The sequence below is a fragment of the Mauremys mutica genome, chromosome 3, assembly GCF_020497125.1.
Source record: "Mauremys mutica isolate MM-2020 ecotype Southern chromosome 3, ASM2049712v1, whole genome shotgun sequence".
In the NCBI taxonomy this organism is placed as follows: domain Eukaryota; kingdom Metazoa; phylum Chordata; order Testudines; family Geoemydidae; genus Mauremys; species Mauremys mutica.
The window spans coordinates 100,466,817-100,610,995 of NC_059074.1; the positions used below are offsets into that span (position 1 = coordinate 100,466,817).

At 41.7% G+C, this 144,179-nt stretch overlaps 2 protein-coding genes and 1 long non-coding RNA gene across 6 annotated transcripts; 2 read left to right on the forward strand and 1 right to left on the reverse strand.

Annotated features, from left to right (window-relative positions):
• The first annotated feature begins 30,582 nt into the window (after positions 1–30,582).
• ENPP1 (ectonucleotide pyrophosphatase/phosphodiesterase 1) lies at positions 30,583–104,439 on the forward strand. Of its 2 annotated transcripts, none has more exons than XM_045011052.1 (25): positions 30,583–30,768; positions 57,012–57,084; positions 58,267–58,383; positions 60,711–60,836; positions 61,281–61,341; positions 65,076–65,173; positions 74,252–74,331; positions 76,083–76,202; positions 77,708–77,817; positions 79,317–79,382; positions 80,737–80,809; positions 82,903–83,011; positions 84,203–84,334; positions 85,270–85,301; positions 87,606–87,733; positions 89,513–89,582; positions 92,208–92,295; positions 93,564–93,736; positions 94,259–94,310; positions 97,084–97,238; positions 99,257–99,392; positions 100,896–100,976; positions 101,838–101,970; positions 102,800–102,956; positions 103,976–104,439. In XM_045011052.1, exons 1-25 carry the CDS (start codon positions 30,589–30,591, stop codon positions 104,144–104,146), a joined length of 2,721 nt encoding a protein of 906 aa, XP_044866987.1. In that variant the 5' UTR covers positions 30,583–30,588; the 3' UTR covers positions 104,147–104,439. The 2 variants fall into 2 exon arrangements, with proteins under 2 accessions (XP_044866987.1, XP_044866988.1); XM_045011053.1 differs by having other exon boundaries at positions 103,979–104,439.
• A 17,354-nt stretch (positions 104,440–121,793) lies between these two features.
• Positions 121,794–125,050, reverse strand: CCN2 (cellular communication network factor 2). The gene is made up of 5 exons (XM_045011092.1): positions 124,844–125,050; positions 124,499–124,721; positions 123,936–124,187; positions 123,481–123,695; positions 121,794–123,116 (listed from the first exon to the last, which is right to left on the reverse strand). Exons 1-5 carry the CDS (start codon positions 124,904–124,906, stop codon positions 122,820–122,822), a joined length of 1,050 nt encoding a protein of 349 aa, XP_044867027.1. The 5' UTR covers positions 124,907–125,050; the 3' UTR covers positions 121,794–122,819.
• Positions 125,051–125,228: 178 nt separating this feature from the next.
• Positions 125,229–129,181, forward strand: LOC123367085. 3 transcript variants are annotated; one of them, XR_006578300.1, is made up of 4 exons: positions 125,229–125,714; positions 126,298–126,416; positions 126,573–126,659; positions 128,648–129,181. It is a non-coding gene; the product is annotated as an uncharacterized LOC123367085 (long non-coding RNA). The 3 variants fall into 3 exon arrangements; XR_006578298.1 differs by lacking the exon at positions 126,573–126,659; XR_006578299.1 differs by lacking the exon at positions 126,573–126,659 and having other exon boundaries at positions 125,229–125,550.
• The last annotated feature ends 14,998 nt before the right edge of the window (positions 129,182–144,179 follow it).

Below are 144,179 nucleotides of genomic sequence, written 5' to 3' on the forward strand. Positions count from 1 at the left end.
CACCATTCCAGGGGACATGTGTCCATGCTAATAAGGACTTCTGCTCAATAACAATCCAAAGCAGAGTGGACTAACACATATTTATTTTCATCATCTGAGTCAGATACCACCAGCAGAAGGTTGATTTTCTTTTTTGGTGGTTCAGGTTCTGTAGTTTCCACATCTGAATGTTGCTTTTTTAAGACTTGAAACCATGCTCTACACTTCATCCCTCTTAGATTTTGGACAGCACTTCAGATTCTTAAACCTTGGGTTGAGTGCTGTAGCTATTTTTAGAAATCTCACATTGGTACCTTCTTTGCGTTTTGTCAAATCCGCTGTGAAAGTGTTCTTAAAATGAACTTGTGCTGAGTCATCATCTGAGACTGCTATAACATGAAATATATGGCAGAATGCAGGTAAAACAGAACAGGAGACATACAATTCTCCCCTACGGAGTTCAGTCACAAATTTAATTAACACATTATTTTTTTTAATGAGCATCATCAACATGGAAGCATGTCCTCTGGAATGGTAGCCAAAGCATGAAGGGCATACAAATATTTAGCATGTCTAGCATGTAATGCCTTGCAATGCTGGCTAAAAAAGTGTCACCCGAACGCCTGTTCTCACTTTCAGGTGACATAAATAAGAAGCAGGCAGCAGTATCTCCCATCAATGTAAACAAACTTTTTTGTCTTAGCAATTGACTGAACAAAAAGTAGGACTGAGTGGACTTGTAGGCACTAAAGTTTTACATTGTTTTGTTTTTGAGTGCAGTTATGAAACAAAAAAAATCTACATTTGTAAGTTACACTTTCATGATAAAGAGTGAACTACAGTACTTGTATGAGGTAAATTAAAAATACTATTTCTTTTATAATTTTTACAGTGCAAATATTTGTAATCAAAAGTAATAATATAAAGTGAGCACTGTATACTTTGTATTCTGTGTTGTAATAGAAATAAATATATTTGAAAATGTATAAAAACATCCACAAATATTTAATAAATTTCAATTGGTATTCTATTTTTTAATAGTGCAATTAATCATGAATAATTTTTAAAATCACGATTAATATTTTTCAGTTAATCATGTGAGTTAACTGTGATTAATCAATAGCCCTAAATTTTACCATACAGGAGTAAAGGTAAAATCTTATCTGGTGCTGATAATGTTTTAAGAATATCCTGTGCTACATTATAAGTAAACATCCAGTGCTGATAGCAATATCCTGGAGTTACTGCAATTCCTAAAGGTGTTTTCACAGCTAGCTGTATTTGAAAATGGGACACTGTTTTTGAGTTTATACAGTGTAGAAAACAATTAGCTGTTTCAGACAAAGATTCTACTCTTTTACACCCATAAAACACAGTACTCACATTTTTAGCTGCATGACCTGTAAAAAAAACCTTATTTGTTAAAATGCTATTTAAATGCATACCTTTGATTCTCTGTTAGCTACTTAAACCAAAAGAGCTTAGTTGTGTACTTACTGCACAACTCCAGAATGTATTAATAGGGCAAAGGGTGTTTATTCTAAGGTTACATGTACCTTATATAGTGAAAATCAGAAAGCACAGGAAAATTAAAAAGTTTTGGAATACTGGAAAGTGGAAGAGAAAGGATACATGATCCCTTAAAGTCTTAAAAAGGTAAAACTATATGTGACACTATGCCCACTCTGCTCAGGGTATTAAACCTACCACAGGAAAGTGGCAAGACAAAATAATGTCCTAGAGGAGGAGCAGATAAAAGTGAGGAAGTTTATTATCCAGAAAAAAATAAAGAGTGAAGCATGCAAAGATTTATAGCAATAAAATGAAGACCGATTCCCAGTACCATTTAATAACTAGTTACACAAGCAAGTAGAATTGCAATTTTAAGGAAAAGATTCTCATTCTCTGCTCTATCCTCGAAATTGGGAAGAGGTTTTCCTTCTTAATGCTGTCAAATTCTTCCTGTTTAACAGTATACATGAGCCATCAACTAAAGATTCATTCTTTGAAAATGGCAATTGCTTTGGTGCTATATTTCTCAGCCTGCCTCAAGAGATCTCTGTATCAAAAAGAGGCAAAATGGAAGTCAGCTTATTTTTCATTTGTAAAAATGGACACTATTAGGTGCCAGCAATTAGCCTCCCACCCAGGGCTGGCTCCAGGGGTTTTGCCGCCCCAAGCAGCCAACCCCCCCCCCCCCCAAACAAACAAACAAAAAAACCCGTGATCGTGATCTGCGGCAATTCAGCGAGAGGTCCTTCGCTCCGCCGAATTGCTGTCGAATAGCTGGACGTGCCGCACCTCTCCGGAGTGGCTGCCCCAAGCACCTGCTTGCTAAGCAGGTGCCTGGAGCCAGCCCTGCTCCCACCACTGCTCTGTTCTGAGTGTTGGGATTTCCTCTGAGACCTCTTTCCACTGAGCTTCCCAAGAACTCAGTTCAATTCCAAACTATGTCCCTGAGGTATCTGTATTTGGCATATAGCAATGCTACGCTGAGTTGATCAGACTCAAATGCAGGGGGTGGCTGCAGGGTACATCACAGATCCAAAGTAACACAGAAATCCTCTCCTTTTATACATATTCACATATCTCATTGCATCATACATTTTTGGAATGGCTTGGTTGCGGTGTAGGACCCAGTCCTTGTACAGCATGCTCTGCTCATGCACTGTTCACTCTCAGCCTACTCTGAACCTCATCTCTACATTCCTGTCTTTACTTGTCCATTGTTATCTTGGTTGTAGTAAAACAGTTCCTTGGGTGTTCTCCTCTTTATTTTTAGCTGCTCAGACATTCTGTCTTTTTAGCCCACTGACCTATTTACTTAACTTCATCAGACCAAAGTCCTGTTTGCAGCGTGGTGATTCATTTACCTTCCTAATCCTATCTTCCAAAGAATGCGGCCTCCCGCCACACCCACGTGTTTAATTGCTCATGTCAGGCCAGGCCTACCTACACTTAAATGTGATATTTTCAACAGGGGATAAGGGATTTAGCCACAAACCTACTATTGAAAATAATGGAAGTTGGGAGGCCTGGATCTTCTAGAGTTGTTGAATATTAGGACCACACCTGAAAATGATTACAGGGAGGATTGCTAAGGCACTGCGTACAACTAGATAAATAAAGGAGCTTGCCTTGTCTCTGTCACAGGGAGGGGAGTGACCCTCCAGACCACCTTGCTCCCAGAGATTCAATTTTGTGATCCTAAAAGCAGAACCAGGAAAATCAAGGTGGGTTTGTTAATAAGGGCGACTGTGTTTCCCTGGGACCACTTCCTTGTCGTCAGTGACAACCACCGCTTTTTTGTTAAAGCAAAAAACACTTTCTACTTTATATTTAATAGATGATTGCTGCTGTTGCCAGCAGCTCATTGAAGGTCAGTTCCAATGTAATTAAACTGTAGATATTTTTAAAAGGCTCATTATATTTTACCAGCTCCCTGTTCAGGTTTTTTTTTTTCCTCTAAAAAGAGCAATACAAAGGGGTGCTTGATCAAATTGCCTCCTACTCCACATCTGCCATATTTGAGTACATGCCAGTTTGTACACAATAATTTGGGCTTTTTGCATGTGCAAAGTGGGTAACTACACATGCAAATACTGATTTTCCTCCCTGTCAATTTTTATTCAGTGGAGGGTGGTTAAGTGGAAACTGTTCCAATCTCAAATTGTGGGACTGTTTTAATGAAAAATGGCTGAAAATTTGGCCCTGAAACTTCAACACAATGGCATATTTGACTTCTCTAATGAAATAGTGAATGTGAGACTTGTGATGATTAATGTATGTCAGCTTGCATCTGTATCAATCTACAACCACCATTTTGTTTTTGTAAGCACTATTTTGATTGTAAAACTGTTCTGTGCCTTCACTGTCATCTTTTTGCCTCCATCATGCACTGTGATTCCAAGAGATGATCTCAGAGGATGTACAATGCAGAGCAATCAGGAACTGTTAACTTGGATGGTCTTCCATTCAAATGGAAGCACCTAGGACAATGAGTTGACTTCTGCATGAGGAAACAGCTCAGCTCAGATAGGCTTGTAACCAAGCAATGGATCACCTAATGAAGACAGTGAGGACATGTCTACACTAGAAACACCTCAGTGGCACAGTTGCAGCTGCAGCAGCTGTGCCACTGTAGTGTAGACACTACAGTGATGGATGGGGTGCTTCCATCAGTGTAGTAAATCCACCCATCTGAGAGGTGGTAGCTAGGTCAATGGAATAATTCTTCCATTGTCCTGGGGCCCTCTAAACTGGGGCTTAGGTTGGTTTAACTATATCTCTCATGGATGTGACTTTTTCACACCCCTGAGGTATAGCTAGGTTGACCTAAGTTTTAGGTGTAGACCAGCCCTGAGCACGGTCACCTGATGGTGGGGAGAAAGGCTGGAATCTTATTAAAAAAAGACCTTCTCATCAGCCATTATAGAGACAGACCAGATCCAGAAGACAAGGCTGTACAGGAGAAGAGGGTCCTAGGACCCTGAAAAGGCTGACCAAACCCCAGTGGACTCTGAGTTAGGGTGTGCACACCACATAGGGCCTGAATGAATTAATAAGGTCCTCCGTGGCCAGTTATGTTATCTGGCTGCACCTGGAAAACAGGGCAGGCGTAATTAGAGATGAAGCCCAACTGGGGAGGAACCGTGTAGTGATTACAAAGGCAGGAAGCTGAGAGCAGAAGGGGGCTGCAGGGAGAGAGGTTGCAATCACGCTCTGTAGGAATGCAGCAATTCTCCCCAAAAAGGCCATATTTTTGGAGTTTAATATTCCCACGCCATGCACACCCACATCATATATCATTTAAAAACTTGTTATGTACTTTAAGATACAGTACTTGTTATGTACTTTTAAGATAGGTATGATGTAGAGCTCTCAGGCACGGGTGAAAGTAAGCCAGTAAAAAGTGGCTGCCAGTACCGCCCCGTAGGCAGCTGAACTTAAAGCGCTGCCGTGGCAGCGCTTTAACATCGTTGCCCCTTTTGTACCCCCAGGCCACCAACAGCGGGAGCGGGAGGGAGGAATAGCTGCCTGGGCCCTTTAAATCACTGCTGGAGCCCAGGAGGTGCAGGCCAGGCCGTGCGGATGGGCTGGCTCAGGGATGCTGACCCCCAGCCCTGTCCCTTCTGCCCGAGGCCCCGTCCCTTCCGGGGGCCAGAGTTGGTCCCCGTACTGGTAAGTGTTGAATGTTACGTTCACCCCTGTGCTCAGGTGGTGCAGTAAGCCTGTAGTTAGGGCCATCCCTAGGGGGGTGGTGGCCTAGGGCAGAGGTGACGTCACTTCCAGGACCGACCATGCTGGGGGTGGATAGGGGCGGCTGGGGGAGGCGGTGTCTCCCCAAAAAGCCAGATGTGGCCCCGCCCACACTCAGGGCCGGCTCTAGTTTTTTTGCCACCCCAAACAAACAAACAAACAAAACCTCCGGGAGCAACTGCCGAAGCAAAAAATGCCGCCCCTGGAATGCTGCCATGCCGCCTCTGGAGTTGTGCTACTCTGAGTGCGTGCTTGGTTTGCTGGTGCCTAGAGCTGACCCTGCCCACACTCCACCCTGCCCCCCCCAGAGCCCCACTTCGGTGGCCCTGCTGGGCTCCAGGGGGCTGAGGCCATGTCACCTGCCTTCCTGGGGCTGAGGAGGCTGTGGCGGCACCATACGCTCTCCCTCCCGGTGCTCCCCCAGCCAGAGTTCACCTGCAGCCTATGTGGCGCTCGCCAGTCACGCCGGTTCACAGGGCCCCTAGAGCGCAGGGCCCAGAGTGGTCGCCCCGATTCATCGTCCCCCAAGGATGGCTCTGCCTGTAGGTGAGGTGAAACAATGGTACCCAAAATGCAAAAGTGTCATTTTTTTGCACAGTTCCATAAACACTGCAACGTGACTATGACTACAGTTTTTACTGTTCATGTTAAAATTAACACCTTAATGTGTTTATTATTGGCCAAAGCTACTAAACAACAATTTATTGAAAGATTTGTATTGGTTGTGACTGGGTAAGGATTTATTTTCAAAATTGATGAAGCTGTTTAACATGTGGCAAAAATGGCAAATATCAACATCGTGTAATATACTAACATGAAATGTTTTCATACTGCATATTTTTCATTATCAAAGTATCTCACAAGTGTTTATAATAATTTGCTGTATTTTTGGCTGAAGTTTGCTGACTAGATCAATCACATACTGAAGGTTGTGCACTAGTAGCAGTAGATGGAGTCACCAAAGTTTGTACTGCACAATGGGTAGATATGAATGCACTTGAATTCTTAATGTAATGCTTTTCAATTTGTAAGCATCTATACATACCGTGTAGCATCTAGTCTGAGAGGTAGAAGACTTTAATTTGTAATTGCCTATGAATGCAGTAATAGCCTTTGAAATAGAAACTAGCTTTTTAATTCAGAGTGGTAGCTGTGTTAGTCTGTATCAGCAAAAAGAAAGGAGTACTTGTGGCACCTTTAGAGACTAACAAATTTATTTGGGTATAAGCTTTCATGGGCTAAAACCCACTTCATCGGACGCATGCAGTGGAAAATACAGTAGGAAGATTGTGTGCGCGCGCACACACACACACACACACACACAGATAACATGAAAAAATGGGTGTTGCCATACCAACTGTAACTAGAGTGATTAATTAAGGTGAGCTATTAGGTGAGCTATTATCAGCAGGAGAAAAAAAAACTTTTGTAGTGATAATCAGGATGACCCATTTCCAACAGTTGACAAGAAGATGTGAGTAACAGTAGGGGAGAAAAAATTAGCATGGGGAAACAGTTTTTACTTCGTATAATGACCCATCCACTCCCAGTCTTTATTCAAGACTAATTTAACGGTGTCTAGTTTGCAAATTAATTCCAATATGATATACCCATTTGACCCTGAATCACATCCAGAGGTGCTTATCAGCATATCTATTGGACTGCATGTAACGATGTACAAGAATCTTTATGAAAATAGCAGATGTTTGTGAAGAACAAATGGAGAGGTTAATGAGAAGTCCACTTAAGTCCACATAGCTTCTTTAGCCCAGTTAAGAAATCTGGCATCAGAACTTTTGCTGACATGGTGAAGAAGACCAAATTTAAGCCTGGCATTGAGAGACAAACATAGCAGCTATTAGTCCAGAATCTGTTTTCACAGAGCTCTGCCCTTAACATGATGCAGAGATGATGGTTTAGAGTGCTTCTTGCCAGAGGCTTTTCCAATGGTGACATAGCAAAGTCCATCACCTATAGAGATGTTGAAGAAGCCCAAATACTTGGACACTACTCAAGAGGAATTGGGCAGAAGGATAATTCTGCATGCTGTATGAGCCAATATGACTTTTGGGTCTCTTGCTGTCAAAGGAAACATAGTAATTATGTTACCCGATACAGACATTTTGGTCTTACACAGAGAACTTGGTTGTTGAAGTCATGCAGTTCGGATGAACCAGGCTCTTTCTACATGGACTGCAGTTTTCATAAACAAAGGCCTGTGTCCATGGATAAGAGCTCCTCCAGCTCTTATCCATGGACATGCATCCGACGAAGTGAGTATTCATCCACGAAAGCCCATGCTCCAAAACGTCTGTTAGTCTATAAGGTGCCACAGGACTCTTTGCTGCTTTTACAGATCCAGACTAACACAGCTACCCCTCTGATACCCTCCAGCTTCGTTAGCTGTAAAGTAAAACAGCATTGAACTCGTTCATCTCTCTCTATATAAATCCCATTGTTTTCAGTCATAACTGGAACTAAATTTGACTTCTATATCCTTTAATTTTATGTTACCAGAGGGAAAAACATGTCGTTTGTATCTCTTGGACTTGAGGGTAACTACAAATCTTTGGGAGTGGGAAGAAGCTGGCAGGAGAACAGCGGAGAGGAAATATTTCATAAGAGACGTTCCTGTGGTCTTACAGAATCCTATCACACAAGCCAACACAATGAAATGTCCATCACCCCAGCTGCTAGGGCTTGTTACAATTACAAAAGAAATGGGAAAGCTGTTTTCAGAAAAAGAGTTGGCAGATTTGTGCCTTATTATGAAAACTGCATCTGCAAAAAGAGTTTCCATAACTTAGGAAACATCAGCCTTTCCATTTAACTAAATGCTTCACAAGAATACACAGTATACTTGAAAAATAACAGTTGTTTTAAACTTCTCCTTGCTCAGCATCAGAAAGGTAGGATGGCTCTTTTGTGTCTGGAGTCAGTGCTATTACACAATAGCAACAGAAGCTAGGAGGGATAGCTCAGTGGTTTGAGTGTTGGACTGCTAAATCTAGGGTTGTGAGTTCAATCCTTGAGGGGACCCTCTGGGGCAAAAATCAGTATTTGGTCCTGCTAGTGAAGACAGGGGGCTGGACTTGATGACCTTTCAAGGTCCCTTCCAGTTCTAGGAGATAGGTATATCTCCAATTTTTTTTTAATAAGCCAAAGAGCATACAACACTCTTTCCCTAATTAAAAAGTTTCACCCACATCCTCCCAATCCCAGGGTATCTGTTCCTGGTCGGGTTTAGGAGTCATTTAGGTGTCTTTGGTAGATGCTTGGGTGCCTTACAAAGTTCTCCCCAGCAAAATTATCCAGAACCCCATTCTGGAGTTTGGTGGTGGCCTCCCTTGTCAAAATTCAGTCCAGCTCCTCAAGGCAGAGGCAGTTGGTGGAAGCATTACTGGAGGTCCAGTTGTTGTCCCTTGTGTTATTCTAGCCCTGCCAGAGCTCCTTTGCAATGAGGTGGTGCTGGTCCTTCTCCTGTATTTACTCTACTAACTGCTTGCAGATTTTGGCATTCTGGTGACTTCTGTTCAGATGGGCCTGGACATGCTCCTCTCCCCAGATGTCCAGGAAGTCCAGGACCTCCCCGAAATGCAGGGCATACCTGCTATAACGGGTATGTGATTTGGGTGTGTGAACTCGCTACAAAAGGGCACACCAGGCTGTGTGCCAGCATTTGAATGGGGAGGTGACATCCACACAAGATTACCCTGTAGCAGTAGATGGCATACACGTAAACTGATCCAGATGAGAAGAAATGCAGGGTGGGATAGCTATGGAAGGATAGCCAAAAGTGGCATAGTTAATTCAAAATACAACAGCTGCTGCATATGTCCACACAAACCTTGTCCCCAAAATAACTAATTTCAGTCAGAGTTATTTCACTTCCAAAGCAAATAAATGAATATGGGATAACATGCCAGATAATTGGAAAAAGGGACTTTTTTGGGTGGATGCCAGGCAGTTTATCTCCAAAAAGGAAAAATTATTCTGAAAAAACTACCCCTTGTAGACAAGTCCTAATAGGGTGTCCTGTTAGGAGAAGAAAGATTATCTCAATATTTCCTTTTAGGAAATAGTGAGAAAGCTAAGCAGTAAGAATGTTGGTAATCAAAGGTGCTTGTGTTTATGGTATGTTAAATGAAATACATCTACCCTGGAAAAGGCAAGGTCACAGGGTGGGCTGGTCCTTTAAGGGTTTGGGGCTCAGCCCCTCCCCAGTCCCCCATGCCTTATCAGCTCATCCCAGGAGATGGGTTTGTGCTTGGGACTGATGGTTGGGTCAAGTGACCAGGAATCATGTGAAGGTAGCCCAAGCATGGTCCTTCACAGAAGAGAGAACTTGCTCCCTCAAAGAGGAAGAGGCAGGTAAGGGCTAGGAAAGGCGTCTCTAGAGGGTCCCAGAATCAGCCTCACAGAGCTCTATGGTTTAGAAAGATTGGAGGCATTGAGAGCTGGGGCCCTCACACATGAGTAACTGAGGAGAGATCCCTACAGGGGATCCAGAAGGAAACCAGAGTCAGAGAGGAGTGGGGAAGAAGACTTCCATGCCAGCCACAAGGAAAGGCCCAGTTGAAGCTACCTGCAGTGAGGAGCAGGTGCAAAAATACTTACAAGGGCACTAGGAGCCTGTGAGGGGCATGATGGATTGCTGAGCCTGGAGAAGAAGGCTGTTGAGTTCTGGCTTTGAGTTAAACTGATTTTTATGTTTAGAAACCTTCTCCCAGAAAGGAAAGAACTAGTTGCAATAGTTTGTTTCCCTGAGGAGGGAGGGAAACCTCAGGTGGCAGGGAAGACTTTGTTATTGGCAGTAATAAAGGGGTTCTGAGTCCAGAAAAAGGGACATGGATATAGATTTAAATAGTGAAAAAGGCTTGGCTGACTACTGGTTACAGAAAGATTGCTCGGCAGTGCATACCAGGATCCTATCATCATTGGACTAAGAAGTTTATACATTGTTATATTATAAACCCCTAAATGTGTTGAAAGCAGTGTGACAAAGTTCCTCCTCTACCTTGGTGGGTCCTGCACTTATTGGCAGATTTGCTCACCTCAGTGATCTTCCCTACAGTCTGGATCAACTTCTCTTGTGTCTGATCAGGAGTTCGGAGGTTTGGGGGGAACCCGGGCCCGCCCTCTACTCCAGGTTCCAGCCCAGGGCCCTGTGGATTGCAGCTGTCTATAGTGCCTCCTGTAACAGCTGCATGACAGCTACAACTCCCTGGGCTACTTCCCCATGGCCTCCTCCAAACACCTTCTTTATCCTCACCACAGGACCTTCCTCCTGGTGTCTGATAACACATGTACTCCTTAGTTCTCCAGCAGCACACCCGCTCACTCTCAGCTCCTTTTGCTCCCAGCTCCTCCTCCTCCTCCTCCTCCTCCCTCCCTCTCTCTCTCTCTCTCTCTCTCTCTCTCTCTCTCACTCTTCCTCTCCTCTGGTTCCTCCTCACCTGACTGGAGTGAGCTCCTTTTTAAACCCAGGTGCCTTGATTGGCTGCAGGTGATCTAATCAGCCTGTCTGCCTTAATTGGTTCTAGCAGGTTCCTGATTACTCTAGTGCAGCCCCTGCTCTGGTCACTCAGGGAACAGAAAACTACTCATCCAGTGACCAGTATATTTGCCCTCTACCAGACTCCTGTACCCCACTGGCCTGGGTCTGTCACAGCAGATACTTACAAAGAAATGGCAAGAGAATTAGCTGTTTGTGAAAGAGGTACCTGAAAAGTACTGATTATGAAACTGCAACTTAGAAGTTAAACTAGTATAGGCAAGGACAACACCCCAGTGTTGAATTACACCCTGGACAGAACAATGAAAGATATCTTGTGAAGACAAGATGTTCGACAGCTGAAGTGCGTGATCTAAGACAAGCTGGCTCGTCCAGAAAATTTTTGCAAACTACATGGCCCAAGATATCTTGCACAGCCAGCTCACAGAATTTTCCAGGAACAAAAGCAGCAGTAAACAGCTTGTTTTCTTTTTGGATAAGATCCATGGACTAAAACTAGGATTCTGGTTGAGTCTCTTCAAATTTTTGTAAGAAATATGATGTTTTGCTTTGATTGACGTCATTAGTTTTTTTTAAATAGGAACAGTCCAATGGACTGCCCCTTGAGAATTGGATATGAAAGCCAGTTTTGTTCCTTTGAAAGCCAAAGAAACCTGGATGGGAGACGTATGAAGTTTTTAAGCTGGCCACCTGAGGAGAGCTCTTGCAGATACCGATCTGTTTTCTTTTCAACTTGTTAGGGTGCCTCCCAGCACAACTGAAAAAAGACTGTAGTTGTATCAATCACATGCTTCATACATCTTTGTACTACTAGCTCCTGCAGTGAGCTGAACTGGGAGTTAAATACAAGTCTGACGAATAATTGACTTTCTCCTCAAGTTAATTACTTTCTGGAAGTGGGTACTGAACTGATAATGAAGTCCATGTGCATATGTCAGTGTCATAGACGTTGGGTGAAATCCTGGCCCCACTGATGCCAATGATGTCTTTGATTTAGCTAGGGCCAGGATTTCACCCTTTGTATCTAGATTTCTCTAACAAGTTCCAGTTTAGATATTGAAAGGTAACTTTAAACTAACAAAGTAACCCCCTTGTTGAGCACTGTACACTTATTTACCACAATTAACTTGTAAAGGAATATGAAAACCCTTTATGGGTGCATACTTAGATAAAGTGAAAATAAGGGCCTAATTCTCTTATACTAAGGCCCTTTACACTGCTCTGACATTTATGTTAAGGCCCTTCTCTGCTGCTGAAGTGGTGTAAAGCAACTTTAGTGTAAGTGAGAATGGGGATCTAGCAGCTTAAGAGAATTCCTGAGAGTTGCACTTAGTCTTTAGGCTTCATCGTAAGGGTTTGGAGTTGGCGCTAAATAGTTGAGTATTTTTTAAGTCCTTGGGAGAGTATAACGTTTATGTGAAACTCTCAAATGTTAAAAAGGGTCATTACTATAAGTCTATAATAGGAAAGGCGACCTCAGTGAATTGGCTTGTGAGTAATTAATCAAAATTGTTTGAACATTTAGCCTGTGAATTAACGTTCACTCTTTGCTATGTTAAAGTCACCATTCCAGAATGGTAGTGAAATAGGAAAGTGGGTGTTTACAGTCTTCATATTATGTTGATCCTTGATAACAGTCCAGATATCATTTGGACCCATGTGTCAAGTTTGTACTCACACTAGCGACAATCCAGTGCTGTGTTATTTTCACATACGTCATTAGTTGCTGCTGTTAGGGGTAACCAATGAAGCTTTGTAAAACCACTGTTGCTCTTGAGTATTTTTCTTTTGCTAAGCAACTGAGATCCAAAGAATCCAAAAAAGATGGTATGGGAAACTAATCAATATTAGAGTATAAAATAAACATTGGCTATCTTTTACAGTGTTTGTGTTCATGCAATGGTGTTGTAATAGTGATGGTTTTAGGATATTAGAGAGATGAGGTGGATGAGGTAATATCTTGTATTGGACCAACTTCAGTTGGTGGGAGAAACAAGCTTTCGAGCTTGCATAGAGCTCTTCTTCAGGTCACCTTGTCTCTCTCACCAACAAAAGTTGGTGAAATAAAAGATATTGCCTCATCCACCTTGTCTCTCTAAGTGTTTGTCGTTATCAGTTTAGAACAGGCTGACAGTATAGTTGAAATAGGGGAAATAGAAAACCAAATTAAATGGAAGATACAGTCTAACATGGTAAGAACTCTCCTATTTAATATTCTTCCTCTGCCAAAAGGGATTCTAATTATAGTATTTGTGATTTGGGTTTTTATGTAACCCTGAAATCCTTGTGTGATCAAAATATGTATTGTACTGTACATAGGCCTGTTTTCAACCAGTTTTGGCATTTAAAGTATTTTAATAGAACACAATCAGATTGCAAAAGCATATGTCCAGATAAAGACTAATGTTTGGGGTTCCAAAGGCACAGGACCAATTGGTTTGTTACTCAGGTGTGCTGTAAACCCAGAACCAATGGAATTATTCAGCATTTACATTGTTATAGCAGGAGGGAGAATTTGATCTATGACCTCTAAAAGTGTATGTGTTTTGTGCCAGTATAACCTATGAGATATTTTCAAATGCTCTCTGTTCTATCTGATGGAATTGTTTCTTTAACAATGTACGTTTATGTAATGTACATCTAGCAAAGTGTAGCTTCTTATTTAAGAAGAATTGACATAAATGGTGAGAAGTTATATTGTGCTCTTCTGGAATAGTCATTTCTTCCTCTGCATACTTTCTGTAGCTCAGAGTTTCCCCATCCTTATTCCTTACACTCTACCTCCCAATCCAAGATACCCTTCTCTGTTGCAGCGACCTTTTCTTCTGGCCAAATAGGAACAAATGGGGCTCCATTCAGCACCCATACAAAGGTCAAAACTTTTGATGGGTTGTAGTGATTTCTAGTGAGAAATAAGATCCTGCCTATTACTACCTGTGAGAAATTAGTATATATATTTTTATCAAACTACAAACTCTATTTTGTTCTGCAAGTGCCTGTGAGAGAATACACCCCTGTATTCACACCATACACACTATTTTAATAATCTTTGTAAAAAGTATGCCTTGTAAACTATCCTTTGAAAACTCATAATTTGCTGGTCATTATTGTCCTGGTACAATATGTATGGGAGCATTGTATGTGAAGTTATAAGATTCCCCTGTATGATGTAATTAACACATGTTCCAAACCCCACAGCCCTGCTCTAATAGAAGTTGGCAAAGAAGATCTGTTCTAAACAAAGGAATGTGTTCTCTGCTTACTTTGCATTTAAGTAGTACAGTCATCAAGCAGAAAGGGAAGACAAAGTTCAAACAAATGAGAAAAACAGCAGGGAAGATCCTTCCACATAGACACTCTGACTCCTGGTTCTCAGCTGGAAATGTTTTTCAAGAGGGGGACAGAAACTATAAAAGGAAGGACAAATACCCTAAGGCACCCCTCTCTCCCTCCTTGTCCCATGCATTCACTGCATTAGAAGAGACAAAGGAAGCAGCCATTGAACTCTGGGGAAGGATCCTGACCTGAGCATTTGGTCAGCAATCTGCTGGAGCATGTGGTGAGAAACTTTGCTTGAATCTAATATACTTTAAGTTAGGCATTAGCAAACATCTTATCTTTATTTTTCTTGTAACCATTTCTGATTTTTATGCCTCATTACTTGTACTCACTTAAAAATCTCTCTTTTTGTAGTTAATAAACTTGTTTTACTGTTTAAATCTAATCCAGTGTGTTGAAGCTGAAGTTTCTTGGTAACCCCATTTGGGGTAACAAATGATGTGCATATTATTCACTTAAAGGAATAATAGGCTCAATATATTTGCTCTGCCCAGGAAGGGGCTGGGTAGTACAGGACATACATCTCTAGGGGAAAATATGAGACTGGGAGTATGTTGGGATCACTCTGTGGTAAACTTTAAGGCTGATAAGAGTCAAGGTGTGGCTGTCTGGCTGCAGCACACACAGATGGAGCTGTAAGTGATTTATATGCTGGATGTTTGTGAGCAGTAAGGCATTGTAAAGGGCACCCCAGGTTACAGGACAGGAGTGACATAGCTACTCATTAGTCTGAGTTGTACCCTGATAAGTCACAGCACCATTTGGATTGTAAGTCTATGCATATCTCCAGTTTTGCTTTTTACCCTCCATATTGTGCTGAAAGCTCCATAGAGGTGTCAGAAGATTTTTTTGCATCAAGCAGAAGGCTGAAAATGCAGAGCAATGAAAGGCATTAACCTGGAAGGTCTCCCATTTAAATGCAAGTACCATAAGACAATGAGCTAGCTTTCACCCAAGGAATCAGTGTATCTAGGTGACAGTGTAACCAAACAACAGCTCACCTGATGAGGAACTTGAAGTCACTGAGGAGAATCACCAGATGAGAATGGAGGGTTTGGAACTTTATAAATGTGAGGTTGTTTTAGCAGCCCTTGGAGAGAGGGGAGCAGATCAGGACCAGCAGTAGACAAGGCTGAACTTGAGGAGAAGAGGAATCTTCGATCCTTGAAAAGACACTGACCAAATGCCAAAGGGCTCTTCATGTGGTGAGGAAATTATGGCAGTGATCTGCATGCAAGTTTTGTTGTTGTTCCATTGATCTGTTATCTCTTGTACTGTCTAAGAGTGAAGTGGGGTGTGTTCAGAAATTCCTTTTGCAAAGTCTGTGTAACCTCTGTTCCCTGTGATCTAGTCCCGGAACAGGGAAACAGAAAACCAGAGGATGCAACAGCTACAGGGGAGGCTTAGGAAAGCTGGCACCAGTTTTGGGGCCTAGGCAATTGGACTATGGCATCCCCATTGCCAAAAGGGAGTGTCAGTCATGGGGTCTGAACCTGGCCAGTGGGTTGAGAGACCCAGAGCTAGAGAGATGGTGCTTCAACTCTGCCCAGAAAGTCGAGAGCAGAAGGAACCCAAAGTTCAGGTCTAGTACAGCAGCCTAATGAGTGTCCACCAGAAGGAGCTCCCCAGGGTTAGAAGAGCAGCCCCTTTTCAGGGGTTTAGTGTGTTGCCCCCATAGCAGTTTTTGGTCCGTGTGATCTCTGGGAGACATATATTATGTCCTGAAAATCCAACCCTTGTTTCTTGGATGATAGTTCAGAGAGCTATTAGGTCTGCTAGCCCTGAAATCCTTACTCTGTAGTTTTAGAAAGCACGTATTTGTTCATGAAATTTATTTGCTGATATATTATCTTGTCCATGTGAAATAGGGTTTGTTATAGCACTGAAATGCAAACTTGGCACTCCAGGCTCTAGCTTTCAATAAGAAGGCTAAGAAAGCCATCATCTGTCATTTCTGGAGAACTCTACATGTAATATTTGAAATATGATACTACTATGCAGAACACAGTGATTTTTTTTTAAACTTACATTGAACTTCATTATTGGTCATACCCTGTCCCAGACCCTTTCAATCCAAGATTGTTCTTTATTACAGCATACAGTTTTGTTCAGTCTTGTACTACCTTATATAATTCTGATCTGCTGATAAAATACCTGCAAAACTTCAGTAACAAAGTACAAGACGTATGAAGAAACTGAGTATATCATCTGCCCCAGAATTTCTCCAAAGGGTGTGTCTAGTTACTGAATTTTGAAATACTTTAGACCCTCAGTCATTCAATTCTTATGGCAAAGAATTTTGTAAGTGCACAATGGTGTAGTTAAGCAATAATCCAAGTGTACTCCATGGGGAAAATACCAGACATGTGCTTCATGCTGAATTAAGAGTTCATCTTGTAACAGTCAAACAAGACCAGAAAAGAGAACTCCTAACACTGATGAAATCCTTGTCAATTGGAGACTCTACCTTTCCTTCATATAATTTGTAACTAAAGGGCATTTTGATGTGTGTTAGACACATATATTTTTGTCCTTTGGCTGCAATGTTTGTCATAGAAGAGTCTTTGGCTGTCTGAATACAAGTTTGTAATAAAGAAATGTGGCATTTCAAAAGCACCCAAGTGACTTAAACTGACTTTCAAAGCGATTTGTGTTTCTATTTTGTGTTCCTAAGTAACATAGGCCCAAATTTGAAAGATATCTAGGCATTGCTGCACTTAACATCACAACAGCCAACTGATTTAGGATCTTAAAAGATTTAAATCCTAAATCAGCTAGCCTTTGCGATACTGAGCCCAGCAATTCCTAGAAAGCTTTTAAAATCTGGTCCTTAGGCACTCTTGAAAATCCACTCAAAATATTTCTTCTCAGATTGATTGATTTGCAGTACACTTTGTCTCTTCTTCCAGCATATACCTTTTTAACTTTTCCTATGTGTTTTACTTTATCCTGAAGAGTTTATACTCTAAGGGCCTATTTTTTGCCACCCTTACCCATGTTGTCATACCTAACTTGAATTGTCAAACCAATGGGAGTAAGGGAGGATTCAACAGGAGTAAGGATGATAAAATCTGGCCCCAAGAAGACAAGCAACATATCATGGTTGGAAGAGAGTTATAGTCAATGTCAGGGCCGGTGCAACCCATTAGGCGACCTAGGCAGTCGCCTAGGGTGCTAGCATTTAGGGGGTGGCATTTTGGGTCCTTTGGCGGCGACTGCGGTGGCCGGATCTTCAGCCGCCCCGGTCGTCATTGGCATTTAGGCAGAGGGACCTGGGGCAGGTCTAATTCATTTTCCTTTTTCTACACAGACCGACTTTCTTATGTGCACAGTATCTGGGGAACAATGGATTTCTTCAGACTTTATTTAATGATGCATTAGAACATGGATTTTTTTTCTCATTATCTCATAATTGGATTTAGAGAGTAGACCTTTGCTTGCTAAAGGAGATTAAAATACAAATGATAAATTTGACTTTTGACACTAGCATATTTTGTTTCAGTAAAAGTTGCCCTGGGTAATATTAAAGACTCTCGGATGTTTCCCATGTTTGTCTTCTCATGTCATGACTGGTATCTGCTATAACAGCGGCCAACACAATGCTGTTACTGCAGTGTTTCAGCCGTAACTGTTCAAAGGCACCTAAGTGTGTTTCAGGATTAATTGAGAGGCCAACAATATTTCTGTATACTTTAGGAAAATGAAAACTTGCAAACCCAATGTTCCGTGTTGATAAAATATAGGTCAGTGCTATTGCCTGACTGTGCCCTTTGCAGCAGTTTGCCATTATCAATACAAATAAACAGTAGCAATAGCCAAAGAGCTTTTATTGACTTGCACCTGCCCAGTCCAGTGGAAAGGCTGAAATCAGTCCAGACTTTGCTAGTTTCCAATTATAGCCAAAGGCTATGACAGAGATTATATGATCAGGCAAGTTACTGTTAGACCCAGGTTCTCCTTGAGGATCAGTAAAACACTTGAAAACAAGAGATGGGCTTTGCAAATTTTATTTTTTTTGTGTGGTGTTCTAAAAATAATCTGTTGTAGAGCATAAGACTAAGGACCTGTTAAACAACCAGAGAGACACTATGGAAAATCAATGGGTTGTTACCAGATCTTGATGTCTCAAATTTCTTAGCTTGGTGGGAGTTCGTGACAGTTCTAGAATCTAAGTTCTTTAATGTGCGGCTTGGAATTCATCCCACTATCTGAGGCTTGGATCTTTGCCCTACTACATTCTTTCTGGTATACTGAAAATGGTAATGCTTGGCTTATTGAACATACCTGAGAATAGCTTTAACTGGCATACTTCAAGCCATGGTATGCAAAGGGACAATGAATGTCAGAGATAAAACATTCCTTTCTGATATAGATCCACGAAAAAAGTGACAAATCCAAACTGAGCCTTTTCTATTACCTTCTAATTTCATTCTGAATCCTCTTCTCCCAGTTTTTTTTAATCTAGCTGTGGGAAAACTAAGAAGAATCCACAATCCCAGTGCACTCTGACAGTGTTCATTCAACAGCAGGTGGTATATTTCAGGGCTACATTGTTGTGGTGGCACTAATAGTCATCCAAATTTGTGTGTGCTTGATTTTTGTTTTTTTGTGGGCAAGGAAATGCTCAATCTTGGGAAGACATACTGTGGTGTTGTTAGTTTGGGGCTATACAAGGTTCTGTGTACAGGCAGGGATCTTCCGGAAGGGAGCTGTGTGAGCAGCAGAAGAGTTTGCTCTCTGCCTTTTTCTCTGATTAGAGTCAATTCATGAGGCAGAGTTGCTCTCTGGGAGCTGGGCTTTAGTGTTCAGCTGGGATTCCTGAAAGAAGGGACTGCCTTGTATACTGGAACAGACCACCTCTGTTCAATGACTGGTATATGTGTAAAATAAAACAACTTACACTTAAAATATATTTGGAGTCATCACTGATTTCTCCTCCACTGAAAACTGACCTGCAAGGCCCTAGACATCTGCTACCTCTCAGCAGAGGAGCAATGCTGGCATTGGAATAAGGGCAAACAATTTGGTCTTAGCGCAAAGTACCTGGACCCATCTGACAAACACACTAATCTCAATGTTCAGTTCCTGCCCTCCTGAATGAATGCAGATTATTGTGACAGTCTGTACCCCCCATGTTCATCCTTTTTATAAGACCATGATAAATTTTGTACAAAGTATGCATCGTGGTATTGTTTGAAAACTCATAATCTCCTGAACATTATTGTCTTGGCAAACTGTCTGTCAACAGTGTGAGTAAAATTATAAGATTCTACTGTATGACATTGCTAAAACATGTTCCAAGTTTAGAAAAGCAGGCACAAACCGGTTCCTGAGAGACAAAAGATAAACTGATGCCTCAGCCAGATGTCAACATAATCAAATAGACTATTTGATTAAGTGCCCATTCTTGGGCAGGAAGAAGGGTGTGATCAAGAAATGTATATATTGGCAAAGAAACAGCTGGGGGTTCCCATCCCCCAGACCTCCTGTCTCCTAAATCACAACTGGAGATGATTTTAAAAGGGAAAAGAGAACGCTCAGAAATGAGAAGAGAAGCCCCAAAACACTCCTCCCTTTCTCTGCTTGTGGTATCAATGATACCTGAAGGAACACTGAACTGGGGGAGAGAGTTCAGCCAATAAAGATTAACAAAAGCAGGTGATGAGAGAAACTTTTGCCTTAAATTAAATTAGTTTGCTAAATTAGATGTTAATTGTGCTTTACCTTTTTAAAATTTGTAACCAATTCTGACTCTTATGCCTCATTACTTGTAATCACATAATCTTTCTGTCTATAGTTGATAAACTTGTTTTATTGTTTTATCTAAATTAGTGCGTTTGGATTAAGTGTTTAGAAACCTCCATTTGATGTAACAGGGTTTGTGCATACTATTTTCTATTATTGAAATGACAGACTTTCTATGAGCTTGTATTGTCCAGAAGAAAAGAGCTGCATAGTACAAGATGCACATTTCAGGGGGAAAGTCTCGGACTGCAAGTTTGCTGGTGTTGCCCTATAATTCTTGAGTGACTGGCTATAGCACTCATACAACACAGAGAGAATTGTAGCGAGTCAGTTTGGCTCCCCTCCTGCCCAGCAGAGGGAGCGCCTAGCCAGAAGCCTGAGGGGGCGGGGCCAAGGAGCATTGAGCCCGCCCCTCCAAGGGTCAGCCGGCGACCCGGAAGTATAAAGGCCGTCCGGCAGAGCTCAGTAAGGCGCCAGCCGCTGCAGGGAGCTCGAGACTTGGAAACCTCCAGGATCCAGGGCAGCCGCCCAGACTGGCCGGAGCTTCCCCGCGCCCGTTACCTGGAGGAACCCCCGGAGCTTCCCCGTGCCTGCTACCCGGAAGAACCCCCGGAGGTTCCCCGCACCCACTACCCGGGGGAGCCCCCGGAGATTCCCTGTGCCTTCTATCCGGAGGAGCTGCTGGAGCCTTCCCGGACCTGCTGCTACCCGGAGGAGCCGCCCGAGCATGTCTGGCCAGACTTCCCTGAGGAACTGCCGGACCTGCCACCAAGTCCTGGCTGAGAGGAGCCCATGCTGGTGGACTGGCCGGGGACCGATGCCACGGACCAGGTAGGCCCTGAGGGGGAGACCGGAAGTAGCCCGGGGGTAGCCGACCCCAGTCAGGCTGCAGACACACCCGAACCTATGTCAGTGTGTTGCGGTTAGGATCCCCACTGATCGTCAGCGGTGATAGCCGCTGCTAGGGCCCTGGGCTGGGACGCAGTGGAGTGGGTGGGCCTGCGTCCCCCCCTGCCACCCCACTCGCGGGTGGCAGACTCCCCCTCACCCAACGTTCAGGCGTAAGAGCCTGAGCTTAGGTACAGGATTCTTTGCTCAGCCCTGAGCCAAAAGGGTCTGAGCCTTGTGACTCTGGGTGTGGTGCCCCGCCCAAACCTAGGGCTGGGCCCCTTCAGACTGTGTTGTGGCTCAGCCCTGAAGCAGAGGGCTTGAGCCCCCCTTTGACTCTGTATTGTGGCTCAGCCCTGAAGCAGAGGGCCTGGGCCCCTTTGACTCCGTGGTTGCTTGGCCCTGCCGAAGGGGCCTGAGCTCCTTAGACTCTACCTTGTTGCCCAGGTCCGGGCCAGAGTGCCCGCGCCTTGGGACTTCTGTGTTTGTCGCCCAGGATCGCCGGGGGACCAGACGGCGTGTAGCGAGCCGGTGTGGCTCCCCTCCGCCCCTTGGAGAGGGTTGAGCCCCGGTCGCACACCATTACAGGGCTGTTTGTGAACAGACCAGGAGTGGTTGTTCTCACAGCAAAGCAATGAAAGAGGCATCCCATGTTGGAGAGTTGAGGGGACATGGCTATTAAACAGTCCAGATTGTACCCTGGGTAATGTCCTAACAACTGAATTAACTTTATCTGAAGTGTATTTATATTTGTGCAGGAAGACCAGTATGAAAACCCTTATGTTCCTGGGGGCCATATAAGTGCCTATAGATAGAGTCTCAAAGATTGTTCCATGATGGATTATGGTCAACATTTTGTTTCCTATTCCCTACTGCTTTCCTTTGGACTCCTCTCTCTCTCTCTCTCTCTCTCACTCAAGATATGCTTGCTCTCAGAGGATACAGTGGAAATGCTACGTGACCTCTGGCCTATGGGTAACAATATTTTAGAAAACATTTTCTTCCCTGCATGGCAGTGAAGTGAAAATGTAAAGACTCTGTGGGATGCAGCTCAGGCTGTACCATGCCAAAAGTTGGTTGTGGCATGGTGGAGGTTCAAGTTGGATAGGCACAAATTTCCCATCACTATGTTTCCTTCTTTCTTCTTGGAGCAGGTCATAATTAATCCTTAGTATTAATGATTATTATTTACTTGTACAGAACTACAGCTGTGCACGATTATTTCCATGTATACAACATCATAAAGTTCTCAATGTATTTTCTCCTACAAGCTATTATAGGAAAAAGTGAGTAATGTTTGGGGTTCTATTTTGTTTTCAAACATGGGGAGTAGATTAATAGTTCCCAGTGCAATTTATTAACTTGAGGAGCTAGCGAACAGGAACAGCAAACAGTGGAGTTTTGCAAGGGAGATCTCCAGGTGAAGGAGGAGCAACTATGTGACCCTGGAGGTGAGTTTGTTGTGTGCTTTCCACTTGCCATGTGCCTGCTTGATTGACATTTATAATGTAGTCTGTTTGGGGTGGCTGTGTGCTGAGCTTAGTGTTATATCCTTGGGGCAGCCGGTGTAGGAAGCAATCACTTGAGGCCAGAGAGCAGACAGCTAACCAAAACCTCCATTTTATTTACAGATACAGAGAGCTCACTCAGCCGGTTGAAACCGGCTGAGCTATCCCTTAATAGTCTAACTGAGTTGCCATAGTAACAAAACCCATGACAACCAAATACACAACTTATTCCTCCCCCCCTAATAAGAACATCCCCTAAATAAAACACACACTAAACTAGAGAAGGAGGGTAGACTGCCTCCATTCCCGGCTAAACCCTGGGGATTATTTTGCCCCATAACCGTGGGTTCGCCCTAACTAAAGATCCAGCCGATGAGGAGGCCTTCTGTCTCTAGGTGGATTACGGTGAACTTCTGGTGTTGTTGCACCCGAAAGTACTAGGGGCTCAGGGTCCGCAGCACGAATAGGTGAGGAGGTGGTATCAGCTCGTGCTGGGCAAAGGGGTATCTCAGCTGCCGGCAGTAATGAAGGAGAACAGTCAGGAACAGGTGACTCATGATTCGGTGTCTCACCAGGAGGGGTGAAGTCAGACCCCTCAACTGCAGATGGGTCCTGAAGACTGGCATGACCTGGCAACAGCTGATCTACATGTCGCCGCCAGGTAAGATTCTCTGCAGTCCGGACTGTATAGGAAACGGGTCCTGTTTGAGTGATGACTGTGGCCGAGACCCATTTAGCTCTGGAAGTATAATTCCGAGCCAAAACTGGCTGTCCTGGGCTAAAGGTTCGGTCTTTTGCTCTGGGTGCCCGTCTGATGACTTGATATTGCTGCTGATGTTGCACAGTTTGTCTGGGTTCAGAAGGTTTCAGCAGATCAAAGCAAGTGCGCAGCTGTCGTCCCATCATTAGAAAGGCTGGGGATGCCTGGGTCGTAGCATGAGGTGTGTTTCTATAGGAAAGTAAGAAGGTATCCAGACGCTTTTGAATGGAGTGTTGTCCCTTTGCTGATTTCAAAGCGTTTTTCATTGTCTGCACAAATCTTTCCGCTAATCCGTTGGTGGACGGATGATATGGTGCTGACGTGATGTGGTGTATCCCATTTGCCTTCATAAAATTTTGAAACTCCTGAGAGACGAACTGCGGTCCGTTGTCGCAGACCAAAACGACTAAAGAGTCCTCGTAGTTTTTGGATAGTACTCTCTGCAGTAGTGGACTGCATTATAGAGACTTCTGGCCATTTAGAATGGGCATCTACTGCCACCAAGAACATGCTTCCTTCAAGGGGGCCAGCAAAGTCAACGTGAATACATTGCCACGGGTTTTCAGGCCAGTCCCATGGGTGTAGGGGTGCCCACTGGGGTGCATTTCTTACACCCTGACATGACATACAAGCTTTTGCTTTCTCTTCAATAGCACCGTCCAATCTAGGCCACCAAAAATAGCTTCGTGCAATTTCCTTCATGCGCACTATTCCACAGTGACCGGAATGTAGCTGTTCTAACATCTGTGATCTCAGGGGTGGTGGAATAATGACACGCCTCCCCCACAACAAACAACCAGATTGGACCGATAACTCCGTCCGCCTGGATATGTAGGGAACAAGGTCGGGTGAGACCGGAGAGGTTTGTCGAGATTTTCCATGCATCACCAGGTCCATAACTTGGGATAATACTGGGTCAACGCGGGTTGCCTTCTTTATCTGAGTAGCAGTGATGGGTGTATTCTCTACCTGTTCAAAGTAGAAGATTTCCTTTTGGGCACTATCTTGATGTTTGACCGGTAAAGGCAACCTTGAGAGGCCATCTGCATTGCCGTGCAGAGTGGATTTCCGATATTTGATTTCATATGTGTGTGCAGAAAGTATCAATGCCCAACGTGCATACGACTAGCAGCTAATGGGGGAATGCCTGTGTAGGGTCCAAAAATTGATGTCAGAGGTCGATGGTCTGTAAGAAGAGTAAACTTTCGCCCAAACAGGTACTGATGAAACTTCCTAATTCCAAAAACAATTCCTAATGCCTCACGTTCGATTTGGGCGTAGTTAGTTTCTGCTTTGCTTAGAGTGCGTGAAGCAAAAGCAATAGGTCTTTCTTCTCCCGAAGGCATAATGTGTGACACGACTGCTCCCACTCCATAAGGGGAAGCATCGCAGGCCAATTGCAGGGGTAAGGATGGATCAAAGTGCGTTAGAACTTCAGAATTTAACAATGCATCCTTAGCTTTGTTAAATGCAACATCACAGGCTTCAGTCCACTTCCAGGCCTTGTTCTGCCCAAGGAGCTCATGAAGTGGTTTTAGCAGTGTGGCTAACTGTGAGATGAACTTTCCATAATAGTTCAGTAGTCCTAGAAATGAGCGCAGCTGGCTTACATTTCGAGGTGGGGGAGCCTCCACAATAGCTTTAACTTTTGCAGGGGCCTTATGAAGACCTGCAGAATCAATGATGTGTCCCAAATATTCAACAGAGGGCTTGAAGAATTCACACTTGTCTTTGCGAACTCGTAGGCCATACTCTTCCAGTCTTTGTAGGGTAGCCTCTAAATTCTTTAAGTGATCCTCTTCATTTCTTCCAGTGACCAGGATATCATCCAGATAGCACTGAACTCCTGACAAGCCACACAAGATCTGGTCCATAGCCCTCTGGAACAGGGCGGGAGCCGATGTGATTCCGAAGGGTAGGCGACAGTATCGATAAAGCCCCTTATGAGTCACAATAGTCAACAGCTCTTGGGACTTTTCATCGACGTGCATCTGTAAATATGCTTGACTCAGATCAATCTTACTGAACTTTTGTCCCCCAGCCAGGCCTGCGAAGAGGTCATCGATGCGGGGAAGCGGGTATTGCTCTGCACACAACACTGGGTTGACAGTGACTTTAAAATCACCGCAAATCCGGAGAGAGCCATCTTTCTTCACTATTGGAACGATAGGAGTGGCCCATGAGCTATGGGTAACTGGTATTAGGACTCCATTGGTGACCAGGCGCTCCAGGTCTGCTTCAACCTTTGGCCTGATGGCATATGGCACAGTTCGGGCTTTCAGATATTTTGGTGGACTGCCAGGTTTAATGTTCAATGTCACAGTGATTCCCTTCATACTTCCCAAATCATCTCCAAAAACAGCAGCATGTTTCCTTAGTATAGGGGTTAGACTGGTTTCTTCTTTAGTCATCCGGTGCACTTCTGCCCAGTTCAGCTGAATCTTCCCAAGCCAAGACCTACCCATTAAGGCTGGGTAGTTACCTCTCACCACAAACAGTGGCAATTTAGCCGCCTGTCCATTGAGCTCCACCTTAACATCAATAGTGCCCAACATGGGCACAGCTTCACCTGTATACGTCTTCAGAACAGTTTTTGTTGCCTTAAGCGGAAGTTGCTGTAGCTTTTCCTTATACACAGTCTCAGGAACCAGCGAGACAGCTGCACCGGTGTCGAGTTCCATGCGTATAGGTTTGCCCTCCAATAAGGGGGTTACCCAGTATTCATGTGAGCCCGCTGCCAAAGACAAAACATGCAGTGGCACTTCCTCTTGTGAGGAGGTGTCACCTTGATCATCCTGGGTCTGCTCTAGGGTATGCAAGGTTCCTCTTTTTGTCGGCCAGACCACAAGCCTCTTTTTCTTTTGTTTACAGGCATACTCAATGTGTCCCTTTTTGCCACAGTGTCGACACACCAGGTCCTTACACCAGCATTCTGATGCCTGGTGTCCCGGCTTACCACAGCGGTAACATTCTTGACTCTGCACAGTTTTGTGGGTCGGTTCTTGTGACACTTTTTGCACCCTAGGGGGTGCACCGATGTATTGTGCCTCCCTTGTAGCCAGTTCCATGGAGACAGCAATATCAACAGCCTTCTGTAAGGTAAGCTGAGCCTCTGTCAGTAGGCGCTTCCGTATAGCTTCACTGTACAGGCCACACACTAACCTGTCACGCAGGGCATCATTTAACATTTCTTTAAATTCACAGTGTTCTGCTAGCTTTTTTAGAATGGCTACAAATTGTACAACTGTTTCATCTTCCTTTTGGTCTCTTTTGTGGAACCTATATCTTTCAGCAATTACCAGTGGTTTTGGGGAAAAATGGGACCCCAGGATTTCCACAATGTCACTGTAAGATTTAGTTGCTGGCTTAATAGGGTGTAGTAAGCTGTGTAGCAGGGAGTAGGTTTTAGCCCCTACAACACTTAAGAATATTGGCACCTTCTTCGCTTCTGTAATGTCATTTGCAATAAAAAAAAGCTCAAAACGCTCAGTATACACATGCCACTGCTCTATATTCTCATCAAAAGGTTCCAGTGGCCTGGTCAGAGTAGCCATGATTTTAGTTTCACTTTCACAGACAGTGCAAACAAGCAGCTTTTTTTTGTTTGTTTGTTCTTTACCTTAACTTCTACTTCCTTCTGTTACTGGAGCAGCACTGGAGTCTCACCCTCGTCGCTCCTTGTTATATCCTTGGGGCAGCCGGTGTAGGAAGCAATCACTTGAGGCCAGAGAGCAGACAGCTAACCAAAACCTCCATTTTATTTACAGATACAGAGAGCTCACTCAGCCGGTTGAAACTGGCTGAGCTATCCCTTAATAGTCTAACTCAGTTGCCATAGTAACAAAACCCATGACAACCAAATACACAACACTTAGCAGCCTGCTAAGTGAGGTTGAGAACTTCTTCATGAGGCTCTAGCTTACCATCCTTTGATCCCCAATCCCTTTAGGATCCCTGAACAAGGGAACAGAGCTACTCAGGGGAACAGGGGTTTAAAATGCCAGCTCCTAAACATCCAGAGAAGCTAACAAACAGGGGAGTTATGTGAGGGAGCTTAGGTATATCTAGCTTTCATGCTCCCTCTCTAACAGTCTCTAAACTTAAGCCAATAAATACCTGCTCCAAAACGAAAAACAGCAGCAAGAGCAAAAATAATGCCAGCAGAAGTCCAGCAGCAGTGTGTGGGCTATCCAGTTTATTGCACTGAATGCAGCATGTACGATTACCTGCCTGATGGGCAGGTGGCTTATCTGTGCATTTGGTGCAAGCAGCTCATGGCCCTCGGAGACTGAATACAGGCTCCAGAGTGACTGAATTGGTGGAGCTAAGGGAGACAGAGAGAGATACTGAGGAGACCTTCCGGGACAGTGTCTGACAGCCTCTGTGCTGTTGAGGAGAATGAAAATCTCAAGGAAAGAGAACATTAAATGGGAGTAGAGGGAAATGATCCCATAGTTGGGACTTTCCTTCCATATGATGTCATAGTATCCTCTCATACTGAGGATACCCCTCTGGAGGAGGGGACCCATTTTTAGGAAGAGACAGGTAATGGTAATGGAGGATTTGATTTTAAGAAATATAGATAGTTGGGTTTGTGATGACCAGGAAAATCGCATGGTGAATTGCCTCCTTGGTGCAAATGTTGTGGATCTTTTGAGACATCTAGTCAGACTTATGAACAGTGTTGAGGAGGAGCCATGTAGGTATCAATGACATAAGGAAATGTAGGAGAGAGGTCCTGGAGGCCAAATTGAGGCTGCTATGTAAGAGATTAAAGTTCAGGACCTCCATGGTAGCATTGTCTGAAATGCTTCCAGTTTCACGTGCAGGATAAGTTAGACAGGCAGAACAGCAGGGTCTCAATGCATGAATGAAATGATAGTGTGGGGAGGAGGGTTTTATTAGGAACATGATTCCTTTTGGGAAAGGAAGGAAGGATGGGGGGCCACCTAAACCAAAAAAGAACCAGACTGCTCTCATTCACTTCCCTTGGACATGCAGGCAAGTGACTGGCTCTGCACACAAATAGTGATTCTACTTTCAGTGGAGTCAATGGCAAACCTCCTATTCACTGAAATAGGCACAGGATTGAGCCTATGGTGAGTAAGGTGGGCCTGGAAAGGGGTAAGACCTTGCTAAACTAATTCAGCATATCTTCCAAAAAAACTTTGCTGTACAATAAAGCTGCATAGTGGACAGTGGAATACAGCAAGGACATGGAACAGGCAAAACAACTTCTCGCTATAGAACCTTCCATAGATATTCAACAGTAGCATAGGGCAGCTTTACCATAAATCAGGAGGAGGGATAGCTCAGTGGTTTGAGCATTGCCCCCGCCCCCCCCCCTTAAACCCAGGGTTGTGAGTTCAATCCTTGAGGGGGCCACTTAGGGATCTGGGGCAAAAATTGGTTCTGCTAGTGAAGGCAGGGGGCTGGACTCAATGACCTTTCAAGGTCCCTTCCAGTTCTAGGAGATTGGTATATCTCCAATTATTACCTTTATTACAAGTGAGAGACCTCCTTTCTATTGATTCATAGTAGAATCATTAGCCTAGGGCCTTGAATCTTTCTATAAGTGGGAACTGTGTATAATGTGGAAAAATGGAGGGGAAAGGGATACAGGCAGAGATGGTGCTGGGAACGGAGTGAGTGAGAATAGGAATTTTAGATAGTACAGTGAAAGTGTCATTTAAGTTATCTTAGTCTTGCTGAGGTCAGAATTAAGATCGTTCAGTACAGTGTGACTATGGAGAGTTGGATGTGTGTAACATTACTGGGCTTTAAAGGGAGTTTGAGCAAATGTAGAGCATATGTGAGCACATCTGGATGTCATGGTGTTTACTTGATAGTAAGTGGATTGTGATGGGTTGGATCCTAAACCCTAACTGGTGATTGCTATGCTTTTATAAATCACATTTATGAAATGCCCTTGAGTAACCTTAGTATGCATTAACCATTTTAGGTAGAGTGAATGTGTCTGTCTAGCCAAACAACAAAATTGCAATTAAATACTAAATTCAAGGGCTCCCTGATTTATGGTAAAGCTGCCCTATGCTATTGTTGAATATCTTCCAGGTTTTAAACACTTAATTAGAAAACCCACCCAGCATTGCCAAGAAATGGAAAAGAAATTAATCAGACAGTGGAAAACACATGCACTAAAGTAGCAGTTTGCAAACTTCTTCAGCTGAGCCCTCCTCCCCTCTTTGAGTTACAATTTTTGGTTATGTACGTGCCCCCCAATAAATATAGACACATACTAAGTATGCTTGATAGACCACTCATAAACCTAACAGAGACTTTAACACAATTTAATTACCTACAGCTGTAAGTATCATATACACAGATACTCACAAATGGCACGCCTGAAGTTTGCAGTGCTGTGCTTCTATGTTGAATACCTGTCCCTCCTCCCTTGAGCTCTCAGGGTGGAGGAAGAGGCATGTGAAGATCGCTGGGGGCAGAGCCAGTACTGGGCATGGAGACGGTGGGGAGGGGAAATTAGCATGGCCATGGCAGATGTTGACACTGACCCAGTGGCATTGGAACAGTTTGTATGGTGGGGATGCTGAAAGCCACTGAACAAAACGGTAAACCCTGTACATGATAGGAACCACTTCAAGCTGGGGGTGCTATGCTGCTGCACCCCTAGTTCTAGCTCTAGGTTGCCTACTGAGGTGAGTCAGGGGTGGAAGTGTCACTCCCTCCCTGCCCCCCCCGCCCCCAGGGGCTAGCACAGGCCCTGCCATGCGGGGCTGGCTTGAGCTGCTGGGCTTTGCTGCTCCCCTCACCCCCCAATGTTACTCCCCTAGGGCTGTACACTCTGCAGCTTGAAAACCTCTGCACTACAGCAGTAGCTCGAGCTATTACGCTCCCTTTCCTGGCACTGTAGCGAACTGTTAGCAGAAAATATTCCAATAGAGGAGCTCCCCGGGGAGCGTGGTGCTGCACCTGAGAGCAAAGCAAGGCCAGCTGCAAACACAGCCAACGAGACAAGACTGGCCCTGAAAACCTTCCTCTCCTCCTGCTGGGACTGAAACCAAGGAGTAAAGAGTTAACACCGTAACAGGGGGCCCTTTACCGGGAAAGGCAGGAGGAGCAGTTCCCATCGTCTTCAGCTTGACTGAAGCGCTCCCCCGGCTCTGCTTCATTGTGTCCAGAGCTGGGGGGGCAGGGGCTGCGGGGGAAGCCTGGGCACAAAGAGGGAAAAGCTTTTCCAGCCGCAAAGGAAAGCAGCGTGGCTCGCCCTGGTAACCCCCCCCCCCCCCCGCGTCTCATTCCCGCAGGCGCGACGCGCCCGGCCATGCGGGGCAGGGGGGCCCGGAGTGGGGCGCCGCCTCCCCCTGGGAGAGAGGCGAGCAGAGAAGGGGGCAGCGTGAAGAAGCGCGGAGGGAAACGCCGCCTAATCCCAACACCCCCAGTGCGAGACCGCGGCGGGCCAGGAAGCCGCCCGGGCGGGAGAGGGAGAGCGGGGGCAGCCGCCGGGCGCGCTCCTGGCCTGGCCAGCGGGGAGGCGGGGCCGGCCCGGGGCTGCTCTGTCACCCTATTAATAGCGGCGGCCGGAGACAGCGCCGCTGGCCAGAGCTGCGGGGACCATGGAGGGAGACGGGAACGCCGCGGGGAGCCTGCCCGGGAAGCGCAGCCTCAGCCACGGGGCGGAGCAGCAGGCGGCGACTGTGCCCATGCTGCCAGCCATGGAGCTCGCCCAGGAGCCGGAGAAAGCAGCGCCTAGAGGCAAAAGCAAGAACCCCAACACCTATACAGTGCTCTCCCTGGTAAGAGGCGAGCGAGGGGCTCAGGGACGGGTGCCCCCAGAGGGCCGGGTCCTGCTGCTCTGCAGAGGGAGCCGTGAATAGCCACAGGTAGGACCTTAGTCCCCTGCTCTCCTGCTGCAGCTTCCTGGTGCTCCCCTGCTACCTGGCCATCAGGAGCAGGGCAGCCCCGTTTCTTGGTTACAAAGGCCCCCCCCCCCCCCCCCCCCCCCCGCGAGTGCTGAAATTCTGCAGAGGAGTAAAGAAGCCTGGTGCTGAGCAGCCTCCGCTCCTCTGTCTTTGATTCGGCAGGTTTCAGAGTAGCAGCCGTGTTGGTCTGTATCCCCAAAAAGAACAGGAGTACTTGTGGCACCTTGGAGACTAACACATTTATTTGAGCATAAGCGTCCAATGAAGTGGGCTGTAGCCCACAAAAGCTTATGCTCGGATAAATGTGTTGGTCTCTAAGGTCCCACAAGTACTCCTGGTCTTTGATTCAGCACTATTTTTTCCCTCAAGAGGGCGTATGGGGAACTAGCAATTAAACCATAACATTAAATAAAACATGTGGAGGTGGTGCTTTAATGTGCCTGGCTGATGTAGCCAGTGTGGGTAAGTTAGATGCACTCAGGCAGAGATGCGAAGTGCCTCACTTTATCTTGCATTCATTTAACTCTGGATTTAAAAGTATCTTGTGCGAAGGACTTTGCCATGTGCTTCAACAGGGTATTTAAAAAAACCTTCTGTCACAAGCTGAGAGCCTTGTAGTCAGAGAACAGGAGGCTGAGCCATGAACTGGGGGTCTAATCGTTACTCTGCGCATTGCCTGGCTTTAGGCCAGCTAGTCAGAGCTCTCCAGGTCCAACTGGGAAATTGACCCATTGTTGACAATGGTTGTCTGCGGTGGGTCAGCCTGTTCTGTAAACGGTTTAACTAGTAGGGAGGCACAGAACAGGTTTCAGCACTACCAACTCTTCAAGAACACTCCGAGTGGTAGTGCTGAAAACAGTTTCATCCTGCCTGGATTAGCAGTTCAGAGAGAGTGTTACACAGTTCTGTCAGAAATTATTTTATCTTCTATTTTCATAAGTAATATCCTATCTGAAAGAGATAGGGGGAGGGAATCCCCCCACTCATCTATTTTCCTCATTGCATTTAATAGCACTCATTTTCACTGCTTCCTCTCTTTGAAATTAGTTGGTTGGTTTTTCCCTGTTGTGGGTGTTTGGCAATGCAACCTGGGAGAGGAAAATAGACAAAACGGTGACTGAAAAATTTGTAGTGGACCAGAAGGACAGGAGCAGTACCAGAAACTACTTTACATTAATTTTTGAAGTTATGTCAATTAGAAGTTTATGGTGTCCCTTGAAACCATTTTCAGTCTTGTTTTAGGGAGACCCATTGCTGACAGTGGTTGTTAGTAATGGGCCAGTTTCCTATTACAGCTACATCTCCACTGTTCTCATTTTTGCCATCTGTATAATAAAGATAATAATAACGTTCATACCTCACAGGGATGTTATGAGGCTAAAATGATTAATGTATATAAAGAGTTTTGGCATCCTTGGGAGGAAGGCACTATAGAAATACAAAATATTGCTTTTGCTTGTGTGTGCATAAGCAGTAATTTTTAAGTACAGTATGCTAAGGCCTACAGCTTTGAGGTTCCTTTTAAAAATATATATATAAAACTTGCAACCTGTTCGATAATTAGTGCTAAAATACAAACACTGCTGGCACTTTAAAATGAACTGTGCACCACCTCGCAATTGCCTTTAAAAATCTGTATCTGTTAGCTGTATATTGATCATATGCATGCCTGTCTGATGTGTGAACTGTGCATAATCACTTGTGAGTTTTTTTAAGTCTTGTCGTAGGTAGTGTAATTATATTATATGCTAAATTCACCCCAGAGTTTTGGGCAGATTTTTCTGCTGTAGAACTTACTGGCAACCCCACTGGTGAAAAACCGTGTCTGTGTGTGTGATGGAGGTGGGAAGGAGATGTGGCATTGGAAGGTGGTTACAGCCATGCTCTGGGGTTAACTATAGAAGGTCAGCACAGCCCCAAAATTGCTTGGTGCTTTCTGGAAAGGGCTGATGGTGAAAACTTGGCTCACTTTTTCAAGGCACCTGATTCAAAGCAGGGACTTGAACCTAGCTCTCCCACATCCCATGTGCATATCCTAACCATCAGCCTGTCGCGTATGTTGGGGTGAGTGGGTGTCCTCTCACTCTGTCCTGACTCCTGTTCAATCTATTCCACTTTGCATTAATAATTAAATATTAATTGGTCCAGAGAACAAGTCGCTGACTGTGTTCTCCAGTGGTTATGGCATTCACCTAGAACAGAGGTTCTCAAACTGTGGTCCGTGGACCACCAGTGGTCTGTGAGCTCCATTCACATGGTCCATGGATAGTTCCATTCAGGGGCGGCTCTACAAATTTGGCCGCCCCAAGCAGTCATGCCCGGGAGGCGCCCCCGAGCCGCGGGAGCAGCGGACCTCCCACGGGCATGACTGCGGAGGGTCCGCTGGTCGCGCGGCTCGGCTGGACCTCCCGCAGCTGCGGGCGGTTCGCTGGTCCGGCGGCTCCGGTTGAGCTGCCGCAGGCGTGCCTGCGGGAGGTCCAGCCGAGCCGCTGGACCAGCGAACCGTCCGCAGTCATGCCAGCGGGAGGTCCACAGGAGCCCCCGGCCAAGCGTCCCCTCCGCAGTCATGCCTGCGGCAGGTCCGCTGCTCCCGGGGCTCTGGTGGACCTCCCGCAGGCATGACCTCGGCAGGTCCGCCGGCCCAGCCTGCCGCCCCCCGGGAAAGGGCCGCCCCAGGCGGGTGCTTGCCCCGCTGGGCTCTGGAGCCGGCCCTGGTTCCATTTAAGTTGCATGCCTGGGTGGCTGCACACAAGAGAATGAAGGGCCACCCACATAGATTAGTAGAGCTGCGCAGTCGTGGCTCCACTAATTAGGAGCCTGGACCTTGGAGAAGATACACATGTAAGGTGAGGTGGTGGCCTGGGGGAAATAGGGGATAAGTGGGAGGGGGGAGTGGGGTGAGAAGAAGGGGTGGGGGGAATTTGGGACATGCAGGGCTGCGGCGGCCAGAGAAAGAGGCGACCTTTCCTAGCTCCAGGACTGCAGCTGCCAGGGACAGACAGCCTTCCTTCCCAGCCTCAGCTCAGGGGCTGCTGTGGCAGGGGAGAGAGGGTACATCCATCGAATTAGAAAGGTAAGACTACTGATAATAAAATATGAGTTGTGTGCTTTTATTTGTAGTACAAAATAATGTAGATTATTATTAAGCGTTTTTTTATATAGTGCTTTTATCCAAAACGCTTTACAATAGTTAGCTAATGGTACAAACAACATTTGGAAAGATCATTAAGTGGTCCCAGATGAAGACCCTGCTCTCAATCAGGTGTCTAACTTGTGTGATACTGGCTATTGCATTATCTATTTTTGTTTTTGTCATAGAAACATTTCATGACATTTCTGTTCTGTCCTAATGCCGAATGGGAACATTATTTTATATCTCAAAATTTTTCATGGAACGGGAAAACTTTCCCACCCATTTCTGTGCTTACGAGCTTTGCTGAACAAAGATGGACCTAAACATGCTTGAAGGTAATGTGTGCTTCAGTGCTCTGCTAAATCAGAGCCCTATTTGCTCAACCAGTGTTTTCCCTCAGACTTGTCACAGTATTCATCCCTCACTGAGGATTACATACATAGAGAGTCTGAAATTTTAAATTAAGCATTTTTGAGTAATCCAAGCACAACAATTTTTTTTAATCTCTTTAAAAATATGACTTGCCCTTCACATTTTCTGCTGTTGCTGACACTCCAATAACTCAGAATGGTCACACAGAATTTACAAAATTTTCTAAAAAACTGGGGGTGATGTTAGACTGAGAAAAAGCATGAGTATTTGCAGGCAAAAGGTCCTGAAAATGGTGTTAGAAATGAAAGTCCCTTAAACATGGCTATAATGAAGAGATTGTGTCTCTTCAGTGCTTTTAGGGAGAATATTTCTAGTTGTAGATGTAACAATATGTGCAATGATTTCATACCCAGCTGTGCTAGGATTTTTATAAATACTGAATAATGCATTTGATTCAGGACTGATGATCAGAGAGCACTTGCATTAAGGTTTTTGCTTCTTCAGAAAGCAACAGGGCTCATTTACATTCTCCTCTCTCTAGCTACAGGTTACTCCCACAGATGTCAATGGGAGTTGTGCATACATAGGGCATCATGTGGCTTGCCCCAGTCACAAGGGTGCAAGGCCCAAATTACAGAAGAACTGCATAGCTTCTGTGTGGAGGGGAACAGGCTACGGGGACTGTACCTGTGAGGCTGGGGTGGTGGTTTCACAAGCTCTTATAAGCTGCAGAGCAGTACTTAGCAAAGGCGCTCCATACAGGAACATACAGTGGCTGATGAAGGTTTGTGGACAGAACAAAAAGTGTTGTGGATTTACACCTCTGTGCACTAGGACTGTATTTGGTTCATTGAATATAAATGTGGGGAGTTCTGTGCTTTGGATGAAAAATATCTCACATGGACCATCCATATGAACCTGAGTCAGAAATGGTCTTTAGCATAAATAGAGGGTCAGATCCTTGGCTGGTGTGAATTGATGTATTCTATTGACTTCTATGGATGTATGTCAGTTTTCTCTAGTTGAAGATCTGGCCCAAATAGTGAAAAAGTTGTTGACTAGTGGCCAGATCATTCTCTCCACTAATGGACTCAGAGGACTCGGATCAGGGTGGAAGGGGAAAAATGGGGACAGACACACTTCTGTGGCGTTGTTCCCCTTCCCACCCATTGGTGAAAATCAAGTCTCCATGCTTTGTATTGATCTGTCACTGCCTTTGATACCATTGATTATGAGTTGTTGTTGACTTGCCTGCACACCCTGATCGGGCTGCTCTTCAGTGGCTTCATTGTTTTCTTTCAGAGAGATCTCCGTGGGTAGTTGTGGGCAATTGTTCCTCTTCCCAAAAAGCTCTCAAGTGTGGTGTGCCACAGGGTGCCATTCTGTCGCCTTCCTCCTGAGTCCTGTACAACATGTATATGGGCCATTAATAAGGTTAATAAGAAGACATGAGGTTTGTGTCTTCAGTTTGCTGATGACACCCAACTGTATGTCTCAGTCTCCACCAACTCAGACGATGTGCCTCAATCAGTGTCTACCAGAGATCGGTGCCTGGATGAGCGTGAGCTGGCTGAGGCTCAATCCTGACAAGAATTAAGTGATAATGGTGCTTTGACGGAAACACATTGAAGAGATGGCAGAAATGATAGCCTCTTTGAGGGAGCTCATCTACCATTAATGAGCAGGGCTGGAAACTTAGTCGACTCTAGACCACTAGCTACTATTCGATGATCATACTGCAGCAGTAATCCAGTCTGCTTTTTGCCAACCTAAGTCTGGGTAGGTGGCTGCAGCCTTTCTTTTAGGATGCAAACCTTGCCATTGTTACCTCAAAATTAAACTATTGCAATGTGCTCTACATGGGGCTGCAGCTTAAAAACATTTGGTGATTGAAGTTAGTACAGACTGTGGTGGCTTGCTTACTAAGGGCGTCTTGCTGGGAGCACATGACATCAACTCTGAGACCTTTGCTAGCTGCCTGTTGGTCTCTGGGTTTAGGGAGTTGGTTATGACCTATAAAGGTCTCAGTGGCCTAAAACTGGCCAGCCTAAAGGATTACCTCTCTTCCCATACCATAGTGACACAGCTCAGATCAGCATAGATCAAGTTGGATCTCTCTCATTAAAACAGAATATGTGGCAGCATGCTCTCTGTGAAGGATCTGGCATTCAGGAACTTGCCTCCTCCCGCCATGGTCCAGAGTAGCTCAGATCTGGTGACCTTCTGGGCATGCTGCAAAACACACCTGTTTGCTGGGGAATTTGGAGAGGGCCAAGGGTGTGCTTCCTGGGACGACGAAGGGTGGAAAGGAGGGGTGGGGTGTATGTGTGTTGCTGTTGGGGTTTTGTTGGAATACTAAATGTGTAGGTTGCTTAGAATCTTGTATAGGCATCTTTTTAATTATTATTTAAATCAAATTAAATAAATATCACACAGAAGACCTTCCATGAGAGCCCTGTGGGGAAGGGAAGGAGCTGGGGATTGCTAGGTCTTCCCCTTGAAATCCATGAAAAAACATATGTAACCTATTGTTAAGATTATGCTGTCAGGTTGATTATTTTCTTCCCTCCACTGCAATTGGGGATGCACTGTGCAATTGTGCACCTCACAACCAATGGAGGTGTACATGAGAGGTTACTGTGACTGGGTGAGCCAGGAAGCAGCGCAGAGGCATAGGGGCCCCAAAGAAATGTCCTTGGCCTCTCACAGAGCACCTGAGATTGGGTAGATCTTTGGACTGAGTTCTCTTCTAATTCTGTGGGGAAGCCTCTCCAAGGAGGATGATCACACAGAAACCAAAGTCCAAACTATGGATTTTTCCAGTCCTGCACCTAAAACTGACCCACACAATGCGTCCTGGTACTTAATAATTTAGAAGTAAGAAAAAACACGATTGTGAGGAGTCACACTGGGTTTGAGTCAAAAGGCCACTGAAATCATTGGGAATTCTCCTCTCTCTCTAGCTACTGCCATTGATTTCAGTGGGCTTTGAATTATGCCCTTGTGGTACAATTGTCAGTTCTGCTCCAGTAGCTCTGATTAGAAGATTCAACAAAAGCAACCCAGAGGCAGTATGATATAATGTTTAAGGGACAGGGTTGGGACTCAGGAGACCTGGATTCTATTCTTGGCTCTGCCACTGACCTCCTGTGTGGTCCAAGGAATGGAAAACCTACCTTATGGGAGGGAGGAGACTCAAAGAGCTTGGCTTGTTCAGCCTAACCAAAAGAAGGCTGGGGGGAGATACAATTGCTCTTTATAAATACATCAGAGGGATAAATACCGGGGAGGGAGAGGAATTATTGAAGTTAAACCCCAATATGGACACAAGAACAAATGGATAACAACTGGCCATCAAGTTTAGGCTCGAAATTAGATGGAGGTTTCTAGCCATCAGAGGAGTGAAGTTCTGGAACAGCCTTCCAAGGGGAGCAGTGGGGCAAAAAACCTAACTGGCTTTAAGACTGAGCGTGCTAAGTTTATGGAAGTAATTGTATGATGGGACTGCCTACGATGGCATGTGGCCAATCAGCGACTGCCTGGAGCCAAAATCCCCAACTGCTGGAGATGGGACACTAGATGGGGAGAGCTCTGAGTTACTACAGAGAATTCTTTCCTAGATATCTGCCTGATGGGTCTTGCTCACATGCTCAGCGTCTAACTGATCGCCATATTTGGGGTCGAGAAGGAATTTCCCCCCCCAGGTCAGATTGGCTGAGAGCCTGGGTTTTTTTTGCCTTCCTCTACAGCAAGAGTCATGGGTCACTTGCAGATTTAAACTACTGTAAATAGTGAATTCCAACTTGACATGTTTAAACCATGATTTGAAGACTTCAGTAACTCAGCCAGAGGTTAAGGGTCTATTACAGGAGTGGGTGAAGTTCTGTGGCCTGCAGTGTACAGGAGGTCGGACTAGATGATCACAATGATCCCTTCTGACTTTAAAGTCTATGAGTGAGTCTATGAATCTTGGGCAAGTCACTTCTCTTCTGAGAATCTGTTTCCACTCCTCTCCTTTGTCTGTCTTGTCTTTTTTTTTTTACTGTAAATTCTTTGGGGCAAGGACACTCATACTATGGGTTTGTACAGTGCCCTTGCTTTCCGGTGCGGCTTTCAGGGGCTACTTCAATACAATATATAATAATAATAGTAATGTGGTTGATATCCACAAAATTTCTAAAGGATGCTCCTGAAAAGTAAACAGTAGTCAAAATAAGGTCTGAGTAACTAATGCTGGGATACCAAATGGAGTTTAAAATCACTATTTCAGACTACCCATTCAACCTCCATGATATGCTGAATTTTGAAATTCTATGTGCTCTTATTGGGGGGGTCTCAGTTTAAAAATATTGCTGGTCTTCCTGAAGTATTCTTTTATTTTGCAAGGAAGGTGAATAGCAATATGTGGGAACAAGGACATTATGTAATTTTTTTTGCCTTTGTTTTGCAACATTACAACTTTCCTGCTTTGACAATAATTTTATGTTGAGTTTTAAAGGTGTTCATTTTTTATTGTAAAAACATAAATAAAAAGTACTAGTTTCAAATTGAATGGGTCCGCCGATTCCTTTTTAAAATTATATCCCCCAACATATCTACATACCCTGTTACCCACTCTATTTAATTAAAATGAGAAAATCTTAACTTTTAGGAGTTTTAAGAACACAGTCACATTTTTTATTTTGTTTTTCTGGTAATCTCATTTTCCAGAGGTGGCTTTGAATATAATACAGCCTATAGAATTTGTTTTAGCTCCTCATTAAGCTTATAGAAATCATGTGTGTGGTGTACAATTTCTATACTTTTGGATAAGAAGTTGTGTGTGTGTAGTGGGTATTGGAGTTGGGTATTAGAGACACAAGAAGTTAAGAAGGAGAAAGTAATCTTTCTCCTTCAGAGCAGGGAAAATCTAGGAAAGCTAATTGTTCCTCTAAGTTATGACCCTTTTTTAGCTCTATATTTATTTTTCAGTTTTTACTTGCTCAAATGAAATAGCTATCCCACATATCTGATGGTAGAGGGCAAGTACTGATGCAAAATTGAAACATTATTTGAAGGAATTCTCTTGGAGCTGAGGCTTTGTTTGTATTCAGAAAGTTGACTGGTTCATTGGATAGAGTATTAGTCTGGTTTCAGTTTCCTGCTCATGTATGACTGGGAAAATTAGTCACTTAGTCTCTCTGGGTATGTCTACACTGCAATAAAAGATTCATGGCACAGCGATGGCTGACCCAGGCTCAGAGGGCTTTAAAATTGCAGCGTAGACATTCAGGCTTGGGCTGGAGCCCGGGCTCTGACACCCTGTGAGGTGGGAGGGTCTCAGAGGCCAGGCTCCAGCACAAGCCTGAATGTTTACACTGCTATTTTTGACCCTGCAGCTGGAGCCCTGTGAGCCCGTGTTAGCTGACCAGCTGACCTGGGCTCTGAGACTTGGTCCTGCTGGTTTTTTTTTTTTGTCTCAATATAGACATCCACTGTGTCTCAGTTCCTTATCTATAAAATGAGGGCAATACACATTTTCTATCTCAAAGGGGTGTTGTGAGGCTCTCAGATACCAGAGTAATGGGGTCCTTATAAATATTTTGGTTTTCTATACCTGCATTAGGGGTTATAATTAGATACATTGCTGCAACTTTTCTAATATATATAAGGTCTGAAATAGATAAAAATCTAGTTCATGCAAGGCTTACTTCTGATTTATTGCTGAATCAAATTCTTCCTTGGAGTAACACTACCGACATCAGTGGAAACACAAAAGGGGTGAATTGTTCCAGTTTGTTTTGCCATGGAAGCTGGATATCTGCTGACTTAGGTAAAAATTACAGAGAATGACAATATAGTTGAGGGAGCAGGCTCAAAATTCTTCCAGGTTTTTCAGAACTTTACTGTTGACTTTTCACTAGCCATCAGTACGTGCTCCAGATAAACAATATGGGTGAATTAAATGGGAGTATTAGCATTAACTTCAAGGGGCTAGGACTTCTCTCCATATTTTTACAGAGGCTTTCCTAGCTAGATATCATGAATTAGGATATCAGGCCAGTTCCAAGTTAGTGTGTTTAACATTTTGAACATATAAAGCACTATATAAGTAGTAGTATTATGGTTACAAATAGGTTGGGTAAACCTTACAAAGTAACTTTTGTGAACGTTAGTTCAAATGAAGAATGCAAAATTCAATGGCATTTCCAATCTCTCTGTGAATATTCAGATGAGCTGCCAGACAAAATGTCACAAATATTAATGCAAATACATATTTACAGTAACTCCTCACTTAACATTGTAGTTACGTTCCTGAAAAATGCTACTTTAAGCGAAACGATGTTAAGCAAATCAAATTTCCCCATAAGAATTAACATAAATAGGGGGGGTTAGGTTTCAGGGAAATTTTTTTCATCAGACAAAAGACTATATTTTATATATACATATACACACACATTATATACAATGTAAGTTTTAAACAAACAATTTAATACTGTACACAGCAATGATGATTGTGAAGCTTGGTTGAGGTGGTGGAGCCAGAGGTTGGGATATTTCCCAGGGAATGCCTTACTGCTAAATGATGAATTAGCACTCGGCTGATCTGTCAAGGGTTAACACGTTGTTAATATAGTCTCACACTCTACAAGGCAGCACAAATGGAGGGAGGGAAGACAGCACGGCAGAGAGAGAAAGACACAGCCTGTGTGAGAGAGACACACACATTTCCCCTTTCAGCATGCTGACCCTACTCTAAGTACACTGCCTTTTTAATTAGATCATAAAGTTGAGATAGCAGCTGCTGCAAGCAAACTCCCACCGTCCTGAGCCCTGTCCTGCCCCTCCTCCTCTCCCCCCTGGGTCTGTGGAGTTCGGGTAAAGGAGCTGGCCGGGAGGGAGAGGGACACTCTGACATTAGCACCCTTCTTCTCCCCCCCCACATAAAGCAAGCTGGAGGCTCCCAGGAGCAGCTCCAAGGCAGAGGGCAGGAGCACCAAATGACAGTGGGGGGAGGGATACCTGAACTGCTGGCAATTGATAGCCTGCCTCACAGGGAACTTAGGGGAGCTGATGGGGGGCTGCTGGCCCACCCTGGTTCCAAGCCCCCACCAGCTAGCTCCAAGGGGCTGCTCTTCCTGCAAGCAGTGGATAAAGCAGGCAGCTGCCAAACAGCATTATAAAGGAGCATTGCACAACTTTAAACGAGCGTGTTCTCTAACTGAACAGCAACATAACAACGTTAACCAGGGAGACATTAAGTGAGGAGTTACTGTACATAATTTTATGCTGGAAATTCATGTAGCAATCTTAGAAACTGATGGTGGATTCGTGTCATCCATTTAGGAAGCAGAAGCAATAGTTTTAGATGACTGGTCACACAGCATGAAAAGCTAACTATGTGTAGCGAATACTTGAAATAATAGTCACAGTTAACTGTTGTTGAACAATCCAGATGTGGAAGTGTGTTCTCATACACCATTTGTCTAGATGACAGTGATAAAACCTCCTGTGTTTTGTCCATATTAAAACACCTATAATTTTTACTGTCAGTGGAGCTGCACTAGTGTTAGAAATGGTGGGAAATTTTAGGAAAACATGGTTAATGTAGAGAAGACTGTTTTGCCATAGAGCACTATTTTACCATCTGAGTCATTGGCCTAACTGTATAAACTCTTTGAGAGAGGCAAAATAGGTGAGGTAATATCTTTCTTGGACCAGCTTCTGTCTGTGGAAAGTTCAAGCTTTCGAGATACACAGAGCTCTTGTTCAGGTCTAGGGAAGGAAATTGAGTGTCTGAGCTAAAAACAAGTTGGGACAGATTCAGGGTGGATTTGATTTAAATCATGATTTAAATCACTAGTCAAGAAAATTCGATTTAATCATGGATTTCTACATAAAAGTGCATTCATGTCGGTTGTTATAACCTTAATATATATTCTTCACAATTCAGAGATAGATATAGGTTTCATTTTTAGAAAGTACACACTATACATTTTTAAAGTGATTTATTTTGAAAACTTTTCAGATTAGTTTTACAGCTATATTAGAAAACCAATGATTGTTTGGTTATTTCATTTACCAAAGGTAATTGAAGCAGATAGTTCACCTCCCAGTGACTTCATAAATATCTCCAATTCAACAGGTTAATCATTAATATTTGGAGGATTTTCTTGCTATGCTGTATTAGGAGGAGAACATCATCAGACAGACATTTAAATTGTTTTATTTAACTAAAACAACAACGTTATGTATTCTGGATTTTTTTCTTCAACAGCAAACATAATATTTTAACAAAACAGGCATATGAATTTTTGAATTTAGTTAAACCTGATTTTAAAAAACTTGAATGTTTTTGTTTTTGTTGTGTTTAACTAAAATGGTTAAATGGAATATTTTTTTAAAAAACAAAACAAAAATTAAATCGACTGTCAGCCAGGTCAACATGAGAAACTTAAAATATTGGCTTCTGCAGCTAACTCAGTCATCTTCACCTTCATTTTCCTGTTTGTTCATAATCTGGAAAAGAAAAACAAGCTTTCCTGGTTTTTCATGTGCCAAACATTTTCTCAATTTGGAATGAATTAGTCCAAAGGAAGAAAAATTCTTTCTACACCGGCAGAAGACGCTCCTGCTGTTAAGTGATATTATCACTTCAACAGTCTCTCAGTCCAACTGCTTAAGTGACTTCCACCGGTTCACTGGTGTGACTTTCTTTAAAAATCATCAGCAAACATATATTTTTTTGAATGGCTCACCCTTAGCTCTGAAGTTTATTATGGTTGGCATTGTGGAGGAATGATTGCTGGACGTCCATGTCATAGCTAACTCCTCTTCTTCAGCAGTGAAGGTTTGACCTTGGTACCAAGTATTGTGAATATTTGCAAGAAAACGAGCTGGAGATAGTGCTTGTCCCATTCATTTTTTTAATGCTTGTAATTTAACTCTGTCATTGCATATTACTCTTTTAAAGATCTCACTCAGTTCCTTTCAAATTTCAACAGCGTCAGCAATAAAACAGCTATTTCTCTGCCTTTTGTTCAAGGCTACAGAAATAGGCTTCAGGGTACTCAGCATGTGTTCAACATTTCTCTTAAGCCCAATGTTGAGAACTTTGGCTGTGACAGTGCCATCTACTTTTTCATTATATTGTTCACAAACTGTCATCAGATTAGGCCAGTTCTTGATATAGTGCTCAAAACAGTCCACTATTGGGTTCTATCACACGTCTTGTGGGAGAGTTAGCTTGGTTTCTCATATTTTTTTCAGAGCAGCTTCTGCAAAGTGGTTGTTACGGAAGTATTTTGCAATTTCAGCAACATTAGCCTTTATTTCTGGAACACTGAAGTCTTTGGTTAGGAGATGCATCAACTAAGCACTGCAACCGTGAGACTCTCTTCTAAATAATTTCTTCTCATCTTGGATACATTTGCAGCATTGTCTGTGACTAAGCTGCGTACTAGACATTTGATATTTTTTTCCACAGTTTGTTATAGCTTTTACTGCTACTTCTTGTAAGTATTCTGCTGTGTGTGCATTTCCTGATGTATCAATTGTTTCTGTAAGGAAGACATTCCCTTCTTCTGTTGTCACACAGGCACATACAACAAGATCATTGTGGACATTGCTCCACCCATCAAGACTCAGGTTAATAATAGACCTTTTGCACACTGCGGAATTTCTCTTTCATACACTTTATCCAGCAATTTGCCTGCGACATCTGCTCCATTGGGTAGACTGTATCCTGGTCTTAATAACTGAACCATGTTAATGAAGTGTGGGTTCTCAATCATACAGAAAGGAGAGTTTGTTGCATAAACAAACGGGGCAATTTTTTCATCAATTACCTCTTTTTGTAATCTGCTGGTTCTTATCACAAACTTATCTAAGGTTGTTTCTGGATGATGGAGTTTTTTTTTTCTTTTTGCTACAGGTGATATACTGTGGCTATGTGACATACATGATGTGACTGAAACACTATCATTGGCAGATAACTCTGAAACTATAGAAAATAATGGTGATCTTGAAGGTGAAGAGTCTTCAGAATCCTGTATGTTGAGGATGGATTCTCCTAAACAAAATAAGTCAGTGCAGTTATTTAATTATTATTGTAACCCTTCTGCCAGGCCGAAACGACAGCAGCAAGGCCTGGGTTCAATACATAGGGGTCCCTTCCCCACAACATAATGCAAAACCAGCTCGAGCCCCCACCCAGTGACCTGGGAAAATCTTATACACACCCCTAGGCGCCTCGAAGAGGCAATACTTCCCCTCTCGCAAGCACAGAGTCTTGGTGTAGCAGAAAAGGTTTAATTACATGACAAACAACAAGCATTAAATTGGGAAAATACCTCAGCTAGAGTTCATAGGTCAAACCGTGAGCAAAGACCCACTCCAGCAAATTGGGCCATGTCCTTCTCTCGGGGCCCTTGAGTCCAGCAACCCCCAAATCACCCACCGTCCCAAAAGTCCCACAATCCAAAAGTCTCTGTCCCGGGTCAGTGCAGCCCCAGAGCTCAAGAGTCTCTATGCAGAGGTCCCCCTCCCCAGCCTGGGTAGAAAGGGGCACCTTACGTGGTTTCGGGGCCAACTGCCCTGCCTCTTCATGGGGTTCTGCTTCCAATAGTCATCTCCGCAAACAGCTCAGCTCCGCTGGCTCTGTGGGCTGCTCCGCTCTGCCAGCTGCTCTGGTCCACCAGCTGTCCTGTGAGCCACTCCAGCCGTCCTCGCGAGCTGCAAGACTCCACTCACCCAGTGGCTGCACAAACTGCTCCACTCCGCTCTGCCAGCTGCTCTGCTCCACAGTATGGCTTCAGGCTCCCCCACTCATTAGCACAGTACTCAGTGCTCTCAGCTCAGCAAGTCCAGCTCTTCAGTGATTTCAGCTCTTAGTGATTCCAGCTCATAGTAGGGGAGCCCAGTGCCCATGAGTTCAGCTCAGTAACTGGTATCTTGATTCTTAAGGGAATCAAAAAATTAACTCTGACATTCCACAGTGGAGAGAGGCACAGGTGGAACTGGTGCTTCTGGCTCACACAAGGAGCCTGCACCACCAAGTACAGACATCTGTCCCCAGCCTCTCTCTTTTCAATGGGTTTTGGAACCCATGTGCCCCATCTAGCAAGCGCTATCCAGCTGACAATGAAACCCCCCATCACAAGACAATTTTGTAGTTCCCCATTTACCCAATCAGGGTGACAACATTTCATTCCTCCTGCCCCAATAACAAAGAAATTGGGGATCCCACAGCGGTGAAAATAGCCATCCCAGGCTGCTGTGCTCTATGCTAATGAGAGTGGGAGTGCCAATGCAAATAATTGAAATACCAATGCGAATACATGGAACTTCTTTCTGCACTCCCCATAATTTACCACCAGATGTCAGGGTAGAGCTCATCCTGACTCTGCTTACATTATTACCACACTGCTCATTTAGTATTACTCATTGCATTCACTGGCACTCAGAACTACTTTAAAGGTGAAATTGTAAAAGGAAGATCTGCCTATTTTAGCTATTTATTTTTTATCACAACTGCATCTAAAACGATAGTACCATAGAGTAACAACTATATTTTTTGCTCAAACATGAGGATTCAAGAATAACGAGAAGGATGACAGGCAGTCCTTAAGAAAGAAGTATGAAATAAAAAAGTTTACCAACCTGAAGATCCTGCTTGGCACGCTGGGGTCTGGAGCCGGCCCTGCTAGTCCCTACCTGTCCTGGCTCCGTGCTGCACCCTGGAAGTGGCCAGCAGGTCCGGCTTCTAGGTGGGAGGGCCACGGGGCTCTGCGTGCTGCCCTCGCCCTGAGCACTGGCTCTGCATTCCCATTGGCTGGGAATCACTGCCAATGGGATCTGCGGGGGTGGTGCCTGCGGGCAAGAGCAGCACACAGAACTTCCTGCATGCATCCTCCTAGGAGCCGGACCTGCCGGCCGTCCGGCAGCCTGCATTAGCCCCCACCGCTGCGCTGCTGACTGGGAACTGATGGAAGTAAGCCTGTGCCCCTGCCCCAGCCCAGAGCCCCCTCCCATACCCTGAACCCCTCTGCCCCACCCCCCCAGCCTGCAGGTCCCTCCTGCACCCCAAGCCCCCTATTGCCAGCCCCACCCCAGAGCCCGCACCCCCAGATGGAGCCCTCACCCTCCATGGATCCCAACTCCCTGCCTCAACCTGCAGCCCACTCCCACACCCTGAACCCTTAAATCAGTTTGTCATCTCTCTGGCTGCCAAGGCAGTCTCTGACGTCTGTGTTTAAGTATTTAGAAAGCTGTGTATGTCAGAGTCTCCCACAGGTAAATGTAAAGAAATGCCCCATCATATGAAAAGTTATCACTCCTTGGTAAACTCCCTAAAGGCTGTTTATAATGACTGACAATGACTTCAGCTACTTTTAAGGGTTCTTCCCCCTTGAATGACCTTAGGTGGAAATAGCGTGCAATAATAGTCTTGGAATGTTCAGTTTAGATGCTAATAATAGTTTTGGGAGTGTTAAGTTTAGATGCCAAGACTAGTCCTTCGCCATGTTTCTTTGTGAAACAAAACTAACAACTATGTACATCTGTTAAATTAACCTTCCCTTTTCAGTTCAAAGGAGGTTGTAGACATGCGAACTTCAGCTTGCGCCTGATGTTTTTGCTTATTGCTGTAAGGATAATCCTTTAGGGCAGTGTTCTTAACCTGCAGCCTGCACCCCTTTGGTTCTCAAAATATGTTCTTGCACCCCTTAAACCTAGATATATTTTTGTTTGTATATTACAGTAATTGTTAAAAATGTATAATGTTAAATACATAGGTTTGATGAAACAAAAGTAGTACTTACGTGCCTGTGCTTAATTTGTGTTTTCGATCATTTACCTTCTAAAAAAATCTGGCATGTCTTGCACCCCCAGAAAGGGCATCTCGCACCCCCAGGAGGTGTGTGCACCCCAGGTTAAGAACCACTACTTTAGAGTAACCAGGATTGCCAAATGTGTAGCTCCCACACCTCTGATTTGCAAGCGCTCTCTTGTGATCAGACAGAATCAGTGTGTTAACTTTAACATCTGACCTCCAACCTCACACTCTTTCCGTTCACAAGGTGATAGATTACAAGTAGACATTTAATATGGGCCAATAGTGTGAAGTCAGAGAATATGTCTGAAGATGCATAAGAAAAATACTTAGAAACCTGAAATAAATATAAAATATTACATTTACATCTGTTTGATACATTAATCCAGGGTTTCTCAAATTCAATTGCACTGCGACCTACTTCTGACAACAAAAATTATTACAGGACCCCAGGAAAGGGGACCGAAGCCTGAGTGCCCCCCTCCCCCGCACCGAGTGCCTTGGGAAGTGCTGAAGCATGAGGGCTTCAGCCCTGGGCAGTGGGGCTTGGTCTTTGGCTTCAGCTCCAGGCCCCAGCAAGTTTAATGACAGCCCTGGCAACCCCATTAAAATGGGGTCATGACCCATGTTGGGGTCCCGATCCACAGTTTATCTAAAGAGTGGGTGTTCAGTGAACTACCCAGCTCTGACACAATATGGGACTGCCCCTCCCTACACATCTCTATGCCGCTATGCCTTTTCACCTACCTTCAGTTCAGTAAATTTGATTGGTATGATGCAGATGTTGCCAAAGAGCTATCAAGTGTCTTCCTGTTTGGGATATAAAACTGTTAAGCCATCCATCCATTCAGTTTCCTTTTGGAAATTACAGTGAAGACAGATAGACTTTGCTCTGTGCTAAACAGGTAACTCCCCGGCTTCCTCTACACAACGTGTTCATTAAAGGCTACCTCTCTTCTATGGCAGGTTGCAGAACAGGTTTTCCTCTTTGACATGACTTCTTATTCTTATTCATAATTTCTATTGTGCTATGTTTGTATTTATATTTGACTGACAAATAAAAGACATGCTACCTTCCCCAAAGACATTACAATATTAAGTTCCACCTGATGTGTGCTATACTGATAGCACAAAGCAGTGAAAACCTAGTGGATCTTCCCTCCTCAGGATTTCACAAGTGTTGGGGAATTCTCTGGGTGGTGTTGAGCTGGCATAGGAGAAAGGGTGAGACCCTCAGGATTAGCCCATATATAGAGATGGCATGACATCCGGAAAACAAGGATTAAATAAATGAGGCTGCTTTGTTAATTACGCATGTGTCTTGGTTGGCATTTTTTTTCAAAATGTATTTAAGAAGGCTAGGGGTTGAACTGGGGAGAGGTTGAGTTTTACTGGGGACAAAAACACTGAGAAAGAGGAAAGACTTCAGGGTAGAGAGTGAGAGGATCATTAGGTGCATGGTAGGTACAGGAAGTAAGGAAGGACAATAGAGGGAGAGTGGGGAGTTGGAAGGGGAGGGAAGGAGACATTTATTTCAAAATTATTATAGTTAACTATGATTTTAGCTGATTTCTTGGGATTGGAATCAAGATGGGGAAAGCTAGAGAGCTGTCAGTGCAAAAGAAGGGGTAGAAGAGAAAAGTGGAGAGAGAGAGGAGGAAAGATGGAGGGGTAGAGTTAGGACAGGGCAAAAGAGAGGGAGATTCTGAATGAACAGGGAAGCAAAGGAAGTGTGGCAGGGGGCAAGCAATAGTGAGACACTTCTCTGTAAATCACCCAGTAGGACACTGTCTGGAATCAGGACTTGCAGCTGAACCTGAGACCAGCTAGCTGACCTACAGCCAAACACCCTGATCAACCAGACTCCCTGAGAGGCATCACCAGGTCTGCTCTTAAGCCCAGCACCTGCCCAGGCTGGTGGCTGCTCAACATTTATTCCTGTAGCTGTGATCACTTCTGTGCCTGCCTTGTTACTAGCCATACTCCTGCCCTGCCCCAGTCCACTCCAGCCCTGCTTGTTTCCTGACTCTGGCTCTGACACTCAGCTCTGACTCCTGGTTCCTGACTCTGGCTTTCATCATTAGGCATGACCACCCCTGGCTTGGCCCATGATAGTGGTGCTCTGGTTCAGTATGGCTAAGCTCCTTGGAATTCCAGGGTGTCATATCTGCAATATTCACATTATCCCTATCTTAGTCTTTGTTCCTGCTTCGTTGGAGTCAATGGTGAAACTCTCATTGACTTCAGTTCCACAGACTCAGGTCCTTAGTGAGTGACATATGCGAAACTGCTCCCTAATCGTGGTGTCACTATGCCATCTGTCAAACTCAAAATAAGGATCTTTCCAAATTTGCATCTATCCAATCATCTGTTGACAACACCCATCATGTTTATAGGCTAAGGCTTTTCCTGTGTCCTCCCACATAGAGGAAGCAGTGAGATTGGACAGAGATTCATCCTTAGAGGAAATACTGTTTTGTTTTGTTCCAAAACAAACACACACAAATGCCTTTAAAAAAACCAGCATATTTTTCTTACTGTCTCCTTTTGTTTTGTTTTGAAAACTTTCTCAAATACTGTTTATCATAGCAACCCTCTCTGGCATTTCAGCTAAATTATATCTGGAAATTACAGGACATGACAAGGTCAAGGGGCGCTTCCACTGATGCCAAGCTCTGGTTTTTTTAAATTTATTTTCCTTCTGCTTTTGACTAGATTCATATGATGCTTCTCCCCAACAACCAAACCCTTTTAAAAAAATTCTTTATATTTTTGGCATCTTTAGTTCTCATGAAAGGTGCTAATTTGACAACTCTGTACACTGTTTATCCAGAGACCAGGCACAGGGAGCCGTAGTGTCCTGGCAGTGAGCCTCAACCCTTGTCTGGAGGCAGCATCTTGATGAGTAAGAGAGCTGTTCAGGGGCATTGCCTATTCGGTCCTTGGCCTCTCTGCTGAGATTGCCCTAATGATGGTAGTTTTGTGGGTGTTATGAGAACTTTTTCCTTTGGCAATGCTGTGGGGACTAAAACTTGACCATATACTGAGGTAGCAATTGTAAATGTTGTGGAAATGGGGCATGATCCAAAGCCCACTGAAGCCAGTGGAAAGGCTCCTATTGTCTTCAGTAGGTGCTGTGTCAGACCCTTAATTCAGATCCACGTAAGTTACTAAATATTAGGTGGTAACAATTTTCTTTTGCTGTGTTGGAGTTGGCTGGCAGTTTGTGGGTGAAATGTCCCATTACCAAGCTACTGAGACATCCAGCCCTCTTCAGGAAGTCTTACGTTTAAGCTATGGGAAGAAAATACAATAGCCTTAGGATTTTGTAATAGAAATGATTGCTATACAACATCCCAGGCATGGAAAAGTGCTTTTTTTATGATGGTGTAACTTAAAAAGATAGAGACTAATTAATAAAAAGCCCAGTAAATGAATATCCAAGGTAATGGGTGAATGCAAGTTTGCAGATCCTCAGTTGGTATAAATTAGTGTAGTTCACCAGCTGAGGATCTGGCCCAAGTTTTTTTCCATGCTGTGTATTTACTGTGAATTTCTGGCTTGTCTTAAACAGAAGACTATTTTTGTAATGTGTTTGTGGTTTGAGGTGCTGTGAAGCTGCCCAGAATTGGCATGCATGAGGACCCCAGGACATGAATCAGTGCGACTCAACAGTAACATTACTATTTGAGTTAGACTTCCTGACCACAGTGAAGGACTCATTTACTCTGGTGACCAGGATCATATTGTGGGTACTGCTTGTTAAGATGAGTTCTAGTCATATTATTTGGAGGTACAAGATGAGGCAGTTAGCTGCCAAAATAACACCAATGATTTGTGGATGGTGTTGTGGTATTTATGCCTCGTCTAGGTTTTATCTAAACATCTTCAGGTTGTTTTTTTTACAAATTGTAATATTACCACTTTAGAGCTGGTGGTACTGCACTTACATTTGTTTTGTTGTATCGCTTTGATGCCACAATTAAATCGATTGATTGTTTCTAAATGTTTCTTTTAATTGAATATGAACTTGTATTGTCTGTTAAGTGTCATTAGTCAGGGGTTGTGTAATTCTGACATGTATTGTAGTGCATCTACGTTATCTTTTTTAATGTTGTTTCTTAATAGATTGGACATCATAAATCCAGAGTGACCTCTGAATTTTTGTAAAGGGAAATCATGCCTCACCAATAACCTAGAATTCTTTGAGGGGGGTCAACAAGCATGTGGACAAGGGAGATCCAGTGGATATAGTGTACTTAGATTTTCAGAAATCCTTTGCAAGTTCCCTCACCAAAGGCTCTTAAGCAAAGTAAGCTGTCAGGGGATAAAAAGGAAAGTCCTCTCAAGGATCAGTAATTGGTTAAAAAATAGGAAACAAAGGGTAGCAATATATGATCAGTTTTCAGAATGGAGAGCGGTAAATAGTGGTGTCCCCCAGGGGTCTGTACTGGAATCAGTACTGTTCAATATATTCATAAATGCTCTGGAAAAAGGGGTAAAGAGTGAGGTGGCAAATTTTGCAGATGATACAAAACTACTTAAGATAGTTAAGTCCAAAGCAGACTGCATAGAGCTACAAAGGCATCTCAGAAAACTGGGTGACTGGTCAACAAAATGGCAGATGAAATTCAAGGTTCATAAATGCAAAGTAATGCACATTGGAAAACACAATCCCAACTATACATATAAAATGATGGGGTCTAAATTAGCTGTTACCACTCAAGGAAGATCTTGGAGTCATTGTGGATAGTTCTCTTAAAACATCCACTCAATGTTCAGCGGCAGTCAAAAAAGCTAACAGAATGTTGGGAATCATTAGGAAAGGGATAGCTAATATGACAGAAAATATCATATTGCCTCTGTTTAAATCCAGGGTACGCCCACATCTTGAATACTACATGCAGATGTGGTCACCCCATCTCAAAAAAGATATATTGGATTTGGAAAAGGTTCAGAAAAGGGCAACAAAAATGAATAGGGGTATGGAATGGCTTCTGTATAAGGAAAAAGTAATAAGACTGGGACTTTTCAGCTTGGAAAAGAGACAACTAAGAGAGCATATGATAGCGGTCTATAAAATCATGACTGGTGTGGAGAAAGTAAAGAAGGAAGTGTTATTTACTCCACAAGAACTAAGGAACTAACCAACTGAAATTAATAGGCAGTGTGTTTAAAACAAACAAAAGGAAGTATTTCTTCACACAATGCACCGTCAACCTGTGGAACTTTTTGCCAGAGGATGTTGTGAAGGTGCAGACTATAACAGGGTTCAAAAAAGAACTAGATAAGTTCATGGAGGATAGATCTATCAATGACTATTAGCCAGGATGGGCAGCGATAGTGTCCCTAGCCACTGTTTGCCAGAAGCTGGGAATGGGCAACAGGATGGACCACTTGATTACTTGTTCTGTTCATTCCCTCTGAAGCCTGGCATCGGAAGACAGGATAATGGGCTAGATCAGGGGTCGGCAACCTTTCGGAAGTGGTGTGCTGAGTCTTCATTTATTCACTCTGATTTAAGGTTTCGTGTGCCAGTAATACATTTTAACGTTTTTAGAAGGTCTCTTTCTATAAGTCTATAATATATAACTAAGCCATTGTTTGTAAAGTAAATAAGGTTTCAAAATGTTTCAGAAGCTTCATTTAAAATTAAATTAAAATGCAGAGCCCCCCCCGGACCAGTGGCCAGGACCTGGGCAGTGTGAGTGCCACTGAAAATCAGCTCGCGTGCGCCTTCGGCACCCGTGCCATAGGTTGCCTACCCCTGGGATAGATGGACCTTTGGTCTGAAACAGTATGGCCGTTCTTATGCTACAAATTCAAGGGGTTGCGTTCCTACTGACTGTGTTTCCTGTTACTCAGGTATCTATAGCTAACTATAAAAATGTTTTTCTTTTAGTTAAAGAGCTCATAGTTAACTGAGCCATGAGTTTGTAAAGTATTGAAAAGATTTTCACCACAGCATAATACATAAATAATCCATAACGTTAGCGTTCAAAGGACTACTTCTGCAACTTGTTTCCTTGACAACTCCTCCCCTCTGCAAAACAAAGTTTCATCAAGTAGATAAAGGCTACTCTTTCCAGGAAATATTTACCTGAAATTTGAGACTTTTGTTTCCTAAAACTTTTTCCCCTTCTGTTTTCCACCTGCTCTTGCCACCCCAAAGCATTTTCTGAAGTAAAGATCTTTTTATTGGCACACTGTTGCCTTAAACTGTTTTCCTTTCCAGTGTTCAATGTGCAGCACATTATTACGCTATTTACTAGTGCACTTATGGGGTTGATGGGTTCCCTCTAATTAGTAAAGAGTTGATAGGTGGTAATATATGCACTTTTCTTAAAGATTTTATGGACCTGATCCAGTGCTTAGTGAAGTCAGTGGGACTCTCTGGACTCAAATGGATATTGCACCTGGCTCTAAATATTTGCGCATCCACCACATAACTCTTGAGTGATAAAGAAGAATTGTAATTTATTGAGGGTCCAAAATCAAAATGTATGAGATGGGCTGTGGTCAGTCAGGTCTGACACCTCACAGTAGGTTACACTAGTAATAGTAACTAGGAAGTGGAAAGGCTTTTTATGCCTAAAAATAATAAATAAATGGAATACTTAGTCTTTGTTAAGGGGCATGCTGCTTTTGAGGTTTATGGCCAATGGGATAGCTTAGCTGCCAATGTTTTAACACCCTAATGGGGAGGAGCAGGTGGAATGAAGGGAACCTAAAATGATGGATTTTGTAAAACTGGAAATTAAGAAGCTGTTATGGCAAACCAGCTAACCTGTGTATAACCCATAGCAATTTAACAAGAGACATTGCAGTTGTAATCAGGACAATTGACTTGTGTGTGGCTATCAAATGTTAATTAGGCTAGCAACCTCTAACCCAGGGGTCGGCAACCTTTGGCGCCCGGCCCATTAGGGTAAAGCCGCTGGTGGCCTGGGCCAGTTTGTTTGTCTGGAGCGTCTGCAGGCATGGAGCCCTGCAGCTCCCACTGACCACCGTTCGCTGTTCCTGGACAATGGGAGCTATGGGAAGCGGCACGGGCTGAGGGATGTACTAGCCACTGCTTCCCACAGCTCCCATTGGCTGGGAACAGTGAACCATGGCCAGTGAGAGTTGCGGGGCTCCGGGCCTGTGGACACTCCAGATAAACAAACCGCCCGGCCTGCCAGCAGCTTTGCCCTGATGGGCTGGGTATCAAAGGTTGATGACCTCTGCTTTAACCAATTTACTTGTATTGATAAGAATCAAAGAGTAGATACTAAGTGTATTTGTCTGAGGTTACCTACTTCCTGTTAGAAGAAACTAAATTAGCCTATAGATGTTAAGTCCCTTTCATGTCGTAATTGCCTTCATATTATTCAGATGACTGTGTTCAGTTAACCTGAAGATCAAAGATGTGAGACACTATAGGAAACTCATAATATTACCTATAGCAGGGGTCAGCAACCTTTCAGAAGTGGTGTGCCTAGTCTTCATTTATTCACTCTAATGTAAGGTTTCATGTTTTTAGAAGGTCTCTTTCTATAAATCTATAATGTATAACTAAACTATTGTTGTATGTAAAGTAAATAAGGTTTTTTAAATGTTTAAGAAGTTTCATTTAAAATTAAATTAAAATGCACAGTCCTCCAGACTGGTGGCCAGGACCCGGGTAGTGTGAGTGCCACTGAAAATCAGCTTGTGTGCCACCTTCGGCACACGTGCCATAGGTTACCTACCCCTGACCTATAGTGTCTTCAGCTTATCTGTCCCTGTTATAATGAATGACAGGCAGTTCCCATATATAAATCAGTGTAACTAGATTACCCGTGTATGCGTAGGAAATGGAATGTTAACTTCAAAGGATGAGTCAGTGTGTGCTCAACGAAAAAGGAGCTACAGTCACATGCTGTGCTCAAAACACTTGACAGCCTGTTTCAGCTACAAAAGAGAAACCTCTGGCCTGATTCTGCATCTCTAGTATGTTGACCTCTCAGTGGTTTGAGCTTTGGCCTGCTAAATCCAGGGTTGTGAGTTCAATCCTTTAGGGGGCCACTTAGGGATCTGGGGCAAAATCAGTACTTGTTCCTGCTAGTGAAGGTAGGAGACTGGACTCAATGATCTTTCAGGATCCCTTCCCATTCTATGAGATAGGTATATCTCCATATATTATATTATTTTAAGACGTGGGACTAAGATCTTCCAAGATGTTACTCGGAATACCCTGGAAAATGCATGGAAAGACTCTAACAGACTCTACATATAAACTGCCTTTGGATTCTGACCTGCTGAAATGATTCGAGAGAGACTTTTGTGCAAACCAGAAAACTCACCATCAATGCTACAATTCTGATCTGAGAACTTGACAATCTCTTATAATGTATATGATTCTTACCATTGTATTACCATTCAATGTATTACCATTCAATAATTCTTTTTTTATTTTAATAATACATCTTTAGTTAGTTACTAAGGGTTGGCTGACAGTCGGGGTGAAAGAAAAATTGAACTCTTACCATTACGGGGGCCAGCTCTGTCCCCTCTGGAACGGGTGTGGCCTTGGGCAAAAGGGGCAGGGTGGGGTTCAGCGTCCCCCAGCCAGCCCATCCGAGCTGCCTGGCCCATGCCACCTGGGGCTCCAGCAGTGATTTAAAGGGCTCGGGGCTCTGGCTGCTGCCATGGTAGCAGCAGCGGCAGCCGGAGCCCCTGGTCCTTTTAAATTGCTGGCCCTGGGGCAGCTGCTCCTTTTGCCCCCCCCCATGTTTAAAGCCTTCTGGGGGAAAGGGGCATAAAAGGGGCAATGATATTGAAGTGCTGCCATGGTAGCACTTTAAAGTCAGCTGTATGGGCCAGTACCGGCGACCACTTTTTATCAGGATGCTGTACCAGCCCGTACCGCCTTACTTTCACCCCTGGCTGACAGCATAATATTTGGGTAAGATTTGAAATACATATTGACCTGAGAGTAAGTGTCTGATCCTTTGAGAATGGTAGAACCTTTTTTTTTTTAAATAATGGAGATATACCCATCTCCTAGAGCTGGAAGGGACCCTGAAGGGTCAATTGAGTCCAGCCCTCTGCCTTCACTAGCAGGGCCGAGTACTGATTTTGCCCTAGATTCTATAAGTAGCCTCCTCAAGAATTGAACTCACAACTCTGGGTTTAGCAGGCCAATGCTCAAACCACTGAGCTATCCCTCCCCCAACCTCATGTATGGTGAATTGGGTTTTCAGTAACCTCTTATCATATAAGACCAGTTTGTCTGGATGGGAATGAAGGGCTGGAATGCCTAAAGGGGACTGCGTTTTAGCAGAACCTCTTTTGTTACTGGCTTGGTGAATCTAATTATAGAATAAATCACCAATTTTTGGTGTGTATCTGCCCTGTTTCTTGCAGTCTGCCCTGAGTGTGGCATTCTCAGCGTCTTCCATTCGAGGCACCAGTCACAGAAGCATTTAAAAGTCAACTTTTTCATTTTGGGGAAGGAAAAGCATTGTAAGCAATTGACATAGGACAGTATCTGGTCCTAATATTTTTATAAGGAAGATGAAAGAAGTAAAGGCCTGTCCTGTAATCTTGACTTATATGAATGGTCTCTTTGAAATCAACAGGATTACTTGCACAAGTAAAGACAACTTGTCTGAGTAATGGCAATGGGATTGGTCTTCTAATCTGTAAATTTATCAGCTTCTGCAGGCTTGCATGACTTCATATAGATGATAACTAAATTTTCATTACCTAAAAGAGGGGTTTCAAAATGATCTTATAGTGACATTTAACTCCGTTTTTATTTTCTTTCCTATATTACAGGTACTGTCTGCCTGTGTGCTAACCATAATCCTAGGATGTATATTTGGACTGAAGCCAAGCTGTTCAAGAGATGGTAATTAATGTGATTCTCCAATATGAATAGTCTGAGCAATTCCTTTTTAAAATTCATCATGAGGTTATCAGAGTATCATCCTTATGTTGCAGGGAAAGGCAGTTGTGTGCCTTACCTGAAGTAGTTTCAATTGCCAGCCACTTAGTCCAAGTACTTGCCTGTGTGTCTCTTCTAATTCATTGGTGTCTTGCCCTCCACCCCCATTATAAGGTTTGCTCAGACAGGAGACTAGGAGGTTGTATTCTAGGAACCGGAACAAATGAGGAAACAATTTGACTAGTGAAATGAGTAAATCCTCCATCAGAGAAATCCAATAGGGAGTGGATTGTGACAGATTCTGACCAGACTCAGAACACAGAAATGCCATTGAGTTGAGTGTAAGGTCTTTTCAAGCTCAGCCAATAATCCTGTGATGGTATTTACCCTGATACTCCAATTACTATTAAATCCCCACTGGAATCTGTTTGGTATTGTTCTACCATTTTACTCAGGCTTTGCAGAGAGAACCAGGAATTTTTTTGTGACCGATTAACTGATCAGCAGAAGGAGCTGAGGTGGACACTTGATTCAGCAGTTGACTTCCATCCTCTATTTGTCTTTCTCTTCTAGTAACTGTGAAATCCTTATGTCAGACCTTGTAGATGGGGGATAGCATATGTGATTTTATTTATCAGGAAATAAAGCAGCTACCTACATATAGCTACCTATATATAATCACCATGATATCTAACTTACGCAACCGCAGGATATTAGAAAACTAGAAAAAACACATCTATCTAAATAGTGGTACAATAAAGCTCTGTCATTCCCTACAATGATCTTATTGATGTTCTAGGCATATTGACCAATTCAGGATTAATGTTTAGCCATTGACATCTACATTCCCACCTCGTATTGCCTACCAGCATCCTAATAGCCACACATTGCTTGTTTGAAAGAAATGATAGAAAAGACATGAAGGAATGTTAATCATAATACTTTTTAGTCCTTAATCATACCCCTAGCTGGAATAATTATAATGGTACAAAGTCTGTGTCTAGAGCAGGTGCTAGATTTCTGTCCTTTGCAAATATTTAGATCTTGTTACCATTGTTGTTTGAGTTCTGCCCTTCTTTTTGCTAATAGCTGCTAAGTTCCTAATACTGAGATTACTGAAAGTAATGACACTGTCCAATATTTCAGTCAAAACTTGCAAAGGTCGTTGCTTTGAGAGGACATTTGGAAGCTGCCGCTGTGATAAAGATTGCGCCGAACTTGGAAATTGCTGCTTAGATTTCCAGGAAGCATGTATACAGCCAGGTAAGAGTGAAAACATCAGGGAGACAAAGGGAAGCAGTTACATCATCTTTCTTATAAATTACTGCCACTGGTGGGAGTGCTAGTGAAGACAGGTCATCATCAGCTCCTGGCTGTTTAAACACCATGTTGCTTAGACTTGCTATAAGAACATTGTGGTTAAAATTCCATTGATTTGTCTATGCTAGTGATTCCACAATTACTTTAATTGATGAAGCTGCAGTGGTTACTATTATTTTAATTTTATCATTATTATGGCAGCAAAGTCCTGTATCTGGCACAGGCGGCACTGGCTGACATGAGGGGGAAACACGGGAGGGCTCCTTCCATTCTCTGCTCCTTTATGCCCACTCCCCACCCAAATGAAAAAGGAAGTGCATAGAGCTCTGGGGAGGCTGCTCTCCCTCCCTGCTAGAGCTGAGCAGTAATGGGACTTTCCATTCATTGAAACATTCTGAGATTTTGAAGTATTTTTGTTCTATAGCAAAACATCTCTGTTTTTTATGTGCAGTAGCTGCCTGGCCCAGCAGCCGCCCAGTGGCCCTAGAGAGCGACATGTGCCTGATTCAGGAAAACACCTGAAAAAAACCTGACACAAACTATGAGCTTGATCTGGCTTTCATTCCAATAATCAGGAGTTTCACCACGGACAGTAGTGAGAATAGGATTAGGCACTGTGGCCTCGATTCAGGAAAGCACTTTAACATGTGCTCCATCACTACTCAGGACAGATCTTGAACTGAACCTTTACGGGAAGGCTAGATTAAGCCTGCTTGCTTTAAAATATATAAATTGCTACACTTTGGGAAATCCATACAAGGCTGCCTTTTATTGTCCTTGATCTGTGGCAATATAACTATATAATGTCATCTGTTATCACTTATGAGTGGCTGTTCTTGCTTTCTGAAAGGTCAGATTGTGCTCTGTTATGCATGTGTGGAATCCTTAAAACTCATCTTTGCATGTGGATCAGGAAGCAGAATTTAACCCTTAACTTTTACGTTACTCTTGCATGTACACCTTACCATAGAGCTTAGTCCATCCTGTGCTTTGTTGCACATTGGGTTACCCACATTTGCCATCCTTGCCTGTCAACTGTCCTTCTCTCCAAATCTTCCCATTTCATGTTGAGGTGCTTGATGTCATTCAGAACTGTTCATTTCCATGTTATTCGCGGTCTTCCTCTCTTTCTTCTTGTGTTTTCTGGCTTTCATTCAAGAGCGGTATTTGGTAAGCGTTCTTTTTCCATTCTCAGCATATGTCCCAGCCAATGATGTCTTCTTTTGTAGATTATTTGTGAGAGGGTACCTTGTCCAGTAATTTTTATGACTTCTTCATTCGTCTTCCTATCTCTGTTATTCCCAATATTCTTCTCAGACATTTGTGATGAAATGCATCCAGCTTTTGCATATCTTTCTTGGTAAGTTGCCATGTCTCACTGCTTTATGTTGTGATGGCGATAATAAATGCTTTGTACACATTCAGTTTTGTCTTGAGGGAGATGTTTTTGAGTTGCCAGATGTTTTTGAGTCTTCCAAATGCAGCATTTGCCTTCCCAATTCTTCTACTTATTTCCTCCAAACTAGTACCATCTTGTCCACCTTCTGCAGTTTCTCTTCTTCAGTTTTGATTTCTGTCCCTATAGTCTCCATTAACATGACTTTACATTTCTTTGCATTGTATCTCAAACCTATCTTCTCCATTACTTCTTTTACTTGGCTTGTGCATTTCACTGATCAGAGCGATGTCATCAGCAAAGTCTAGATCAAATAGCCTTGAATTCCATTGTTCCATTTTAGGCCATATGTAGCACTATCATATTGTTTTAATCCATAGTTGATGACTAGCATAAAAAAAAAGGAGACAGGATGCACCCCTGCCTTCACCTGTCTTGATGCTGAATGGATTACTCAATCCATTTTCCATTTTAATGCAGAATTTTGAGTTGGCGTAGAATGCCTTCATAATGTTAATTAATTTTGTTGGAATTCCTTATTGTTCCACAATTTTCCACATTGTTTCTCTGTTTATACTACTGAATGAAATTGATGGCAAGACTACCTTGGAATTCACTTGTGTTCTCAGTAATCCATCTCAGGGTGAAAATAGCATCTGTGCCCAATCTCCCTTGTCTAAATCCACATTGTTGTTCATGTAGGATGGTGCCAGTGCTGATCCCAAGCCCGGATCAGAAAGGAGGAGGGTTGTTCAATGGGGCGGCTTCCCGTCACCGTTTAAAAAAAAAATCTAGCTACAGAAACTACTCACATAAACCTGCATGTAGACAAGAACTAAAAATTGTACTTTTTGCATTTGATTTCTGATTGTAGCTCATATATGGACCTGCAATAAGTTCCGGTGTGGAGAGAAGAGGCGGCCAGAGAATCGTTGCTCGTGTTCAGATGATTGTGTGGAAAACAAAGATTGTTGTGTCAATTATTATATAGTTTGCCAAGGTAAATTCCCATCTTACCTTCCCAACCACACCCTTCTTGTTTGAAAGGAACAAAAGAAAAGTTACAAAGCAATGTTAATTGTAACACTTTTAGTCCTTAATCATACCATTAACAAGAATAATGATAACAGTACAAAACTTGTATCTAGAGCATGCCCTAGTTTTCTCATTTTTTTCAAATCTTTAGATTTTGTTACCATTGTTGCTTGATTTCTGGCCAACTTTTTGCTAATGGCTGCTAAGTTCTTACTACTAAGATTACTACAAGTAATGATGATGCCACCTGAGAACTCCTGGCCTTTCATCCTAATGGTGTGAAAACTGAAAGAAACGTCCCCCCCCCTTTTTTTTTTGAGAAATTGTGATGGACATTTAGCAGATCAGTTTTATTTAATTTAATATGAGAACTGTACAATATTTCTTAATGTGACTGTACCTATTTTAGGAGCGAAAAGTTGGTTTGAAGAAAAATGTGAGGACATTAATGAACCCCAGTGCCCACCAGGGTAAGGATAGTCTCCCTTTATTTGGAAGTTTGCATTTAAAACAATATTTTTAAGGGTAATGTTATCTCAGTTTACAATCAAACAAACCACTCCTCACCTCAGCAGTCTCTGAATAGTAATTATACTCCATTATTATTTATAGTGTACTGGTAACTTTACAAATTTAGGTGTTTTTATCCTGGTAAAAGGTTCAATATACAAGCACCATTTTATAACAATCTCCCATAAATGTCCAATCCTGCAAGGTGCTGGGTGCTCACTTCTTCCATCTCAGAATCATGCCGCATTGGGCCTTTTAAGGTAACAAATTTCTTGCTGTCATATAAATGGTAGATATTCCAGGCTTTTGAACTGAAAACAATTGTGCTCTGTGCAACCAGCTAGAGAGGCGTGGGAGTCAACAGAAGTATTATTCAGGGCTGTTAAGTGTCATGCATCTTGCATGCCCTGTCATCCCTGCCTGCAGCTCAGCCTGAATCTTACCTCTGGCTGACCTGTAAACTGCAGCAGGAGTGGGCCCTTTTGGTTGCTAGAAGCCACTGTGAAGCATGGAGATGGGCAGTCGGGTGGCCCATAGGACTTTCCAGTGGCTGCTTCCCCAGCGGGAGTTGAGCATGGAAAGGTCAAGCAGCAATGAGAGGAAATTAAGGGGTGGCAGCAGCATCTAGTCTCCCCATTGGCAGGGCCAGAAGGTAATGGGGCTCAATACTGACTCCTCCCAGACAGCACAACCAAAGCACCCATTCAACTCCTACTACACACCTACCCCAGTGCCCCCTAAGTGGTACTCAGACCACTAGCCAACTTCCCAACTACCCTATACATGCTCCAGCACCCACCAACCCTAGCACCCTAGAATCCATCCACCTAATCCAGCAACCCCAGATGATGTCCCGATAGGCATTAGGTTTTGGGCAGTTCCATGTCCTACATAGCACCACTGCTAGGTGGAAGGTGTATTGACCATACATGGAATTTCATGATCATATGCAAATTATCTACAGTATGCAAATTAGTTCCTTAAAAATGGGCATAAAATGTCACATATGGAGCTGCCAAGATTTGTGTAGCTTCTATAGTTATTATACTTTATAGATTAAATCAGTTCAAACTCTCAGAATTGTTTGTTTTGGTTTTGGTTTTTACCTTGGAGGACCAAGCCACATCTGGCAATTTAGTAAAACTGGCTTTCAAACATAAGGATAATTACACTAGCCAACAGCAAATTATTTACTTGAGGTTTCGGGAATTTTGCTGTTCAAGTCTTGTTTGAGATTCAGTCTGGGCTGTGAGCACCAGCTTCTGAAACTAAAATAGCTGCGTTATATTTACTATGGATATGCCACATGCATGGGTGTTTGGGACCACTGTGCAGATGTCTTCACAGTCCCTATTTACTCCAAATGGAATAATTTTTAAAATATTTTTTGCCCATCTCTTCCTAATTTGTTCCCATTATGTGGATCAGTTGGGTTATTACGTATGAAATACTTAAATATATAAGGAAAATGCAGCATGAATCATTTTGTAAAAGTTTTAATTAGAGCAGTTCATATTTCACATTGAGGAATCTGTGCTAGCAACATAGCTCAGTATATCTGTGAGGCAGCAGGTGTGCCCTGTGGTCCAGCTTCCACATCAGGCCTACTTCTGCAGTCTTTACCTAAGCTACGTTTCCATTGTATAAGGAGTGAGGGATCAAGTCTATGATATCAACAATGAGCATGAGTACAAGTTACAGCTGCCAATGGGTAGTAAGAAAAAAGACCTGCATTTCATGCACATATTTTGACCTATGAGATGATCAAAAAATGAGCCTTAAAACTGAAGTCAGTTGCAGACTCTTGTGGGATGATTTGATTTTACATTTAGATAATGTCAAAAGGTTTCATTTTAACTATTGCTTTGTTTAATTTTGCTTTCACATTAAATATAATATGTATTATAAAATAATTAGATTATAATAATTTTATGTTTAGATGTTATTGGAAAAAATGTTTTCCCCCATTGAAACATTTCAGCAACGAAATGATTCTACCATATATGAAAAAATGTGATGTTTACAAAAATAAATATTTGGGAATTTCCTTTCCACAAAATACTTTTAAATTTTGACTTTCTATTCCGGTTTGGAACATAAACAATTTTTGAAATGTCAGCATTTCCCACAGAAAGAAATTCCAGTTTTGATCCAGCTCTAATTCCCTTTTGGCCCCACCTTCGTGAGTGGAGAGGCATTGCTGAGCCTGCCAACTGTCTGGGGTTTTGAGAGTTAATTCTCATCCAGGGTTCAGAGGCAACTCAAGGGAGTTGCTATCAGCTGCAAGCTAACTTGGTACTGCTGAGTTCTACACCTTAAAAGAAGGGGTTGTCATCCTCAGAAGACAGACAAACAAGGAAGAGGGTTGTGCTGATCAGCAGCCAGAGCAGTGGCATAAAACATAGGAACTACCATTTATGGTTTGTGCTTTTTGCTCTAGCAGTTTTGAGTTTACTGCATGGACGGAATGCTCAGCTAGAGACTTTTAGCAAACTAGTGTCTATTGGTGTTCAGCCAGAAACTCTTCCATAAAACCCAGTCCAGAAAGGGTGATGTGTGGTCTAGTTTGAGACAGACAGACAGAGCCCCCCACCAATGATAACAAATGAAAACTGCATGTTCCATTCCTAGAGTGGGGATAAACAAGAATGCAAGTGAATCTTGCTCAGCGCTTACTTTGAGCTAAAAGAATTGCTCTTGGGTCTCTACAACAACTGGACTTTTTTGTATTTTGAGTGTTTCCTAATGTACTGTTACTTAATTGGTGTTTCCTTGTCATATTTGCAAATTTTGTCCTTTTAAATCACTCTTAATTCTTAGTTTTAGGTTGCATTGGGTGGGTTCTGATGGTTCAGAGTAGAACAAGGCTCTGATCCTACAAACACTTAAGCGTGTGCTTAACGTTACTCACCTGAGTAATCCCACAGACTTCAACGGGATTGATCACATGCTTAGAGTTAAGCATGTATTGAAGTCTCTGCAGGATCTGGGCCTACATGATTTATGCAAAGGGATAAATTATTTTCTTTTGAAAAGAAAAATCCTTGTCTTTTCCTGTGGTGGAGAAAGAATGTGTTAGATATCCTTAAGTTTCAGATTAGGCTAGCTCAAGGGAGCAAGATATGTAAATACCAATCTTTTCTCTGGCTGATTCAGAGAAGGGATTTGAATCCACATCTCTTATCTCCAAGGTGAGTTCCTTAATCGCCAGGCTATAGATTATTCTTGCTATTTGGCACAATTGACTTTTAAGCATTTATACAAAGTTGACCAGCTCCAACAGGCAGGAGAGCGATTAATTAACTGTAGAATGACCTATAGCCTGGTTGTTAGAGTACTGGCTTGGAAGAGGGAAGATCTGAGTTCAAGGCTCTTCCCCAGAGTGGGCTTTAAACCCTCATTTCTCATGGCCCAGGCAAGTATGTTAACCATTGGGCTAAACCTTATAAAAGAGCTGAAAGACAAACTTTGCTGACCTTGAAAAACTTTTCTCCAGCAGAAACTCTCAGGTCAAATTTATGAATAGTTTCTGGTCAACTGGAACTCCATTTTTCAGCAAACAAACTTTGAAAAATTTCTGCCCAGCTGTAATTGTGAACATTGAGTATCTGTTTAGCTCTTTACACTGAAAAAGTAGTGTAAAGATATTAAATTCCATGTTTTTCTTTTAACTCTCTTATTTCTAATTGTTCAGGTTTGTAAAACCCCCAGTTTTGTTGTTTTCTTTGGATGGCTTCAGAGCAGAGTATTTGCACACCTGGGGTGGACTTCTTCCTGTTATTAGCAAATTACGTGAGTAGATTATCTGTCTAAGCAATAACATGACACTTTATTAGAAAAATCTAAGTTGTCCATTGTTTTAAGAATACAAGGAGAACTCTTTTAAACACTTCACCAGGAGCTGGCCAAGTATTCTTTGGGCTCTCAGTGGTTGAGCAGTGATAATTTTGCAAAATAAAAAAGCAGTTAGATGTGATATTTTGACTGCATACCATTTCTAAAGTATGATTCAGCCTGCAGAGTGACTTGTATTTAGATGGGGAGGTGACAAAATAATGGAAAGAGGGGTAGAAAGTATTTCAATATTTTGAGCAGGAAAGTGTGGTGGAGAAAATATGAGAAATGACTAATAAAATGCAAGAGCTGATGAATAGAGTAGGAAAATGATGACATTTGGGGGAGGAGTTTCATTTTGTTAAATGAATGAGTGACTAGAAACGGACATAGTCTTAGTGCTTTCTTCAATAGGTGGTGTGGTGTTTTACAGAACTTTTAGTTGTTGTTTTTTTTTTAAAGCCCAAAGTTTTTATCCCTTATAACTTTAAGGATAATTAAAACATAAGGCATACAACCAAACTCTTGACCACTTGTAAAAATTCCATGGTACTTCTTCCCTGAGTAGCAATGTCAGGCTTGCTGTGCTGTCCAAATTGCAATCTGAAGTGACTACACTCTGTTTATCTAAAAATAACAATGAAAACATTCTCTCCTTTATATATTAAAAATGTATACACTTGGACTGAGATTGAGATGGAAATAGGAGATAGACTTGTTGAAAGTCTCTGGGTAAGGATAAAAGGGGTAAAAACAAGAGATGTCATTGTAGGGGTCTATTACAGACCACCTAACCAGGAAAAAGAGGTGAATGGATGATTTTGTTAGCTGATTAAAAAAAGCCTTAAAGTGTGGTGGTGATGGGGGACTTCAGCTACCCAGACATCTGTTGGGAAAACAACACAGCAGGGCACAGATTATCCAAAAAGTTATTGGAATGTATTGAAGACAATTTTTTATTTCAGAAGGTGGAGACAGCTACCAGGGGAGAGGCTGTTCTAGATTTGATTTTGACAAATAGGGAGGAACTGGTTGAGAATTTGAAAGTGGAAGGCAGCATGGGTGAAAGTGATCATGAAATGATAGAGTTCATGATTCTAAGGAATGGTAGGAGGGAGAACAGCACAATAAAGACAATGGATTTCAAGAAGGAGACTTTAGCAAACTCAGGGAGTTGGTAGGTAAGATCCCGTGGGAACCAAGTCTAAGGGGAAAAACAATAAGACAGTTGGCAGGTTTTCAAAGAGACATTATTAAGGGCACAAGAGCAAACTATCCCACTGCGTAGGAAAGATAGGAAGTGTGGCAAGAGACCACCCTGTCTTAACCAGGAGATCTTCAATGATCTAAAAATCAAATAAGAGTCCTACAAAAAGTGGAAACTAGGTCAAGTTACAAGGGATGAATGTAAACAAATAACACAAGTACGTAGGGACAAAATTAGAAAAGCCAAGGCACAAAACGAGATCAAACTAGCTAGAGACATAAAGGGTAACAAGAAAACATTCTACAAATACATTAGAAGCAAGAGGAAGACCAAGGACAGGGTAGGCCCGTTACTCAATAAGTGGGAAAAAATAACAGAAATGTGGAAGGTCCTTAATGAATTCTTTGTTTCGGTTTTTACCAAGAAGATTGGTGGCGATTGGACGTCTAATGTAGTGAATGCCGGTGAAAATGAGGTAGGATCAGAAGAGGCTAAAATAGGGAAAGAACAAGTTAAAAATTGGACAAATTAGACGTCTTCAAGTCACCAGGGCCTGATGAAATGCATTCTAGAATACTCAAGGAGCTGACTGAGGAGATATCTGAGCCATAGCGATTATCTTTGAGAAGTCCTGGAAGACAGGAGAGATTCCAGAAGACTGGAAAGGGTAAATATAGTGCCCATCTATAAAAAAGGAAATAAGGACAACCCAGGGAATTACAGAACAATCAGCTTAACTTCTGTACCCAGAAAGATAATGGAGCAAGTAATTAAGCAATCAGTTTGCAAACATCTAGAAGATAATAATGTGATAAGTAACCGTCAGCATGGATTTGTCAAAAATATGTCAAACCAACCTGATAGCTTTCTTTGACAGGGTAACAAGCCTTGTGGATGCATGTGTGTGGGGGGTGGGGGAAAAGTGGTAGGTGTGGTATAAACTAGGGAAATTGAACCTAGATGGAACTAGTATAGTATAGTATAAGGAGGGTGCAAAGCTGGTTGGAAAACCATTCCCAGAGCATAGTTATCAGTGGTTCACAGTCATGCTGGAAGGGTATAACGAGTAGGGTCCCACAGGGATCAGTTCTGGGTCCAGTTCTGTTCAATAGCTTCATCAATGATTTAGATAATGGCATAGAGAGTACACTTATAACATTTGCGGATGATACCAAGCTGGGAGGGGTTGCAAATGCTTTGGAGGATAGGATTAAAATTCAAAATGATCTGGACAAACTGGAGAAATGGTCTGAACTAAATAGGATGAAATTCAGTAAGGACAAATGCAAAGTACTCCATTTAGGAAGGAACAATCAGTTGCACACACAAAAAATGGGAAATGACTGCCTAGGAAGGAGTACTGTGGAAAGGGATCTGGGGGTCATAGTGGATCACAAGCTAAATATGAGTCAACAGTGTAACACTGTTTCAAAAAAAGCAAACATCATTCTGGGATGTATTAGTAGGAGTGTTGTAAGCAAGACACGAGAAGTAATTCTTCTGCTCTACTCTGCACTGATTAGGCCTCAGCTGGAGTATTGTGTCCATTTCTGGGCACCACATTTCAGGAAGGATGTGGGCAAATTGGAGAGAGTCTAGAGAAGAGCAACAAAAATGATTAAAGGTTTAGAAAACATGACCTATGAGGGGAGAGTGAAATAAATTGAGTTTGGTTAGTATGGAGAAGAGAGGACTGAAAGGGGACATAACAGTTTTCAAGTATGTAAAAGGTTGTTACAAGGAGGAGGAAGAATTTTTTTTTTCTTTAACTTCTGATGTAGGACAAGAAGCAATGAGCTTAAATTGCAGCAAGGGCAGTTTAGATTGGACATTAAGAAACACTTCCTAACTGTCAGGATGGTTAAGCACTGGAATACATTGCCTAGAGAAGTTGTGGAATCTCCATCATTGGAGATTTTTAAGAGCATGTTAGATAAAAAACCTGTCAGGAATGGTCTAGATAATTAGCCCTGCCACGAGTGCAGGGGACTGGACTAGATAACCTATCAAGGTCCCTTCCAGTTCTATGATATTCATCACAACTAGAGCTGACTGTAGGATGACAATTCCATAGCAGAGCAACTTCAAAGTTTTGAAAATTTGTTTTAATTTTGTACTGAACCAAATCAAAATCTTTCAAACACTTCAATGAAATAGAATTATGTCAAAAAGTCCATTTTTGATTAAAAACTGAGCTTTTTTTTAAGGTTCATGGCACTCCTGATGAGAGAGACTAACTTTCACATTCTCTAATCTGGTGACATGGGCACTGGCCTGAGATATGGGTGATCCAGGTTTGAGTCTGCTCTGCCTGACTCAGAGCAGTGCTTTTCATCCCAGATCACTCTGAATCAGACAGAGCAGGCTTGAAGTTGGGTCTCCCACATCCCAGGCCAGTGCCATGCCACCAAGCTAGTGAGGGCAAGAGTTAGTCTGTCTCTGGTCACTTTGGACCAGAGAGCCTTGGACCTAAAAAACTTTACCAATGAAAACTTTAAAACTGATAATATTTTGGCTTTGATGAAATTTCATTTAGTTGGAAATGTTGTGACCAGCTGAAGTCACATCCTGTTATGTAAAATAGTGGGGATATTGTTCAGCGATAGACACCTTTTACCTTATTGGTGCCTGCATTTAATTTGCAGGTTAAATGATTTATGGTATGTACATGCTGGTATGTGGAAATATAGCCCAATTTTGGCTGTCAGTGCATGGGGGCACAAGGAGGATAGGATATGATGCAAGGAGCCTTAGCCTCTCATAGACTTTAAGGTCAGAAGGGACCATTATGATCATCTAGTCTGCCACAGTATGGAAAGAGAGTGCAAGCCCTGCACTAGCCTGGAGCCAACAGTAGCACTATCTAACCGAAAGGGGGATGAATCTGGGGCAAACAGGCCTCACCTCCACACTGACGAGCAGAGCTGGCTGGGCCAGCACGAGAGAGGAAATACATGATGGACCTTTTCAAAGTTTGAAGCTCCTGATGTAATGTGCACAACCGTGGGCCCTTGGAGGAATTCTGGCAGAGTGTCTTCATCTACTGCTGTTATAGCACGACTCCTCATCCTCCCTATGATTTAGTCAAAGGACTGAAGCCTGATGAAAGCCATTGATGTCAATGGCAAGAATCCCATTGATTTAAGTGGTCTTTGATTTTGGCCTATAATTTGTAATGAAACGTTCTGGAATGGTAGGTGCTATATGTAAATTGTCATTTAATATTGTAAATCAATGTGTTGCTAACTTATTTTCTTAGCACACTTAATAAATTAATAGCATCACATAGCCTTTGACCTGGCAAATAGTAGCACACAGGAGTAACTATGCAGGTCAGTAGTACTATTGGAACTACTCATGCATATGTATTTGCAGGACTGGGACCCATGAATATAAAATTCCTGTTCATTCCACTTAAGAGTTAGGATTTAAATAGCCAAATTGGGGTAATTAGAAGCCCCCATAGAACAATGTCTCTGTAGCATTCATTATTAGACATGGGAAAAAATATCAGTTTTTTCCACTTTATTTTTTAACTAAGATTTTATTAAAATATGTATAATTACAAACATAAAACACAGTTTTTGTTCATAAAAATAAGCGGGTGCAATTCTACTCCATTTCTTGAACCAATATCAGTCTTACACTGGAACATAAATAACAATTCATCAACACTAGCCATTCTAGGGTTCTGATCCAGAGAACCCTTATGCATGTGCCTAACTTTACAGTGTATTGTGCTGCCGAAGTCAGTGGGACTACTGATGTCATAAAGTGAAGCATGTGGATAAGTGTTTGCAAGATGAGGGCCTAAATTCCCTGCTGGACAACCAGCAACTTATGATATATTAGAGGAAGAAACGGTGAAAAATATCTGTTTCTGGTAGAATATTAAAAAACAATGAATAAATTGCTTCACAATTGATGGGAAATTGTCAGATGCACTTCATTTGCAGAACACATTCATTTATAATACTGGTTAAATGATGGGGGAAAATCACAATAAAAAAACCACCAAAATTCATCAAACAAATTAACTAAGCAAAACAATAACTATAGTTTCTTTCCATAATACATACCCCCTGGTAGAGGACTGCCATCATCCTGACCCTCCACCTTTAAGGTGTGAGGGGTAACGGGCTGGCATTCAGAGGTCTTCCAGAAGTGTGTATTGCTACAATCTGGCCCAGTCTCTCTGGATGGTCACCAGTCTGTTGTGTGTGGACACAAATGTTAGGTCCATGTATTACTAAGTCAACTGGGTCTTGGTTGAGTCTAGTCATTGTTCCTAGCTCTGGTCTCTAGGGCATACACCCAGGCTCTAACCTTTTTTTCTGAGCCCTTCCTTAGGACATGGGACTCCACATTCCAGCCACCCCAGATCCTGGGACTACTGCCTCAGACCTCCCAGGCCTCCTAGTTGCTTGCACACATTCCCTCAGAATTCCACCTAGCTATGGGCACTGTGGCTTCTAGTTTAGCCATCACAGGACAACATGGCAGGAAAGCAAAGAACACAGGCTTAGCAAAGAAATTTCTTAACCACAGTCACTTTACTCTTTAACAGCACTAAAGTGACAGATCTTTGCAAATTCATAAGTCTGAGATACACTCTCCCCTAGATTGATCTCACCCCTTCTATGAGTCTGAGGTCTTGTCTGCATTTCAGGCTAGCCAGATTTCCTCTTCCTCCAGCAGTCTTCTTGCATGTGGTGATAGATGGCCCTACTCACAGAGAAGCCCTCTTTTATAAAGTCTTGCTTCCTTTTTGGCCGTGTGCTCCATTGGTATGCTTATCCCTTAACCCCTCTGAGCTTTTGTGTAGAGAGTCCATTGTTCCTTGGCAATGGGCTGGTAATTGAAAGACCCTCAATGGCTCTAGATTGTTGTCTTGATGGATTCTTAGAGATCACATTTTTCCTGGGCAGGGTAGCTTACTAGAATACATTGCAATAAGCTTTCTTTGAGCAAGGTTAGACACAAGCTCATCGTATAACAAAAAATGGATGTCCTAATCCAAATGGAGGTGACAAATTGGAGTTCACAGTTTGACCTAGATATATCCCACTGTCACATGTACATTTTGGTTTGGGAAAAGGGGATTGCAGATTTCTTTTGACTCTTCAATACATCAATTTTCAAACAAATCCTCTTTTTGTCTTCACCTTTATCTGGCTTTGAAATATGGGAAGTGAGCCAAGTAGAATAGAAGACAAAGTAAAGTCCCTGCCAAAATCCCCATGGATTTTGGTTAACAAATCCTCAAGATTTATATTTTCAGGCTTTAGAAAAATAGCATCTGGGGAGACAGCTAGGACAACAAGTTTGGAAATGCTTGAAGGGGTCGCTATGTCTGAGAGCACCAGAAAGACTTGGTAGGGAGGATGCCTTTTATTATACTCTAAAAAGGGAATATTATGAATTTTAGGAGAGGGTTTGGCCTGTTCTTATTTTATCTAAATTTGTTTTTCTCCAGTTGGTGCCTAGTCCAAAGCCTATTGAAAGCAACACAAGACTTTTTCAAGTGGATTCAATGTGTCTTAGATCAGGTTCAGCTGATGTAGCAAAATAACATGTTGAATATAAAGATTTCTTAAACTCTGCCAACATCTATACTATACTGAACATATGGGAGAGAATGATCCAAAGTGCATGCATAGATTACAGAGCAGAAAATCAATCTAATGAATCATTAACTTTACGCTTATCTTTATCCTTTGCACGAGGGGTAGGCAACCTATGGCACGGCATGCGAGCTGATTTTCAGTGGCACTCACACTGCCTGGGTCCTGGCCACTGGTCTGGGGGGGGCTCTGCATTTTAATTAAATTTTAAACAAAACTTCTTAAACATTTTAAAAACTTTATTTACTTTACATACAACAATAGTTTAGTTATATATTATAGACTTATAGAAAGAGACCTAAAAACATTAAAATGTATGACTGGCACGCAAAACCTTAAATTAGAGTGAATAAATGAAGCTCTCGGCACACCACTTCTGAAAGGATGCCGACCCCTGCTTTACACAAAACGTTTGGTCTTTGTGTGGTATTTTTTTATACTTTAGTGAGGGTTATTGTCCTAATTTTCAGAAGAAGAGAACGCCTATTTAGGTGCTTGAGTATGGATTTAGGCAACTTGCTTAAAGAATCCAAATTTTACCATTTTGGCCAAACATGAATGATTTTTCATTCTAATATATATTGTCAGTGATTTTTTTTTTTTAGAGAGACCTGCAATTCTTTGGCAAGAACATAAGTTTGAGGTTATGCCTAGAGAACATGATAAACACTCCCTTTTATGGGATGTGTATATAAACTGAAAGCAAAGTAAATAGCAATTTGTCACATACCCTTAAGAAAACTGGGGCAAGACAGTATTTATAGCCCTCAGTCAAAAGCTACTTTGCTTCTGGGACCTCCCAGACTGAAATGATTACTAGTGTTCACACTGCACAGCACTCTCACCAGCTGCCAGATCGGTGTTCTAATTGGAACAGCATAACTTCTTTGGTCATTCCTGTATACATCTGCACCAGGTATTGTTCAAAAGGCCTGATTCTATGACCATTGACTTCAGTGGTCAAAGATCAGCTCCATAAGGAGTATCTAGAATGCATTTCTACCACTAGCTGTTAAATCAAATGTGACTTGTTCATTTCTGACATAAGTACAGTAACTCCTCATTTAAAGCCTTCCCGGTTAACGTTGTTTCGTTGTTATGTTGCTGATCAGTTAGGGAACGTGCTTGTTTAAAGTTTTGCAGTGCTCCCTTATAACGTTGTTTGGCAGTTGGCTGCTTTGCCCACTGCTTGCAGGAAGAGCAGCCCGTTGCAGCTAGCTGGTGGGGGCTTGGAACCAGGGTGGACCGGCAGCGCCCCTATCAGCTCCCCCTATCAGCTCCCCACTCCCCTAAGTTCCCTGTGCAGCCGCTGCCCAGCAGTTCAGGTGTCCCTCCCACCACTGCCATGTGCTGCTCCTGCCCTCTGCCTTGGAGCTGCTCCCAGGAGCCTCCTGCTTGCTGTGCAGGGGACGGGGGAAGAGGAAGGCTTATGTCAGGGTGTCCCATCCCCCCTACTCCTGCCCCCCCTCACTTACCCCTTCTCCATATACAGCAGAGTGGGGACAGGACAGGGCTCAGGATGGAGGGAGCTTGCTGGCCACAGCTGCTGTCTCAACTTCCTGATCTTTTTAAAGGCAATGTACTTAGAGTGGTGTCAGCGTACTTAAAGAGGCAATGTGCATCTCTCTTTCTCTCCCACACACAGGGTGTGTTTCTCTCTCTGTCTCTGTCTGCCATGCTGTCTCCCCTCCTTCCATTTGTGCTGCCTTGTAGAGTATGAGACTACATTAACAACAGCGTGTTAACCCTTGAGGGCTCAGCCGAATGCTATTCCATCATTTAGCAGTAAGGCATTCTCTGGGAAATATTGCACCCTCTTCCACCCTCTAACTTCACCCCCTCCACCAAGCTTCACAATCATCATTGCTGTGTACAATATTAAATTGTTTGTTTAAAACTTATAGTGTGTGTATATATATAATAATAGTTTTTGGTCTGGTGGAAAAAAAAATTCCCTGGGATCTAACCCCCCCCACATTTACATTAATTCTTATGGGGAAATCGAATTTGCTTAACATCATTTTACTTAAAGTCGCACTTTTCAAGAAAACATAACTACAATGTTAAGCGAGGAGTTTACTGTATGAATTCTAGAATGTTGCAGAATGCAAACTCTACAGGGGTGTGATTTTTAAAACTGAATGTATACATAGTTGAGTCTTGTGAATTTTTTTCACTTTTGTAACTTTACATTTTTTCCCCTAGAAAAATGTGGAACATACACTTCCAACATGAGACCAGTGTATCCAACAAAAACGTTCCCCAATCACTACACCATTGTCACAGTAAGAACTTTTGTGTTTTTCTCTCTAGAAGATACATTGTTCTGAATTCAATCAATTCCGGGGGAAACAGGATTTGTGGATTATTAAACCCAACAAGAACAATACTTAAGATTTCCCACAGAACTATAAAAATGTAGATTCCACACTTTTCTTCTTTTCTCTTCATGATAAGATCTGGCATAATGTGTGACAATCACTATATAAAGACTACTTATGCCAGGTTAGGTTAACTTGATCCTGATAATTAATAAAAACTATCCAATACCAGGTCTAAGAATTCCTGTGGCATTATAAATTGGTATGCTTCTTCACTTTGTGCATTGGTATGAATCTGGCATAATCCGCTGAATCACAGTTTTGGCCAGTGGAGTGGAAGCAAGCTAGGTTCTTTTCTCGTTCCTTTTCTTTGGGAAGATATGTGCCTTATGCCCCACCCATGGAACAGAAATTGTGACATTAAGTAGACATAGATGGGGTCTGAAATGGAACCAGCAATCTGAATAGCTCATGAGTTTTGAAGGTGTGAGGAGATTTAAGGCTGTCTGGGATTCAAATCTGGTTCAGAAGCAGCCCAAGGGTGGAAGGTGTCACAAACAGCTGATCTCTAAGGTTTCTCCCATCTTGAATATATACAGGAGAAAATAAACCAATTAAAAAAAAAAGCTTCCAAAACTGGATTGTGTCTTACTGCCTTCTATGGTATATCAGCAGACTCCCTTGAGCTTCATGGTCAAAGAGTTTAGAACTCAAATTAAGACTGATGGAATCACAGCCTCACTACCTTCTGCTCCTGACTCATCAGTGCTGTTGCCTCTTTGGGTAGCGTGGCAGTGGATGCTGTTATGTGCACAGTCTCTGGATCTCTACTTATTTTTTTAAAATTTGTTTAATGGCCCCTTCCCCCCCAAGACACACACTCCCAAATTTGAGGAGGTGACCGGGTAGAAAGAGTTTTGCTCTGCCACCATGTAATGGGGTCTCCCCTAACCTGGCATCAGACCATCCTCTGTCTCAGTTCTCCCACTCTTATGAAAGCTGGGGAACTAACTCTCCAGATAGTGTGTAAATAAAACTCCCCGCTATCACTGTTCCATTTCTTTTTCTGAGGCATGTATTTATTCAATCACAAACATAGTTCAACATCAATCAAAACAGGTAAACCAGGCACACAGCAGGTATCCCCAGCCTGGTCTTTCACCTAGCTGGAGTGGTAAGCTCCCTTCCGGCTCCTTTCCCTGTCGCAGGGTCTCCTCAGACGCCTCCCTACTCCTTGAAGCTCCCCACGCCCCACCATTGAGCTACTTGTTGGTCTGTTATCTTATGGAGGCATCTAGTCACAGGTGGGGATCTGCACAACTGCTTCATGAAGGCCATCCTATTCTGTGGCAAATCAGCTGTGCTACTATTAAGATGTCAGGCTAAGGTTATGCCATCCATTTAGGCTCCGTTTTGCCTAAATGCCTCTAAAAGAGCATAAGAGAAAACTAGAGCAAGTAGGCTGTAAATTCAGCCAGAAGAGGTCAAGCCAAATTCAGACTTAGTGTAAGTCAATAGACTTGCATCCACCTACACAAAGTCTGAAAAATGCTGCATTACCTTTCAGAAGTGTCAATCTGTATTTGATCTTTGTAGCAGTGAAATGTGACCCTGTTAGAACATTCTGTGACTTATGGCATTTATAGTGACGTGTACATAAGGATTTCTATAAAAAGGATTTTCTTTTTTATACAATGACACAATCTTAATTGTAGGGGCTGTATCCAGAATCCCATGGTATAATTGATAACAAGATCTACGACCCCCATAGAAATGTTTCCTTCACACTTAAAAATGCAGAGAAGTTTAATCCGCAGTGGTACCAAGGACAGCCTGTAAGTATTAATAACTAATATACTGCTATGAGACACAAGAGATAGTGGTTATGTTGTTTAGTTATTTCTTAGGAAAATGATGATACTGAGAAACAATGTTACAGAGAAAACAATGAGGAGTCCTTGTGGCACCTTAGAGACTAACAAATTTATTTGAGCATAAGCTTTCGTGGGCTAGAACCCAGACTGGGAGTGGTTGGGTCTTTACAAAACCTAAACTTAATTTCCCCAATACTAATTTCTCCCTATTGTTACTCACACCTTCTTGTCAACTGTCTGTAATGGGCCACTCTCTTACCACTTCAAAAGTTATTTTTCCTCCCTTGGAATCCTGCTGTTAATTGATTTATCTCATTAGACTGACCTCACACTTGGTAAAGCAACCCCCATCCTTTCATGTATTTATACCTGCTCCTGTATTTTTCACTTCATGCATCTGATGAAGTGGGTTCTAGCCCATGAAAGTGTATGCCCAAATAAATTTGTTAGTCTCTAAGGTGCCACAAGAACTTCTCGTTGTTTTTGCTGATACAGACTAACATGGCTACCACTCTGAAAAAAGTGACAGAGAGCATTTCCAAGGCAGCCAAGAAGCTGTCACTCAGCATAACTACATGATTACATTGTTGCAGCTGTAAAATGGATTTGAAATAGCTTACATGTAAACTGAAATAATGAAAAAAATAGGTGGCAGGATTTTTGTTAATGATCTTATTTATATGATTTTTATGGCAATTACCCCCATTTAGAACATTTTCATTATTCATTTTCAGCCTCCTCTCTAGCACCCCTCCAAAAAGTATAATTCTTAGAATGGTTCCAGTCCAAGGTCCCTGTGGATCCTAATTGGGAAAGGCATCTTGGTACAGTCCCAACTCCTCAAATACCCAGAGCTTGAAAAGTCATCTTGCATTTTCACATACTCCAGCTGCAGTGACCCAAAGGTTCCCACCCTTCCTCCTCCTCCTCTTTTCTGCCTGGGAAATAATTAATTAGAAAGAACTAAAACTAACAGTTTGTGTGTGGTCTTGCCTTTCTTTTTTCCATTTCTCTGGCTTTTGTGTCTATCACTCTTCTCTTTCCATCCTCTACCTCTTGCCATTTCTTCCTCCCCTCCAGCCTATGCTACTCATCACTAGGTCTCCCATTTATCATCCTCTCCCAACTTAGTTTCAGCTTCCTCTTTTCACCCAACTTTCCATATTATTGCCAACCTAAACTTTCAAAAATCATGAGTTAGGCCTCAAAAAATCATGATCTTGGCTTAAAAATCATGAGGTTTTTCAAAAAATTACATTTTTGGTTCTTATTTGCCTTTTGGGTTTTGAACCTTTTAGGTTATTCTCAGGTCACCTTTTCAAGCTTTTCTCCACAACAATAAATGCTGGAACTTGTTTGTTTGTTTGTTTTTAAGTGAAAGTGGAAATTCTCATGAAATAACAGAACTCCAGGAGCTGGGGCTTTATGACAAACACTAAACAATTATACTTGTCCTCATCCCACAGATCTGGCTGACAGCTATGTATCAAGGTCTAAAAGCTGGTACATTCTTCTGGCCTGGATCAGATGTGAGAATTAATGGAACTTTTCCAGACTTGTATAGAAAGTACAATGGGTATGTAAAACATCATGTGTTTTGTGTGTGTGTTCCTTTGGTAGAGCAATAAATTAGAGGAGAGGTAATCAATTATTTTATGTCAAGGTACAAATGTCTTGGTCATGGTCCAGACTCCAGAGAAAATAATACAAAAATAATAACAATAATGATAATAATAAATAAAAAGATTTCAAAGTCGGTTCAAAAGCATCTGGTGGTCCGGAGTTGGCTCATGGTCTGCCCATTGACTACCCTTGAATTAGGGTATATGTGTGTGAGAGAAATAAAATATGTAGGGTTGGTTCTGCTTCCTTTCCTGGTTTGGATCAGCTTTCACAAAATGATAGATGACAGACAGAGGATAAATATCTTCCTGCTTACTAATATAGTTCTGCACATTGTGAAAAAGCAGAATCCCACTAACCAGAGCCTGCATTTTCCATGATGTATGTTGTGTAACTGGCTGAAGAACCTATTATGCTATAACATGGTATGGAAAAGTATGTTTATAGGAGAGGTATGCAAAAGATTTGCCATTTGAATCTGGTAATGCTTTGATGTCTTCTATTTACACTTGGTGCAAATATTTCACAAATACCTAGATTCTAACGTTGATCACTCAATCTGAGCTCTTCTCTTACCTGAAGTGGGAAAATCTTTACATGATATTGTCTATGTACTTGAAAAACTATATGTAATGAGGTAGTTATGGGAGACATTTCGCTGTCAAATTGACCTTATTGCAAGTTTTCAAGGTATTTCACAGTAAGGCAGTAGCCTTCATGGTCAATTGTTAATCCTACCTATGAATAAACATTTCTCTGCAGTGGAGAAATTATGTGCATTTGAGAATCATCATTAATAATATCAAAATCTTCCCTGAGGTCCTCAATCTCCTCCTTCTCAGGTCCTATTTTTCATGTCATGTAGATTCTGACTGTTAGTTGCTTGTGGGACATTCTACACGTTTCTCCAGCTAGTTGAACAGGATCACTTGGAAATGCATTGTGTTGTTCAAGCTACAACTGTCATCAGCAACAAGTGGTGCTGCCTCAGTAACATATAGGCTGCTTCAGAGTTTTGATTCCAGATTATACCTATGTATAGTCATTATAAACTTGGCATCTGGGCTCACATTATAAACACCAGGATGGTTTTAAAAAGACAGTATATGGGACAAATCCTTCTCCCCTTATGTGAGCATGCCTGGTGAAATCAGTAGGACTTCTTGTATGAGGAAGGCAGGCAAGAGTTAGGGCCTTATCCAAACTCATGGAAGTTGGAGACTCCTGTTGACTTCAGTGGTCTTTAGATCAGACCCTTAGCCTTGTATTTGTAAAATTTGCCATCATTGTAGTACTCCAAATAATTGATCTAGATATATTTAATGAATATCCAACTTTAATGTTGCCAAGTGATTTCAATGATGTTTGTTGAAATGAAGACGTTTCGTAATTCATGTGAACATAATTTTCAGTTCTTTGAAATACAGTTGCTATTGTATTGTTCTGATACAGTTCAATCCCATTTGAAGAAAGGGTGATAGCTATTCTTCATTGGCTGCAGTTACCTAAAGATGAAAGGTAAGTATTAAATTTCAAATGTAAAGCTTCTGTTTCCAGTGTTAGAATAATGAAATAATAATTATTAACACATACAATGCAATGTAAATGTTGTTTATATTTAATATAATACCCTGTGTGCATTATTTCAATAACTTCACAAAGACATAAGAACGGCCATACTGGGTCAGACCAATGGTCCATCTATCTCTGTATCCTGTCTTCTGACAATGGCAATGCCAGATGCTTCTGAGGGAATTAACAGAACAGGGCAATTATCAAGTGATCCATCCCCTGTCATCCAGTCCCAGAATCTGGAAGTCCAAGGTTTATGGGATTGCATCCCTGACTATCTTGGCTAATAGCCATTGATGGACCTATCTAATTCTAATTATCTAATTCTTTTTTGAACCCAGTTATACTTTTTGTCTTCGCAACATCCCTGACAATGATTTCCATAGGTTTACTGTGCATTGTGTGAATAAATAGTTCCTTTTTGTTTGCTTTAAACCCGCTGCTTATTAATTTCATTGTGTTATGTGAAGGGGTAAATAACACTTCCTTATTCACTTTCTCCACAACAGTCATGATTTTATAGACCTCTGTCATATCCCCCCTTAGTCATCTCTTTTCCAAGCTGAAAAGTCCAAGGCTTTTTAACCTCTCCTCATATGGAAGCTGATCCATACCCCTAGTCATTTTTGTTGCCCTTCTTCGTACTTTTTCCATTTCTAATATATCCTTTTTGAAAGCGGGTGACCAGAACTGCACAAAGTATTCAAGGTGTGGGCATACCATAAATTTATGTAGTGGCATTGTGATATTTTCTGTCTTATTATTTATCCCTTGCCTAATGGTTCCTAACATTTTGTTAACTTTTTGGACTGCCGTTGCACATTGCGGATGTTTTCAGAGATCTGTCTATGATGACTCCAAGATCTCTTTCTTGTGTGGTACCAGCTAATTTAGATCCCATCATTTTTGTATGGATAGTTGGGATTATGTTCTCCCATGTGCATTACTTTGTATTTATCAACATTGAATTTCATCTGCCATTTTGCTGCCCAGTCACCCAGTTTTATGAGATCCCTTTGTAACTCTCGCAGTCTGCTTTGGATTTAACTATCTCGAGTAATTTTGTATTGTTTGCAAATTTTACCACCTTTTCCCAGATCATTTACGATCAACAAATTAGTTGTTTCAAGCCTGTTTCTAAGCAAATTGTCCATTTCTTTCCCTTCTTTTAAAATGTTTCCTCACTAAATGATGCACAGTTGTTTCTATTACTTAATATCCATTGTTGAATTATAATTTTTTCTGGACTATTTTTCAATGTGTATGTAAAATATTACATTTTTGGTGCTGTTTGATATAGACCACACTTTTACACTCTGTATTTAGAAGAACCAGATTTCTCCGGCCATAAGTTTGGACCAGTCAGCAGTGGAGTAAGTAGACAGTTTTGTTTTGTTTTGTTTTGTTTTAAAGCTCTGTATTGAGTTAGTGATGAGGCTTTGTATAGCATGTTAAATTAACACCCATAAACTGGCGCACTCATCTGCAGTGTATTTACTAGAACAAGGACTTTGTGGGAGGGTGAACATGACCTAACATACATAGTAAAAGGGCATTTAATAGATGTGCTGTTTTCAATGCTAACAAATTAGGTACTATCTTTTATTTATAATTTAAAATTGCAAATGCGGATGAGGTTGTAAATGGTGAATCTTTTGTTTCCCTCTCCCCTTCCCCCACTCATCATATGCTAGTTCTCCCTTTTGACAAAAAATATTAGAAAGTTTTGGAAAGGGGAAAAAAAAGTTTTTCCTGAACATTATCAGTTTAGGGAAAAAGAAAACACTTTTCATTTTTGAAAAAAGTGGGTAGGGAGAGGTGGGGTGAATGAAACATTTAAACCAGCTCTAATCTTAGTCTACTTCTGTGGATGGCTATTCAGGTTGTAACTGGCATGGTTGCTGGCTGTCTCAGATTACAGTTAGGTGGATATGAATGATATCTCTCTCCATGTCAGACTTTGGCCATTTTGGCATAGGGCGAGGGTTCTCGACCTTTTTCTTTCTGAGGCCTCACCCCCAACATGCTATAAAAACTCCATAGCTCCACCTGTGCCACAACAACTGTTCTTCTGCATATAAAAGCCAGGGCCGGCACTAAGGGGTACCAAGCAGGGCAATTGCCCATGGCCCCATGCCACAGGGTCCACCACAAAGCTACATTGCTCAGGCTTTTGCTTCCACCCTGGGTGGCAGAGCTCAGGGCCCCGGGCTTCAGCTCCATGCGGTGGGGCTTTGACTTTCTCCCCTGGGCCCTAGCAAGTCCAATGCTGGCCCTGCTTGGCGGTCCTCCTGAAACATGCTCCTGGCCCGTGGGCCCTGGACCCCTGATTGAGAACCACTGGCATAGGGGAAGCAGATATTACCACTGTTTGTGCTGTACCCATTCAGTAAATAAAGAGAAGCCTTCATTTTCCGGGATGGGTCAATATTACATCCTTCAGTAAATGCACTTGCAAAAACAAGAAGAGGTGGAAGGGGGAAAAAACTATTCAGTGATTTGGGAACATTAGAGAATGGCAAAACTTGAACTCAGGAAAAGTTTTGGCATCTATAACTGACTTTTCCAGATTTCACTGGAGCTATTAAGAGCAAGAGGCTTTCAGTTTCTCTTGTGGGGGGCTTTCACTGAACACTGTTTCTGCGATAATACTGAAAGATCAGTGTAGTTCTTTAGCTGATTACTGCCAACGAGAGCTCGACAGTGGTGTCTCTGTCGCCCCTCTCCCCTTCCCTGCTTCTTAGGTAATATAAAACTCAGTTATAATTATCTTTGGTGAATAAATAAAACATATGTAACCTATGTCAAAAACACTTTGAAGAATAAAAACCACTGTAAGGACATCTGAGTAGCGCTGTAAGAACCTGATTCTGCAACCCTCACTCACACTGAGTAGAATTACTTATGCAAGTAGTCCCATCAAATAATGTAACCAGCTGATTATAAATATTAATTGCTCATATTGATTACTTATGCATCTAAATTATTCTTGCAAGTAGTCCCACAGAGTCCACTGTCACTAAGTACTAAACGTGAAAAAGAGTGAAGAATTGAGCTATAGGATGCCATTTCTTTTGGTTTAAAATTAAATTTTCAACCAATGATTAAGACCCCAAGTCACTAGTCCATCCTTATGTTCCCAGTTAAAATGACCCAAATGACAGAAGTATATAATGTATGTGAAGATGAAACTGATTGGACTAGCTTTTTATAAGAAATTCTAAATTTAAACAAATAGCTCATACTTAACCTGAAGCGAAAACTTGGGTCTGACCAATCCTTATTCCCATGTATAGTTCAGCTGAAACCTACGGGAATACTTATGTGAATAGAGTTTGCAGATAGAGGTCTTTTATTTGCATATGGGCCATACTGTCTTACATTTTACATTCACCAAATACAGATATATGAATTCGTTTCTAAATGCTTAACATCTGTTTTACATCACCACATTTCTATTCTGCAGGTCATTCTTGCACTACAGAGAGTGGACAACATAGTTGGGATGCTGATGGATGGTCTCAAGGAAATGAATTTGCACAAATGCCTAAACATTATTCTTCTATCTGATCATGGTAAATTGATGTGTACACAGTGGCAAAATGAGGACAGACACCTGCATGGAATTAAGTGCCAGGCTGCAACTTTTATTAACCTTTAGAACAGGGAAGGGGCACTACCTGCCCATCACCCACACTCTTCTATACAAGATATTTAATTGATTCCAGTGTGGGGGTTACCGGGCTCATTACCAATATAACCCTTAACTTGGGGTAAGCTCTCCTCACCTCTACCCTCCCAGCTGGCCAATGGCTGCAAGAGACTAATGTGAGGAAAAGTTACTTTTGTTGTCCCTCAGCAAGTGTTTCCCTCTCTCACTGCTGGGACTGTTCATTTTCACCACTGGCCTCATCAAGTTCTCTCGCCCATTGAAGCAGGTGGTGTCATTTTGTTTTCATAGTAGACATGCTTAAAGTCAGATGTCAGCTTTGCTACAGAAGAATATTCTGGACCTGATTCTTATTTACACCCCAGCTCCTTTATAGCTCTCTGGTAATGTAAATGGTCCTTAATGTAAATTACATTTTACAGTGCCAGAGCAGTATAAAGGGTCTTCGTTGTACCTGAGAATCAGGCCTTTTATTGTTAATTTGTGGAGCTGGTGGGAGGAATGATATAATTCACTTTCTTTTCACATGCTGCACCCAACCCTCTCTTTCCCCATTCCAGCTTAAGTGACTTCAAAGCAATAGATTCCATTTTAAGAATATAACTAGTTTTTATTTATTATAACATCCTGGTTTTGTTTTTCTTAAGTAGTCACTGTGTACACACTGCACAAATGAAGCCGAAAGCCACAGCCATGGCCTATTATTTCCACTAGCTGCCTCTGACCTGTCTTTTACTGCAGGGCTATGTGTATAAAACTTAGATTTCTGACTACAGCCCAGAAATGAAAAGTTATCCACTCTACTGGTCCCGCCCCCACAGTATCCTTTATTTTTCTCCTTCAGTAGGGAAATCTATTGCAGTTTTCTTGTGAGAACTGTCATGAGGGAGTGTTACTGGGCTGCTGAAAGGGTAGATGTTTATGTACCGTAAGAGTTCACGTTTCCATTCTGCTGTTCAGATGTCTTGTGCTTGGTGATAATTTAACCAGGAAAGCTACATTTCCCCTTTGTACAAAACAGCTACATGTTCTGTTATCAGGTATATTGCAGATTTGTACCTACCTCTTTTAAAAATAACACTTTTCCCTTTTGCAGGCATGGAAACAGCTAGCTGTAGTAAAACAGCATATCTGAGCACATACATGGAGAATGTTCAAGATATCACAATAATTCCTGGCCCTGCAGCTCGCTTAAGACCCCAAAATGTTCCAGATGAGTATTTCTCTTGTATGTAGTTGCTAAACTAATTTGTGTTACTTGATTATCTATTTCTAAACTTTTTAAAATTAAGTGAGTATTAATTTGTGTAGAATATACTGATATTCCTCCGATTCAGTACAAGTTTACTGAGAAATTGAACCATAAGGGTTGGGGAAACTGTTATGATCTAGAAGCAAAAATCTTCTGCTCTTAAAGGCATTTAAAGACATAGTTCACTTACATGTGTAGCTGGGGCCCTTAATCTCTATATGGTTTAGCCAAACACAAGTTATTGGATTCAATACAAGGGTAACTAGGAGAAATGTAATGGCTTGTGATATACAGGAGGTCAAACTAAATGACTTAATGGTCCCTTCTGCCTTTAAACTCTAAGAATCTTTCCTAGCCTGAACCCTATCCTTTTCCAAGGAAGGTTGTTGGATTAAATTTATTTTTTTTCTTTTGGTGGGATTTTTCCTTGGAAGTTTATTAGAAACATGTTTATAAACACTTTACCAAAGTTAAGTTATATCAAGAAAACTCCAAGCTATTAGACTAGCACAACAATTACTGCTTCTTATGTACACATTGCAATAAATTTTGGAATGTCAAATTCTAGTTGGCAACATCCTTTTCTGTCAACACCATTTAAACGATAAATATCTGAACATTACAAGTAAATAGCCAAATTGATTGGAGAGAAGAGAATGTGAAGGAAACCTCCCCTAAAAAGACAGCTAGTTAAAAAGTATAGCTTGAAGGTTTTCTTACTGATTTTGTTTTTACTATTGGTTGCTTGGTTTTCAAACAGGAAAAATAAGTTGCTTACATTTAGAAATGATTTTTAACCTAGATGACTGCGTTATGTGGTATTGAATCAGTATTCCATATTTGGAAGCCTTTTATTTTGCATCTTTTTTTTTTAAATTTAGGTGACTAATTTTTACATCTGACTCTTCTAGTTGATTACCAGCGTGTTACCAGACAACTTACAGTAAGTGTTGTCTTTAGTGTCAGCTCATGCTTGTTAATTCATATTGACATTTATTATTATTTTTACAGCAGCAGTATGCTAGGCTCCTTACATAACATATGAAAAGAGAGGGTCACTGCCCCAAACAGGTTACTACCCAATTCTAGATATGACACAATGACAGGAGGAGAAACAATAGGGAGAAAAGTGGACAAGAGTAATAAGAAATAGCCAGCAGGATTTGTCAAGAACAAATCATGCCAAACCTACCTAATCTCCTTCTTTGACAGGGTTACTGGTCTAGTGGGAATGAGGAAAACAGTAGCCACGATGTGTCTTGATTTCAGTAAGGCTTTTGACACAGTCCCACCTGACATTCTAATAAGCAAACTAGGGAAATGTGGTCTAGATTAAATTACAATAAGGCTTGTGCACAACTGGTTGAAAAACTGTACTCAAAGAAAATTACCAGTGGTTTGCTATGAAAGCGGGAGGGCATATCTAGTGGGGTGCCACAGAGGTCAGTCCTAGGTCCAGTACTACTCAATAGTCAATATTTTCACTAATGACTTGGAAAATGGAGTGGAGAGTATTCTTATAAAATTAGTGGATGACACCAAGCTGGGAAGGGTCACAAGCAAATTGGAGGATAAGATTAGACTTCAGAATGACCTTGACAGATTAGAGAACTGAAATCAACAAGATTAAATTAATTAAAAAGACAAGTGTGAAGTATTACGCTTAAGAAGGAAAAATCAAATGCACAGCTACAAAATAGGGAATAGCTGGATAGGTGGTAGTACTGCTGGAACGGATTTGGGGGTTATAATAGTCAACACTGTAATGCAGTTGAGGAAAAAGGCAAATATGATTCTGAGCTATATTAATGGTAATGGTGTATGTAAGACATGGGAGGTAATGAATCCTGCTCTACTCAGCAATGGCGAGGCCTCAGCTGGAGTACTGTGTCTAATTCTTGGTGCCACACTTTAGGAAAGATGTGGACAAACTGGAGAGATTCCAGAGGAGAGAAACAAAAATGATAAAAAGGTTTAGAAAACCTGACCTGTGAAGAAGGTTAAAAAAACTGGCATGTTTAGTCTTGAGAAAAGAAAACCGAAGGGGAACCTGGTAACAGTCTTCAAATATGTTATGGGCCCTTCTAAAGAGGATGCTGATCCATTGTTCTCCATGGCCACTGAAAGTAGGACAAGAAGTAATGGGCTAAATCTGCAGCAAAGGTGGCTTTGGGTAGATCTTAGGAAAAAGTTTGTAAATATAAGGATAGTTAAGGACTGGAATAAGCTTCCAAGGGAGGTTGTGAAACCCTAGAGGCTTTTAAGAACAGGTGGGACAAACATCTGTCAGGGATGATCTAGGTTTACTTGGGTCTGCCTCAGTGGAGGGGGCCGAAGTTGATGACCCTTTGAGTTCCCTTCCAGCTCTACATTTCTATGATTGTGACCTCAGTGACTCACTTTTGGCTGATACATGACTTAAGTTTTGTTTGTCATTCATTAGACTTTCCTATTTTTAACGCCCCTCTCAGCTGACATTGCATCGTACTCACTGTCCAGAACACCCCATGCAGAAACCTCCTTATTGGCCTCATCAGGATTTTCTAGTCCCTTCTGTCCCCACCTCTGACTCCAAGCATGGTGGGAAATGGTGTCAGAGGGCTCTGGTAGCTATTATTGTTGTAGTTTGTAGGGTAGGACCCCCTAAGTGGTTCAGTCTGGTATTCCAGGAGCTGGCAAACTCCAAGTGGGGATTACATAAAGGAAAAGGGAATGTTGGTGGGGGAGAATATTAAATATCCACGGGTGACCAATATATTAAAACCTTTGCATGTGTATGATTTTCCATAATAGAGTGTTGCAGCATTCTCAGACTGGACAATTAAACACCACTAGACTTCAACATCCTGTCCATGTGATGCCTCTTACATGAGAGACCTCAATGAATAAAGGTCTTAATACCAGCCAGTGTTATACAGTCCAGTGTGGTCAAAACCTCATCAGAAAAAGGAGCAAAAAATTAGATAATTAAAAAAAAATTAGTTGACAGCATCCCTTAAATATAACTGTTAAAATGCATATTGACCGATTCTCAAATGTAAGTAACTGATATTTATGCACCATCCAATAGGTCTTTGAGTGTGATGGAAAGACTCCTATTGACTTTAACAGGAGTTGGACAAGACCCTTTGTCGTTTAAAGCACTGCTAAGCACTTAGTTTCTGATGTTCATAAGAATTTATGCATGATGGTCATGACTAGTTTTTTCACACATTATTAAATGTATATCTTTATTTAAAAATTTCAGTGCATAGACCCAGATCAGCATTTCAAAGCATTTATGAAAGAGCTCTTACCTAAGCGTTTTCACTATGGCAACAACGACCGAATTGAACGAGTACATTTTTACTTAGACCCCCAGTGGCAACTCGCTCGGTAAGTTACCATTCATCGGTACTTGGTTATACAGTAAAGAGTTTCTTGACTTGTTCTTTTGCTTTGGAGGAGAAAAATTAAAACAAATGAATGGTTCTAGATTGACAGCCATTGGAGGCTGAGTTCTCTGTTTATCCACAGAACACGTGTAACACAACATAAGCTTTTTCCTACAATGCCCTTGTCCCTGACTTGGTGGGATCACCTTAGTCTATATGAATTTCTCCTTGCTAAATATGCCTAAGGTGTTGGTGGGTTTTGTGATGTGGATACTTGTCAATTAAGACCTCCATTTCTGGAAAGCACTTAAGTACCTGCTTAATTCCCAAAGCATGTGCTTAAAGTTAAGCATGCATATGAGTGCTTTGCTGAATCAGTGTCTGTCTGTGAACTGCAGTGAATCAACTCACTTCTCCCAAGCTATTGAACAATTCTATACTTCTAGCTACTAGCAACCCAGGTGGAAACTTTGCTGGGGACCTAGAGGTGAAATTTCCTTATCCATCCCCCATTATGTCTTGTTCTCTTATTTCACTGTCAGAAATTGCATTGTTTCTTCTGACCTATATATTTACCATTGCCAGAATAGTAGTGTATATTGTGTAGTGGTAATAAGGGTTTTATTTAAGAGTGAGTCAGTGGTCCATATATACCACGTTGACATTTGAAGAAAGAACCTATCTGGTGTATGTCTTACGACTTTTAAAATAAATAAGCATATGTAAAGCTAACTAATTTTACTAAATTCCCCAAAACACTAAACAGTAAAATAATTGAACTGAGGTTACAATGGAGATCACAGGAATTAATCAAGGAATTAACAATAGTATACACTAGAATCAATACGTCAACAAGAATACAGATTGAGATAAACTACTGATCAAATTATTGCATGAACACAATCATAATCAAATCATGAAACCAATATAACACTTACCCTGGACACTTACTTCTCTGTTGCTGCTGGCGGCAAAAACTGCCTTCAGAGCTGGGCATCTGGCCAGCAGCAGTTGCCACTTTCTGGCCACCCAGCTCTGAAGGCAGTGCTGCCACCAGCAGCAGTGCAGAAATAAGCCCGGGCAGGGTGCTAGGATGCCCCAGAGCAGCCCTGGCATGTGTCCTCGCCCACCAGCGACCTGGAGTGACCCTCTACAGCCAGGCTCCTAGGCACGCCCCCACACACAGTCACTGCTCCCCAAGGACTCTGCCAGCCCCAGAGGCAGGTCCCCCAACGTAGGCTGTGAGCAGTCGAAGGGTGGTGGGGAGCTGAGGAGCAGCCACAGCCCCAGGGTCCTGAGCAGCAGCAGCAGGAATAGAGGAGGGAGATCCGTGGCTTCCCGCATCATGGCACCAGCCAGTGCAACAGCCACCCCATGCTGCCCAACTCTGGCTTCCAGCCTGGCCAGGGGTCAGGGCCTCGGGGGAAGAGGCAGGGCTGGTACTTAATTGAGGAGGAGCAGGGGGCAAGACTATGGGGAGAGCGCAGCCACCCCCCATTTTCAGTGTAGCCCACCACCTCAGCCAATCACTGGGAAGAGGCTGGCGCGGCCCATGACTTGCAGAGATTATATCTGCAGATGACAGCCTCTATTCTTCAACATTTCAAGGTTTACTCCTGCAGAGCTTACAGACTCTGTAGGCCTCTGGGGTATAGACTTCACTTTAGTTAATGTCCCCTTCTATATGCAGACAAACAAAGGTACTGAATATATTTTTACATAAATACATTTTGTAAAGTAGGTATTATTGGTTACATACCCTGTGACTTCTTTTAAATAGGAAACCATCTGAAATCAAATATTGCAGTGGTGGATTCCATGGCTCAGACAATCGCTTCATGAGTATGCAGGTAAGATTCAGAAGATGGTAAGGCTTATGATAGCTTCATTCACCTTATTCACAGGTTGCAAAGGATGATTTTCTTGCATATATTTGTTTAATCCAGGACACACCCTGTGACGGGGTGTACCAGGCCTTTGTGGCCACCTGCTGCAGGCCAGGCTGTTCTGCCATACCCTGCCCCAGGAAGCAGTGAGGTGGGAGAAAAAGAGAAGCAAAGATGGGTTCACCTTGCTTGCTTAGAGAGGCCTCAATGGAGCAGCCATCTTGGAAGCCACAGCCAATCTGAGCCCAGCAGGCTGAGATAAAAGGATCTGTAGGGGCTTAGCGGGTCAGTTCCTGGCTGGGATGAGAGGAGTGAAGAAGGGGGATGGAGCTAGAGAAGAACCTGTGGATGCTGGCCCTGAGATAAGTATGGAGATAAAAGGCCTGGTAGGAAGAGGCCCACAGAAGTAGCAGCTATGGATTAGAGTAAATAGTACAGTATGTGGTTGCAGTTTATAGGGTCCCTGGGTTGGAACCCAGAGTTCCCCTACTAACCATAGGTAAAGTGTTATAAACCCCAAGAAGGGGACAGGTCTTATTTGGGAGCCCGAATAAAGGGCCTAGAGCTAGGACTGATGACCCTAGCAAGGGCAAATATGCTATATAGTTATTGGACTCTTTGAACCCCATCTGGGGTATTATTTGGACTTTGTGTCTTGACTGGAGGGCCAAGTTGCTGAAGACCATCAAGGTCAGCTGGCAGCCTAGAGTGGTCAGGAAGCCATTAAACTTATAAGAAAAGGGGAGGGTAAAAAGACGGAAGATATGAACACTCAGCACAAAATCAAGATGCTGAGAATAAAATTAATCAAGGATAAAGTTTGCAAATGATGCAAAAATTGGGGGAATGGTAAATAATGAAGAGGACAGGTCACTGATAAAGAGCAATCTGGATTACTTGGTGCAAACTTGGCACAAGCAAACAATATACATTTTAATACAGCTAGGTACAAAGAATGTAGACCATTCTCACATGATAGGGGCTCTAGTCTGGCAAGCAGTGACTCTGAAAAAGATTTGGGGATTGTAGCGGATAATCAGTTGAACATGAACTCCCAATGTGATGTTGTGGCCAAAAGAGCTAATGCAATTCTTGAATGTATAAACAGGGACTCTTGAATAGAAGTAGAGAGGTTATTTTACATCAATATTTGGCACTGGTGCTACTACTGCTGGAGTACTATGTCCCGTGCTGGTGCCTACAGTTCAAGAAGGATGCTGATGATAAATGGGAGAGGGTTCAGAGAACAATTAGAGGATTAGAAAACATGTCCTATAGTGAAGAGAAGAGAAGGTTAGTGGGTGACTTCATTAATTTATAAGTATGGGAAAGAAATATTTAATAACTGAAATATTTATTTGTAACTTAAAGTTAGACAAATTCAGATGGAAAACAAAGTGTAAATATTTAATGGTGAAAGTAATTAACCACTGGAATATTGTGCCAGGATTTGTGGTTAATTCTCCATCACAGACAATTTTTAAATCAAGATTGGCTATTTTCCTAAAAAGCTATGCTCTAGGAATTACTTAAGGAAATTCTATGGCCAGTGTTATACAGGAGGTCAGACTAGATGATCACAATTGTCCCTTCTGCCTTGGAATGTATGAATGTTTCTGTTCATTTCTGTGCACCTTCTATAGAGCTGGAGTTAGTAAATACAATGGAAATTTGACTCTTACTACAGAAACCTGTACACGCCTTCAACAATTATGTATTGTTGCGATCAAACTGTCTTAAAAGTCATAGTTAAACACATGTAATTGACTTTACTCCATATTTGTATTATTCACCTAACCTGGCCAACTAGCCTTTCCAATCCTCTCCCTCACAAGAGAAAGGATTGTTTTATGGTTAATTCAAAGGGACTGAAAGCTACACCTGGGTTCTTTTCTCAGCTCTGCCACAGAGCTTGTGTGACCTTGAGAAAGTGACTGAATCTGAGATTGTGATCATTGTTTGCAAAGAGCTTTTAGATCTTGCCGAGGAAGGTGATATAGAAGGGAAGCAGTATTATATCACTTCTGCGATAATGGGTGTGATCTACTGGGTGTGCAATTTTCATGCAGAAAGAGAAAACAATGAGTGCCTCAGACTAAAGGCTTGCAAATAAACTGTTCAGATGATGTATGCCAGTCATGCTGGGCCAACTGTTACACTAAGTTCCTTTAAGTGATTTTATTTAAGTAAACATATGGAAGCGGAATTAATTTGCTCAAAAGAAGGGGACTTTCATACATCACAAGGTTTACATTTGCTGAAGATAACTTTTAAAGCCAGCTGTGAATCAAACTCAGATTTGCTCAGACATGTCCACCTCCCCCATCTTCTGCAAATGCTTCTTCTACCTCATAAAATTTCTTCCATGATTAGCCCTATGTTGTCATGTGAAATATATATCTTCTTTTTAAAAAAAGAAATCTGCACCTAGTTCAGTCCATGGCACACTGTATATGTTTATCATCAAAGATGCGGTGATTAAAATGTAAATGGGTAAAAGTGATTTCAGTGTATGTAATAATATGGACACTTTTTTACTGTAATATTCCTTAAAGACAAAAGTAAATAGGAGTTTTGTTTAAACTGTAGGCTATCTTTATTGGCTTTGGACCTGGATTCAAGTTCAAGACTCAAGTTGACCCATTTGAAAATATTGAACTCTATAATTTAATATGTGGTAAGAATAAGCAATAATTTTTTTTTCCTCATAAGCCTGTGAAAACCTCTTGGGCATAAAAATAAAAATCTTAATAAACACATGTTTAAATCTCTGATGAAGCTTCTCCCTTAGAGCCTCATTCATTTCATAAATTTGAAGCCATGTGTATTCCTCAGAAAGATCAGACCCCTAGAGTAAAAAAGCAGATTAATATGAACTCTCTTTCTGATTGGAACAATTTGACTTTTGACATAAAAGAATTAAAACAATCTGTCCTGCCCCTGCCAAAATGTAGCCTTTTAAGGAAACACTTAATAGATGTTTCCCGCTTTCCTTGCGTGCCTGTGTTTTTTTCATGGTTTTGGCATGTCTGCTCTAAAACCTCTCCTGAAATGCTTTCTTCTCTTTTTTTTCTCTCTAGAATTCTATTACCAATGGCCTTGATCCAGAAAAACACTTAAGCCAGTGAATAGGCTCACTGAAGTCAGTGGGAAAGCTCTGGTGCCTAAATGTTTTAGTGGATCAGGGCCATCGTCAGGAAGTATTGTCCCCTTTTCTCTTACTTGCACTTCCGTTGTTGCTTCCTTTTGGGACTGTTGCTACTATCATTGATGAAGGATATAGTAGACCAGTCACCAGTTAAACTCCACTGCAGCTGTGCAAGCTTCTCCCTTGAGCTATCACCTCTTATGGGGAGAGGCAAGAGTGCAAGTCTGTACTGGCAACTCAGAGGAGCCAGTTCAGCTGTAGGCCCTAGTGCCTTCAACAGGTACCCACGCTAGCATCTCAACTTTCAGAAGATAACAATTGATTAGGAATCCCCCAAAACCTGGGTGCTCAACAGCCACCAACTTCATGCACCAATTATTAGCCACTATTTCAGATTTGGAGGCTACAAGTTCAACTCCCACAAGGTGCAAGTGGGTTTTTTTTCTTTCTACATAGGGGAGCATTGTCCCTTCCCTCTCCGCTATCAGGAGGCAGGTGAATGAGAAATGGTGTCTTCCTCCTTCACTACAAGTGACCATCACAAGTGGTAGCTGGCTGTGAAAGCAGCTACATTAATCTGCCACCTGACTTAGTTTGACTGCATGGAGTACTAAGACAGAAACAGGCAACGCTGCAGTCATGGCACCCACATGAGTATAATCACAGCCAAACTGTAATACTGCCATGTATTTTTTAGTCAAATAAATTTGTTAGTTTCTAAGGGGCCACAAGTACTCCTGTTATTTTTATATATATTGTTTGGTTCTCCCTTAATATTCAGTTTGAATTGTTTGTAGATTTGCTTGGTATAACACCAGCCTACAATAATGGAACTCATGGAAGCCTAAACCATCTTTTAAAGAATCCTGTTTACATTCCAAGACATCCAGAGGAAGAAAGTCATCCTTCTGTATATCCGCTCATGAAAACCACCTCTTCACTGGACATTGGTTGCTCATGTGATTTGGCAGTAAGTAATTCAGATGGATAAAACTGCTGAGCCAAAATAATGTGTTTGTAATTGTGTCTGAAACTGTATACTCCTGAGTGTGATCACTACATTCATAATTTTGCCATCTATAGGCCTGATAGAATGCCCATTGACATTAATGGAAATATTTCTATTGATTTTAATGAGCAATAGGTATAGAGGGCCTGATCTACCTTTTCACATAGGACCGAATGCTGCCATTGGAAGGCAAGGTTTGACAGAGAAATACTGAACACTTTCTTTCTTGACTTTATCATATGGGAATTTTCCTCCTGTGGAGGATAGTTGTATATAAAATTTTCTTAATTTAAACCTTGATTATTCATGCTGTCAATGGGCAGTCCTCCAGTTGACTTCACTTGGAGTGCCTGTGTGGAAGGCTTGTAGAACAAAGGGCTTGAATTTGTTAACAAAGGGTTTTGTATATATTTATTGTTGAGAACTGTTGTCAGGGAATCATGCTCTATACAACAAATAGTAGCATCTGTGTTTATTTTATAGGGCTTGCCCATAAGGGATTTTCAGCAACAGTTAAATCACACTGCATCAGAAGGTAAGCATTTTATTTTATAGGAGAAAATGGTGTCTGTTTTTTTTTTAAGTAAAAACATTTTTATTTTGTTTAAAAGTTTGACCAATGCCTAGATTTATCCTGAGTCCTACTCAAGTACACGGGCTGAACAAAGAATCTCATCTTTTACTGGTATTTACCTGAACTATTCATCTTTACAAATAGATCCCTCTGTCTTGTAAACTGCTGTTCTTTAAAACTGTATTACTATGCAGTATATTTTTACAGAAATGTAGTCTGTATAGCAGCCATTACTACATGGTTGCTCTGTGAAATACAGAACTGATATGGCATATAGGGCAATCTACTTCTTGATTATCTAGATATACTTGAATTCTCCTATGGTAGGTTTTGAATTTTACAACATGGGTTACATAAGAATTTCATGAGGAAAAATTAGCTAGGAAAACTCCGGAAATGTTAATGCCTTGATGCTGCATATATGATGAAACATAGAAGATCTTTACTTTAGACAATCTAGAGTATTAGTCATAAGAATAAAATAGGTTTATTTACATGGTCAACAGTACATCTGCATTACTATGATTTGTAATAGAATATATTCTGTTATGACCATACTGAAGCTGTTTTTTCCCTTTTAAATGAGCCTTTGCCCAATAGCCAGTGACTAAGTCATCAGAACTAAAACCTAACTAATGGTCATGTGGAATGCATCTGCTGGCATTAATAATAACAAAAATGGATTCAGGTTGATTAGAATGTCAGAAAGATCAATAAGTTTATATGGACCTTGTTCTGTGTTTGTATTCAAAACAGAGGTGACATCACCACCTCCCATGAAAATAAATTCTATACCCATGAGTAACTCCCGTTAATAGCTATAGGGTTATGTCCCCACTGAAGGCAGGATTAGACATTTTTTGTCCATTCATGAATAACTGGATGCTTTTGCAGATATGTGTAGACTGCTGTGATGTAGGCTGTGGGATAAGAGTTTTCATGAGTCTACTCAACAATAACAGCAGATACTTTAAAAACATACCCCAGAACCTCTTAAAATTCTTGCTTTCAGTATTTTGTAGCACTCATGAAGATGATCAACAAAATGAGATCCATTTAGTAACTTTTTAGGCCTGATCCTGGGAATTTTGCTTGAGTTCCCAATTCAGCAAGATATTCAGTGGGTAGTCCCATTGAAGTTAGTGGGACTACTGACTTGCTTAAAGTTAAGCATATCCTTAAGTACCTTGCTGAATCAGGGCCTGAGTAAAGACTGCAGGATCAGGCCCATAATTCCAATGGATTCACTTTTGTAAAATGTAAGTCTAAGGACCTGATCCTGCGCCCACTGACATTAATGTCAATGTCTTCAATGGAAGCAGGACTGTTCTGCACATTTAACAGTTTAGATAACAATACTCCAGTAATTCAGATCTTGATATTAAAAGCTATAGTGACTACACTTACCAAATACAGTAGAACCTCAGAGTTACGAACACCAGAATTACACATTGACAGGTCAACCACACATCTCATTTGGAACCAGAAATACACAAAGCAGAGACAAAAAAAATGTAAGAAAGGCAAATAAAGTATAGTATAGTGTTAAATGTAAACTACTAAAAAAATTAAGGGAAAGTTTAAAAAAAAACAACAACAAGGTAAGGAAACCTTTTCTGTGCTTGTTTCATTTAAATTAAGATTGTTAAAAGCAGCATTTTTCTTCTGCATAGTAAAGTTTCAAGGCTGTATTAAGTCAGTGTTCAGTTATAAACTTTTGAAAGAACAACCATAATGTTTGTTCCGAGTTACAAACATTTCAGAATTACAAATAACCCCCAATCCCGAGGTGTTCGTAACTCTGGGATTCTACTGTACAAGTGAAAGGAGTCACTACAGATTAAAAAAAACCACAGTGACTATTGTGCAGAAAGCAAACAGATAAATCCCTTCTGGATTGTAAAGAAAAGAATAGTTCATAGCCACACAGGGAAAGGAGCCACACACAATTACAGTGGTGCAAAAACATTAAAATGTTCGCTGTCCTGAATTATTCTGCACTGTATGGAAAAATCAGGCATGCTTTTTATTAGAGTGACTGTAATTACACTGTACTGTAGTTGCATTGCAATTACGGTGTAAATATATTGTAATGGCATTTTTTTTCCTGCTTTCTCAGGCCAGTTGGTAGAAAAAGGGTGTAAGGAACAGTCTCTGGCTATGACAGTAATTCATTGTGGAACTAAGTGAACATCCTGATGAAGAACTAACCAACATTTCACTAAGTCATTGATTAATGAAAGGACTTCAAAGAGATACATCGAAATCAAAGTCAATTAAATGACTTACTATTTAGTTGCACGGCTTCAGTAAAACTGAAGTCCATCCCTATCTTTTCAACATATTCCAAACCTATCAACTAGTCATTGTCTCTCCCTAAACACTAAGAGTGGTGGGTTCCAGAAGAAACACTTGAACTGAAACACCCACCCAGATTTTGGGGAAATTTAGGACCATCTCTAATTTTAAATGGCAAAATGCATTATTTCCTCTTTGAGTTTAATTCTACTATATATTTAAATATCAGATATTGGTTAGTTGCATGATCATGGAAGTGCTCTGCAGGCTAGTAGTACCTTTCTCTTCCTCTTGTCTTAATCATGATTTTTCTGTGTGGTAGTTGGAAATTGTGGCAAGAACTTGCCATCACAAGAAATATGAAGGTGCACTGCAGAAAATCTCAACAAATATGCAAAGTGTATAGCACTTGTAATAAACCCTGTTTCTGCTCTAGTAAAGAAGATCGAGAAATACAGTTTGCCTTATGGGAGGCCCAGGGTTCTACAGAAGAGAAGCACATATTACCTCCTTTACCATCACCAGTATGTGAGTGGATACAGCCAGGATCTCAATATGACTTTGTGGAGTGCTTACACTGTTAGCAAATACGTAAGTATTTGCTGGCTTCTATAATGCTTTGTTCTTCCTCCTGTTACCCTTTTTCATCAGAAGTTGTTTTTTTTATTGTTTTTTGTAAACTGGAATTTCAGGGCTGGAAGCAGCTCTGCTTTTGAATGTTTGTTGCCCCAAGATTCACATAATAGTTGCCCATTGCATATGTCCCATGAAAACACCCACAGGAATGGGAATGTAGGGAGGAAAACATACGGTGGATGGACTGTGGCTCCTCTCCCTTCCCTGAAGTGAGCTGCAGTTCTGTCTCTAGAAACCAGCAGATCCCCAGACACTGTGGCAATCTCCAATAGCCAAAGCCATTGGTGGAGAGGCCCTGTGAATCCACTCTGGCTTTGGGTCTCTGGATGGGCCAACTCCTTGGCAGAGTGGGTCCATAGCCTCCATGATAGTGGCTGCATCTGGAATCCCCATGTTAAGAATGCAAAAAGAACAGGAGTACTTGTGGCACCTTAGAGACTAACAAATTTATTTGAGCATAAGCTTTCATGGGCTACAGCCCACTTCTTCGGATGCATAGAATGGAACATATATTGAGGATATATATATATACACACACACACATATATATATGTGTGTATATCTATCTATCTATCTATCTCTCTCTCTATATATATATATATAGAAAAATATATATATATAGATATACACACACACACACACACACACACACAGAGGGCATGAAAAGGTGGGAGTTGTCTAACTAACTCTGAGAGGCCAATTAAGTAAGAAAAAAACTTTTGAAGTGATAATCAAGATAGCCCAGTACAGACAGTTTGATAAGAAGTGTGAGAATACTTACAAGGGGAGATAGATTCAATGTTTGTAATGGCTCAGCCATTCCCAGTCCCTATTCAAACCTAAGTTGATTGTATCTAGTTTGCATATCAATTCCAGCTCAGCAGTTTCTCATTGGAGTCTGTTTTTGAAGCTTTTCTGTTGCAAAATTGCCACCCGCAGGTCTGTCATTGAATGACCAGACAGGTTAAGAATGGTTTCATGTACCAGGGGCCTTTTCTAAAGGACATCCTATGTAGTTTCTGTGTGACTAGTGTATGATGAGAAACCAGGCAGGTCCTTGACCTGTTCCTTCCCTTTCCCAAAGCAGGAAGCCCATCTATGACTAAAAGGCTAGATGGGACAATTAGATCACCTAGTCTAACCTCCACAATAAAACAGGCCATTAAATTTCACCAAGATATCTCAGCATTAAGCCCTTTAACCTATGTTTTTGTCTTGAGATACTGACAGTAACTGATGACAAGAACCAAATCCAATTCTTAAATATTGGATGAGGCTAACAATAACATGTTGCCAAATACACTGATTCCTGATGTCACTTTCTAAATACTCACCACTAAAATTACAATAAATATTCACATGAATCCATGGCAAGCATCTTTAAAGTAAAATAGACCGAAACACACATGATGGTATAGAAAATTACTTTATTTCGTAGAAATATTTTTCTTAGAGTGGTCTTAGATTAAAAACAATGTAGGATCAGCAGAGAATGTTATTCAGTCTGATTACTTGGGGAAATTGCAGGATTTTCAATAAATATGTGTTATTTAAAATACTACATATCATACAAAAATAGACTTAAGAATAAGCTACAGGCAAACAAGTACTTCACAAAAAATAAAATCCAGGACTGCTAAAACACTTCACCGCCACAACACCTCCTGAAGGCTCTCAGGCACTTCTATCATGCACATCTAGGTTTTCTTTTGATAAGGGAATTCCTTCCCATAGCACGTGGAATGCCTCGGTTCTGTCATCTTATTTATAAGATACTCCTATGAAGCAATTTTTGCCTCATCAAAATAAGGATGCAAAATAACATTTAATCCTTCTGAAACTTAGTCTCCTCACACAATTAAGGACAATTGCAGACAATTTTTTAGGGTTTTGTAAACACAAATATGGAAGTGAACCATGATAGTGACTCAGCTATTTGTACAGCAAATTATTATTCTGTTTCTGTTCAATAGGATAACCGGACTGCCTCTGTGGAAAACTTGTCCAACTGTTTACATGTGGACATTCGTATCCCTTCTAGTTCTAGCAAGACTTGTTCATTTTACAAAAATCACCATCAACTGAGCTACGGATTCCTTTTCCCTCCAAGTAAATTCACCGTCGTCTTCACACAACTTGTCTGAGTTCTGTCATCCCTATGTTTTGTTCATGCAATAGTGAAGGGGCACCCTTTGTAATAAAAAAATCCAGGGAATTAACTGAAGGCATGAGGTTCCTACTGCTAAGCCATTTGCAGAATAGTCCATTTCAATCTACCATTTATGCTAACATGGAAAGAATAGGAATCTCCAAACTTTACTTTGGCAGTTGGCAGGATGCTCATGATGTTCTTACTTCCACTGTCACCAAAGACAATTCAGGGTGTCTTGAATAAAGCAAAGGAGGAAAATTACTTGCAAAACATTTACAGCTAGACCAATACTGGGTGAAATCCTGGCTCCACTGAAATTGATGGAAATTTTGCCATTGACATTAGTGAGGCCAGGATTTTACCAGCTGTGAAAAGTGTAACTGGCTAGGCCTGCCCTCTTAGTTACAGTGTATTGATTCACTAGATGAAAACCTTTGCGTCAGAACATTCTTCATCCCTTTAAGCAACAGCATGGAATTATTTCCACCGTCCTTCTGGAGGTTTGCGAGGTAGCCAAGTTTCTAACATGACACCTCACACAGAAATGGGGGAAGAGTTTATGAACTCTGAATCAAGTCTTATGAATTGGGAAAATACAAATAGTGCAAGTTTCAAACTTTCTTCCTAAGTGGCTGTTACTATTTTAAAAAAACCCACATTTTGTGTACAGGAATGCTCATGTCAAATACTAGGGTGTAGCATTCAGTGGGAAACTTCCTTTAATCAACTAGAATGGACCTCATTTTATATCTGAACTACAGTATTGTCCCACATCAGGTCTTCCGTAAAATAATTAATTGTTTGCGCTTAAATATTTTGGGCCTGATTCTCTAACACTTTGTGTAACTATTTATACCTGTGCAAAGTGAATGTGAAACACTGCTCTTCTGCTCCTGTAGCATTTTGTCCCTACTTTGCACAGATGTAAACAGCTACACAAGGTGCTGGGCAGGTATTATCTGGCATTATTTCTTTTTGATTATTTGAGCATTTAACACTAAGTTTTGGGTGCTAGGGCAGAATCTTCTAGGTTTAGATAGAGCTGAGCCCTTCTACTTTTTTGCATCTATTCTGCAGGCAGAATGAATTGGTAGTAGTCCCTAAAACTCATGCTGAGATCCAGAGGTGACCAGTGAAATCTAAAAGTGTGCACTGATTTTTACATTTTCAGGAATGTGTCCACTTTATATTTGACAACTGCACTTACTGGAGCTGCTGCCGAGATTGCTTCATTCTCTATCCACGTGGTCCAACATCCATTTAAGAGAATGAATAGACCCCCGCATTGACTTCAGTGAGAGCAGAATCAGGCCCCAAATGCATTTTCTCTTTTGAAATAGGTCAGACCCACAGTAACATTGTTAAGTTGATCTATTTAACCTCCATGTAGCTGGTATCTCATGGCTTTCCAAGTGACCCTACAAAGTAATGAATAGTTGTTTATCATTCATTTCTTTTAGATCTAAGAAAAGACACAAGGAAGAGTTCCTATGAAGTTCTACTTAACAGCAACATTGTGCCAATGTATCATGAGTTTAAAGGTAATTATGTATATTTATTTACATGCAAAAGCATCGCTGATTTTGCTTGTTTCCAAGTCATTGCAAAAGATTCCAGGCTCAGCTGCCTCTGTAAATTAAGTCACAGCCAAGAAAATTGGTAACAATTGGGCCAGACTGTGAACTCCTTGCTTACATGGACAAGGAGTTACTCATTTGAATAGTTCCACTAAAGTCAGTGGAATTGCTCATGTGAATAACTGCTCGCCACAATGAGTTTGGGGTTCCTAGTCTCTGGTCCCATGTAAACAAAGGCCCAGAACTCATTTCTTAATTTAACATTTTACAATGTTTTGTTGCTTATTTTTCCTCCTGTCTGAATTTCACCTGCGTGTATTTTGGGCAGAGTGTCCTTAGTGGACATGTATAAAGTTAAATAATTGACACCAGTTCCTAGTTTAGGAATGCTTTCTAGGCTCAAAGATGGTCTTGTACCTGAGTTTCCTATCTGAAATCTGGTCTGCTGTAGTAATAAGGGCAACAATCTCACATCTAGCAGAGAAGGGATGTGCAAACTAGACATGTATTAGTGAGATGGAGCATGTAGGGCACAGGGGGATTGAGTTGGTATCTAAGAAACTAGATACAGAACTACTCCCCCAGCTAAGCAGGTCTGCATCAGCCTAGTACAGTTATATTTCACATGGGGAACATAAGGTGGCTCACTCTTAACTGGGACATCACTCTCTCAGAGGCATGGGGAGAACTTTGGAGACTAACAATAAACACCTCTTTTCTTCTATCTTCATTGTAGCTGTTTGTATACTGATAAATACCCAGTGCAATTATTTTCAAAACTTCTCCCCCTGACATAACATTTTCCACTACCATATTGTATTCCAGTGATATGGAACTATTTCAATGATGTTCTGCTGCCAAAATACACTCTGGCAAGAAATGGTGTCAATGTAGTCAGTGGCCCTGTGTTCGATTATGACTCCAATGGGCTGTACGATACTCCAGAAAAAGTGAAGAGGTGGGAATTTTCTCCTTTCTAATACTGATTTTTTTTCTTTCCTTTTTTTTATCATTTCATAATAATTATGACACTACTTGCCAAAAAAATTATCTCGCAAGAGGAGCTCCTGGCAGAATACATCAGCTAATGTGTAGCTAGTCACATAGCTCCAAACACATCACTTTAAAGCTAATAGCCCAACAAAAGAGAAGGTAAAAAAAAAAACACCCCAGAAGTATGGAATCACAAACCCTGTATGTTAGGTACAGCTGCCACAGCTCCCAGGTGGAAGAATGGGTTTTACCTAGAACTCCATGAGACTGCCTCCAGTACTGGAGGAAACAGGAGCAATGGAAGGAGCCCATTGTCCTTGGTAGTCTGATTCCTTCCTGATTCAAAGTAACTGGCTAAATTCTATTGATAGACTTCTCTGTAAAGATTTGCTATTTTCTTATAGTTGGCAAGATTGGTTCAAAATGACAGATGAGCTGGGCGTTCCTTTAACTGAGCCAGAGCTCTGAACTCTGCCAATAATCTACTTTAGATCCTCACCTATTTTTATGACAAATCATGGTTTACTCTTTTTGAGACCATCACTAGACCTACTCTTCAGACCATCAAGCCAGCCAAACTTGGCTTGTGTGACAGCAATCTAGAATGCCCTTCAAAGCTCAGAGTATTCTACTGGCATATTCTAGTGCTAAGCTTCTGAAGGTTTCCCTTGGGCCAAGGAGGTTAATAAAAATTGTTTTGCTAAAGTACACCAGGTGTCATTGTGCCTTTGCGCTGCATTAATTTTATAGTTTTAGAGGAAGTAGATCTAAAACACCACCTCTTTGCATTTCAGATTAACTCGTGACCCAGAAGTTCTGGTTCCAACTCACTATTTCATTGTGCTGACGAGTTGTAAAAATATTTCCCAGACTCCACTGCAGTGTGAAGGGGCTCTAGATGCCTTATCTTTCATTGTACCTCACAGGCCAGACAACAGTGAAAGCTGTGCAGTAAGTAGCCTTTGTTTAGCTCCATGTATATATCTGAAGCCAGGCCTGGCTCACACTGCAGACAGAGCAGTGATGAATTAGTTAATGGCTATAAAGTCCTTTGAGGTATTTTATAATGGTGTCTTAGAGTGAGATTAAACAATTTCATTTACAAAGGTAGGTTTATAGAAGCGTGGTATATCCATTTACATGTGAAAGTAGCTATGTTGTGTGCTTTGCTCTTTTGAACTGTAAAGAGTGGCTGGGTTAGAGCTGGTGGGTTTGAAACACAATAGAGTGAGAGAATCTTATTATGACACTTCAACAGCAACATCTATAGTATCAGCACCAAATCACAGTAATTGACACACAGATCCATTACTGTTGACATGATTACCTCCCCTGCCACTGGATTCCACATTTTTATAACTCAGTAGGTTAAAATCAGTTGCGTTTTGAGTTTACAAGATCACGTTGCTAAATTAATATTGCCTTTTATACAAGACAGCCAATTGTTATTTTTAATATTTGATAATGGGCTCTTCAGTCTGGCAGAGAAAGATGTAAAGATCCAATGGCTGGAAGTTGAAGCTAGACAAATACAGACTGGAAATAAGGCATACATTTTTAACTGAGAGTAAATAACCATTGGAATAATGTACCAAGGATTATGGTGGATTCTCCATCATTGACAACTTTTAAATCAAGATTGGATGTTTTTCTAAAAGGTCTGCTCTAGGAATTATTTTGGGGAAGTTCTATGGTCTTTGTTATGCAGGAGGTCAGATTAGATTATCACAATGGTCCATTCTGGCCTTGGAATCTATGAAACTGTGAAAACAAGACCAAGTGCTATATTTGTTTAGCTATATTTGTAAATGCTTGATAGCCACTGATCTTTTCAACTTCTTGATTAGGTTTTGTGAAAATTTGTTGCCTTAACTTCTAAAAACAGTCTTCCACTAGCATATTATATGTGTAATCCTTGAAACAGAATTCTGCAGAATATCCCTAATTTTTCTCTTGTTTCTCTATCCCAGCAGAGACACAAACATGACTCTTTGTGGGTTGAAGAGCGAATGAGGTTTCATACAGCCCGGGTCAGAGATGTAGAACTTCTCACTGGACTCAGCTTCTACCAAGACAGAAAACAGCCAGTGTCTGATATTTTACAGTTAAAAACATATTTACCAACTTTTCCCATGGAGTGAAATTTGTCTAGTTCACAATTAATTTTGTAAATACACTATTTTATCTACAGGAAAAAAGTCTTTTAATGAGCTGGAACACTTACTGAGAGCCGTTGACCATATTGAGAATTGGAAAGAATCTGTGCCACATTCGTATCTCAGGGATATTTGATGGGCTAAGTATAACACAGTGTCATAGGTCTCACCCCACTTGGAGCTGTTGGGTTCACAAGATGGGGACCTGCATGGATCCCCTAAACTAAAATCCTAGTTTAGAACTGGTAAAAGCTGCCACCACCCAATAATATACATGTATTGGGACACAGTCCTTCCCCGAAATCCTTGGGGATCCCAAGAGCCCCAAATCCATGGAGTTCTTACACCTAGGAGAAATAAACCATTCCCCCCTGCTTCCTCCCCCCTCCCTTTTCCTAGGAGAGATGCCGGGATCCAACTACAGAGGGATGCCTCCCTCCTCCCCTTTCCCTGAGAATCCACCCAAGGAAAAATCAACCAAGTCCTTAACAGAAAAGATTTATTAAAGAATAAAAAGAAAGTAACTGTCTCTGTAACCAAGATGGAACAATACACAGGGTCTAAACTTATCAATCTCTGGAGAGAATCCCCCCTCCTTTCTTTCTCAGTAACAGCAATAACAGTACAGAATTAAAGAAATTCTTTCAGCAAACACACAATTGCAAATGTAGAAATCAAATTATAAGACTAATTCGCCTTTCTAATTAATACTTACTATTGGATAGTAGGAACTACTCCAGGAGAACTTGGAGACATGTCTGGCCTCTCTTAGATCCAAAAAGAGAACAGAGCCAACAAGGAACACAGACAAAGGCTTCCCTCCACAGAGATTTGAAATTATCCTGTCCCTTGATTGGTCCTCTGGTCAGGTGTTTCTCAGGTTACTGAGCTTGTTATCCCTTTCCAGGTAAAAGAGACCTTAACCCTGATCTGTTTATTTATGACACACAGGAAGACCGCTCCTGTTGGTCTTACTCCCACTTGAATGCGGTAGAATTGTGACTGTTATTAAAGCTGATCTGCCAGCATTTGAACTTTACATACAGAAACACTGAGGAGAAAATTATAATGGCACCTTCTAAATCTTTTTAATTACATTGGAGTTGAAGAAGTTTATAAGGGAGGGATAATTATCAATATTTTGATCAAAAATAGAGACAATTGGCAAGTATGTTAAAGTCCTGGTTCCTTTTCATTATGGCTTCTAAGTGGGGGGGGGGGGGTAGAACGTCTAGTGAATTAGACATTGAGCAGTGTTCTATTAAATTATCATTCAATATACTGCATAAAGCTATATTGCATGTGTTATGGCATCCACCCCCAAATGGGTCATCAGTTGAGGAAGAGCATACGACTTTCAGCACCATGGCACAGGCCTCTAGCTAAAGTAATATCTTTTTTAATTGGTAGCAGTAGTAGGTTATTATCCTGTAGTAGACCAGGAACTAAAGAGTAATGTGCATGTTACACACGCATTCCGTAACTATGCAGGGCTGTGGTGCTTCAGAGTACGTGTATAATAAGAAACGAATCAAATAGAATCTTAGGACAGTTTTGGAGAATTATCTCACTCCAGATGAACCTAGATTTGATTAATACATTTTGTTTCTTAAAGGTTCAAGGTGGTTTTTAGATTTAGAGGAATACATTTGTCATTTTGAGGAAAACTGAAATTTTGGGGGAAAATTGCCATTGCCCAGAGGAAAATTGCTTTCATTTTCGTTAATAGTGAAAGATGATCTCTCCCCCACCCCCCCACTAACCTTCAAGGCTGATTTTTTTCCTGAACCCCTTTTCAGCACAATATGTCCCTAGAGAGGCACCAAATGACTAGATCCCATCGGCATTTCCAGCTGTGCCCTTATTCCCCAATACACCTAAATTGCTGTTCACTTACCTTGCATGCAGATACAAAGCCAGATGCAACGCCACCAAGGGCAGGCAACCAGCTGTCTTGGAAGCTGTAGTACTGCACAACCAGCTACTGGTGATGCAATATGCCATCACTGCCATAATATTCCCACTTTGTCTCCTTTGGTCTATAAAGACCAGACTCTCTACATAGGATTTCTTTTATAATCAATGATACATTTCTACTTTTTTAAAACCACAAACTACATTAAAAGAATGTAGAGTCTGTGGCAGAGCACTAGAGAGAGAGAGATTTATGCTCTTGTTTAGTCTAGAAATGTAAGACCTTGATCCAAACCCCATTGAAGTCAATGGAAGCTTTTCCAGTGACTTCAGTAGAACTGGATCAGGCCCCTAGACTGTTTCTCCTTTCACTGTGTGTATTTTCTTGATCTCTTCTGCCACAAGCATAACATTCTCCTAAAGTAGTTTCACTGTGTGAAGTGCAAGTGTGTTGCAGCAACATCGCATTATGACTGTGATACCATTATTTAGTGTAACGGCTTTGTAACATCAACTTCGACAAATAAAAAGCATAAGCTGTTGCATTTTGTTTCCTTTTTTATGCCAGATACCTTGGTCAGCCAAATACAAACACCAATATATGGATCTCCTTCTTAACAGGGTCAGATTACAGCAGAGTCTAAGAGTCCATTTTAAAAAAGGTTTCTAGCCTTTACGGGGCATATCCACACTAGGATAAAATTTACCTTTTATACTAGTATAGACACTTTTATAATCAAGAATTTCTCCATAAACACATAACCAAAGTATAAACAAAACTGTTTCTCTTCAGCTCCTACCTGTAGTTTGTCAACTTCTATCCTCTCCTCTTTACTAGAACATACCAAATCTCTATTAATAGATCTTCCCCTAAGGGATGTCTCTGAACTGTGGGCTTCTCCACACCTGTCAGCTTTCCTGCAGCTCTCAGGGAGGAGATGAGAGAGGAGGCTGGATTGGGAATCTGAAGAGGGAGAGGAGACTGGAATTGGTTGGGCAAGGAGACTGTGAACCAGAGTGGAGAGGTGTGAGACTGGGAGAAATGTGGTGGGGGGACCAGAAGTCAGTTGTCTGGGGAGAAACACTGAGATCGGACAAGGAGCTGTGGAGTGGGAGAGATTGGGACTAGGTGTAGGAGGGGAAAGGAACTGAGAGTGGGTCGGGGAGATTGGGATTCATCGAGCCTCTGGGGGCAGTCTAGAACTGACTGGGGAAAGAGACAGGGACTAGGCTGAGAAGCCGAAGAATAGAAACTGGGACTGGGCATGTAGCGAGGCTGGGGAAGAGACAGGACTGGGACAGGTTGAAGTGGCAAGTGGGGGGTCAAGTTTGGGAGTGGGGAATGGACTAAAGAATCTGTCCACTAGAGCAGGGGTTCTCAACCTCTGAGGCTCCCCCAAACATGCAATAATAACTCCACGGCTCACCTGTGCCACAACTGTTTTTCTGCATATAAAAGCCGGGGCCGGCACTAGGGGGTACCAAGCAGGGCAATTGCTTGGGCCCTACACCACAGGGGGCACTGTGAAGCTAAGTTGCTCAGGCTTTGGCATCAGCCCTGGGTGGTGGGGCTCGGAGCCCCAGGATGCAGTCCTGCACAGTGGGGCTTTGGCTTTCTGCCCTGGGCCCTAGAGACTAGAATGCTTGGTGACCCTCCTGAAACCTGCTCATGGCCCCACAAGGGGCCCCAGACTCCTGGTTGAGAACCACTGCACTACAGGACACACTCCTTTAGAGACTGAAATGGAACCAGGGCCGGCTCCAGGGTTTTTGCTGCCCCAAGCAGGAAAAAAAAAAAGCCACAGTCACGATCTGCAGCTCTACCGCCCCCCCTTCAGTCTTCAGCGGCAAGTCCTTCGCTCTGAGAGGGAGTGAGGGACCTGCCGCCAAATTGCCGCTGAAGAGCCGGACGTGCCGCCCCTCTCTGTTGGCCGCCCCAAGCACCTGCTTGCTGGGCTGGTGCCTGGAGCTGGCTCTGAATGGAACCCAGGATTTCTGAATCTCACCATGCCTCTGAAATCAGCAAATATCTGTGAAACCTTCAGGTGAATTGTGTGTCATCCCTCTCCTGTACAGGTCCACACCGAGCAGTGGTGGGCAACCTGCGGGCCGCAAGCAAGCCCATCAGGGCAAGTCTCTGGCAAGCTGCCAGGCCATTTACATTTGCACAGCTGTCCGCAGTTCCCAGTGGCCGTGGTTCGCTGTTCCTGGTCAATGGGAGCTGTGGGAAATTCATCTAAATAAACACATGGGGTGAGATTTTCAAAGAAAATGCCTCGTGGATTTGGACACCCGGCTTCAATAGATTTGTAATAAGAATGGTCAACCCAGCCCCTCTAGGTGGCTTTGAAACTTCCACCTTTAAAACAGAGCAGACATTAGCAAGAGGTTGCTTCCTACCCAAGGCCTGTTTAGCACTCAGACCTCTCAACTTCATACAGGAGCTTTCTTTTAAAAAAGAGTTTCAAGTCCTTATGATTGTGAAGAGAACTTCCCAATGTGATCTGGATGTAAATAACACAGCAATATTGTCCAAAGTCTGCAAATAGCCAGAAACGTTAGCCGTAAGTCTTAATTGTACTCTTTTATCTTAGTGGGGCATTAACCCTGAAACCTAACGATGACAGTTTAAAATGCCATTGACTTTTTCACTGGTGATCATTTTAGCAGAAACTAGCATAACTGGCTTCTTGAGGATTCTTCTGACCTAAGGGGGAATCCCTAGGTACTTCAACAGATTGCTTAAAATAATGCATTACATTTCCCGTCATGCTTCAATACCTGGGTCAAAGTTCAAGGATCGCAGAGTCCTTCTCCAGATATATAAAGCTCAGTTTGCTTCTGTTTTTCCTTCCATGTAGGATGCTCTAGGGGTAAAGATAAGGTGAGTAAAATGGTTCCTAGATTTACCTTGTGATGTAAAATATAAATAGTTTAAAATTAACAGAATAAGAAAACTGCCTTCTTGAAACAGAGGGTATTCATGGTTTGTTTACACAGTACTGGTAACAACAAGATTTTTTTGAATCTCCTTTCTGAATCTACATATCTATGTACTCATCCACTATCATCAAACAGTATGTTATTTCAGGGCTTAAACTCTATCTTAAATGCATGCAGACAAATGTGGTCCACTCCACTAAGTGCTTGTAGTGGAGCTTCACTTATCATGTAACTAGAACTCTCTACCCTGAGATTAATTCACCAGTAGCCTCTTGGAATCTTAACCTAGTTCTCCGCGGTCTCATTAAACCTCCTTTCGAGCCCCTGGCTACCTCATCCCTGCTCCACATGTCTATGAAAGTGGCTTTCTTGATTGCCTCAATGAGAAGGGTTGGTGAAATAAGTGCCCTGATGGCCTACCCTCCCTACACCATTTCTCCAAAGACAAGGTTACTATGCGACCTCACCCCAAATTCCTCCCCTTAGTGGTGTCTACCTTCCACCTTAACCAGCCAATACACTTACCTGTATTCTATCCCAAGCCTCACATGACTCCACAGGAAGTGGTATTACATACATGGGCTCTTGCATTCTATCTTGACAGAACTAAACCATTTCGTAAATCCCCTAGGCTATTTGTTTCTACTACCAAGAGATCAAAGGGTGACACTATCTCTAAGCAAAGACTCTCTAAGTGGATCTCGGACTGCATCAGATCCTGCTACCAGACCCAGAATGTTCAACCACCAGAGAGTGTCAGAACTCATTCTACTAGAGCAATGTCAACATCCGTTGCCTTCCTCTACAACGTACCTATTACAGACATAAGCAAGGCGGCCACACGGACATCTGACCACACGTTTGCCAAACATTATGCTATCACATGGGATACCATGGCAGATGCCATAGTCAGCCATACGGTACTGTCTACCGTCATTACTGCCACAACTCCAAAATCCCACCAACCATAGTGGATACTGCTTCATATTCACCTGGAGTGGAGCACCCACAGGGACAGCACTACAAGAAGAAAAGTTACTCACTTTGCAGTAACCGAGGTTCTTCGAGATGTGTGTCCCTGTGGGTGCTCCACTCCCCGCCCTTCTCCCCTCTATTTTGGAGTACTATTCTGACTTCTCCATGGGAGAGAAGGAACTGAGGGGGGTGTGGGACACGTGCTCTCAGGCAGACCCTAACGACGCTATGAGACAGCAGCTGAGTGCATGCCTCCCGATCAGGCACTACTACTGAAGATCTCCGATCAGCAGCGCCAGGACGCGCCATCACCTGGAATGGAGCATCCACAAGGACACACATCTTGAAGAACCTCAGTTACTGCAAGGTGAGTAACTTTCTCTTTGACTAGAAACAATGCCAAATGCTGAGGGATCAGACCCATGAAGGGCACACTGTCCAAATGTGCATCTTCTCCCTTGCAGAAAGTTGGGGGAAGAACTGTTTGCAGAGATGTTGAAGGTACTATTTAAAGCTTTTAATTGAAAGATCTTTCTTAGTCTTAAGGTTGCCAATTTCAGTTGGACAAATGCCTGGAGATTTCATCACATTACATAATCTTTAATTAAAGATTAATCTTTAATTCCTGGAGACTCCAGGACAATCTTGGAGGCTTAGCTACCCTAAAGTCTGATAAGCTAGACTCTCGTAAAACTTGCAGACTCAGCCAGCTGCCTCTCTTTAAATTCTCTTTATTCTGATTGTCTCTTTATTTTCTTTGGTAAATAAGCACTACTTTATTTAAGATGAGTTTTATGGATATTCACTGGGGAAAATTGCTGTGAGCTGTTGCCAATGAAGAAAAGGCATGGGTGGGGGTAGGGGTGTGTGCATTCAAAGATATGGGACATAGGGGAGGGCCTAAGAGGTGCAGCTGCTGCTATTCACGCTGTAGTGAGCTTGGAACACCAGAGAAGTCTAGACCAGTGGTTCTCAAAGCTGGTCTGCCGCTTGTTCAGGGGAAGCCCCGGTGGGCCAGGCCAGTTTCGTTTACCTGCTGCATCCTCTGGTTCGGCCGATTGTGGCTCCCACTGGCTGTGGTTCGCCACTCCAGGCCAATGGGGGCTGCGGGAAGTGTGTCCAGAACATCCCTTGGCCCTCGCAGCTTCCCGCAGACCCCGTTGGCCTGGAGCAGTGAACCGCGGCCAGTGGGAGCCACGATTGGCCGACCCTGCGGACGCGGCAGGTAAACAAACCGGCTCGGTCTGCCAGGGGCTTTCCCTGAAGAAGCGGCAGACCGGCTTTGAGAACCACTGGTCTAGAAAATAGGGGACCGGATGTAGCAACCTCTATTAATGACTGGCAATTGGTTTCTGAAGATTCCTAAAGTGGACAGTTTTTTGAAATCTGCAGGATCTGTATTTTCTGCAGCTCTAAAGGAGAGACAGCAGCGAAATATAAAGTACATATCACAAAACAAAGCATGCTGTTTTATCATAACCAATGCAGCTAGCACTCATAACAAATAGTATGTGATAACTCCATTAGAAAATACTTTCTAAAAACTATACATTTAATTTATGCCATTAGTGTAATTCTCAGATATATTTTAGTCCACAATTTTCCACCAGTGGTTGTAGCTTGAAGAATAAGCAACATATTATACTTCTTAGATGTCTTTTAAAAAAGAAAGAAAGAAAGAAAGAAACAGCAATTGAGCTATTGTGTTCCAAAACACATTTCTAAAGTGTAACTTTTTTTGCTTCTTGATAACCAGTGTGGGGGATCAGAAACACAGTTTGTGACTGGTTGGGATGTTTAACTTCAGTGTTCCCACCAGCTTGGGAGTAACTGCTCTCCCCTTTTGCAGCCTGCCCTGACCTTGGCATTTCCAGTGAGGGCTGCCCCGGGCATCCCCAGTCACAGGGCAGAAGTCAGTTCTGAGAGTGTCAGATCCTGTTCAAGTATCAGGGAGTAGCCGTGTTAGTCTGTATCCACAAAAACAACAAGGAGTCCTGTGGCACCTTAAAGACTAACAGATTTATTTGGGCATAAACTTTTGTTGGTAAAAAAACCCCTTACATCTGCATCTGAAGAAGTGAGGTGTTTTATCCACAAAAGCTTATGCCCAAATAAATGTTAGTCTTTAAGATCCTGTTCAAGTCTGTCCCCACCCAACACTGAGATCCTAGGAGCATCCTCAAGGAGCTGCTGAGTCTCAGATGGCCATGCAGGCTCTGTGTGTCGCAGAGCAAATCACAGCAAAGTGAAGGCAACAGAAACAGCCTTGAGCTGTTCATCTACCTTAGTGCATCTACCTTAGTGCAACCATTGCACTAAACATGGTTCAGCCCTTTTTCAAATATGCCGTAGTGACCACAAGGTGTCAGTGTAATCTAAGAAGACAAGCTACTGTTCTAGTATTTGTAAAACTGCTGAACTGTAACTTCTTGAATCATAGGAAGATATTGAATGAGAGGTCACTGACAAGAGATATATAGCAAGTGATAGGTACATAGTATGTGTTAGTTTAAGGATTTAAGGAGTTATTGCTTTGATCTTGAATCAAGGTGCTAATATGAAAAATAAGTAAAAACTAGGTTAGAATATAGTGTATTTCTACTACACAGGCTATAGAACAACATTGTATATCAGAAGTGCTCAAATATTCCCCCACCAAGGGCTGCAGTAACCTACCTAAATTCTCACATAAAATAACACAGAGCAGATTGCATTTGCCCTCATCTTTAACAGGGAATGGCAGCCAAGTGAGACTACAGGTTCCTTCATTCTCCTGGGAGGAGCTGGATCCTCTTGTAGAAATGTGCAGTTGTGTTAGCCCCACAAGTCAGACTTTGGCTGCCTCTGGTGTCAATATATGAACAAAACACAAATTCCAGAGTCTGTATAATGGGTTCGGATGAATATAAGATATATTTAGAAAAACTTTTTAGAGAACAAACAGTGAGTACCGTTGAGAATTTGGAACGAATGTCTCTTATCTCTCAGAACCTTCTCCAAATGAAACATTAGACAGAGGTCTCATCAGCAGGCTTTGTTGTGGTTACTCATTTGGACTGGGTTACTGTGGCATAGCTGCCATGTCTGTCTGCATCCAGTCACTTGCTAATAAATGTGCAATTCATTGCTTCTAAATTGCTTTGGGACTTTTCATAAACTGTCTCTAATTTTGTCTTGAAACAAAAGGTACCTAAAAGCAAAATAAAAGAACTTTCATTTGTGTTCTGCTTATTAAAAACCCATCTACAATAGCTGCACCTAAAATGTTTCTATTAGCTTCTACCAGTTTGATGGAATTTCTTATACACCCAAGGAGAATACTGTTAGAATGTACTACATTTTATCTTATTAAGTAATAATTATTGATATACAAACAAATATTAAGTTTTATAAAGAACTTCTATTCTCTAGCTTTATCTGCCTATATTACTACACATTATTTATACAGGAAACATAAGGTTATTGTCCTAAGAGGTGTACAGTCAAAGAGTTTGTTTGCACAGAAAGTATTGCCACTTGAATTGTGCCAGTTTAGGTAAAGCAGTGAGCCTCCCATAGTGTGGGTGTAGTTATACTGGTATAAAAGTGCTTATCCACATAGTTTATTCTTGGCCATGTCTATGCTACAGAGCCTTGGCCAATATAACTATGCCAGCAGAGCCCCCTAGTGGAGAAGCAGTATAAGCAGGCAGAAGGAGTTCTGCCAGCATAGCTACACCACCTTCCTACGGACGTTAGCTCAGCCAGCAGAAACACTGTTCTGTTGGCATAGTTGTGTACAGCAGTATTTTTGCTGGGATAGATATTTTGGATAGGGGGTGTGATTTCCCCCACACACACTCCTAGATGACACAGATGTGCCAGCAAAACGTCATAGTGTAGACCAGGCCCCTGTTCGGGAAGTGAAATAAGCTATATATTGTAAGGTACCTTTATGCCATTATAACTGCATCATGTGTCCGCACTAGGATTCATACCAGCATAACTGCTGGATTTTTTTTAAAAATCACACTCCTGGCAGACAGCAATATCAGTGTCTTTGTAGTATAGACTGCTCTAAGAGTCTGCCCCTGTATCCCTTACTCATATGAACAACCTTGTTGTCTCTACCCCAACTCATTTTCCAATACTTTGTAATATTACTAATGAAATGTCTGCATTTTCTCTTCATGCCTTCTTCATGTCTCCCTTTCCACCCTAAAGTTGTCCCTTTTGTTGTTCTCTTTATCTAATTTGAGTTCCAGTCCTGAAGTCCCATTGAGACGATGCAGTAGTAATAATGCCTGTATTTGATCTATACTAGTGGTTTGACTAGTGCAAGTGCTGGTGCATTTCCACCACTGCTAGATCTCTAGTGGGAGAGTAACTGAAAATCTTCAGTGGAGATGAAGCCATACAGTGAAGACTTTAGGAGTTGCTTGAGAGTCTAGAGGATGTTCTGCTCAAAGACGGTATTGAAATAGTGACTGCAATGAAAGAACTTTTTGCTCATCGGCTGGATCTTGGTATGGGTATGTGGTAGGCTCAGAGGAGGAAAGGAGAGATTTCCATTCAGTGACACCGTGCTGAGAACGTAGTAAAGCAACACTGATAAAAGCATGTAAGCCTTGTCTATGGTGCAGCTTACACCATTGCTACCACCAGATTATGAATTACACTTACAAATTTACTAGTCTAGACAAAACCCAAGATGAAACTGATGGAAAAATCCAGTTCAATTCATTCAGAGGCATCCACAAAGATAAGACAAGCTAGCTTGCTTCATTAACTCTTCAAGAGATAAGGTGAGTGAGGTAATATCTTTTATTGGAACAAATTCAGTTGGTGAGAGAGACAAGCTTTTGAGCTACACAGAGCATTTCAGGTCCTTTTAAGCTTGAAAGCTTGTCTCTCACCAACTGAAGTTGGTCCAGCAAAAGATATTACTTCACCAACCTTGTCTCTATAATATCCTTTGACCAGCACAGCTGCAACACTGCCTCCATTAACTCTTGGCATATCAGATGTCACAAATAGATAATTTAATCCAATAGGTGCAGATAGCTATTTCACCCTGGCACAAGTCTAGTCTTAGAAGAATGTGTGCAAATGGACAAAGGGCAGATGCTATTTCCCCCCCCCCCCTGTAAATGGCTCACATTTCCATTGCGCTGTGTCTTCTCACATATATGGTACCCGGGAGAATATACATTTGGGAGAGAAGTCAAAACAATGGTACTTTGCCACTGAAAATAAGGAACTCTGCTGAAATAGCTTTAGGGGACAATTCAAGCATAGAATTTTTAGTAAGATGAAAATAAAGTAACAAAGGCCTTGGTTGTGCTGCGTATGTGCAGAGCATCATAAAGGGAGGCATGGAACTGCATTGTGCCAGAGGGAGCCTTAGCTGTACCCTATTCTGGGGTACAGCTCCTACCTCCACTCTATGAGGATGCCTGTCAGATGGGTAGACCTATGGGCCTGCCTCTTCCCCTGTCCTATCTTACCCTCATTGGGATGCTGTGGAGACCTAGGAGAGTAGATACAGAGCAGTCCACGTGTTCCCTCAAAAAAGGGGGCTGCATTCTATCTGACTTTTACATGGTGGGTTGGGGGAGACTGTTCATGATCTTGTTTGCTCTCCTTTCTTTCCTCCTCTCCCCTGCAGGTAAGGCTATGCACAATCTGTTCACAAGTTCTCAGGGTGTTTAATGCTGGCTTAAAATGCTTATGGCTCTTCAGTAAAAAACTACACCACTCCACTCAGCAGTACCTGGTAACACATTTGGAAGAAAAGCCAAGAGATGACTTGTCATGTAGATTGAACTACCCTCTCACTCCTAACCTCTCTAGCTCAGCAAGGCACCCAGCTTGCTCCATGCATGGCTGTGACTTACCTGTTCTCTGTTGATAATCAAAGGACTTCCATCTCTGTGGTGGTCAGTCTTCACCAACACTAAACTCACTAATAAATCATTGAGCATAGAGTCTAAAAAAGGATTGGCCATTTATATAGATATCAGAAACAGCCGCAGTTATAATATAAGGGATTTAAACAGAAAAACCCAAAACAAACTGTAAGAGTTCTGAATGGCATCTGCACTACTTGTGCTTCAAGGCATGAACCAAAGTTATAACTTATTCCATAACTACAACCCTGTGTCTTTGTCTGAAACAGCTGGCACTGGCCACTGTCAGAGACAGGATTTTGGACTAGATGGACCACTGGGCTGGTCTAGAGTGGCAATTCCTATGTTCCTAAATTAAAAGTAAATACAGGGTTTGGTTTGGGGAGAACAAACGATTTTATCCTACTTCATCTTCTGGTACATTATATTGGGCCTAATCCTGAAGTCCTTACTCAGTTAAAAGTGAAGCCATTGGGTGCCTTGTCTGATTAAGGATTGAGTAAAGACTTCAGGATTTTTCACACTGTAATTTGAGAAATAAAGGGATATTTAGCACTGTAACATATTACAGTATCATTCTTTAATAATATGTCTAACATCTTTCTGGATATCATATATCTCTAGGGTTAAAGCTTGAGTAGAATATTAATATTTCAAAGGCTTATTTTCTGAATTCTATACAACTACCTTTTGCTTATCAGCTGCAACAACTTCTCAGTTGCCTAGTAGGTTATAATTTTAGCCATTCACAATGTGTTTTCCTATTAATTCAGCTAACTTTCCAAATTCTTGTGTTCATCTCAATAACTTTTTACCCTGCTTGTCCACTAGATGCCAGTCTCTGTCTTTTCCCGGTATGGAAGTACAGCATTAGATGATGCGGAGAAGAATGTCTCTGAGACTAACAAATTTATTTGGGCATAATCTTTCGTGGGCTAAAACCCACTTCATCAGATGCATGGAGTGGAAAATACAGTAGGCATGTATATATACACAGTACATGAAAAGATGAGAGTTGCCTTACCAAGTGGGGAGTCAGTGCTAATGAGATAATTCAATTAAAGTGGAAGTGGGCTATTCTCAACAGTAGAATACTAAGGGAGGAAAAATCACTTTTGTAGTGGTAATGAGGCCAATGTAATCAGGGTGGCCCATTTCAAACAGTTGACAAGAAGGTGTGAGTAACAGTAGCGGAAAATTAGTATGGAGAAATTAGTTTTTGTAGTGACCCATCCACTCCCAGTCTTTATTCAGGCCTAATTTGATGGTGTCCAGTTTGCAAATTAATTCCAGTTTCTCGTTGGAGTCTGTTTTTGTTTTTTTGTTGAAGAAATGCCACTTTCAGGTCTGTTATTGAGTGACCAGGGAGATTGAAGTGCTCTCCTACTGGTTTTTGAATGTTATAATTCTTGATGTCTGATTTGTGTCCATTTATTCTTTTGCGTAGAGACTGTCCGGTTTGACCAATGTATATGGCAGAGGGGCATTGCTGGCACATGATGGCATATATCACATTGGTAGATGTGGAGGTGAACAAGCCTCTGATGGTGTGGCTGATGTGGTTAGGTCCTATGATGGTGTCAAGGGACAGCAATGCCCCTCTGCCATGTACATTGGCCAAACCGGACACTCTTTATGCAAAAGAATTATGGTAGTCTAAGCCAGCTGAGGATCTGGCCCCTGTTGTATAAATCAGTTACACACTCTTTTTTTCTGAAAAGGAAAAAGTTTGTGTTAGCTGCTGAAAACTAGTAAAAAATCTTTCTATACCTTTCATAGGATTAACTAAAAAAGACAAGCAAATGTTTGGAGTGCATTTCTCTTTCTGACCCAGCCAGTTTTGCCTGAGTGATAAATGCGGGCACATCAAATCTAAAATCTTCTTTACACCAGTGCTATGAAATGCACAGTGCTATGAACCTTTTGGTTCTTCTAGTGTGATTATAAAATGCTTTGTATCCCTACACACAAGTGTTCCCAGTGGCATATATACCATACTAGATTGGACTTGCTCTTGGCAAATCTAAATTCCGTTTCAGTGCTAATGGAGATAGCTTGCTGGTGTAACAGCACAAACAGTTAAATATTCCTCTTCTTTCTGTCTTGCAGTGCACCTGAAGCTTTTCAAAATCTTCCAGAATTCACTGCTTCTGGCATATATTCTGGGAGCTATGGGGGAAGTACCCAGAGTGCACTGTGACTGAAATGGTTTAGAACACACCGGTGTTGATGGGGGACAAAACTGAAACAATGCAGAACACAAGTCAGCATGAGGAGTGTGAGCATACTACATCTAAGTTTCATTTGGGAATGGTTCAACTTCCTAGAGTAGTCATGGCTTAAGTGTAATTAGCAGCTCAAGGGCCAGATCCTATAATCTCTCTCCTAAATTCCTACAATCTGCTTCTGCTCACCTAATGGTCAATCCGCAATACAATTACAGCTGTATCAAAATCCAGTTGCCAAGAGTTATCTTCTGACACAGGAACAATACAGTTTCATTCTTCTAGTGCAGATGTGACATTAATCATGTTCCTGAATTCTGTTAAAGCTTTGAATGTGTCAAGAGCTTTAGCACACTTTGGGGAAAGGTTCCCTGAAGAAATTTCTGGTATTTCCTGGTTCCAGTCAGACTGAAAATACCGTAAGAATGTGGTGGGTTTTGGTACTTCCATTTATGGGCATAAGTGAATTAGAAGGCGGGGAAAAAGTGGAACCAAAAAAAGTTAACTGAGATACTTTTCTCAGATTCTCCTTGTTTTGGGGGCAAAGTCTTGCATTGGTATTTCATCCTAACTGGCTGGACAATTTTTTCTTTTTGGTAACTACTTCCATATGGAGGCATATAAAGTATAGTACCTTATGAATGAGTTAAAGCCACATTTTAGCTTTGTTTCTAAAGAAGCTGAGGATTCAGGGATAAGCTACAAAGTCAGGAAGGTGGGATCAAGTTACATGTTGGGATGGAATATTCCTGTTCTTTTACTTGTTTTGTGACCTTAATTTTTAGCATAACAGCTAGATTGCTTTCTTACAGCACAGTGTTTGGTAAAGACGTTATGCTACAAGAAGGAATGCAAATGACCTAACTGCTGTTTGCTATTTCTAGTCGTGTGTCCAAAAGCCAATTTTCTCAATTGACTCCCTTTCTTTGTGATTCAAACAACTGGATTCTGTTCAAAAAGCTTATTTGTTCCTATGTGGTTACAGATCATTAAAAGTGGCTCATTCTTGAAGAGGTTCTTTATGGGTGTCTTCTGGATGTTTGTTAGTTGAGGAATCTGACAAAATTCCATCTGGAGAACAATGCCTGCCTCATATAATGGGGATGTAATCCATGTCTGTAGTTCACATCTGTATTGTGTTAGAATGCTGAGCTGCAAACCATGTAAATGCATCGTGGGTGCCCATGGAACAAAATACTGAAATGGGGAAAGTAGCTCATGTTTTTTGAAAAGTCAGTTGACACTCTGGTCTGCAGCCATGTCGATTGCTTCTTCGAATGGCTAACTGAGTAATGTTCATTAAATCAGTGTCAAATAATCAGTGTCAAATAAGTGGTGGCATTCTAATTACTTAAATGCAGTAAACAAAAGTTTTTTAAAAATGCTGTCACATCAAATCCATGTGGTAGAGCTTTCTGTACAAGCAAACTAGATGGAAACTGATTTTTTTTAAAATGATGTTATTTCCTTTTTACTGCCCCATTCCTAGAACGTGATTCTTGTTATGGTGTGCTTTTACTGATCTCTAAATCATAAGCATGAGGGCAGAAAGCAGGGAACAAGATTAAGGTTGAGGGCCTACATTTTAACCTATTTTTACTCTTAGGATTCCATATAATTTAAACATGCACTTCTTGATTCCAGAAAATGTATGTGTCTTCGGAAGGAAGTGCTACAACAATACGATGCATAATTACATTCCCATGAGGCCCTGCAACAACGTATTCAGGATACTGGGTTTCTCTACTAACGTGGCTACAAAATGGCAGTCATGATCTTGGGGCGAGAGAAATGCAAATCTTAGTGTATTACAGTTACACATGACATTGTTGACTTTTTACATAATACTTAAGAGGAGAGCCACAATTTGTCAAGTAACTTATAATAAGCATCACTTTTGCCAGTTATGACCTCTAGTGACAATATTGTGTTCATTAGAAATATAACAAGGAATTTTCATCCATTTACAGAATTTTATATCAATTTTTACTAAATTTGAACTTTTTTTTTTATTAGGAACACTAACAGTGTCAACCACCAAACCTCTAGGGTCACTACTCCCATCACCTGCCTATTAGACAGTGATTATCTTTTCAACTTTAGAGCATTTACAGTGATAACTGTGGGTGAAGTCAAGGTATGTTTTTGTCTTTCAGGTAGAAATGACAGGTCTGCTATTATTGGGGGAGGTGGGATGGAGCTGAGGTAGTGGTTGCCTAAACAGTCCTTCTACTTAGATGAATGTAGAGTTTTTCCAGAGTGAAAAGAGAGCTGCTACAGCATATTCATAACCTGCAAGGAAAATACTGGAGAGTCAGAGGATACCCAGAATATTTCAGATGGGCACAGAAAACCACTTCCTCATGCCAGTTGCATTCCTCACATTTTTGAGAGGAAGGGGAAATGCTTCTGGGGCCCTATCCAGTGTCTACTGATCTCACTGGAAAGTCTCATTGACGTCAACAGGCTTTAGGGAACCCCCGTTAGTCTGTCCGTAATGCAGACTTGATGTAGTGTTCAATTAACCCAAGTTCCAATTGAAATCAGTGGCCATTTGAGGGTGCTCAGCATGGTGCAGACTCAAACTTTTTTTCAAGCTGACACTGTTGTCTAACTGTCCCAGGAAAATGCTGGACTAAACTTGGCTTCCTGAAAGTGATTCTTGTTGGAGAGTACCTGGATATCTGAAACAAGAAAATGCTTCAAATGCTGAAGTTGGTTTTAAAGTTCCTACTTTTAATAGACGAGAGTATAAAAATGTATGTTAATCTGATGAAGGAATTAATACAGGGTTGACGTTCATGGCTAGTATTTGGGGTACAAATAGCTCATCTCTTGACTTACTATTTTGTTTACCTAAGATGGGTTTTAAGATCCCATCCAGTACCTTTTAATAATATCTAGCTCCCTTCATCAGTTGATCTCAGAGTGCTTTACCAAGGAGGTCAGTATCACCATTTTACCAATGGAGAAAATGGAGGCACAACAGTGAAGTAACTTGCCCAAGGCCACCCAGCCAGACCAGAGGTAGGACCAGGAATAGAATCAAGGTCTCCTGAATCTCAGTGCAGGGCTCAGCCATTCACACAAACAGAAATCCTACTGGCTCTTCAATGGAAGTTTTACCAAAGTAAAGACTTCTCGATTTGACCCCAAAATGAGATACTGTTTCAATTTAATGATGCTTTTAAAAATATTGCCTATAATTTAGCTCAGAAGGAATCTAGGTGCTTAACTATTAAAAGTGTCCAGTAACACTGAACAGCTTACATAGATGTTGCATAGCATAGTGCTGAGATACCATCATGACAAGCATGGCATAAAAACCTAGATAGCACTAAGTGGCTTTAGACTTCAGCTATAATATACATGCCCTAGTTACTGATGAACCAGCTGTGCCTTAACAGTGTTGGGTTCAACCCTCCAGGACCCCTCTTTAAAGTTTGAAAGACTTTAAAGGCCCCCCCATCTTTCATTGACCTACCAGTGATTATGAGCTGGCAAGTTTATTGTGTTGGAATAGATATGAAGTTTAATTCTCAGTGTATTGATTTCTGGGGAACAAAAAACAAACAAAAAACCCCCACCAACAAAACATTGATTTTTATATATCACAAAATAAGCCCTTGTATCGATGAATATATAGGAAGGGAGGGGGAAAGTGTCGGGCAAATGAAATTCCAAATCATTTATATAAAAAATATAATACTTTATTTTCAACTAGAAAGGTGCAAACATGTAACTTTTGGTCACACTTCTCAACAAATAACAAACTATGCAAAGAACAGCCACGGTCAAAGAAAGAAACAAATGCTCCCAGGTGGAAAAACTGATCAGCTACAAGAGAGCCATTCATTTTACTTAAAGCCATTTGTTCACTAAAGCTGAGGCAACCATATTTTTACCATATAAATGGATGTTTCCCAAGGATGCAAGCACCTCATCTTTAGCAAACAATCTGTCTTGATTTTGATTCACTGGTCACCCTAACTGAACAATTTCCATTAGAAGATCTATTTCATGCTTTGAATGCATTGTCAGACAAGCTTTACATCCTACCTATTTCTTTCAAAACAAACAAAAGCTAACATTAAAGTATCAAAGCATTAACAAAGGCACAAAACTTTAAATTAATTTAGATAACTGTACATATATATACAGTATTTACAATATTAATAAAAATCTAGCTTGTTACAGGCAAATTAACTGCCACAAGCTGTCCAGTCAAATAGACATGATTCTGATTCTTCTTGAACAAGTCATTTGAATCAGTGTCAAAGCTGAAACATTACAGTCCTGACCAACAGAACACATTTTACTTAGCACCTTGCTGGGTAATGATTTACATTACAGCCATTGCTGTCACTCAACCAGTGTCAGCACACATGCTAAGGGTCTCTTCTTCAATTGCACTACTAGGTGGAACACACGTTACCATACTAAGGAAACCATTGATCTTCCTGCATATGCCCCCCAGTACTCCCTAAACACCACTCCATGAACAGTGTCCTCTGAAGCTGTGCTTTGCTGTGGTCCCATGAGCCATTTTACTTTCTTCTTCAAACCAATGTTTGGGGTCAGAAGACAATTTGTCTTAGTCACATGGAACAGTCTGAACTTTTTGGAAACAGATTTAAATACTTTGTGCTATCGTATCATGTTTACAAAATGAGATGCCAATCAGGTCAAGTTGAGAGCCTAGTGTCTCCTGCTTTATGCCATGTCTCCATACATCTTTCTGTAGTACAGAGACTCAAAGATGTCATTGTCTCCAGGGCAGTTGTAGTGGCATGCACAGGTCTTGATGAACATCATTCTCCTCTTCATGACCTCACCGTCAGGGCATTTGAACTCCACAGGAAGAGTGGCTGTTCTGTGGGGGGTGCAGCAACGTCCATCAGTGCAGACCCCACAGAATTTAGCTCGATAGGTCTTCACACTGGTACAGCCAGAGAGCTCAAACTTGATGGGCTTGGAGATTTTGGGGGTGCGAATACACTTTTTGCCTTTCTGTGGGGCAACAAATGAAAAAAGTTTAGAAGTCTTTTTTAAAAGATTGTACAATTCCCATTCATATTTCTATCCATTAATTTCATCCTGTCATTATATGCAAAAAGGTTAATACTCTGATCCTCATGAAGGTTTTACATGCAAACAAGACAGTTTAAATAGTGTTCAAATTGTATTTACTTATCTAATGGCTAAAATAGGTGCATTTATTTATAACTTAATTCTTAAATATTCACTATTGGGATGAGACCTTATATAATATTTACTTGGTTCTGAAAGTGGATAAGTTAGAGCTATACATCTTCTGTAAAACTGGGTCTATGCTGAAACATCCTTAGAAGTGTATATTAGATGGCATATTTACCTTAATGTTTTCCTCCAAGTCTGCCTCGCAAGGTCTGACCATGCAGAGTCTGCTTTGCTTCTCCAGTCTGCAGAAGGCATTGTCATTGGTGACTCTGGTGGAGATGCCCATTCCACAGGTCTTTGAGCAAGCACTCCATTCTGTGGTCTGGACAAGGCAGTTGGCGCGCATCATCATTGCCTGGTCAGGTCCATAAGTGTCTTCTGGTCTGTAAGCTGTGGAGCACAGGTCAACAGGATGAGATTGTGGCAGAGAGAAATAGTGCAGATGCTATCCTCTCAGTGTATTAATGCTGCATAAACGTAGGGTTATATTTATCTGTGGTGTGATTCCAAGGAAGGCACTGGAGTCACATCAGGGCTGAATCTGATCCATTAGGATAATCATCACTGCATTGTGTATGGTCAGTCTATTGCACTGGCAGGCCAACAACGTTCACTAAGATCTCAACTCACCAGCTAGAGCAGGTCCAACCGCCGTCTGTTCTCGGAGCTCATCGCACACCCATTCCTCGCAGCACTTCCCAGGGAGCTTAACTCTTCGCGGGGAAGGGCAGTCTGGGCTGGGCAGCCGGACATCCATGCTGCACAGGGGCACGCACCCCACTGCCCCGTCGAGGCAAGTGCACTGGTATTTGCAGCTGCTCTGGAAGGACTCCCCGCTCCTGTACACCATCCCTCCGAACACACAAGGGGCGCCGTCCCGAGCTGCAGACAGTGACAGAGGGACAGCCGGACATGAGCACTCCGGGAAAGGCAGCAGCCCGGCCACTCGCGCTGCCACTGTGGGGAGGGCGCAGCAGGAGCTGGGGGAGCAGGTGGTCTCTATGGCTCCTGCTGGGGGGGAGCAGAGGGGGATGACGAGATCACCGCTGTGCAATGGAGCTGTGCCCTGGAGGGAGGACCCACTCTACTAGGGAAGGCAGCCAGAGGGGGGTTGGGCATGAATTGGACGGGCTCGCTTTTAAAGGCTCTAGCGCCCCCGGTATCGGACCTCCCCGCTCACTGCCGCCCCTTACCGGTGCACACGCCGATCCTGCGGTTGGCCGGCGAGCCGAAGTCGCAGAAGAGCCCCTTGTGGTGGTCGCAGGGGTCCCGCTCGGTGCACAGCTCGCCCAGCTGCTTGGCGCACACCCTGCAGCAGCCGCAGCCGTCCTGCACCAGGCTCACCCCAGCCGGGCACGTGGGGGGCGGCCCCGCCCCGCACTGGCACTGCCCGCTGCAGTCCTGGCCGGACACCTCCTGCGGAGAGAAGGAGACGGGAGGGGATCAGGGGAGCCCGCCTCGCTGCGCTTCGGATCCCCGCGTCCCCAGCGACCCCCCCCCTGCAGCTGGGGAAGCGGGCGGGGTGGGGGGGCACTTACCCAGCAGAGGAGCGCGACAAGCAGCGCCACGGCGAAGCGGCTGGGTCCCGGTCGTGCGGCCATGCTCGGCAGCGGCTCTCGGCAATAGACGGTGCAAAGGCTCCTCGGCTTGTGCGTCCTGCGGGCGGAGGGAGTGTGAGCCGGGGGGCCGCGGTGTGGAGCTGGGTCTGTCCGAGCGCCTGGTCTCGCCAAGGTCCCGTCTCTCTGGCAGGAGACTTGTTCTCTGGCTCTGAAGCAGGGCGCCTGGCCGCTTTTATACACTCCGGGCGCCCCGGGCTCGCCAATCGGCTGAATGGAGTCCTACACAAACAGCGACATTCCTCACATTCCTCCCCACCTTCCTGCCTCATCAACTCGCACCGGATTGATCCTGACCCCTTGACACTCAGCATTCCTCCTGTCTGCAAAAGCTGGCACACTTCAGCACACAAAAAAGGCGCTGTATTTCCCTCACCCAATGGCATTTTCCCCCTTCCAGCCTCATACGCCTGATTTTATATGATGTAAAATGCTTTTTAAAATTATTTTTAGATGACAAACCTCTGTATCAAACTGCTTTTGCGTTGCCCACCCTACTTCCAAATTACATAAATCGTATTAACAGGCACTTCACTACAAGATACAAACTCCTGGGAATTCTGAACCAGCTGAGACGTCTTAAATATATATGGGGACAGGATACATATGAACCACCACTACCAGCCCTGGTAACAAGAAAGGAGCTGTTTTAAACCCCACAGGAGTTCAAAAGAAACTGCATGCAAAATCTGTTATAAACTCAGCATTCTTCATTACGGAAGGAGAAACTTTTTCATGCTAACTGTTGCTGCTGCTTATAGTATTGTCCGAGAAGGTGTAATTTAGAGGAAAAGTAATTCATGGATACTGTTAATCAAGTTTATTGGCTTATAATAGCGGAGACTAATTTGCTATCATTAAAAATTAACCTTTTACTGGGAGGGGAGGTTCCATTATTCTGTCTTTCAAGGAAGCACATTCTTTGATATTAAATTATTCCAGAGAAAAATACACATCAATAGTAGATAAGAATCTGTTGTTTGATTCAACACAAGCGATTAATGCTGTGACAGGCAGCTAGTTCAAGTGGGGCGGGGGGGGGGGGGAGCAGGGAGAAAGGTTGTGGGGATGGTTGCTAGGAACAACCATGGGAATTCTTATTCTTTTCTTCTTTTTTTTTCTTGGCTAGAAAATACAAGACACTACTAATTTTAAAAGGTGGATTGCTCTCTACTGACTTATTTAGAGAGTGGGTGACTAGCCTTCCCTAGATACACACTTTTTCAACTTTGGCAACCAGGTTTGGAGCACTGAACACTCTGGGCATTTTGTTACTACCAAAAAAAGTCATAATTATATCTGAGGGCTGGTTATAAATTGAGTCTGTGTGCTACTGAATCATACTGAATATTTGAAATGTGTTCCTTTCCCAATAGATGTTCTCTATGAATAGAGAGAGTGCCTATTTACCCTGAAATACTTGGCACAATGAAGTGAGGCTGAAGCGTGGAAGAAGTGTCTCTTATTTCCCACTGCCTGCTTGCAGCTGTCATTTGTGAGTAACACATTCCTAGGGCATCTTTGCGTCCCTCTTGCTGATTATGCCTCGTAAGATCAAAAATCAGTTTGGCTTGCCACCAAAACCTGTAGCTCCTAAGTATCTTGGTCCTTATTAAATAATCATGGCGCACGTTGTTCTTATTTATTTCAGCAGGAAGGATGGCTTCCCAATCCTGCATCATTTGTCTGTGCAGTGATGTCATGTTGATTGACCCCAGGTTTAACACAATGAATGCCAGTATGTTGACTTTTGACCTGTTTAAGTATGCTTGTGTTTATTGAGACAGACAGAGTTAATGCACTTTGTTAGGCAAATTGAAGTCTAGATGATGGATATTTTTAAAAAGACGTTTGCATACAACCACACCCTCCTCCCACACTTTCACACTTGTGACATAGCAACATGGATTTACAGTTTTACTTAATTCAGAAAGTGATCTCATCTCTTCTATTGAATTTTAACAAACTGAATCAGTCCAATTCCATTATAAATAACATCACTTGCAAATGGTTATTTATGTTATCATCAATTCACACTCTGGGCCTAATTTTCAAATATAGTGGCCTTCATGAGAAACCTTAATCCTACTTTTGGATGCTCAGATTGATACTTGGGCTAAATTCAGTCCTCAGATACATACATCACTGGCTTGTTGCTTTTCTGAGGGCAACATTTGACCTTTAGGCATGTTAATGGCCATTCTATAGACTCTATCCAGCTTTTATGGAAACTAATGGTAATCTTTTATTTAACTTTAATGGGAGTTAGTCTGGGCTGTAGTACTGAGGTGCTGATCTGAATGCCCAAATGCAAGATTTGATTGTCCTGTTTAGACACTTGCATATGAAATTTGGGTCAGTTATATGGTAGCTGATCTATGAAGAGTGGTGAAATGATAAACAGAATCTCTCGTGTGTGTGTGTGTGTGTGTGTGTGTGTGTAACTTCCATTAATGTCACTGGGGAGGCTGGGTATGTGTGGAGGGGAGAATGTACCTCAAAATCTCTCTAATTTAAAAATCCAATATTCTATATTGTACTGCAAAAGTGTATTTACCTTCTTGGCACTCCTCTTTGCCTTCAAATTAAGGTTCTTGGCACTCCTCTTTGCCTTCAAGTTAAGGTTATGCCTTTGCTTCTGCTAAAAATCCCACTTTTTCATAAAGAAAGTATATCTTTGCTATTTAAAAAAATCCAGAGGAATAGTTATGGTAAATAATACATTTCCAAACTTCTGAAGCTTCCCAAAATCCATATTTATCTAAAGACTGTGATGACCCCAGTACTGGGTAAATAATATGCATACCAAACTATGTATAACATGCATACCAAAATGCAAATGTAACCAGGTAAACAGACTGCCTTTTAAAAATGCCTAAATATGGTAGGAGATCATCAGAGAGAGGCTGTAGACATGTTTCATAGTTTTCTGTGTAAGAATTTTTTTCAGATAAATAATTTTTTTATTAAACAAAAACCTAAGAAGTTAATTTACAGAAAAAGTATGTTTTAAAGTAACAAACCACCAGAAAGCCAGGAAATCCAAAGTGATGGGCCAAGTCTGTCCTTAACTCAAATCGCATAATGGGACAAATACAGCAGTCCTCATCCATCTGTTGTTGATTGTCTTCAGTAAGAGTCGGGCTGCAGGACTAATTCTGTGCTTACTGTATAAACTGGGAGTAACCTCACTGGAATCTAAGGTGTTTCACCAGTGTAAATATGCCCAGAATCCAACCCTGCAGAATTTGGCTTCATGTTGTTTTATTTCTTTATAAATGTTCATAAATGACTCATCAAATATATGTATGTGTGTGTGTGTGTGCGTGTGTGTATACATGTACAGGGGAGGAAGTAAAGTGGAAATAGGGGCTTCTTATAACATTACGCTTCTCTAGCCTGACCTTATTGAAGAACAGTATGTCATGGTTTGAAGAACTACATCTTGGAGTTGATTCATAAAAGATTAAAATGCACTAATATTATGTTATATACAGGTGTTTATACAGCAAATGCTTTTTAGCCAGTATATTTTTTCTGGTGAAATTAAGAATTCACTATGTTGGCAGCACAGCCCTATTGACACAGCTATACCCGGTATGTGTGTGCCTGCATCAGCTTCAGTTGGTACAGTTCCTTTGGTTAAGTCTTGTAAAATGTACAGGTGTGGATATGCTACATTCCTTCCCTTATGTTTTTCCTTTTTTTTTCCTTCCCCCCAAAAAGTTCACTTGATCAAGTATCAGACATACTGAAAACCTGGCAGGACTACAGGAAAGTGGCTAGACTTGGAGTGTTTGTGTACTTAAAGAAGGAATCTTGCACATTTTCAACTTTCAGTCTCAGATATTTTCTTATAAGAGCAATTGGAAGTCTGAGCCAGCCCTCAAAGCGGAAATCAATAGCTCCCAGAGAAACATACCCAAGGAATGTGAATCTGATCCAGGAACCATACGCAATGCACATATAGTACTGTCTTCCTTATAGGAAGTCTGGCCGTATATGGACATGTGTACCCTGAGCTATTTTTCATCATGATGGTCTTGTAGTTGGCTATAGACATTTCTAGTTTGCCTCAGGTTTAACAATGTACATTAAATTCCCTCCCCAAAAGCTCTCCAGAATATTTCTTAAATTGTAATAAATATTATCCTAAAATCCTAAGGGATCCAGTTAAACTTGCATCAACATGTATTTGTTTAAAATAAAGACTCCAAGCAAGATTTGCTGTGCTACTGCAAAAGTGGAAATGAAATAAAAATAAAAAGCTATACTCTGTCTTGAATTTGCTGTCCTTCTGTTTGTCTTTCTTAGAATTCATGTGATGACTCATTCTGTAGATCCACAGGTATAGAAAGTGCTCAGGTACAATAACTGCTACAGATTCACTAACTTTTTCAGGTGTGGGGTTCATGAGCTAGTGAATTTGTGAAGGCAGAGAACAATGGAGAGAAAACATTTCTTTTTCCTAAGAACTGTCAAGCAGCTTTTCCATGTTTTCCACCTAATTTATTCCATCTGTATAACTATAATACTGTAGGCTAGATCCTCAGCTGGTGTACATTTTCTTAAATGAAACTTCACCAATTTACACCTGCTAATCCTGCCAATGAGATTTTACTTGTCAATGGCATTAACTCTTCTTAGACGCATACAGGCAAAGAGAGACTGGATGGTGTGGGGGATGGCTTCTGACCTACAAAGCTGTTTATTACTAACTTACTGGTTCAAATCCAATACTAAAGACACAGAGTTAGATTCTGTGTTGATGGAGCTTCTTTTTGAAATCAAAATCACCAGCAGAGAATTTGGCCTCAAATTGTTACCCCGGAGACCAGTTGTGGAATTAAGTACTATTCAGCAGCATGAGTAAGGCTATGCCATAATGTGTAACTCCCTATTCATAGACCTGAGTTCATTCTTTATTCCTCAGTCATAGATATTGTCTCTTAAATATGTGATATTTTATTACTTGAGTGTCACTAGAAGCATTGCTTTAAACTTCTGGCTTAATTTTCTGAAAAGTCACCACTGTTTTTCATGGACATGTGTGGTCTTAAAGTGGTAAAGTGATTACTGGAAATAAAATAATCTTAATCATGAGAGTATTCCAAACATATATAAAACTGTCTATATTAAGTCAAGATTACCTTTAAAATGAACTGAAAGGCATTTTATCTGCCAAGACCCAAGTCCAGAGCATCTGGATTTCCCCTGAAACATCTGATGGCACCATTAACAGTGCAGGGAGCTGCATTCATTGCACTAATGTAGATGTCAGAAATGTCATTAGTATTTGACAGGAAAAACAGAGCCCTAAACATAGGTCATGGCGTGTAAGTGAGGAGGGAATTGACTCTCAATTATCAGGCTCTATTTATTCCCAGGTTTTGCTAGAGGGTATAAGATTTCCAGCAGTTGTAAGCCCAACTAGTGTGGGATTGCTATGACTCAAAACAATCCCTTCTCACCCTGCTTTGACAACGGCTTGAACAGTCCAAAAAAATGAGTGGAGCTGGCTGGAGATGGACATGCTATACCCGGTATGTGTGTGCCTGCATCAGCTTCAGTTGATACAGTTGCTTTGGTTAAGCCTATGGATTCAGTTCATTCCCCTAGGCAACCTTTGATGCCCTCTCCTGGAGGAACCCCTTGGGAGAGTGGTGATGGAAACACTGTCTTCCCTCTCCGGAAGGGTAATGCCCTTGGTGGCACAGCAGGAGGGTGCCCCCCTTCCTGATCTCCTACATCAGCAAATCAATCCCATTTTGTTTTAAAATGCATTTGCTCACATTTTCTAAAGTTTGCACATAAATTCTATTGGGGCCAAATCAAGGGTAGTTTGCTGAGTTAGGAGTGTAGGATGGGCCCCTGGTTGACGTAACATCTTAGGAGTTCTTATTTCATGTACACTATTATTTTTAGTTCATTTTTAAACTTTAAGGTCTTTCATTTGCAATATAAAGGATGTCGTGGTACACATGAGTTTCTCCTGCCGCTGTACTTGTATGCTTCTTCTTGGTCCTGAATCACCCATTCTGGTATTACTGGAAGTCCTAGCATGTTGTAATAAAAAATAGTGAGACTTGGTCACATCCCAAGAGAGGTCTGAAATCCATTGTGATCATTTTACTGCTCTGCATACCAATGCCATTATGAATTTCTCTCTCTGACCCTTGCTGCAGGAGTGCGATTAGGGCAATCCCATACATATTTGAGCAATATGCTCATCTGACAGAATGTTGAAAATAAAGGCCAAAATGTTTGAATGTGTGTCTTTACCTAGGCACCTCGGTCTCTACTTAGACACTTAGGGGAAAATGGCTAAGTTTCCAGAAAATTTTGGCCTATCGATAAACTTTTTGATTGAGCCACAGAATGACAGAAAGTCTTTGGGTCACCCACCATGTCTCTGTCATTGAAAAAGAACAAGAAAAAGAAGAAAAAATGTTGCAAGAACTGATGGTTTGACAGTTTGATGCACAATGACAGTTCTGTTGCATCAATGAGACAGGAACGTCCGTTTTCAGGAGCTCTATCTGTGAGTATCAAATTAACATACAGCACTAACTTCTGTTGTAACTATAGAATTTATGTGCATATGTAAAGGTGGAAAAGTTTTATATGGACAATATGCTTATTTCTAGTGTTTGAACAATTTTGTTGATTAAAAACGATTGTCCCACACCCTCATCACTCTGGATCCTTTTTTTCTTTCTCTGTCTTAATAAAAGTATATGGTGTCCCTTTAGGTCAAGTGATAGAGGCCCGTCCTTTGGAGGTAGGGCACTTGAACTCCATCCATAGAGTCATAGATTCCAAGGCCAGCCCAGAAGGGACCATTATGATGATCTATTTTGGAATTATGTGTAACTAGACTTGAAAGGATTAGGATATTTGTATTGGTAAATATCAGTAAACATCAATTTCACTATACACACACAAACCCATGGAAATATATGTCCATCACTAATTGTAGAAATTTACAGATAGGCAAAGTAAGAAAAATGCTTCTTGAGAACTTCTTAGAATTTGATTTAAGGATATTTACTTTTTATATTTTTTAACATGTGATGTTGACAGTTTATATTAGTAGATCCTTGCAGACTGCTGCAGTTTTAATCCTGGTTATAAAGCTTTTAACTTTTTGAAAACAAAGTCTACTGTCATTAAAAAAATATTGTTTGCTGTGTTGTTGTAGCCATAATGGTCCCAGGATATTAGAGAGATGACATGGGTGAGGTGATATCTTTTATTGGACCAAATGGTGATAGAGACAAGCTTTTGAGCATACACAGAACAACAACTCTATGTAAGCTTGAAAGCTGGTCTCTTTTTACCAACAGAAGTTGGTCCAATAAAAAATATTACGTCACCTACCTTGTCTCTCTTGTTAAATAATTTGTTGACCTGCCCTGGTGTGTCTGATCCTCCTCCCCCCCCCCCCCCATAATTTCCTGTAACTGTGAAATTTAAATTGGTAAAAACTGAAGATAATGCTTAAAAATAAACATCTATATTTTCCATCAAAATTATAAAAAAAATAAAAATTGAATTCTGCCAAGCCTATTTATAACACAGGCCAAAGAACTCCCCCAGAATAATTCCTGTTGAGACTAGAGCATATTTTTTAGAAAAATATCCAGTCTTGATTTAAACATTGTCAGTGATGGAGAGTCCGCCACAACCTTTAGTAAATTGTTCCAATAGTTAATTACCCTCACTGTTACAAAAGTATGCCTTATATCCAGCCTGAATTTATCTAGCTTCAACTTCCAGACCTATTTGCGCTATGCAGTTCAGAGTGGCCAGAAGAGTAACAAGCAATAAGATTGTTGAGTCACAGATTGGAGTCACAGATTGTTTACTCTGTCTCCATTAGCTATTACTAGCATACACACTGACTCTGTGGGTGCTCCGGGCCTGAGGCACCCACAGAAAAAAAAATAGTGGGTGCTCAGCACCCACCAGCCACCTGCCAATCAGCTTTTCGGTGGCCCCTGCTGATCAGCTCTTCTGCAGCAGGCAGGAGGTGCTGGGAGGAGGGGGAAGTATGTGTGTGGAGGAGAGATGGAGTGAGGTGGGGCACTGGGGGAGGGGGTGGAGCAGGGCGGAAAGAGGCGGAGTGAGGGTGGTGCACACTCGGGGAGGAGCAGAGCGAGGGGGAGGGAAGAGGCAGAGAAAGGGCAGGGCAGGCTTGGGGGATGGAGCAGGGGAAGGAAGAGGCGGAGCGAGGTTGGGGCATGGGGAGAATGGACAGAGTGGGGCTGGGAAGAGGCGGAGTGAGGGTGGGGCCTTGGGGGAGGAGGCGGAGTGGGGGCGGGGCCTCAGGGCAGATTGTGAGTGGAGCACCCATCCAGAAAAAGGAAAGTCGGAGCCTGTGATTAGTAGGGTAGGGTTTATGACTCACAGCTGAATAGTCCTGATTTCGTCTAGCAGAGGGGCAGTAGTGCATCCACACTATTACCAAATTTTGTAATCTTGCAGCCAAGGCTAGATTACTGCAATGTGCTCTACTTGGGGTATGTCTGAGACACTCTCAGAAATAGAGGCTTCAGCTAGAGAAAAATACAGCAGCTTGCCACTTTTGGAAATGACCAGCTCTGCTCTTGTGTGTTGGTGTATTGTTTGCTTCTGAGTGCAGTTTAAAGTATTGTTACCTATTAAGAACTGATGTTGTGCTCAGGGCTGTATAAGACACAACATTTCCTGCCCTGAAGATCTTAAAGAAAATGCAGATTGGCTGGGATTGCATTCAGACAGGCCTAAAATGTTCTGGTACCAAGTATTCAGATGCTCTACCTTTTTTGTTCCTGACTCTTCCTGGTAACTACAGTATGAATCCCTCTTACTGTTTGATTACTTAAACTGAGCTATCTGAAACTGGCTTGGTCTCTTCACTGGAGGGACCACAGTTTTGCAGTCTGTTCCCTCTGTGATCCACAGAGACCAAATCTGAGAGCTTCAGGGTATACGTAGGGCCTGGCCAGATTATTTTTCAATTAACAAATGGGATTAAAACTGCAGCAGTCTATGAGGATACTAATTTATGTTGTTGTGAAGTGGGGAGATGCCAAGGAAAATGGCAATGTCTATGATCTGTGTGTGTAATATATATTACACGTGTATGAGTATATCTTCTTAAAATTTGTTGTTCATTTGGTTTTAAACAAACAACTGCTTATGGTGATCCTTATGATGCCAGCTCTGTTAGTACTCAGTATATTATGGCATCCAAATTGGTTGTCCATCATCACATAGAACCTTAAAATCATTGACACCATGTTATTTTCAATGCTTTTATAGTGTGCCTCAGCAATAATGTAGATTAATTGTTTTCATGAATCTTTTATAACTAGGAATGTCTTGGTTGGGAAAGCCCTCTGTGGTCTGGGTCCTGGTTTTCTTTGAGATTGCTTCTCTCCTTGTGCTCTTCCCTAACAGCTGAGGTGATTGAGCTGGCATTTCCCTGATTTATACATTTGGGGTCTGGGTGTCTTCAGTGATGGGTCCTTGTCTCAGGAATTCACTTCCCTCCTTGGTCTGATACAGCCTGAGCAAGTTGACCTTGGAGTAACATGATAAGGCTGGTGTGTTTACTCAGGCTTTACTGAGGTGTCGGTGGAGTTGGATTATTGTACATGCCTTTAAATTGTATTTGCATTTAGAGACATTGATAGGAAAACTATATAAATTAACAAAAGCACATAGTGACTGCAACACACTAGCTTCTTATTAAGATTGTTTAATTTTCAGGAGAATGATTCCAGATGATTTAGCTGCCAGCATGGTTGGATAGTTTTGCAGCTAGTGATCAGTGGTATGCACACTATGTAAATAGATCTCTGCAAGTGACGCAGATGGGGAACCTAGGATGTAGCCTAGGACATCCAAGGTTATGTTGATGGGGCTTCCTTGTTGACCTGCGGATGTATGGGAAATTTAACAACTAAGGGATCAGGTCTCAAAACCATCTTATAACCATAATCTCACCAGTGTCTGTGGGGAATTCATTCTCAGACAGTTTGTCACATACAGACGAGGAAAGTAGAGTGTGGGAGAAATATGCAGGGGGAGGAGGGGAAACATGAGGTACATTTCTAAGAGATCTTGATTTCCTACTGGAACTCAACCAGAAAAAAGAGTTGTCTTCGATACCCATTGGGTTTCCCCTCCAATTGTATTTTACAGTAATGGTGCAGAAGACTACAGTTTACACTAGTATTACTACAGACACCATGGTGATGAGTGCCCTTTAATTAATAAACATGGCATATTTAGAAATAATGTAACAATAACATCAAAGTGTTTTTGACCAGCATTGCTACTTTTTTAAAAAAAATTGTATAAGAAATATAAATATAAATGGGCCTGAACTTCACAGGTTGGAATCTAAACTTTCACAATATTTGGAGTTTCTATCTGGCATTTTGGTTTGACCTGTATGGAAAATGGATTCAGTTGTGAAGTTCAAGTTTGCTTGGGCTTTTGTCTGAGGTCCATTTCTAGCAAAGAGGAGCCCTCTGATGGAAGAACATGTTGAATACAGTACAGAAAAAAATATGTTAATTCAATGGTGCGGTTAATATTTATGATTATTTTGGATTAAATTGTGGTTGCTCTGGGATGTTCATTTATTGCCTTCTATTGTTTTATTACCGCGCACTTACATAATTCTTGAATTCTTCAGATCAAGACAGACACTAATTAATTCTCACAATATTCCTCTGAACTAGGGACACAATGATACAAACTGGTTTTACAAATGTCAGGTGAGTTTCAATATCCTCTGTAAACTAGCTGCGTCTGTGTGAAGATCATTCTTAAGGAAAAGGTGTCGTGTCATGTAGGTGTGGAATTCTTGGAAACAGCTATTTTCTCATTTCTCTGCCCCATAGTTTCTGAGACTCTATACAGACATTTGTCTAATTCTTTCCTTGTAAATAGTGATGGTGCTGTACGTGACTCACTAAGTGTGCCTTGGATTTCTTTTCTTTCTTTCTTTTTTTTTTGCCATCAAACTGCCACAGGGGGGAGTATAAGTTTGGAAAGGGCCATGCTAGTCTGTTCCAATCTGATATTTCACCAACTGTAATGCATTCCACTTTAATATTATGCACCAGAGAATGGGTTATATTAAGGAAATTAGATATAACTCTGACATTAATGCAGGATGATTGGTCTAACATGAGAAATGATGAACAATGCCTGCTACAAGCACCAATACAGAATATTGTGTCCAAATTGCTGAAGATGCCTTTCAAGAATACAAAGAAAATTATGGTAAGGAAGTCCTTGCCCTTAACTTGGACACGGAAAATAAAGTGGGAAAAATGAGTAAAGTCTTCCGATACAATCTGTCTAGACTTGTGGTGGAGGCATATGCAGCATGCTATTCAAATGTTGTTGAGGAAGTAGCAACACATTCATAAAGCACATTGAGAAATTTGAAAACTCTGTCACAGCCACCATCAACCTAATGGTTGACTTTAAAAAAGAATTGAGGGTTTGGATTCCAAAGACACTTGAAAGACTTTTCAGAAGATAGTGTTTCCATGTTTGAATTTAGCCAGGGTAAGTATATTGAAATTCTCATGAAGAGCAAGGATATCGTTGATCAAATCATAGCAAACATTTTACACAAGAAGGAAATCTATAGAGGCAGCAAATTTACAAAAAAACTGAAGGCATTTTTATAGGGACTTGACACTTTTTCAGAGTCTCACTGGAAGTCTGGCTTGAGCTAATTCAAGTTAAAACTAGAAGCACAAAGACAAAATAAAAAAATTCAGAGCAGCTATGTAACCTTTCCACTAGCCAACCCAACTGATACCAGATACAAAGATCTTAGCGTGAACTCAGAACTGAAAGAGAATGAAATGCATCTAATGGAATATTGTCCTCTGTTCGTCCCTTTTCTCATAGAATTTCAAATTGAAGATCCATATTTCTTCCCTAAATCTTTATTTGTAAAGGAGATTGTGTCACAATCTGTTGCACCCATGTGATAGAAAACAACAGAAATAAAAACTTGAAAGACAAGACAGTTTAATTCAGAATTTTGTCAGTTTTCAAAATTTTTGTGCTCCTGTCCAGCTAGCTCATTATCATGCATGTACTTTTTAAAAACATATACAATTTAGTTTATCCAAAAGGTCACAATCGGCAATCAATTGGTAACAAAGAAGTAACATCTTTTATTGGACCAAGTTCTGTAGGTGAAAGAGACAAGCTTTCAAGCCCCACAGAGCTCTTCTTCAGGTCTGTGGAGCTCGAAAGCTTGTCTCTTTCACCAACAGAAGTTGTCCTACCTCACCCATCTTGTCTCTCTCATATCCTGGGACCAACATGGCTACAACAACGCTGTATGTAAGGGCAGATATTAAAGAGCGATGGATCTAACTAGTTAGAAGCCTAGAGACCTGATTATTGTGTTGTCATGTCTTACAAAATTGCAAGGTTTTTTTTCCATTCTGGACAATGTGTGCCTTTTGAATGTTTGAGGAATAAATATACATACAAAGTGAACAAATTCTGTGTTTTGGATTTCATTTCATAAACTTTATATGAGTATTTCAGGTTTCATCACTTTATTTTTTTCAGAAAAAAAGGTGTTGGTTGTTGGGCGGTTAGTTGGTTGTTTGATGGAGAAAATCACAGTAATCCTAGTTCTGGGTTTTGCTTCTGATAAAGTATTATATAGTAGTTAGAGCACAAGAATGGGAATCAGGATTTCTGGTTCTTTCACTGACTTACTGCTTGACCTTGAGCAAATCATTTAGCCTTCTGTATCTCAGTTTTCTCCATCTGTAAAATGGGGATAAATAAGGCCTATGTAACATTCTGGCTAAATGTGTTTATGCCCCCATTGGCGCTTGTTCACATAGAAGATAAGAGTCTACTACTGCTATAATGTAATAGTTACTCTTTTAGCTCAAGTGGTGGAGATATGTGCTTCTGGTTCTGAAGTCACAGGCTCAATTTCTTCAGAGAGTCTATTGTACACCACTTTTATGGAGGCGAGTCATAATTTTGGTAACATATTAAAATGTGTTATTCATTTTATTATGATAAATTCCAGTAATAAAAATATATGCACTGTATTTGGAGTCTGAACTAGTTGATGAATGGATGAGGTGTCTGATTTTATTCCTGTCGATACAAATCCTGTCAAAGCTGTGTTTTTTGTTCAAAATTCATTTGGGAACCCAGCTTTTCTCTAGGAACAACATGTAGTATTAAATTCTCACTATTTAATTATTAAAAATATTTTAATATGCACAAATAAAAAGCCAAGTTAACAAAAAGGTCTGTCAGATACAGGCATGGTATTGCCAAGAGCCCAAGTTACAACAAGGTTAGCCCTTTAAATAGCCAAGTTAAACAAGGCTCACAGCATACCCAACACTCCTAGAAGTAATGAACTCATGCTTGGGAGCTGTGGGGGGAACCAGGGTGGGAATAGCAAGGAAGAAGAAGAGGCAAATTAATTCTGAAAAGTTAGACTAGTATTACTCCTTGCTATATTTGCACAGTATGGTGCTGAATCGGCACCACTGAAGCTAATGGGGTGTTTTCCATTTGACTTACATGAGAGAAGGGCCAGGCACAATGAAGCATTCAAATAATGATTTCTCCTCCTTGTAAGAAAGATTTTTAATGAGAAAAGGAAAGGTGTACATAGTGGAATCAATTTTGTGTCACGATTATTCAACTTATGATGCTGCCACTTACTTTTTTTTTTTTAAAGTCTCATTGTCGGCCATAATTTCATAATTTCAAGAAAATTGGTTTAGTATTTCTTGGTTCTGGACTGTAACAAAGGATCCTAAACAGGGATGATAACAAAACTTCTCTAAGAAAGAGAAAAAAAAAATTCTGTCGATGTATGACAATGGCAACTTTAAACAGTCTATTTTTTGCTATTTTAGCTAGTTGGCTATTTTTGAGTTGTGAGTATAAACTTTGCAGTAAAAACATTTGGTAAAGAGTGTTTTTTTTATCACCTTTGCAGAAATAAATTGATATATTTTGCTTAAAGATTCTAAACAAATTCAATTTTGAGCTGAGACTAAGCACAGAGATACTTTAGCCCTAAGAAAATGTTTTTATGGAAGTGAGGAGCACTTGAAGAAAGTGGGTGTAGGCGTTTATACAATTAGATATACACAAACTAAATCCAGATATAACTAATCAATCAGACTGAACCAAAAAAAAACAAGCTACAGGACAATAAATTCCCCTTTGCCTTTTCTTGCCACCTTTTCTTGCCACTATTGCAATGGCACAGGACAGATTCAGAGGCAGTCTCTGAGCCAGTGGTGTGCTGCCAAAATTTCAATTAATCAGTGATCCATGCAACATTTTTGGACAGAATATTCTTCCTCTCACCTCTGCCAAAACATTCAGTTTGCTCCATATGATTTCTATCCCACCCCCATTAATTTTACAAACTCTTCTCTCTTCTGACTATTAATTTTTCTATCCCTGCCACTACAACCAGCTTCTGGGCCAGTATCTCTCCACACACTGTGCTTCCCCCTCCCCAGTACCTTACTGAGGTTCCTCTAAGCTTCTCCTCTTCCTGGCAGCAGTTCCTCATGGTTGTGGCAGATGCATCTGCATTTAAAGAAAGAAAGAAAAGAGTTGCACCTTTCACACCAAGCAGAAAGGTAAAAATAACAGATGTTCCCCAGGGTTTGGTCATCCTGTTTTCTGATGAACCTCCTTTTTTTGTCTCCAGAGCAGCATCCCTTTCTTTTAAGGTATTAAACCTAAAGAGGTGCTCCCCTGGTCTGCCTCTGATCCATGGTTGACAATTAACTCCTGAAATTCCAGGCCATTTTTTGGCCCTGTGCAGCTACTTCCAAAGGATGTCACTGGGGCAGGGTGCAGCAGGGCTCTGGGTTCACCTCCTTGAAAGCACTACAGACCTGTTCATCCTGTCACAGGAAGGTACAGTAACTGAGACAACTGTGCTTGCCAAGCAAGAGAAGTCACTATTCTTTTTTTTTGTTGTTTAAATTATCTTTGGAGACTTTTTATGGTCTGTCCGTTGGACAAAGTAGTGATATCTTAAAACAGAAGTGAAAATTATGAGGGGATATTTTCAAAGGCACAAAGGGCAATTCCCACTGGCAGCCAATGGGAGTTGGGTGCCTACATGCCCTTTGTGTCTCTGAATATCTCCTACTAACAATAATCTTTTAAATAAATTGAATTTAGGGATCATATAAACATGATTTTTCTCACTGACAGAAACAGACCTATAGAAGCCATTATGGTCTGTCAAGTAAATATTTCTTTTACATGTTATACCGCTAGATTAATTATTTGTTCTGAGCCAGTAAAGGCTGTTATGTAAAAACATACTTGGCAAAACATTTGTATTGCTTTCCATTACTGTGGGTGTTTGCAGCCCTAAGCCTATTATTATGAATGATTTACTCTGTGAAGCGTGGCTGGGTTAAGTAGTGTAAAGACCCAGTTCCTGGATATAAGGACTGGGAATCCAGAAATCTGGGCTTTTATTCATAGAATCATAGGACTGGAAGGGACCTTGAGAGGTCATCTAGTCTAGTTCTCGGCACTCATGGCAGGGCTAAGTATTATCTAGATTATCTAGTATTATCCATTACTGACTCTGCCACTAAAGTGTTTGGAGACTTTGAGCAAATGACTGAGTGGCCAATACTGTGAGGTACTACCTACCTTCAGCTCCCATTGACTGTTACCTCAACTTCAACCCAGACTCCACCTACAGGATTCCATTGTTCTTCATTATCAACTGGAGGAGAGTGACATTTGAAAGTGTAGTGGTTTTTTTAAATTTTTTTGCTGAAGCTTCCTCATCCCTAGATAATATTTTGCATTATATGTAGGACTTTTTCTTCCCAAGGTTTACAGATGAGTTTACTGACGTAAAGAGAGTCTAGGACCCAGTCCTACAGGATTTCACAATGAGAGGCTGAGAATGATCTGTGTTTCTCAGGGGGGGCTTTACATCTTCTAGGGTTGGCATTAACCTGCCTGGGCCTGATTCACCACCTCCAAAATATCTGTAAAGCTGACCTAAGTGGCCCTGTGGAACTTACCCATCATAGGAAGCACCCCCAGTAGTCTGAGCTGACTCTATGCCATGCCTCCTCAGTATCCCCAAGCAAGGGGACATAGCAGTAGCATTTCCAGGGAAGTGGGAGTGTGGCTAAAGGTTCCAACATGTCATCTCCTCACAGCTACCAGTATGGCCCATAAAGGCAGTTGATAGCCAGGTGCAAGATAGGGCAGCTCACAGGTGAGCCATTCTTGTTCACTCCTTGCCCCGTGTCAGACTCTGCTTGGGAGTAGGGATGAATATGATCCTCTGTGCCTCGGTGATCCCATCTGTGAAATGGGGATATTAATGCTTACGCAGCCTTTGAAATCATTTTGAAATCTTTGGATGGAAAAGTGCTCTGTGTAATGCAAAATATTATCTTGAGATAAGAGAGCTGCTATCAAACACATCCACTTCCCATGCTTTTCCTCCTATTGAGAACAAAGGGCAATAGAATCCCACAAGGGAAGGCCTGTGAAGCATGGATGGGATAAAAGTTCAGACCTGCTGCTGTTTCAGAATCACCATGACAGATTCCCACCAAGAAAAGTTGAAGTGGGAGCAACCCATGGCACCTGATCTGCTTAGAACCTTCCTAGTAGTGCATAAATTATTGATTCCTCCCCTCCCCCATACACACACCTCTTCCTTTTATGTTTTTAAATGAAGCTTTTGCTATTTGTACTTGTCTTAAATCCCATCTTTGTAAAAAAGATCTTATCTGCAAGCCACAGAAAATACACAGGGTGCTGTCTGACAGCAGGACCTGGTTTGGATTTAGTGTTCCTTTTAAAGTGAAACAATAAAAAAAAATCATGGGAATATGTTTCAGCTTTCCATTTTTTAATTCTTTTTTTTATCCCAGTTTTCACTTTCAAAACCATTTGGATCTGAAAAGACATTTCTTTTTTATCTGTTGTTGGAACGCTGTCTTCTCACCCTATTTGGATGTTAAGAATCTCTCCCATTTTCCATTTCTGGAACAGCCATACAGAGATCAGTGTTTCTTGTTCAAACCTTTGTGATTTAGGGTTTGTTTATTGGTCTCTCACCAGCTGGTTGTTTTTTGTTTTGTTTCCGAGATACTTTCCAGACACTAATATGTAGATGTTGTTTGCAGACAAATTCTGTGTGTGTGTGGCGGGGGGGAGGGGGAGGGGGGTAAGTGGAGGAGTTAGTGACAATGTTAAATCTTCCCAATATATCTAAATAGTTAAGCAATTAAAATAAGGTATTTTACACCATTTACTGAGCAGGGTAGGATTGTGATCCTAGGTCATACTTTCAGGGTGTGTGTGATTTATATATATTAGGCTAGTGCCCAGAAGCTCTGATCAGGATTGGGGCCCAGTTGTGTACGTTGCTGCAAAAAGCGCATAGTGAGATACTGTCCCTGAACTGAAGAGCTCACAGTCACAGGCTTTGATCCTGCAGGTTGCTCTGTACAGATGAAGGGATCTAAGACGCAGATTGGCAGGAGAAGGAGGGCAGGGTGAACAAGAAGATGCCATGGTTACTAGGTATATAGTCATATCCTGAAACAAGAGGTTCCTCATTATCCACCTTCAAATCCCTCTTCAACACTCTCCTTTGCCTCGATTCCTACAAAAAACTTGACAACGATTGGGCTGCTGGTGTGCTGTGACCTCTGCCTATCGTCAATGTTGTCTCATTGTTTCTATGTACTCCCATGTCTGTCTGTATCTAGCTGTTGTTTCTTGTCATATTCTTACAGTGTAAACTGTTTGGGATAGGGATGGTCTTTTTGTTCTCTGTTTGTACAACACCTAGTACAGTGTGGTCTTGGTCTGTGACTAGGGCTCCTAGGGAGTGTGGTACTTCAAGAATAAGAATTTTAACATCACAGGTCGGTTACTTTTGAGTTTACGGGAGAAACTGAAGTTGAAATGGAGCAGGAGAAAGGGTGGGTGGGAGACTGTAGGAGGAAGCGAACGGTAAATGGAGGTGGAGGAAAGAATTATTGGAGGGGTGGCTGCAAGGGAGAAAAGGAGAACATGGGTGAAGAAGGTTGGTGTAGTAAATAATTTCCCTAATAAATTTACTAAGGTTTACCATGACTTAATTTCCACACAAGCATTCCTTTATTAGTTCAAAGGCCACTTGGTACTGATTACATCCAAAATATCAGTGTATGCACATACATCCTCATGTTTTCTATCCTAGTAACAATATAGTTATAAGCATTGGCCAACATACTTACAAGAGGTTCAGGCCTGAGATACACCTTCCCTTCATGGTGTATCTCTAGAGGGGTAAGGAAAAGCTCTGACAACGAACCCTTAGAAGACCTTGCTTTTTATATACCATAAAAAACAAGTGGTGTTACTGGACTTTAGCCAAAGACACGCACACATACACACATACACATACACACACACACACAGAGTCTTAGGGCTAAACACTGCACCAGGTACCCAATTAACCATGTTTTCTTTATTTCTATTACTTCAGCCCAGACCTTCAATAAGATAACACTGGTATTTCCAGGATCACTACAAATTTAACACAAACATCTTTTCTTTCTCATGAACCCATTCTTTTTAGTCACATACTTTTGGCCTATCACATATACTAACATCCAAACGTAATGTAAAATTATAGTTCACCCATGTGGGCCTGTATTTCTACAGTTGGGGAACTAAGGAGTAGTGGTGGTAGTAGAGAGGGGAGTGCTGAGGAGAGGACCAACCACAATGGTGGAACATAAGGCCAGATTTTCAAATGAACTCTATACCCAACAGCTCCTGTTGTGACACTTGTGACTTAGTGTGCTGAGCAAGTAGCTGGACACTTATTTTGGTGCCTAAATGTAAGCTTTTGTAAAGTCTGGCCAATAGGGTCCAAGTTCTAAAGGTCAGTGATTGTAATAATGTCACGAAGGCTATGGGAAAGAGAGCATGCATGGCCCTGGTGGAGCTGCTGCTGTCTGTGAGTGGGAGAGCTCCCAGGCCAGGGCTTGTTTGTTTCCATTCCATGGGGTTCTGTACATCTAGGTAACTCTGGCTTTTGTACTAGAGCCCATCACCACAGTTATCTGAGTGTCTCCCAGGTTAGTTATATTTGCACAGTGAGATCCCCAGTGGATTTCATGGTCTTCAGTTCTTTTTTCTACAGGTCTGGTGGTTGAAATGTGGGAGGAGA

Coding starts and splice junctions, on each gene's coding strand:
- ENPP1 (XM_045011052.1), top strand. CDS start 30,589: ATGGAGGGAGACGGGAACGCCGCGGGGAGCCTGCCCGGGAAGCGCAGC. Junction 79,383..80,736: donor CAGTTACCTAAAGATGAAAG/GTAAGTATTAAA, acceptor TGTTTGATATAG/ACCACACTTTTACACTCTGT. Junction 101,971..102,799: donor ACTCCAGAAAAAGTGAAGAG/GTGGGAATTTTC, acceptor TTTGCATTTCAG/ATTAACTCGTGACCCAGAAG.
- CCN2 (XM_045011092.1), bottom strand. CDS start 124,906: ATGGCCGCACGACCGGGACCCAGCCGCTTCGCCGTGGCGCTGCTTGTC. Junction 123,696..123,935: donor GGTTGGACCTGCTCTAGCTG/GTGAGTTGAGAT, acceptor TGTGCTCCACAG/CTTACAGACCAGAAGACACT. Junction 123,117..123,480: donor ACTTGGAGGAAAACATTAAG/GTAAATATGCCA, acceptor GTTGCCCCACAG/AAAGGCAAAAAGTGTATTCG.